A 144,179-nucleotide genomic window follows, 5' to 3' on the forward strand; every position below is an offset into this window, starting at 1 on the left:
TTGAAACTGCTGACAGCTGGGTTTTGGGACTGGGGTGTTTTGGGGTTTGTTTTCCTTTTTCATTTGCAGTCATCAGCAATTGCTTAGGTCACTCCAAAGCATAAATGTTGTAGAATTTCCTAGGATAATTCTTTGGCCAGCAAATGGCCAGTCCATAGTTTTTAAGGGAACAACTCAGTCCCTGAGACAGTGCTGCTTTATGTATCAATCAGTGTTGCCTTGTTCAGATATGGAGGTAACTGGACATTAAGGACAAAGCAAAAATGTACTCTTGGTTTTTATTCAGAAGATGAAAACTATAAAATATCAGTTACCGTGAAAGTTAGCGATAGCATTTTAACTTGTTCTCCTGTAGCAGACAGATTCTGTATGTAGTCAGCCTACTGGTCAGTCCACTAGGAGTTCTGTTGTGGTTAAGCATCCAGTGTTGTCACTGCAGCAACGTGGGCCACAGCTGTTGCATAGGTTTGATCCCTGGCCTGGGAACTTCCACATTCTGTGGGTGCGGCCAAAAAAAAGATTTAAAGTCAGTCAGCAAACCAGACCTGGGTCTTTGTCAAGAGATAGCAAATTCATGAATATAAATCCTACCTTTGCCTGTACTTCTGTAGGCTAGAAATGTGTTTTTGTGTTGGGGGTGGAGGCAGTGGTGCAGAGATAGGGAAGGTGCAGCTGGGCAGAGAGCTAACTAGGTCTGCTCTGTGACTGATAATAGCCTACTAAAGAGACTTATGTGAAAACAAAAATGGTTTGAAGGGGCAACCCTTTAAATGAGACCTGAGAGAGTAGCTGTTCAAGGGAGCATTTGGAGCAGGGAAATAGAGGTAGACTGTACTTTAACATGGACTTTGGATTTACAGCTGTTGAGTTTCTATTAAGTCATTTGTACAAAAGGATAAGGTTTTTTAGTTTGTTTATTTTAAAAATCAGAGCTATTTCCAGATTTTGTGTGGATAAAAGTCATGTATGGCCGTAAAAAGAAATGATGTGTGCTACAACATGGATGAAGCCAGCTAAGAGTCCAAGAAGTCAACACAAAGGGTCACATATTGTAGGAGTCCCTTTATAGGAAACGTCCAGAAGAGGCAGATTCATAGAGACAGAATGCAGATGAGTGGGTCCCAGGAGCAGGAAGGAGGGGGAATGAGAAGTAACTGGGAACGGGCATGGAGTTTCTTTCTTTTTTTTTTTTTTTGTCTTTTAGGGCCGTACCCTACAAGTTCCAAGTTCCAAGACTGGGGGTCGAATCGGAGCTGTAGCTGCCGGCCTACGCCACAGCAACAGCAATGCCATATCCAAGCTGTGTCTGTGACCTACCCCACAGCTCACGGCAACGCCGGACCTTAACCCCCTGAGTGAGGCCAGGGATCGAACCTGCATCCTCATGGATGCTAGTCAGGTTCGTTACTGTTGCGCCACTATAGGAACTCCCAGGCATAGAGTTTCTTTTGGGGTGGTGTAAACATATGGAATTAAGTAGTGGTGATGGTTACACAACTTTGTGAATATACTAAAACCCATGAATTATATGCTTTAAAAGTTGAGTTTTATGTTTATGTGAACTTTACCTCAATTGAAAAAAAAATGTAGCCATGGTACAAAATTGAAATATGCAGATACATAAAGCAAAATGTAAAAACCACCCCTTTTCCACAAGCCTACTTCCCAGTATTTGATGTGTATTCTGCCAAATGCTTGTGTATAGATACAACTTCGACACTTCTCTTAAAGCATAAATAGGCTCATGCTGTATCTACAGTTTTGCACCTTGTCTTTTTCGCTTGAACACCACCACAAGGTGTCATCAGCGCAGTTAGAGTTCTCACATTCTGTTTAGCAGCTACATGGCATCACAGTGTATGGATGAGCCGGAGTTGTTCTGTCCAGTCTCACGTATATATCTTCATGTTCTGAAATTTCCAGAAGCGGAACTGCTGAGTAAAGGGTTTGTATAGAGTTTTGATTAAAAAATGCTGTCCAAAACATTTGTAGTTTGGGAGTTCCCATTGTGGCTCAGCAGTAATGAACCTGACTAAGTACCCATGAGGACTTGGGTTTGATCCCTGGCCTCATTCAGTGGGTTGAGGATCCGGCATTGCCCTGAGCTGCGACGTAGGCCGAAGACGAGGCCCAGGTCCCACATTGCTGTGGCCGTGGTATAGGCCGGCAGCTGCAGCTCCCATTCATTCCCTAGCCTGGGAACTTCCATATGCTGCAGATGAGGCCCTAAAAGACCAAAAAAAAAAAAAAAAAATGTAGTTATTTCAAAGTCCACCCATAGGCCTTGGGCTCCCCTGTTCTGCTGCTCCAAAGGAGTGCTTTTTAATGAAAAAAGGTATAGTACCTCTTTAAAAAAAAATACATGCTCTCTAGAAAATTCTGTGGGGTTTTGATTTTATTATAAGGACCAGATAGACTATATCTCAAAGTGGAATGTGAATTATCTTTGGGACACTGGGCAGTATATTTCATGTGTGAAAAGATTAAGTCAAAAGGTTTTGTTTCATATGTATTATTAACAGTAGTAATTGCTGAATCATTTCCCTTCTGCTTTCTGAAAAGAAACAGCTTGCTCAGAGCTGTTCATTTTTGCCACATGGATCTACTTCTCTGTGTGTCCAGGGTCAAATATAGCCCAGTTCAGTGTACTTGAAGGAACCGGGTATTGCTTTGCTGAAGAATTCCTCTGACCTTTAGCTGTTGTGATGGTTCCTATTCCCCACATCACGACTCTGTCTTCCCACTGGTCAATTATGTAAAAATAAGATAAAATCATTTGAACTTTTCACTTTTCCACTAGTTATTTTGTCCCTGTATGAATAAAATCTAACAACATGAGTGAAAGACTAACTAGAAAAATTGACTTGAGTTCCCATCGTGGCACAGCAGAAATGATTCCGACTAGGAACCAAGAGGCTGTGGGTTCGATTCCTGACCTCTCTCAGTGGGTTAAGGATATGGCATTGCCATGACCTGTGGTGTAGGTTGCAGATGCAGTTCAGATCTGATGTGGCTTGTGGCCTAGGCTGGCAACTGTAGCTCCGATTAGACCCCTAGCCTGGGAACCTCCATATGCCGTAAAAAGCAAAAAAAAAAAAAAAGAAAGAAAAACTAACTTGATATACATATCATTTGCTAGAAAATTTTTTATTTAAAAATTTCAAGTGACAGATACCTGTATGTATGAAAATAAAAATGAAGAATAAAAATAACATGAATATTCAGTTCTACTGGTCAATCAACAAGAAAGTTTCTAAATAGGGAGTTCCCGTCATGGCTCAGTGGTTAATGAATCCAACTAGGAACCATGAGGTTGCGGGTTCCATCCCTGGCCCTGCTCAGTGGGTTAAGGATCTGGTGTTGCCGTGAGCTGTGGTGTAGGTCACAGACGTGGCTCGGATCCCGTGTTGCTGTGGCTCTGGCGTAGGCCGGCGGCTACAGCTCCGATTGGACCCCTAGCCCGGGAACCTCCATATGCCACAGGAGCGGCCCAAGAAATGGCAAAAAGACAAAAAAAAAAAAAAAAAAAAGCTTCTAAATAAAAAATAAGTCGAATGTAGTCAAGGATGAATTGATGCCATATGAAAACTAGTTTTTATCTAATTCTCAAAATCACATTTTGTGCTAATTAGGTGTTTATGATAGTAACCAAACAACTATTTTATTTAAAAAGACTTAACTCAAATATATAACATTACAAAGATAATTTTTAAATATTTTACCAATAACCTTCTCTTTGGTCATGTGTCCTTCCTTTTTTATCCATGTGCTTATGAGATAATTAAGTCTTTAAGGAGGGGTGACAAAACAGGATGACTACATTAGAGAGTTCTTCTGGTAACTTTGAACTGCCGTGATCATGGAAACGATGTTATTTTCATTTCAGAGTTTAGGCAGACGACTTAACACACAGGCTTATTTTCAAATGTTCCTGATCCGTAAGCCCAATAGGCTTATGTTCTATATTTAGTATTGATTTAGTATTACCAGGAAGCAATAACTCTTTGGACCCTGGTCTCGTATGTTCTCGGTTAGAGAGCAAGCACAGAAGATAAGCAGTGTCTGAAAGTTTGCAGATCAGAGAGCTGGAATTTTGGCATTATCCTCAAATACAAGTCTTTCCGGACCTCCCTTAGAAGGGTTGTTCTTAAGCATTTCTCCTCATCCCATGTACCCAAACAGCTTAGGGAAGCTATGAAGTATGCGGGGGGCAGGGGGCGGGGGCACAGAGAGAGGGGTTAGAGAAAACATGTTGCTGGAGTTCCCGTCGTGGCGCAGTGGAAACGAATCTGACTAGGAACAGATGAGGTTCCGGGTTCGATCCCTGGCCTCGCTCAGTGGGTTAAGGATCCGGCGTTACCGTGAGCTGTGGTGTAGGTCTCAGACACAGCTTGGATCCCATGTTGCTGTGGCTTGGGGGTAGGCCGGCAGCTACAGCTCCAATTCAGCCCCTGGCCTGGGAACCTCCGTATGCCCTGGGTGTGGCCCTAAAAAGCAAAAAAATTAAAAAAAAAATAATAAAGAAAACATGTTGCTTAGGAAAAAGGCTTGACAAATTTCCTTTCTTCCTGGGAAAGAGGCAGGCTAAGAGAAGATTTAAGCAGCCTTTACTGCATTTAATAACTGGGGTCACTCCATTCCATGAAACTTGGAAATGCAGCCAATGATTTAGGCCACTTCCTAGAAAGATTGTCACAGAACTTTAAAACATGCGTAGCTTTTTTTCTTTCTTTTTTTGATTTTTAGGGTCTCACCTGCGGCATATGGAGGTTCCCAGGCTAGGGGTCTAATCGGATCAGAGCTGCAGCTGCTGGCCTACACCACAGCCACAGCAACATGGGACCTGAGCCGCGTCTTCAACCTACACCATAGCTCATGGCAATGGCAGATCCTTAACCCACTGAGCGCGGCCAGGGATCGAACCTTTGTCTTCATGGATCCTAGTCGGGATTGTTAACTGCTGAGCCACGAAGGGAACTTCCTAGATCACCTTTTAAATGCATGTGAAAATAGTACTGGATGCATAGACCTGGGAGGATTAAAGGACTGAAGATTCTCCATCAACTAATGCACTGTCCCCGGTTCCTGTGTTCCCTCTGATTTTACCATATTTCTCTCCTCATATAATTTTTTTGAAAGTCAAGTCCCCACTAGTCTCCACTTCTGTATTTTTACTGCCCATTCCTTTGCTCACCGCACTCGCTTCTGTCTACACCTCTCCATTTCTCTCAACTACAGTAAAACTGCTCAAGCAAAGTTCACTGAAGCCAGTGGGTGCTTTTGAGTTCTTATCGTACTTGACTTCTTGACTATTTAATGTCCCTGACAGCCCAAGAGCCATCACATTGTTCTCTGCCAATGTGCTGTGGCAGATGACCCAAAGATAAGAGTAACTCATTAGATGACAGGACCCAGACTGAAAAGGCCTTCCATTGGCTATGACTACACTTGGACTGTCTACCCGGCCCCTCCGCACTAGCAGAGATTTAATAGGCACCTAAGCAAAATTACAGTCTGGTCTTCCCTTGGCAGAGGACCTTCAGATATGGAGCGCAGTGAACTGTAGGTACCTGGGAGGTAAAAGGGCAGAAGGAAAAGTTGAGAGAAGGAGGATACTGAGACCAGGGTGTCAAGAGGACAATGACATCGACTAGCCAACTTTCTTGTGAAAAATGCCACGGGGTCAAAGACAGCTCAAAGCTGAAAACACACCAGAAAGCCAAATGCACTTGTGTACGTAGATAACACGTAATTCTTGTTGAGTAGAAAAAGTAAAAGTTAAGATGTGTGCCTACGTATAAAACCTATGAAAATCACCAAAGGTATGGTGGTGAGACCAAAAGCTGGGGAACTGTCAAAATCCCCAGCCATTATCCAGATGGAGTCAGGCAGAAGACCCCTGAAAAAGGGCCACACGAGAGCAGAGTGAGGTCAGTGAAGTAAAGGACCTAGGTTTGAGTTCTAGTTGTGCCACTAGTAAGCAGTAACTCTGAGCAGGTTACCCTTCCCCTCTCCCAGCCTCAATGCTCACCCCATGGTTCCGAACCACTGGGTTGTCTTAAAGAGCACATAAAGATAAAGCGATTTTAAATGAAATTAGCTGGTTCATGGTAGATAACAGGACAGATAAATAATCGCTATTCACTTTTCCACACAATGATCCTTCAGATATAAAAGTGAAGCTGTCCTGTCACTTTTTAAAGTTTTAAAAAATATTTTCACTATTCACAGATGACTTGATGCTCATGTCAAAATTAGAACATACAGATAAGTAAAAAAAAAAAGTCCCTCATAATCTTGGGAACCATCGGTCACTGTTACTATTTTCTATAAAATCTTCAATGTTTCTATGCATATATATAATTATATACAATAGGCTCATATTACACCTACTGAGTTGTATTCTGCTGTTTTCACTAAAAAATTGGAAATATCTTCACAGGTCAGTAAGTACACTCTATCATTCTTATTGGTTGCATAATGGAACATTTTGTAGCTGTGTCACAATGTATCATCAGACAGTTGTTTGCAGGTTTCGTTGTTGCCATTATTTTGCTATTGCAAACAGTGCGGATCTAATCATGAAGAAATAGCAGAGAATCCCAGATTGAAGAATATTGTACAGAACCACTGGCCCGTACTCTTCCAAAAAGTCAACATCTTGAAAGACAAAGGCTGAGGAACTGTTCCAAGTTGAAAGTGACCAAAGAGACATGGCAACTCAATCCTGAGTTGGATCCTGTTCAGAAAAAGAATTCTTGCAATGAAGGACATTTTGGGGACTGTTACCTCAATGTAAATATGCATTTCAATTAGTTGATATCAAATCAATGTCAATTTCCTGATTGTGATCACTGTTGTTACATAAGAGAATATCCTTGTTCTTAGAAAATACATACTGAAATGTTTAGGAGTAAAGGGATGTCATGTCTGCATTTTTAACTAGCTCAAAAAATTTGTGTGTGTGTGTAAAAAGACATAAAGGCAAATAGGGCACAATGTCATAAGTTGGTACATCTTGGTGAAGGATATACAGGAGTTCTTTGTACTATTCTTGTAACTTATCTGTCATTGTGAAATTACTTTTTTTCACCATTGGAATATGATCACTTTATGTCAGAATAAAATAGAATGGGCAACGTAAAAATAAATGGCATTAAACTCAGCAAATTGTTTTAGGATAAAAAAGGAGGAAGGATTTGCCCAACATTGTAAATCAACTCTATGAAATGATTATTTTTGCTTTAAATTGAACACACGAGCAAAAACAGCAGCTCTCAGGGAGCCTGAGGAAGGTCTAATCTCAGGAAGCAGGAGCAAGCCTTGCGGTCACCGGGATGTTTCACTAAGGAAGCACATGTGGAAGAAAGAGTGCAAATTGTGTTTGGATCAAGTGTCCTAGAGAGGACTTTCTCCTTTCCATTCAGGAATCAGGGAGGAGTTCCCATCGTGGCACAGCGGAAATGAATCTGACTAGTATCCATGAGGATGTGGGTTCGATCCCTGGCCTCGCTCAGTGGATTAAGGATCCGGCGTTGCCGTGAACTGTGGTGTAGGTTGCAGACGCGGCTCGGATCCCGAGTGGTTGTGGCTGTGGTGTAGGCCGGCGGCTACAGCTCCCAGTCGATTGATCCCTAGCCTGGGAACCTCCCTATGCTGCGGGTGCGGCCCTAAAAAGAAAAAAAAAAAAAAAAGGAATCAGGGAACTGGGAGTCAGAATGATTCCCAGCCTTTTCTATTGAAGTACACCCAAAATAGAGCAAACTGATCTTTTGAGCTGTTTTTGCCCTCCAGCTGCCCGTTTTGCTTGGTCTCATGTTTGCATCCGTCTTTTATTTCTTTTTCATTTTGTTGAGGTAACCTTTTTTTTTTTCTTACAGGATACGTAACAAGTATTTTAAAAATAATGCTGAAACAAACGTCCTTCTTTTTTCTTTTTCCCTTTTGGCCAGGCCTGAGGCATGGGAAGGCTAGGGATTGAACCTGTGCCATAGCAGTGGCCTGAACCACACCAGATCCTTAACCTACTGGGCCACTGAGGAACTGTGAACATTCTTATACATAGGGTTTTCTGTTCTTGTCTGATTATCTCCTTAAGATAAATTTCTAAACAGAAATTCCAAAGTCAAAATTCTGTGCACACTTTTTTTTTTTTTTGGCTGTACCTGTAGCATGTGGAAGTTTCCAGGGCGGGGATTTAACCTGCACCACAGCAGCAACGATGCTGCGCCACAAGGGAACTCGATCTGTGCACATTTTTTAAAGCCCATTAATTCATACTGGTAAATGCCCCGCAGAAAGTTTTTACCGTGAACACATTACCCAGCTTCAGCATTTTGTTGTTGTTGTTGTTTTGTCTTTTGAGGGGAGCACCTGCGGCATGTGGAGGTTCCCAGGCTAGGGGTTGAATTGGAGCTATAGCTGCTGGCCTACGCCAGAGCCACAGCAACATGGGATCCGAGCCTCGTCTGCGACCTACACCCCAGCTCACAGCAATGCCAGATCCTTAACCACTGAGCAAGGCCAGAGGGATCGAACCTGTGTCCTCATGAATACTAGTTGGGTTTGTAAACTGCTGAGCCACAACGGGAACTCCTTCAACAATTGTTAATAACTTATTTCCAATCTTATTTCATATATAGCCCTGCCTGTTCCTCTCCCACAAATCAGATGATTGAAATAACACATCAGTCAGGGAAAGAGTTAAGCTTTTGGTTTAGAAATTGCGGTTTAGGTTGAAAGTCCACTGGTGGTGGAATTTTTGAGCTAATGTGCTCATCCCAAGGGCATTGATGCAGCCTGCTAAACTGAGGGTTAAAAGTGGAACAAAAAAGAAAGGGGTCTTTGTCAATGGCTGTCAGAAAATAGGACAGTCAAAGCAATTCTGATAAGATTCTAAGACAACCACAACTAGCTTTCTCATCAATTCTACTCAGTCCTGTTTCGTTTTCCACTTAGAATAGTCGACTGCTTTTAGGAAGACATCTGTCTCTGCGCTACAACAGTCCTGGAAATCCTGAGTCTTAGGTGCAGGGGGACAGTCTGTCATTTTCGTGCACCTGGCAGCCATATCAGCTTACACTGAGACACCTGCTTCCTTCCAACCGAGGCTCTGAGGCTGTTCTTTGTCATTCCTTTCAGAAGACCCACTCTAGCCCAGAGCTGTCCTGCAGAACTTTCTACACTGATGGGAGATGTTCACTGGCTGTGCTCATACAGTAGCCACTAGCTGCAAATGGCTGTTGAGCATTTGAAAGGTGGCTAAGTAGGAATAAGGAACCAAATTTTAAATTTTATTTAATTTTAATTCATTTAAACTCAGATTTAAATAGCCACATGTGGAGTGTGGCTACTCTGACAGAAGGTACAGTTCTATGTAGTTTATAGCAGGGCCCTTTAAGCATGAAGGGAGAGCCGGGGCCACCTGCTGCAAGATGGGAGGATTCTGTTTCATTTATTAGAATAACCAAAAGTATCAGAATGGAGGAAAATGGAATGCCTAAGTAGAGAAGAACAAGTGAATGGACCTACTTGTAACTTAATTAGCCTATGGTAACCCTGAGACAAGAACATATTAGGAACAGGGAAGGCCTTGCTAAATCTTCAGGGTGTTAAAATCTGTCCTGTACAGCGTGTTCTATGTAACCACTTTCAAACAACAGAGCTGTTTTAAACTCAGCAATAAAATCTTCAGAAGTCTATTTGTTACCTGTCCACCTTGTTACTAACCAGCTTGAAAACACACAGTATGGAGTTCCCACTGAGTCTCAGTGGTAGTGAACGAACTTGGCTAGCATCCATGAGGATATGGGTTCAATCCTTGGCCTCACTCAGTGGGTTAAGGATCCACCGTTGCTGTGAGCTGTGGGTGTTGGTTGTAAACGCGGCTCGGATCCCTCGAGTTGCTGTGGCTGTGGCTGTGGCCGGCAGCTGTAGCTCCGATTTGACCCCTATCCTGGAAACTTCTATGTGCCACGGGTGCAGCCTTAAAAAGACCAAAAAAAAAAAAAAAAGAAGAAGAAGAAGAAAATATACACAATTTCCTAGAGTGTTATTCGGCCTCTATAGAATTAATCTAAAGAAACTTGAGCTTCTGTTTTCGACTTAGAACTTTCTCAGTGTTGGGAGTCTGAACTCTAAGACAGTTTACTGTTGAGCTGATTAAAAACATATGAAGCATATCTATTATACCTAATTATTTCTAACACACACCCCTCCGCCCTTTTGCTTGTGATACCACGCTGTGCAGGGAGCAAGCCTTTGGTGCCAGCAGCCTTCTACGAGGGCGCTAAAGATGGCTGGTTTGGTGTGAAATACCCTGTCCATTTTAGTATTCTGAATTTTGGCCCTGATCCTGGAAAAGAGCCCCATTAGAAAGAGATGTCATTTCAGCATACAGATACCCGAGAACCCCAAAGAGCCACAGCTTTAACTGTATTAATAAGCAGGTCACCATGCTGTACAGTAGAAACATATATATAAATAAATGATAAAAAACATAAAAAAATAAGCAGAGTAACAATGCTTTCTGAAAACCACACAGAAAGTAACATATCCTTAGGATTTTAGCTTCTCTAGAAGCAAGGAAGCTTCATGTAGGAAGTACGTCTTTAATGCCTTACATTGAGAACAAACTTTTTATTTTTGTGAGCTACTAGTTCTATTTAATATAAGGTCCTCTTTTCCAAAGAGAATTTAACAGTTTTCTTGTGGCGTAGCAGGTTAGGGATTGGTGTTACAGCAGCGGCTTGGGCTTGGCTCCCTGCTGTGGCATGGGTTCCACCCTCACCCAGAAACTTCCAAAATGCTGCACCTGCAGCCAAAAAAAAAAAAAAGGAAAAAAATTAACATACATCAATATGTACATATTCCAATATTTAAATTCACAGACTGAAGTTTAAGTACACATACTAAATACTGATATGGCATTCAGTTTTAAACCTCAGAAGAGACTTGGTTTTTACCATCATGATTCAAATGTTATAACCTAGTGCCCAGAGCTTGGTTTCTAATGCCACTCTTCAGTGAAAGGAACGAGGGCCTTTTGACAAAACGGCTGATTCCAAGGCTAGGGCAGGGACAGTACAAGAAGAGCCTAGAATATCAGGTGGTGCCAGAAATTAAGTGTGTTCAATGAATGGTGGGGACATACCAAGACACAAGAACCAACATTGAGGAACTCCCAATGAGCCGATCTTCGGCATTTTGGGCAACAAAGTAATGCTACTAATGGATCATTACCTATAAAATTGGAATCCCTAAGTCCATGATGATATAAATAATTTAATAAATAATGAATGAGGAGAAGGGAAAGCTCTTCATTTTAATAGCATTCCAGCTAATAAACTAAGAAGTAATGATGTCAATAGGAAAATTAATACTTAACAAACACTCCAGTAATAATGATTTCAGGCAAGATTCATCAATGGATGCTAAACTTGGTGAAAGTTTGATAAAGAACAATACTTTCAGTCTCAAAGTATCATTCCTCATAATCTTTTTTGTTTGCAAAGGGAGAAATAGTATCTTTACAGTGAAGAAGCCTGGCAGATACTGCCCTAAGTAATCCAAGTTAATATCAGTAATGGGGATTTCCCTGTTGGCCTAGCAGTTGAGGATCTGGCATTGTCACTGCTGTGGATGTGGGTTCAATCCCTGGCCCAGGAACTTCTGCACGCCCTGGTGCGGCCAAAAAAAAAAAAAAAAAAAAGTTCAAAATTCAAACCAAAATAAACCATATTTAATATGAGTAATGGGACAGATTGGTAGCGTGTGCCTCTTAATTTGAAGCACTGTGAAGGACACATCATCACACCTACTATATTTCTGGCCCAAATGGAATGCCTAAAATTTAATGATGTCATGACATTAGACGAACCCAAACTGAGGGAAATTCTACGGAATAACGCACCATTGCCCTTCAAAAATGTCAAGATCAGAAAGACTGAGGAACTGTTCTAGAATGAAGGAGACTTAAGGAAATGCAAACATGTGTTCCTGGATCCAGTTCTGGTCCAGGAAAGGGACATTAATGAGACACTTGGTGAAATTACATGAGGGTTCTAGATTAACTAATACTGTTATAGCAATGTTAATTTCCTGATTTTGATCACTGCACTTAGTGTGGCAGTGCTGGATGTTAACACTGGGGAAGGTATACTAGAAACAGAGAAAGCAGGAAGAAATAGGGCGGTAGGAGAATCAGGAAGGGGGTGACCCAGAAGGCAAAGAAATACAGAAACATTCAAGGACAAAGTGATAAGCAGTATCAAATGAAATATAAAGGACAGTTATGTAAGGCCAAAAATAGTGTCCACTGAATTTGGCAAGATAGCAGTCAATGGTGTTCTTTGTCAAGGCTCTTTCAATACAGCAGTGGGTACACAGGGTGGTGAGTGTGTTGAGAAAGTGGATAGAGCAAGTATGAACAGACACATCAGTTCTGGGCCTGGAAGAAAGAGGGGAAGAAGCAGTGTGGAAGTGGATGGAAGGAACGGGTGTGATTTGGGCCCGATTCCTTCACTCTCTTCATAAGTTAATGGGTTGAGTCTGTCATTCTAGAGTGAATTTGATGGGGTTGAATGGGGATGAAGCTTCAGAACATTACAGGGGAGCAAGGGGGGAGCCGACCCAGCACTCGTAAAGGATTGTGGAGTGGTGTTGAGTTGAGGGTCCAGTTGAGGTTTGAGCCTATGCACCTGTAGAGGTTGTGGGATTTTTCTCCAGCAGCCCTCCCCAGCCTCGTAGGCATGGACAAAACAGGCTGTGAGTCAAGCCAGGGTGTGGCTCTGCCATCTCGGCAAAGCAGAATGAGAAGGATGCAGAGGACTCTGACAGTGGTGAGAGAGTGGTTTAGGTGGGAGCCAAACTGAACTAGAAAGTATGGGAAGCCAAGTGATAGCCCTTGGGATTGGAGGTCTCCCATGAGTCTGAAGCACAATTATGCTGGGCAGGGTGGCCAGAGTGAACTGGAGAGGAAGAAAACTGGTCAGAGGTTGGGAGACTGCAGTTGAAGAGCTGCCATTAGCAGCATTGGGAAGCCTCTTCCACCAGGCCCTACACCATTGTAGGGGGACTGTACATTCCAGTTTGCCCAAGATAGTCTCAGTTTCTGGTGTTATCCTGGCATCTTTTTTTTTTTTTGTCTTTTTTAGGTTCCCAGGCTAGGGGTCTAATCGGAGCTGTAGCCGCCGGCCCACACCACAGCCACAGCAACTTGGGATCCGAGCCGCGTCTGCAACCTACACCACAGCCCACAGCAACGCTGGATCCCCAACCCACTAAGCAAGGGCAGGGATCGAACCCGTAACCTTGTGGTTCCTAGTCGGATTCGTTAACCACTGCGCTACAACAGGAACTCCCTATCCTGGCATATTATCCAACCTAGCATTTGTCCTAGATTTTTTGTTTTCCCACAAAGTGGAAGGATTAATAGTTGAATCAAAATAAGCCAAGATGGGTCTGTCACCCCCCCTCCCTTTTAATTCCAGCTTCTGCCTTGGTCTCGTCCACTAGCTTGTGCGATGCATATACAGAGGACCAAATTCTCACTTCAACAGAGAGTTAAAACACAACCAGTGATAACCCCTTCTTCCTTTTCCTAATCTTTTCCAGATAGACTGTAACTAACACCTCCCTCACAAAGACAGCATGCTGGGTGTTCACTGATAACAAAGCAAATGCCCTGACCCTAGAGTTAGAGACAACTGACTCATTCTTGTCCTGGGTGGGTGTTGGAGGGAGTTGTCACCACTGTGTTCCTTACTGGACCCTGAGTGTGCCAGCTGGGTGTGCTTATACCAAAACCTACAGGACGCATGAAGCTGCTGGGCCCCCAGTTTGTAGGCCAGAGGACATAGGAAATTACATATTTGTGTGTATGTAAAATATTCAGCAAATAGAGGCAGAAGTGTGTCCTGCCCAAGAACATAATATAGCAAGAAATCTGAATGCTCCTGGTACAACGGATATGTCATTTGTTATATGGAGCAAATCTACGGCTGGTCCTTATATATTTTTTTAATTTGCAATCCACCCTTTCCGCATGAGTTCAAAAACTAAAGTGCATAACTAACTAATGAAAAATTAACAGGGAGTTCTTGTTGTGGCACAGTGGTAACGAAACTGACTAGTATCCATGAGGACGTGGGTTTGATCCCTGGCCTCACTTAGTGGGTTAAGAATCTGGCATTGCTGTGAGCTGCTGTGTAGGCCACAGATGCAGCTCAGATCTGGCATTGCGGGGGCTGTTGTGTAGGCCGGCAACTGTAGCTCTGATTTGACCCCTAGCCTGGGAACTTCCATATGTTGTGGGTGTGGCCCTGAAAAGACAAAAGACAAAAAAAAAAAAAAAGAAAGAAAAGAAAAATTAAACACCAAACCTGTTACACAAGAAAATTGAACATGTAACACGAACAAAACATTTGTCGATAATTATCATCCACACTTGGGTGCAGCTCATGGGTATCACTGACCACATGAAAACCAGAAAATATATCTGCAGAGACAGCAACATCATCTACCTCAGAGGTTTGCAGTTATTTTAAGGCGACTGTGCCCAAAAGTGATTTCATGAGGTGCACCTGCAGAGAGGGTACCTGCCTATTGCTTGTGAATGATTTTTGTTCAGATCAAGTACTTCTCTTCAAATTTCATGTACTCATTTTTTGATTTCAAGTTTTCTTGTACATGATGAAAAGTGACCCAATAGCTTTTACTAAGTACTCTATTAGCAGAACTTCACACTTAAATGATGTCAGTTTTATATTGAGATTGTGAGATGATTCAAACAGAAAATCAGTCATATTAGTCAGAATTCTCTAGAGAAACAAAACTAACAGGAAGTGTGTGTGTAAAAGAGAGAGGGAGAGAGAGAGAGGAGGGAGGGAGAAAGAGAATGAGAGATTCATTTTAAGGAATTGGCTCATGCAATCGTGAAGACTCGGCAAGTCCAAAATCTGATGGCGAGAGTCAGCAGGCGGGGAGACCCAGAGCTGCAGTGGCAGTGGCAGTCCAAAGGCTGGCAGAATTCCTTGTTGCTTGCTGGAGAGGTCAGCCTTTGTTCTCTTCAGGCCTTCAAATGAGGGCCACCCACCTAAGGGAAGGTAATCTGCTTTACTCAAAGTCCACTGATTTAAATGTGAATCTCATCCAGAAAACACCTTTGCAGGGACATCCACAATAATGTTTGACCAAACATCTGGGCACCATGCCCCAGCCAAGTTGACATAAAATTACCTATCACGTTGGTCAGTTCCAGGAATGGTTCAATTTCTCATCCAATTCGTTGAATCAAAGTAAAGCTAATGGAAATTTATTCTGGTGAAGGAGAAGCATCTGACATAGAGAAAGCTATTGTACATTCAGTTTAAACGTTCAATAGTTAGGGTGAGTGTTTTTTAGGTGATGATTTTTTTTCATAGAAATATGAATTTTGGTGGACCATAGCACCATGGCAAAAACAAAGCTCTTACTAAATGAAGTAACATGTGGAGCAGAAATATACTCAGAATTGCTGAGCATAATGAATATAATGAGTATAATTGCTGAGTGCTAACAGAAATAATTCCTCATTATGTCCACACAAAGTGGACTACGAAATTGCTTCTGGAAAGGCAGGAGTAGGACAGAGGAATCTTGGATTGTATCCATGTTTTCCTTATTTCTTCCTGCATGCTGGTATTCTGTAAAAAACGGTGGCACACCTGACACCCAGAGTAGATAACTTAAAAAAAAAAATGACAAAATTATATGAGAAAAGTACTTGTCTATCTGACAAAATTATTCTCTATATTAAAATTAGTAATCACCATTATGTTCTTGATTTCATCTTTAGTTTTAAAACAAAATTGAAAAGAATACAGGAGTTCCCTGGGTGACTCAGCAGGTTAAGGATCTGGAGTTGTCACTGCTGTGGCTAGGGTTCCATCCGAGCCCAGGAACTCTTGCATTCTGAGGGTGTGGCCAAAAATTGTTTTTTATATTTTTTTTTTGTTTTTTTAAAGACTACATTTCAGTTTTAAACACAAGTAAAAGCTCCAAGTTGTCGCAAAGAATGCCAGGGTTAAAATAATGACAGTTTCTAGTCTCTACAATCACTGGGCTTTCATTATTTCAAAATCGCTGTTAAAATACGGGAGCACGTGGCACCACAGGGGTTGAAGAAAGAAACTGCAAGCCAGAAGCAAGCTGGGAGGGTTCTGAAGTGTTGGGTACCTAATTTAGAAACCATTGTGGGCGGCTGAGTCCACATGTGTCAGGGGCCAAGTGTATAACCGAAAGTTCTCTGAATTAACTTCCTAGTGAAGCGATGTTTGTTAAAAGAATAGTAAAAATGTGTTGATATGCACTTCAAAGGAAATGCACTCATGTTCACCAAAAGTTACATTAAAAAAAAGTTGTTAGCAGCACCGTTTTTTGATAAAGAGACAGGCTCGGAGTTCAGTGAAATCTCCCATCTATTCCTCAGTGGCCTTAATGGAGGCCACCAGCTAAGTGCTGGGCACTGTGATGGGTGCTGGAGCTACACAGATGAGTTAGGGATGGAACAACTATTACTTGCTTACCTGACCTGCCGGAGAGTAGGGGAAAATTTTTTCCCCCCAGTTTAATTAGGAATTGTGGAGGCAAGAATAAAGAACAATAATAGCAACAGTTCCTATTTACTGACTGTGCGCAGCGCCAAATCACATATACACATATGCACACGTCATATCGCTTCTTTAATTTTCACAAGATCCTTGTTAATACCCTCATTTTACTGAGACGAAAAAGGCTGAAAGGTAAAGAGCAGTTAAGTGTTCCCCTCGGATTTGTACCCTGATCTGGCTGACTCTAGGGCTCTAGGTCTCAACTCTTACATCCATCTAAAGATTTTTGTTAGAACTGGGCCACGAGTCAGGAAAATGGAAGCCGCAATGCAGTCCAAGGTCTTGAGAAGGGGACGCTGGGCGAGAGGAACCACGTGGTGACAGGAACCTGAAGAGCCGGCGCCCAGTTTAGGGCCACAGGGAAGAAAGGAAGGCGGCGGCAGTCCTGGGAATTGCGGAGCCGTCTGGATGGGAAACTGAGGGAAAGAGGGATGGAGGCTGCGCAGGAGACGCCGCTTCTTCGGGAACACAATTCCCACCGCCACCTCGGGGGAGTGGAAACTCGCAGGCGCCCGCCGGAGGCCCGGGGGCGGGGCCTCTGGCGGGGCGGGGCGGGAGGGGCGGAGCCTGCCGCGCCCGGGCTCTGAGCGGCTGTCGCGGCGTCGGAGAACGCTCGGGCGGACCTCTCGGCTTTCCCGCGCGGCGCCGCCTCCCGCTGCACCTCCGCCTCTCGCTCGGCCCCGCCGCCGGCTTCCTCCTCCCCAGACCGCCCTCAGCCCGCGCGCCAGCCGGCTCCGTTATGGCGACCCGCAGCCCCAGCGTCGTGGTGAGCAGCTTGGCCGGCCAGGCCCGCGGCGCCGGCCCCCGAGGCGCGGGGCCGCAGTGCGGGCTCGGGCCGGGGCGGCCCGGGGCCGGGGGGTGGGGGGGCGGCCGCAGCCCCCTGGGTTCGGCCGAACGTCACCCCGGGGCAGCGGGGGGGGACGGAATGGCAAGGTCAGGGTGGCCGCCCCCGGAGAGCCCCGGGAAGCAGGGCGGCGTGTGGGGAGAGAGGGTGGAAATGGCGATTTGGTTGACATGTGCGGCTTGCGAGCGTGCGGTGGGGAGGGGCCGTGGGCCAGTTCGGGAATGATCTGGCGGCGTGAGGGTGGGGGCTTTCTTAGGAGAGGCTCTCGTCTAGATTTGGGGGACTGGGGGCGAGGTCCTTGGGGCACCTCCGAGAGGGCCCCGGGGCACGGAAACGACCACATGGGAGGCATGCGGCGACTGGTATTTTCACCTAGTTCTGCAAACATTATAATGAATGTTTGTGGGAATGCGCATTGCCTCGTTGCATCCTCAGGGCAGCCTTGGCAGCAGTCACCATGCCTACCTTTTTACACACGTAGAAAATTGTGAACCGATATTAGGTAATTTCCTCACGGCCCAGAGGTAGCCGAGCCTCCGAATCAGATCTTCTTGAATCTGTATCCTCTGCTCTTTGATGCCGCGGGGGACGGAAAATGCGAATCTGGTCCTTAACCTTCAAGGACGTTCGTATCTGGTATCCTGCCTCCAAACTCATTGGTTCTTTTTCTCATTTCTCGAACTAGCCAAGCTGCACCCTCCCCCCACCTTCCTTTTCTGATCCCTCTTGCTAAAATAGCCAACCGTCTGTCAGTTAAATGCCTTAGCCTGCATTATTATTATTATTATTAATTATTATTATTTTGCAGTTACCTGATTACCTGTTGATTATCTCTCCCATAAAAACATAAACTTTATAAGGGCAGTAATCACCACTGTAATCCAGTGCCTGGCATGTAAGAAATTCTCAACATGGTCTGTTGGATGAATAAATTAAATAATTAAGCACTTGAACCCTAAAAAAGGAAGGATTCTCTTTCATATTAGGCATTGTGACTTGAGGTAAAGAGCACTGCGCTTCATGGAGTCTGGCCTGGAATCCTGCTGGTTTGGGCTATTTACTAGCTGTGTGGCCATGGGTAACTACTTTTCTCTTTCTCGACTTGTGCCCTTATGTGTAACTGAGGTGCTAGCTACCCCATGGTGTTGCTGAAAGGATATCTGGTCTTTGTGAATGAACAACCTTTGTGTTCCCAGATATGTTATTGTGTTCTACCTATTTAGTCCTCAAAACAACCCTCCAACAAGGGTGTGATTATCATTTTACAGAGGAGGAATCCTTGAAGCCTCAGTGAGGTTAAGTAACTTAACCTCTTAATGTAATGTACTCACGTCATACAGTCATTAGGAGGAGCTCATGGAGTTCCCGTCACGGCTCAGCACAAGCAAATCTGACTGGTATCCATGGGGACGCAGGTTCGATTCCTGGCCTCGCTCAGTGGGTTGGGGATCCGGCATTTTGGTGAGCTGTGGTGTAGGTCGCAGACACGGCTGGGATCCTGCATTGCTGTGGCTGTGGTGTAGGCCGGTGGCTGTAGCTCCGATTCGACCCCTAGTCTGGGAACCTCCATATGCCGTGGGAGAGACCCTAAAAAAAAAAAAAAAAAGCAAAAGAGGCGCTCAGACTCAAACCTAGGTCTCTCAAGGGCCCAGGCACTTAAATGTTATGCTAATAGTAGATTCTCAAGCATTTTTACTCAGTTTAAGCTTTGGAGTCTACTGCCTGCCCCAGCATACAGTGGATTACTTTTGCTAGAACTGACTGTTAGTTTTGTTTGAACATCAAGATATTCATTGTGTTTTTGGTTGCCAAATTCCTGTTCCTTTTTTTTATTTCCTCCCCAGAAATTGTCTGCATGTTAGCAATAATGAACACTTAAATAGTGCTTACTATGTGCTGGCTACTAAGCCTTTTACACATATTAATTGTTTTGATATGTATAAAAAAATTATTTGGCTCAGAGAGGTAAAGTAACTTTCCCAAGATTACCCAGCAATACTAGGAGTTGCATCTAAGCTGTCTGGCCCCAGAGTCTGCTCTTAACCCCTCCACTTTTAATAGTGACAGATATTTATTTAGTACTTACTATGCCTTAGGCATTGAAGTAAATGTTTTGCAACATTATCTAATGCAAATGCCCCAAAGCTATGTAATAGGTACTCTACTGGGTAGATAAACACTAGCATGACCTTGCAGGCACAGATGGGGTGAAGTAACCTGCCTGGTATCACTTAGATGGACTTGGCCCCAGATCTGCCTGATAGGACCCATGCTTCTTGTGACTAGCATACTGAACTGCCAGGGTAAACTTGGACACACTGGAACAAAGAACAAACTTCTGGATTTTTGCAAATTATTGTGAAACATCAGATACACATTATGTGGATAAAATATCTTAATTTCAGGATGGTAGTGATAAGAATGTAATCCTTAATTAAGTGGACTTAAATCTTATCCTGCTAATAATTTTCACAGAACTGATAAAATAGTGCATTTTTGGGGTCCACAACACTATCATTGTTAGCAACAGGGTTTGACTGACTTTAGTCAGTATAGACCCAAATTATTCTTTGTGACCACCAAGAAATGGAGCAGTTGAGTTTGGGGTTTTCATTCTACAAATGAATGTGAGACACATACTGTATTTTCATCTGGTTTTCTGTCTATTTTTGGTATCTAAATATCACAGAAAGTCCATAAGCAGGAGTGGGAAAAAGACAAAAGGACCAACCAGACTGGCAGGGAAGGGGATCTTGGGGTTCTCTTTTAGATTTCTGTAGTTGACTAGACAGAAACTGGGCCATGTTGTCTTTGCCCCCTGTGTGAAGAGATGCTACATCTGTGCTAATGTACTCTTTTTCCTCTCTGTAATTATATATTCTGCATCAGTAAGATTTATATGCCATTAAAGTGTCACCCACCACCATTAATATCAATATTGAGGCTCAGTTGTTATTTTCCTGCCAGTGACTACCAAATTACTTTTAGAATAATTTGCTATGTAAGAATTCAGGAGTTCCCGCCGTGGCTCAGTTAACGAACCCGGCTAGGATCCATGAGGACGCAGGTTTGATCCCTGGCCTTGGTCGGTGGTTTAAGGATTCGGCATTGCCATGAGCTGTGGTGTAGGTGGCAGATGTGGCCTGGATACTGTGTTGCTGTGGCTATGGTGTAGGCTGGCCCCTGTAGCTCCGATTGGACCCCTAGCCTGGGAACCTCCATATGCTGTGGGTGCTGCCCTTAAAAAAAAAGACCAAAAAAAAGAAAGAATTGAGACACTTCAAATTGTTATGGAACTACTGTCTCCAACACTGTGCTTCTGATAATTGAAAGGTATATATGTTTTGCCCAGAATGAACATGGCTGTTATTCCGCTGTGCGCATTGGAAAGGAAAGGTCATAGTGTTGGATAAATATATGCGTGTCCTTGCATATGTAGATAATAGTTATGGGCTCACTTACTTAGGACCAGCTAATAATTTTTCCCTGAGTTGAATAGAATGCTGATTTTAATTCTTGTAACGCTTAGACTCTTGTCAACCTTTTAGTTATTTAACACTTAGAAGGGAGGGCAAGCAAGTTATATATGTAATTTATTTGTAAGACTAATATAAAATTGGAAAGTGAATATACTACTAGCTGAAATTATTTTCACATTTAGGAACATATGCATCAGTAATTCATAATTTTGGTTTTATGATACCCTGAGTTATCACAGATTATCCTTAAGAAATGACACATCTACTTGGGTAGTGTTTTTGAGAATTTTTGTTTTGTTTTGTTTCTGTTTTTGTTTTTGTCTTTTTAGGGCTGGACCTGCGGCATATGGAAGTTCCCAGGAATCCTTATGGATACTAGTCAGAATTGCTTCTGCTGCACCACAATGGGAACTTCGTTTTTGAGAATTTTAGGGTATCTGAATGTAAAATACATTTCTACATGTATCACCTTGAAATCTGTTCATTCTAGGAGCTTGGAATTATTGTTGGTTACTAGGGAATAAACAAAAAGTGTATTTTATCTATTATTGTCCCTCTTATAATTCACATTTTAAGACTGACTTCCTCACTTCCATTTAGTTTTGTTTGGACCCATAAACATTATAATTTTTTGACCACAAACTTAAGCAATTCTGCTTAGAGATGATGAAGTGCTATTGCATGTTGTCTTCGCTCGAGTTAATTTCCTTGCTTACTGTAATTTTAGATAATATATCTTTGTAATTAGAAGTTTTATGTATAACCACAAAATTTTTCATATATGAAAACCACTATTATAGATGTGACACATATAATTATTAAGAATTTGTGGTTCCAGTTTTACTGGAAATAAAATTATTTTGGTAATTCATGATGGCCAAAGTATTGACAATTTTTCTAGACAAAAATTGTAATGTTTTGTTTTTTAGTAATCATTCATATTAATAAAAGTGCCTTGTAGAATTTATCATGAACAGGTATATTACAGGTAGGTTAGAATTTGAGAGCTATGTGGTTTTTTTTGGGGGGGGTCTTTTTGGGGCCACACCTGCAGCATATGGAGGTTCCCAGGCTAGGGATCAAATCGGAGCTGTAGCTGCTGGCCTACACCACAGCTCACAGCAACACTGGATCCTTAATTCACTGAGCAAGGCCAGAGATTGAACCTGTGTCCTCATAGATGCTAGTCAGATTCGTTTCCACTGAGCCATGACGGGAACTCCTTGAGAGCTATGGTTTTTTTTGTTTGTTTGTTTGTTTTGTTGTCTTTTTGCCTTTTCTAGGGCCACTCCTGCGGCATATGGAGGTTCCCAGGCTAGGGGTCGAATCGGAGCTGTAGCCACCGGCCTACACCAGAGCCACAGCAACGTGGGATCTGAGCCGCGTCTTCGACCTACACCACAGCTCACGGCAATGCCGGATCCTTAACCCACTGAGCAAGGCCAGGGATCGAACCCGCGCCCTCATCGTTCCTAGTCGGATTCGTTAACCACTGAGCCACGACGGGAACTCCGAGAGCTGTTTTAAGCTCGAGGAGATGCAGTCAGATTTCTGAACTGTCTGAGTAACTCAGAGCTGTTAATAACCTATCCTTTGGCCATTTCTGGCTAAATTGGAAATCATAATAGGAAAGATGGCTCTATGGAGAAACCACATTTTCATTTGTTTACCACTTCCAGCTCTTCCAGAGCTCTCCCCCAAATATTTTGGGGTTGGGCCCTCCCCAAAGCCATCTAGGACCTTCTTTGCGATCTTTAGCCATTTTATGTTAAGTTCATATGTTGAAGCTCTAACCTCCCAATGTGATGGTATTTAGAGATGGGGCCTTTGGGAAGTAATTAGGATTAGATAAATTCATGAGGTTGGGGCCCTGGTCTTTTAAGAAAGACACTGGAGAGTTCCCCGAACCAGCCCCAGCCCCCACCACACACATAGCCAGGAGAAGATGGCTGCCTGCAAACCAAGAGAAGAGACCTCAAATGAAGCCTACTTTGCTGCTACCTTGATCTTGGACTTCCCAGCCTCCATAACTGTAAGAAATAAATTACTGTTGTTTAAGCTACCCAACCTATGGTATTTTGTTATGACAGACTAATACAGATCTTTTAGAAGGTGTTGGTAATAAATGTGACTTATTTGTTTGTTTGTTTTTTTATGGCCACACCTGCAGCAGCACATGGACGTTCCCAGGCTGGGGGTCAAATCTGAGCTGCAGCTGAAAACTACCCCACAGCCACTGAAACACTGGGTCCTAGCCACATCTGCAACCTATGCCAGCTTGCAGCAATGCCAGATCTTTAACCCACTGAGCAAAGCCAGGGATCGAATCCGGATCCTCACGGACACTATGAAGATTCTTAATCTGTGGAGCCACAGTGGGAACGCCATGATTTATATTCATATAGAAAGTTGGGCATTGCTATTGCCTAGTTAGTTTAGAAGGCTGTGCTAATTCAGTGTGACATGCCAGTCTAACTTACTCAGTTTATGTCCTAGGCAACAAAATATAATGACTACTTTAAGCTTGGTATTGCTTTAGGAGAGTCATTGGTGCTGGGTGACCTTGGATTCTAAGTTTGTCTTTAGTGTATATATAACTACTTTGGGTAATCACATGTTTATGGGCTTATGAAATTAGATTTGGTACAAATTATAAGCTTTATTGTGCTATATGGCTGTATGTTATATATGTCTTTTCCATTAGATTATAAGCTCTTTGAAGGCTCTAAATTTATAATCATCTCTGTATCCCCCTACAAAATCTATTGCATAGTGCCTTAATCAGGGTGGATGTTGAATGCATTTTTATGTAATTAAATATGTTGCAATCCCTTCCTGTCAAAGTAACCACTGCATTATTAACTAATCCGTATTAGATGGAGTTAATTAATAATCAGACATTAACCAGTATCAGATGGAACAAATAAGGGCTAATAAGATTAGAGGCCACTGCAGAGTTCCTGTCGTGGCAGAGTTCCCATTGAGGGTCAACGGGTTAAGAACCCAGCATAGTGTCCATGAGGATCTGGGTTCAAGCCCTGGCCTCGCTCAGTGGGTTAAGGATCAGGTGTTGCCACAAGCTGTGGTGTAGGTTACAGACGCAGCTCAGATGTGGCATTGCTGTGGCTGTGGTGTAGGCCAGCAGCTGCAGCACCAATTTGACCCCTAGCATGGGAACTTCCATGTATCACAGGTGGGTGCGGCCCTAAAAAGAAAAAAAATTAGTATTCTAATATAATACTTATTTGATCATTAAACATGAATTTTTAAAACTTGGGTTTTTCATTAAATATAAAATTGAAAAAAAATTGATGTTGGTACCTTATCATTTAAATAAATTGCTCCTTATTTTAACTTTATTTGAAACATATGCCAGTAGACATTAGTACAATGAAACTCATGTACTCATTGCCCAGTTCTTTTTTTTTGCTTTTTAGGGCCACACCCGTGGCACATGGAGGTTCCCAGGCTAGAGGGCCAATCAGAGCTACAGCCACCGGCCTACACCACAGTCACAACCATGCTGGATCCCAACTGCGTCTTCAACCTACACTACAGCTTACAGCAATGCCGGATCCCCCCCACCCACTGAGCAAGGCCAGGGAGTGAACCTGCAGCCACTGGATACTAGTCAGATTCATTTCTGCTGAGCCACAACAGGAACTCCTCATTGCTCAGTTCTGACAATTATCTATGCATGGCCAAATCATGTTCCTTAAATTAGGACCCCCTAATAAATATATCCCATGTATTTATAGTGAATTATAACAAAGGTTTAAATTTATGCCTAAAGTACCTCATGCGATGCAAGTTATATGAATTCATTTCTGCCTTTAGGAAAAGTTACACTTACGTTTTTTATACTTTAAATAGCAAATCAACGCTTTGACATTAAATGTGATATATAAATCTAACAGTATTGATTGAAAAGAAAACCTTTTGAATTTGAAAATAATTTGGGAGTTCCTGTCGTGGCTCAGTCGTGGCTCAGTGGTTAACGAATCCGACTAGGAACCATGAGGTTGCGGGTTCGGTCCCTGCCCTTGCTCAGTGGGTTAAGGATCCGGCGTTGCCGTGAGCTGTGGTGTAGGTTGCAGACGCGGCTCGGATCCTGCGTTGCTGTGGCTCTGGTGTAGGCCAGTGGCTACAGCTCCGATTCGACCCCTAGCCTGGGAACCTCCATATGCCGCGGGAGCGACCCAAGAAATGGCAAAAAGCCAAAAAAAAAAAAAATAATAATAATTTGGCGTGTCAACAGAGGGAGAGAATTCCTTTTCGGGGGTACATCCCTGCGGGTCTGTCTGTATTAGATCAAATGTCTGGGATGAATTCTGGGAAGAATTCACATTGGCTTCGATTGAGGCGAACAAGACTCTTGAAGTTCTGAGACTACCTGCAAAGCCCACAGCCAGGCACTGGCCATTCTCACAGAACCAATAGTCTTTACAAGTGTTGCGTGTTTCAAAGAGTCCGTGGTGAGTTCTGGCTTATGTTTGTGGCAGGAGCAGAGAGTAACTGGGAGGAAGGGGTGAGTAAGCCTCAGGGGAGCCATTTTGGTGCTCTGGATCTTGATTTTAAAGCACTGTGAAATGGTACATTTTCATGAAACACATGAAATGGCACATGTGTTCTCATGAACCTGAGATGAATGTTTATCCTCTTATAGGATCTAGCAAGGTCTGTCTTCTTTTCTCAAAACTTTAACTCAATTTCAGTTTGTAACATTTATTATTATTATTATTATTTTGCCTTTTCTTGAGCCGCTCCCGCAGCATATGGAGGTTCCCAGGCTAGGGGTCTAATCGGAGCTGTAGCCACCGGCCTACGCCAGAGCCACAGCAATGCAGGATCCAAGCCGCATCTGCGACCTACACCATGGCTCATGGCAACGCCAGATCCTTAACCCACTGAGCAAGGCCAGGGATCAAACCCACAACCTCATGGTTCCTAGTCGGATTTGTTAACTACTGCGCCATGACGGGAACTCCAGTTTATAACATTTATAAAAGTTAGGCTAGCTTGTTATGAAGCATCTTTAAATACCCCTATAGGTGACACAAATGTCCCATTCCCGTTCTTTTTGTAGTCAATGTCTTCTGAAATAAGCATGATACGAATGTTTAGCAGATAACACCAGTACTTCAACTTAGAGGATCTGGCATAATCTTTTTTCCTTACAGGTAGAATTTTTTCTACATATGAAAGTAATACATATTTGTTTAAAAACAAATCAATATTGACTTCAGACCACATGCTGAGCGAAAGCTTGTGTACTGTGTACCACTGGACCTTGCCCGTGGTCATGTCCTGGTCCACCTGCCCGAATCACCATGTGTGCCAGGTGGAAGCAAGAGGCAGGTACTACCAGCCTGACATGACAATACCTGAAATTCCATCAAAGTCTGGAAAACTCAGAGCTCTTGGGACTGAAAGAGAGACCACATGAACCTTAAATTTTCTTAGAATATAATTATCAATTCTGTGGATAATAATATAAAGTACATATATAAATATATACTATTGTGAATATATGTATGTAAACACCACAGTGGGCAATGTCTTGATGTAGCATCTCAGTTCCCAGATCAGGGATTGAACCCAGGCCACGGCAGTGAAAGCACCAAATCCTAACCACTAGACCATCAGGGAACTCCCCTTAAATATGTATTTTAAAAATATATTGAGGAGTTCCCATCGTGGCGCAGTGGTTAACGAATCCGACTAGGAACCATGAGGTTGTGGGTTTGATCCCTGGCCTTGCTCAGTGGGTTAAGGATCTGGTGTTGCCATGAGCCATGGTGTAGGTCGCAGATGCGGCTTGGATCCTGCATTGCTGTGGCTCTGGCGTAGGCCGGTGGCTACAGCTCCGATTAGACCCCTAGCCTGGAAACCTCCATATGCTGCGGGAGCAGCCCAAGAAATAGCAAAAAGACAAAAAAAAAAAAATTGAAAACCAAGCTACTTGTCCTTCAGCACCTAATACAGTGCTGACTGAAGGAGGAGGTGCTCAATAGATAGTAATTGATGCAGTGAGATTTAATTAGGGCTTGACCAATATTTCTTGCACACTGTCGGAGTTCATGTCATCAGCTTTTTGAATGATTTAGAAGATATTTAATCTTGAATATCATATGAAACAGAGTATTATAATTCTGGTTTATGTCTTTGAATTATCTTTAAATATAATGCTGTGTGGGAATTAAGAATTAACTAATTATTACAAAGTGAAATTGACAATTTAAAAACTAAGTCAATATTAAAGTGTAGAAAGTGGCAGGTCCCACTTCTTAGAGTTGACCATTGTTTGATATAGTCCTCCATACCCACTCTTTTTTTCTCCTTTCCTCTCTCACCCTCTCTTGTCTCTTCCTCTTTTTTTTTTTTTTTTTTTTTTCAGGGCTGCACCCACGGCATATGGAAGTTCCCAGGCTAAGGGTCAAATCGGAGCTGCAGCTGCCGGCCTATACCACAGCCACAGCAATGCCAGATCCTTAAGCCACTGAGTGAGGCCAGGGATTGAACCCGAATCCTCGTGGATACTAGTCAGGTTCGTTACCACTGAGACACAACAGGAACTCCTTCCTTTTATTTTTGTATTATAATTTTTTGTTTGCAGATTTGGTTTTAATATATCTTTAAAATTTTTCCCTTCCTTTTCATATATATATGTTTAAAAATATACACTACCAAAAATAATTTATGAGAAAGACTTGAAATTTCTTTTTTTTTTTTTTTTGATCTTTTTAGGGCCTCACCCACGGCACATGGAGGTTCCCAGGCTAGGGGTTGAATTGGAGCTGTAGCCGCTGGCCTACACCACAACCACAGCAACGCCAGATCTGAGCCACATCGGCACCCTATACCACAGCTCACAGCAATGCTGGATCCTTAACCCACTGTTCAGGCCAGGGATCAAACATGCATCCTCATGGATGCTAGTCAGTTCGTTAACCACTAAGCCACAACAGGAACTCCAAGACTTGAAATTTCTAAAATGCAGTATTTTTCCTTAAGAAAATTTGAAATATGTAGTATAAATAGCTAAAGAGAATTGCTGTAACTCCCCTCCCCAAAATAATCGTTTCGTTGGTTTTGTTATGTTTCTTCTGTGTGTACAGGTAATATTTCAAAAGCTGTAAGTGCATTTTACCACCACAGGTACCACATTATCAGTGTTAAGTGTTTTGTCTGCCAGGGACTGAGCATACCAACAGGACCAATATGTAGTCCTGTTCAATCAGAGTATCTACTATGAAGGCACCTCCTGAGAATCTCAGACTTCTAGAAGTTTGGGTTTTTAAGGAATCGTGTAGCTTTTTTTGGTGATTTTTTTCCCCCCTGTACTCTGAGATGAGAGAGGCTCTTTGGATTTGAGGTGGGAAACAGCTCTTTTTCTTGTTCACTGTACTATTTTATTTTATTATTTTATTTATTTTTTTTTTGTCTTTTGTCCTTTTAGGGCCGCACCCGCAGCATATGGAGGTTCCCAGGCTAGGGGTCAGATTGGAGCTGTAGCCACCGGCCTACACCACAGCCACAGCAACGCCAGATCCCAGCCGTGTCTTCAAGCTACAGCTCATGGCAATGCTGGATCCTTAACCCACTAAGCGAGGCCAAGGATCGAACCCGCAACCTCATGTTTCCTAGTCGCATTTGTTTCCTTTGCGCCACGACAGGAACCCCCAACTGTACTATTTTAACTTGTTAGACTGCAGTGCATTAAACATTATCTTAAACTGGATTTTCAAACATACACAGAAGTGGAGAGATTAGTATAATGGTTATTATCAAGACTTTGCCACATTTGTCTTAGCTCTTTCAAGTTTTTTACTCTTTGCTGAACTAAAGAAAATTTCATATCATGTCATTTTTGCTTCTATAATCTTAACTATTTCTAAAACATGTTGGTTTCTTAACTATAATTCATTATTATACCTATGAAAATTATAGAAAGTTCTTGATATCTCATATCTAAATTTTTCTGATAGGCCAAAGTTTTTTAACATCTAAATCCAATCAAGTGTATCCTGAAATGCTCTCATTGAAACAGCCATGTGTATTTCTTTTCCAGATTAGTGATGACGAACCAGGTTATGACCTAGATTTATTTTGTATACCTAATCATTATGCTGAGGATTTGGAAAAGGTTTTTATTCCTCATGGACTAATTATGGACAGGTTAGTATGATCTTAAATTGAAGTTTTGTTCTATTCTTATATTAATTACAAGTCTCATCAACTGTTTTAAGTAGTTGATATTTGAACATAAACTAGGTTAGCTTGTCACATATAGATGCTTTCTATTTTAAAAGCCCTCTTTACAAAAAAGAGAGGCGGGGAGAGCTTACTAATTACCTAGTATAAGTCATGGTATACTGGGAATCTGTAGAGGGTAGAATAAAGTAAATATTGAAGGGACATTGAAAGAATGAACTCTAGGCATTAAGTCATTGATTTCCCAACCCTACACAGGGTAATGGACTGGGGTTGAATCAGGTGAAGGCAAGGTCAGATTTTGATTATTATGTACCTCTAACTTGAAAATCTCCTGTTAAATGAATTGCAGTGAAAAACTTCACTTGGTATTTAAATGGTTGCCTTGTGTGTGTGGCTGTTGTTTTTTATTTTAAAATTATAACATCAAAATTACAGCCAAATTCTAAGACAGCTATATTCTCAAATTCTAAAATATTCTAACTATAGAGGCTTAAATGAGAAGAGGAAAGTTCTCTCAGCCTCCCGTACACATTTCCTCCCTACACAGTAGCTGGGTACATATACTGTATATTTTAACACAAATTCTTATAGGTCAAAAATTCATTGGACAGCTTTTCATATTAGTACATGCAGAGCTATCTCATATATTTTAAATGTTGAGTGGCATTCCATTTTCTGGCTGTATAATAATCAATTTAACCAATTCCTTCCTTATTTATTTATTTTTTTAGAGCTGCACCTGTGGCATATGGAGGTTCCCAGGCTAGGGGTCCAATCAGAGCTACAGTTGCCGGCCTACACCACAGCCACAGCAACACGGGATCCAAGCCGTGTCTGCGACCCACACCACAGCTCACAGCAATGCCAGATCCTTAATCCACTGAGCGAGGCCAGGGGTTGAACCCACAACTTCATGGTTCCTAGTTGGATTTGTTTCCGCTGTGCCACAATGGGAACTCCTAACCAGTTCCTTACTGATGCATGCAAAACGTCTCCATTATTTTGCTTTTGTAGATCATACTAGAATGGAAACATCCTTTTATAGACCTTTGGGCAATTGCTCAACTTAGTCCACATGGAAATTTTGGTTCGAAGGGAAGATGTTTATTGAAGGTTTTGAAGCTACCAAATTATCCTCCAAAAGAGTTATATTAATTTATATTCCCAGTGGCATATGAAAGTCTTCTTTTCCTCACAATCTCTTTTAATACTGTATATCAGACTTTGCCAGTTTGGTAGGTGAAAACTGTATTTTGTCTTAATTTATATTTTTAAATTTTATGGTAGATGCTATAGAGGACTTGGATTTTAAAGGTTTTTGAAATTTTCTCTCCACTTTTTGAGCAAGGGTATATATGCTTCATGGGGGCAAAGGATGTGTTTTGTAGAATTTTAATCCTTAAGAGATGTTTGTTATAAATTTTAAGTGTTTCTAGTATAATTTAATTTCTATGAAATTCTCGCTTTTATTTCTGTAGGACTGAACGGCTTGCTCGAGATGTGATGAAAGAGATGGGAGGCCATCACATCGTAGCCCTCTGTGTGCTCAAGGGGGGCTATAAATTCTTTGCTGACCTGCTGGATTACATCAAAGCACTGAACAGAAATAGCGATAGATCCATTCCTATGACTGTAGATTTTATCAGACTGAAGAGCTACTGTGTAAGTAGATTTAACACATTTCAAAAACACATGGCATTTTTACTATATGTCCTGTATTCTTCAGCTTTAAATGTTATATTTAAACTCCTTTTTGCTTATAACTTTTATACAACAAAAGGACTCAAATTGATTTACATAAGAAATTAAAACCATATGAATTCCAAAATTCAAGGTAACATTAATTTGTGGTGAAGGATTGTTTTGCTGGAAAAAAAAATACGGCAACTGTAGGTTTTCCTGTATGTTTTTGAAGCTCTGCAAACTATACTTACATTTTACTTGGTTCATTTTACTTGGTTACGGTGAGGTTTTCTGATCTATTCCATAGTACTTTATATCCAAGTGAATATTGTCTTTTTCAAACTAATTGCCTTGGAAGCTATATACTTATTTTAAAGGTGTTTTGGGTTTTTTTGGATTTTTTAAAGCCCCTTTTAGGCATTGCTGCTGGGACTTGGGAGGTAGTCTTACATCTAGCCTCTCTGGAGTTAGATTAATTTGCAGAGGAGTTGTAAGTCATTTTGAACTAGGTGTGAGGAACAAGGTGGGTCACCAGTTGTCTTTTAGAAAAGCATATATGGAGCAAGAGCAGTAGCACGTCGAAGAAACCACTTTTGAGTCACAGTTGCTCTGCCTGTGTCACACAGTCTCAGATGCTTCAGAATATTGACACAGTAAGCCATATTGACACCGTGGGGTGAAACTAAATCCATGTCTTTTTTTTTAAGTCTTTTTAGGGCCACACTGTGGCATGTGGAGGTTCCCAGGCTAGGGGTTGAATTGGAGCTGCAGCTGCCAGCCACAGCCACAGCTACAGCCACAGCCACAGCCACAGCCAGGCCAGATCTGAGCCCCATCTGTGACCTACACCACAGCTCATGGCAATGCCAGCTCCTTAACCCACTGAGGGAGGCCAGGGATCAAACCTGCGTCCTAGTGGATACTAGTCGGGTTCATTACTGCAGAGCCACAATGGGAAGTCCCCATGTCATCTTTACATGTGAATGTCATCATCCTCAATTTCTTTGGCCACTGTGAATGTTTGATTTTTATTACTTCATATTGTTGCTTTTTTTCTGGTTGCATGTTGGCATTGTTGTTTCTGAGAGTTACTATTTTCCTTAAGGTTGAGATTTCTCCCAGATTCTTCAAAGGTTAGAACGAATGTCTGATCTTTGCTGTTTCATGAAGTCGGTGTTGCAGTGCCTCTTTGTAGAAACTTGCTTTATGTTTATTACATCTTTTTTTAGTAATGATTTTTATTTTTTCCATTATAGCTGATTTACAGTGTTCTGTCAATTTTCTACTGCACAATGAGGCGACTTAGTCACACATACATGTAGACATTCTTTTTTCTCACACGATCAGGCTCCATCACAAGTGATCAGACATAGTTCCCAGTGCTATACAGCAGGATCCCATTGCTTATCCATTCCAAAGGCTATAGTTTGCATCTATTAACCCCAAATTCCCAATCTATCCCACTCCCTCCCCCTTGGCAACCTCAAGTCTGTTTGCGTGTACATGATTTTCTTTTCTGTGGAAAGGTTCGTGTGTGCCTTATATTAGATTCCAGATATAAGTGAAATCATATGGTATTTGTCTTTCTCTTTCTGACTCACTTCACTTAGTATGAGTTTCTAGTTCCATCCATGTTGCTGCAAATGGTATTATTTTGCTCTTTTTTATGGCTAAGTAGTAGTCTATTGTGTATATGTACCACATCTTCCTAATGCAGTCATCTGTATGTTTACATTTTCATTGAGAATAAGACCACTTTTAACTCTCAGCCTTCATTCTCATCTGTTTGACTCAAAGTCTTTGCCCTTTTCCCCGTTTTCATCAGTCCTGTGGGTGCTTGGCCAAACATTTCGGTATCGTTGTAGACATTTTCCCTATCCCATTAAAACCCTTTGTGCTCAGATAGCATGACATTACTTCCTACTTACAAGCTCCTTTTAGCTTGTCAAAGTCTCACTTGAATTAAAGACTTGTTTAAATACAAAATTTGGATTTTTACTCACCAAAAGTTATTTATTTTGCTGATTTAATCCTAGTTAGTATAGCTACTAACATTATAGCCACCCAGCTTTTAATATATTGTGCTCAGAGGTAAAATAATGTGCTTACAATCCAGGGCATGATTTCTCTTTTTGATCTTCTTAAGCCATCCCTCACTCCCTAACACACATGTACACCTAAAAAACAATTTTGTTACTTTATGACTTACACTTCATTCCTCTGGGGATTTGTGCAGAATGTTCTTTCTTTGAAAAAGATCATTTAAAAAAAGAGGGCAGTTTCATACTTTCTTTTTAAAAATATAGTTATGGAGAAATTTGAAATGATAGAAAGACTTTGACATTTTATTTCCATTTTATACTTTTAGTTTTTTTTTTTTTTCTATGAGTTTTAGATCTTGGAAGATTGTTAAGCTAAACTAACTTCTCAACTGACAAAAGCATGAAATCTTGAACATAAGTAAAGCAAATTTTTAGGGTAATTTTTTTCTTTCTTCTTTTTTTTTTTTTTTTTTTTTTTTTAGCTGTGCCCAAGGCGTGTGGAAGTTCTTAGGCCAGGTAGGTATCGAGCCCACACCACATCAACAGCCCGAGCCACTGCAGTGACAACACAGGATCCTTAACCCGGTGCGCCACAAGAGAACTTCTAGGTTAATTTTCACATCGAAAAAATAATATCTGTTCTATGTTAAATTCTGTGTGGATTGATTACTAAACAGTAGAAATTAGGAAAACCATATACTTTCCGTTGATTTAAAGTAGCATTTCTATCCTATTGAATAATTCATCAGCTTGTCATGGAAGATAGTCACAGGTACATATAAAAAAACCAGGTGATTTAATTTGATATAATCATAAAATGGAAATTTAAAGTTGTTTTCAGCATCAGTGACATTGATGTTTGTGTAGTTCTACATGCTGATCCTGAACAGTTTGAAATAGCAAATTAAGTATTAACTGATCTGTACTAACCCTAAAGAAATGCTCCATGAACTATTAAATGTGCCCAGAATATATCAGGAGCCATAACAGTGTTAACACACCACCTCTCATTTTTCTTCAGTGAAAATTTTCTGATTAAAACATACATGTTCATTATAAAGAACAGTCACAGAAAATTATAAAGGAATTAAGTCACCCTGAATTCCACTACCACTTTTATTTCTAACATTTTAAAAGAATTTTCTCTCTGTGTACACACACATGTTATAGTTTCCATACTCATCATCAGAGTAGCTAGGCAGAGTCTCATTTGCTTAGTGGCTAGATGGGAAATTGTTTAGGGATTCCGAATACCATGTTGTATTAAATCTAAGAGAGTCCTGATTTTAAGACTTACCGCTATTTTTTATACTGCTAAGAAAGAAGACACTGTCAGTCATAGCTGTAAGTTGCTGTCAATTATAATGTCAGTCTTAGGGATATTAAAATGTGAATGTACATTCTAGAACAATAAAATGTAGTACTATATATTCAGTGACCTTTTCCATCCCTAAGATTCTGTGGTATTCAAAAAAAAATGAAATAGTTGAAAAGTGTGCAGATGCATTTTCTTTATTGAGAGCTCAGTTTTGTAGTGAATTTTTTTTTTTTGTCTTTTTAGGGCCACACCCGTGGTATATGGAGGTTCCCAGGCCAGGGGTCGAATCGGACCTCTAGCCACTGTCCTACGCCACAGCCACAGCAATGCAGGATCCAGGCCGTGTCTGCGACCTACACCACAGCTCACGGCAACGCCAGATCCTTAACCCACTGAGCAAGGCCAGGGATTGAACCTGTGTCCTTATGGATACTAGTCATGTTCATTAACTGCTGAGCCATGATGGGAACTCCTGTAGTAAATTTTTTTTTACTAAGATAATTTAAAAAATTTATGAGGCTTCAGGAGGAAAAGTTGTTGGACAAGTAAATTTTTTGTGGGAATATTTTTGTGGGCCTTAAGCAAAGGAAAAATTAGCCCGATTTATGGTATGTCCAGACTAAATGGCTTACATGAAAATGAAATTGTCCTTAGGATTTTAAATCTTGGAGAAAATTCTTTTTGAGTTATGAATTTTGTCTCTATGTACATTCGATAACAGTGAGGTACAGAGAGGGATTAAGTGACTTGCCCAAGACCGTATAGATCTTTGATTTGAAACCCAGGCCTTTCATTCTGTGCAGAACTGAGAGTATTATTTCAGAAAATTATTAACCGACTTAGACCCTTTAATATGAGCTTCCTATTAATTCTTTTTCTTTTCTTTTCTTTTTTTTTTTTTTTTTTTTTTTTTTTTTTTGCCGTACCTGCGACACGTGGAAGCTCCCAGGCCAGGGATTGAACCCACGCCACAGTTTTGACCTGTGCCACAGCTGTGTCAATGCTGGATCCTTCACCTGCTGTGCCACAAGGGAACTTACGAGCTTCCTCTTAATTCTTAATTCTCTAGGAGTTCCCATTGTGGTACAGCAGAAATGAATCCAACTAGTACCCATGAAGATTCAGGTTTGACCCTTGGCCTCACCAGTGGGTTGGGGATTTGGGTCGCCTCGAGCTGTGCTGTAGGTCTCAGACGTGGCTTGGATCCCGAGTTGCTGTGGCTGTGGTGTAGGCCAGCAGCTGTAGCTCCTGATTTGACCCCTGGCCTGGGAACCTCCATATACCACAGATGCGGCCCTAAAAAGCAAAAAAAAAAAAAAACAAAAAAAAAACAAAAAAACTCAATTCTCTCCTCGTCAGTTTTGCATGCAAACAATTCATTTTACCAGTTAAGGGATTTTTACTCAGTTATAGTCAAGGTTCATTAAGCTGTAAGTTTCAGTCCTAATTGCACAAGTCACTTGATTAGTAGCTTGATGAGGCTATCTGTTTAATGTATCAGAGGTGCAGATTACTTTATAGCAATTTATTATTTGTAAGAAGGTGGCTTTGTGAGTGAGCTTGTTAAAGAAAAATATAGGAAATAGTGGAGTTCCCGTCGTGGTACAGTGGTTAATGAACCCGACTAGGAACCATGAGGTTGCAGGTTCGATCCCTGCCCTTGCTCAGTGGGTTAATGATCCAGCGTTGCCGTGAGCTGTGGTGTAGGTCGCAGACTCGGCTTGGATCTCACGTTGTTGTGGCTCTGGCGTAGGCCGGTGGCTACAGCTCCGATTGGACCCCTAACCGGGGAACCTCCATATGCCGCGAGAAGCGGCTCTAGAAAAAGGGAAAAAGACCAAAAAGAAAAAAGAAACATATAGAAAATAGTGAAGTAGTTCTTAAAGTATCTCTTATGAGAAGAGGTCAGTAGCTTTCAGTCTGACATTTTTCTCTCTATGTATTTAGTCAGTTGCTTTAAGGTATGCTTTTTTTCTCCAGAACAGTTGGAAGTTAAGTGCAAGGGTACTCCTGTGATGTTGACACTAGATAATCTAAAGCGGATCTTCTCTAAATCTGCCTCTCTCTCTATATATATATATAAAGCGAGTGAAGGGCCTCTGTTCCACTTGTTGAATTAAGACCATAGACATGGATGGGGGAAAGAATTTGTTCAGTTTAAACTGGCAGGAATGGGGATGTGTACTGTCCATGGCATAAGAAAGCTCTAACAGAACTAAGGTCAAAAGTATACTTTCTAGCCCTTGCCTGTGAATTTTCACTTTAATATAAGTCCTTGCCAGGCAACTTAGGTTTTATATAAATAAGCACCTTGATTCTTAGAACATAAAGGCAAGTGTTCAAATTTGGTCCCACAAAACCACAAATTTTGTAAAAAAAAATTTAAGGAAATTAATTTGCTCAGTAAACATATTATCACCTGTTGTGTGCATTAGGCCATGTAAAGTGGCTTGTCGTTGGGGTTTTTTGGGTTTTTTTGGCCACACCCACAGCATATCGAAGTTCCTGGACCAGGGGGCCAGGGATCAAAACTGAGCTGCAGTTGCAGCAACACCAGATCCCGAACCCATTGCGCTGGGCCGGGACTGAACCTGCCCCAAAAGAGTGGTTCTGTTGAACATGTTTATCAGGTCCTCGTCCCAAACCAGACGTGGAATGAAAAGCGTGAAGATAGGATGCAATAACTTCTGAAGGTTTGAAAATAATGCACTTAAAAATACCAGATATTAAATACTAGCACTAACTCGTCAGTCTTTTCTACTGTGTTGTGCTAAATGGTATCTTTGATTTGTTTGCTTGTTTGTTTGTTCACTGTTTTAGGGCCGCACCCGTGGCATATGGAAGTTCTGAGCCATGTCTGTGACCTACACCCCAGCTCATGGCAACGCCGGATCCTTAACCCAATGAGCAAGGCCAGGGATTGAACCCGCGTCCTCAAGGATCCTAGTCGTGTTTGTTAACTGCTGAGCCACGAAGAGAACTCTGCATCTTTCATGTTTTTAGAGTGGTGCTGACCAACAGAACTTTCTGTGATGATGGAATGTTCTGCTTCTGTGTTGTCTAATACAGAGCCACTAGCCACAGGTTCCTGTGTCTTGTGCAACAGAGGAGCTAAATTTTAATTTTTAGTAGTTGCCACATGTGTTCGTAGCAACTATATTGGATAGTGCAGGACTAGATGATCTCTAAGGGCCCTGCTTCATTACCATCATTGTTTAAACTGATAGTAGCTTTTTTTTTTTTTTTTTTTGTCTTTTGCTATTTCTTTGGGCCGCTCCCGTGGCATATGGAGGTTCCCAGGCTAGGGGTCGAATCAGAGCTGTAGCCACCAGCCTACGCCAGAGCCACAGCAAAGTGGGATCCGAGCCGCGTCTGCAACCTACACCACAGCTCACGGCAACGCCGGATCGTTAACCCACTGAGCAAGGGCAGGGATCGAACCCGCAACCTCATGGTTCCTAGTCGGATTCGTTAACCACTGCGCCACGACGGGAACTCCCTGATGGTAGCTTTTTTTTTTCTCTTTAAAGCAACATTTTTTTTTAAGTTTAAGAGAACTTGTAAAATACAGGTAAATAAATTAACTCATTGACTGGGCATAAATCTTTCTAGACTTTTTATTTTCTGCATATATGCGTATATATATTTTCTTGTCTTTTTTAGGACTGTACCTGCGACATCTGGATGTTCCTAGGCTAGGGGTCAAATTGGAGCTGCAGCTGTCAGCCTACACCACAGCCACAGTCACACCAGATCCGAGCTGTATCTGCCACCTATGCTGCAGCTTGTGGCAACACCAGATCCTTAACCCACTGAGCGAGGCCAAGGATGGAACCCACATCCTCATGGATACTAGTTGGGTTTGTTACCGCTGAGCCACGACGGGAACTCCTCTGCATATATTTTTAGAAATTGGATTATCTGCCGTTTTTCATCTGAAGTGCAGTTTACCTCTAAAAGTTTATGACTTTAATATTCTCCCTTTGGTTCCTGTTTTATCAGGGTGTAGGAGGAGAGCTAAAAGAACAGAGGAGGGTTGAAATGATGAGGCGAAGAGAAGGTGTGATTGAGTACAGTAGAGGTGGGGCCTAATTGGACATAGAAGGAAGGACTGTTTCCCAATAAGTCTATGCTGGGGACCTAAAGAATGATCTACCCTGCAGGAGTTCCCGTCCCGTCGTGGTGCAGCAGAAACGAATCCCACTAGGAACCATGAGGTTTCGGGTTCGATCCCTGGACTTGCTCAGCGGGTTAAGGACCCGGCGTTGCCATGAGTTGTGGTGTGGGTCGCAGACATAGCTTGGATCTGGCGTTGCTGTGGCTGTGGTAGGCCGGCAGCTACAGCTCCGATTCGACCCCTAGCCTGGGAACCTCCATATGCCACAGGTGCGGCCCTAAAAAGCAAAAAAAAAAAAAAAAAAAAAGTTCCCTGCAGAAAGCAAGCTCCATGGTGCTAAGCCTGGACTTCCTAGCTCAGTAATACTCCTAGTCTCACCCTCCTGGGGGTCCAGGTTTGGTGACTAGTCTCTGTACATTGTCTTCTTAGGGTCTCAACCTGTCTATTGCAAGCCATTCTTTTGCAGCCCACTTACTACGTGTTTTCACACAGCTTTCTGGCCTCTTCCTATACCAAGCTGCAGTTCTGGTTGCTACCTGGAGGTTTTCAAAATTTCTAGGGGTAGACAAATAGGAATAAACCAAGTTCCTTCCTGTTTCCCTTCTCATTTTTTTCCACCTGGACTCAAGAAAGGTAGATAAAAACAGAAACACAAATACTAGGGGTATATGTATGTAGACCCAAAGAGCTTCTCTGATAATTTTACGTAGTTGACAGTGACATTCTGAGTTAAAAGGACAGGTTGGGCTCTCTGGCTGGGGGTGGGGGTGGGGGCTTTCCCCTCTCCCATGCCAGTTCCGCCATCTCATTAAAGATGAAGCCCGGAAGAGTCACTCAGTAATGATGCGAAGCAGGGATACAGCGGGACGCTTGTTCTGGGCAGGAAGGGAGGGAGCGAGGGGAAATCCTCTGGTGGAGTAATTGGTCCATGGGTGCTATTTGCATGCAGTTTGGGCACTTGTACCTGCATTCTAGCACAGTGGACTGTAATGTTTTTCTTAAATGAATCTTCTATACTAATTTCCATTTAAACGGTGGCTGTACGTCCAATCTCTTGGGATAGAATGTGATGAAAGATACTATGAGAAAAAGATTGTGTGTATATATATGTATATATGTATATATATATATGCATTTGTATGTATGACTGGGTCACTGTGCTGTACAGCAGAAATTGGCACAACATTGCAAATCAATACTTTTTAATAAAAAGAAATACAAATAAAATACAAATAAACACAAATAAAATACAAATAAAAAATGAAAGGTGGCTGTATTTCCAGGAAAGAAGCCTCAGAAGCCAAAACCCTTGGGGTGAACAGGAAGATGGAGATTTAGGTCTAGGAGAGCAGCAGTGCTTGAATGCTTGAAGTTTTCAATTGAAGTTGAACTGTAATACCAAACTTCTACAGAAGATGTCACTATTTCACTAGATTTACAGTGTAAATCTTTTAATAAGATTCACCATGCTGTACAGTAGAAAAAAAAATTGTATTGGGGAAATAATTTAAAAAGTAAAATAAAATTAAAAAAAAGAAAAGAAAAGATTCACTCATTGAAAGCTTCAGGTTTTGTACAGGGTTTTTTGGGGTTTTTTTGCTATTAATTCTCTGTGTTTGAAATTAGGTTTAAGTTAGAATAAGAGATGTCCAAAATTTCCTTAAGATGAGAAGTAAAATACAGGAGTTTTTTGGTGTTGGAAATCATACTCATGTATCTTCTCTTTAGCTTGCAGCATTGTATACTGTTGGCCCATTTGTGTTTTTCAAAAATAACACTCCATAAAGAAATGGACAAATATATAGAAGCATAGGACAAAAACAGAGGTACAGGCATCGCTCACTTTATTGTGCTTTGCAGGTACTGCATTTTTTATAAATTGAAGGTTTGTGGCAGTTCTTTGTCAGGCAAGTCTATTGATGCCATTTTTCCAGCAGCACTTAGCCACTTTGTGTCTCTGTCACATTTTGGCAATTCTCCCAATAGTTCAAACTTTTTCATTATTATTATATTTGTTATGGTGATCTGTGATTAGTGATCTTTGATGTTACTCTTGCTAAAAGATTATGACTCCCTGAAGGATCAGAGGATTTTATTTTTAGCAATAAAGTATTTTAAAATTAAGGTATGTGCTTTGTGTTTTTAGACATGTTGTGATTGCATACTTAATAGACTACAGTATAGTGTAAACATAACTTTTTTTTTTGTCTTTTTAGGGCCACACTTGCGGCATATGGAGATTTGCAGGCTAGGGGGTCTGATCAGAACTGTAGCTGCTGGCCTACACCACAGCCACAGCAACACGGGATCTGAGCCGCATCTGCAACCTACACCACAGCTCATGGCAACACTGGGTCCTTAACCCACTGAGCAAGGCCAGGGATCGAACTTGCATCCTCATGGATGCTAGTCAGATTCATTTCTACTGAGCCACAATGGGAACTCCTAAACATAACTTTTATATGCACTGGGAAACCATAAAAATTCATGTGACTCGCTTTATTGCGATACTCACTTTGTCAGAATAGCCTTGAACTAAACCCCAAATTACTGAGGTATGCCTTAGGTAAAGGTAAAAAGTCTCCTTATCCCTTCTCACTACTCAGGAGTAATTGCAGTTATAAACTTTTTTAAAAATGCTGAACAGGAGTTCCCGTCGTGGCGCAGTGGTTAACGAACCCGACTAGGAACCATGAGGTTGCGGGTTCGGTCCCTGCCCTTGCTCAGTGGGTAAACGATCCGGCGTTGCCGTGAGCTGTGGTGTAGGTTGCAGACGCGGCTCGGATCCCGCGTTGCTGTGGCTCTGGCATAGGCCGGTGGCTACAGCTCCGATTCGACCCCTAGCCTGGGAACCTCCATATGCCGCGGGAGTGGCCCAAGAAATAGCAACAACAACAACAAGACAAAAAAAAAATGCTGAACAGAAGTGGTTTCACAGGCAACACATCGCTTTACAATTTGGTATTTTTAGTTACCATCGTTCATATCAATGTGTATAGATTATCAGATTCTTTTTAATAGCTACACAGTGTTACATTGTGCATATATACCTAAATTAAATAGCTCCCTGTTAATAGACATGTTGGTTGTCTTCAATTTTTGTTTTTTATAACAGTTGATACAGCAAACATCCTTGTATGTACCTTTGCACACCTGCGCTTTTGTAGCATTGATTCGTGGAAGTGGGGTTGCCAGGGCAAATGGCCTGCATGTTTCCAGTTTTAATAGGGATGCTCTGTCTTTTTCAAAGGACACTATACTAATTTATACACTCACCAACAACAGGGTGCTTATTGCCTCTCACTCAAGTTTTGCCAGCGTGAAGGGCTGGACAGTAGAATTACATTGAGTATCTGTTTTTCACATAATCATTTTAGATGTTATGGCCTTTTCTGTGAATTACTTATTTGTGTTTGTTCCCCATTTTTCTCTTGGATTCTTATTGTTGGAGCCCAATGTATAATAGAAATATTTGTTACAGATCTTTTCTTTCACTTGGGGTTCATGTCACGCCTAGGTTTTTACTCTCACTGAGAATGTGAAAATATCCTACATTTTCTTCGAGTCTGCTTATGGTTTTGTTTTTTACGTTTATATTTTAATCCATCTGGAATTAATTTTTGTGTATGCTGTGAGGTAGGGATCATACATTTTTTCCCCCCATATAGATTACTAGTTGATGAAACACCATTTATTGAATAATGTATCCTTTTCTTACTGACTTGCAATACCATCTGTATCATATACTAAATCCTCACATATTTCTGGGTCTGTTTCTGGGCTCTATTCTGTTCCTTGATCTCTGTGTATATGACTCTGCTGGCACAGCCCCATGGTAATTGCCATAGCTTTGGTGTGGTTTGCTCTTTGGTAGGGCAAGTCTAAGCGCTTTCTTTCATTCACCTGCTCTTTCAGTTTTCTGTCTTGAATCCAGCACAGCCAAATTATGATCGTTATCACCACCAATTACGGTGGGTATGGAACATTCCCTTTTGAAACTCCTTTAAGGGTTTCTACTAGATTCTGTGATAGCAGAAAACTGGCAGCCCAAGAGATGTGCCTTAAAGGACTACTGATCAGACCTGACTTCCCAGACTATGCTGAAAATGGCCTGGGCCTGGGCTAGACTTGTGAGGGAAATACATTTGGAGTTGTTGGTGATACAGACCAGACCCTACAACTCGACTGACTCATGGGAATGGTCCAGGGCCAGAACCAGACACCTGTCATGCTAATAACTTCTTTCCTGGTTCAGAAATTACTGAGACTGAAGATGGCGGCTGCTATAATACTGCCCACTCAAAAACAGTGTACCCTATTTTTAGGACTCTTAAAAGCATTGAATCGGCAGCGGCCAATTAGCACTTCTTAATTTTCACTAATCTCTAGTGGAACGTTACCTAGTCATTCATTTCTAGAAATGTAATTCTTACAGTTTGTATCATTTAGAATACCATAATGCTATGACATTAGATAGCTAACTCCTTAAATCTTCTCGTTCCCATTTGATAATTTGAAATGTTTGTGTATATATAGAAGGATATACATATACATTTATTATCTTTTTTTTTTTAACTAGAATGATCAGTCAACGGGCGATATAAAAGTAATTGGTGGAGATGATCTCTCAACTTTAACTGGAAAGGTATGTATCCTGGAGGGGGAAAAAGTACTCCATACCAGGAGTCAATGAGTAACACTGCTTTCAATCCATCACCAAGAGGCAGTTTAGATAGTTACTTAGGCACTCAAAGGTTATTTAACCGTTAAAAACTGTCAGGTATCTTTCTCTAGGTCATATAGCAAAGAGGCAGCAGAATTCAACAATAAACATGAAGTTTGGGTTACCAAGTACTGCAGTACTGCTGGTCTGCCTCTGTGGGGCTCTAATTTGGGTTCCTTCAAAAATATATATCTGGGAAAACACAGTCTTCTTTTTAAAAATAGACCACGCATATAGGTTTCTTAAAAGGTAGAGAAATGGGGAGTTCCCCTTGTGGCTCAGTGGAAAACGGATCTGACTAGCATCCCTGAGAACGCAGGTTCAATCCCTGGCCTCACTCAGTGGGCTAAGGACCCGGCGTTGCCGTGAGATGTTGTAGATGTGGCTTGGATCTGGTGTTGCTGTGGCTGTGGTACAGACCAGCAGCTACAGCTCCGATTCGACCCCTAGCCTGGGAACTTCAATATGCCATGGGTGAGGCCCTAAAAAGACAAAAAGACAAAAAAAAAAAAAAGTAGAGAAACAGTATAATGTGGTGGCTGAATGTGTGGGCTCTGGAGCCAGACAGCTTTGATTCAAATCCCGGCTCAGTACTTCCCAACTATGTGACCCTGTGCAGGTTATTTAACTTCTCTGTCTCCCATATATCTATAAAGTGAGGTGACAGTGGCAGCCACCTCAGTGACTTAAGAGGATTGAGTGATAGACTGGTTGTAGAGCTCTCACAACAGTTCCTGGTAGTTAGAACACTTAGTACAGAGAGTTTTAAATATGTTAAAATTCTTCCAGTGTAGATATTTGGCTGAGATAGTAGAGCTTTTAAGCTATTTCAGTATTATTCTTCTGATAACACTGTAATGATTTCTGAGTAACCAGTGGTAAATGATGGAAAGGTACATTTTTTTCAGCTGGCAGTTATTTTTTTGCTTATAGACACAATGCCAAATAGAATGACATAATCTCGTAGAAGTTTCCTAAGAATCCTGTAATGTAGATTTTCTTCACCGCCATTTTACAGATCGGGAAACTAAGACACTTATTAGCAAGGTCAAAAGATTTGGCCAAGGTCACACTGCCAGTTAAGTGGTAGAGCTTGAAATTAAATGCAGATAGATCTGTCTGGCTCCAAAGCGCTTTTCTTCCTCTGGCTTTTAGATTTTAGTGTTTCTAGCTTACTTGACTGAGCATCTGTAAAGCAACTTTAACATACAACACTTGTGTCATATTCTGTGGTCCCATTATCAGGGTCGTGCCAAACTAGTGTTGTCTTCCTCAACATCTTTTGAAAACTTCAAAGGAGAAATTATAATCTGTTGACTCTTTTCCCTTCCTGCCAGACCTATCCTCCTTCCCTTTCAGCATGCTTTGCCCATATTTAGAAGTCATTTGAAGCCCTTACTCCTATAATCAGTTTTTAGTGCTGGAAGGAGCCTAGCCATCAAAGCTTTCTGTGATTCCATTTGACCTTGCCTTTCCCACCTAATGGCTCTGTCCCACTTCATGGCTCTCTGATCTTAAAAGGTCTCTGCTTCTGAAATAACTTTCTTTTCATGATAGTCACAGTAAAGCACATTTATTGTGGAAAAAAAAATCAAGACACAGAAGTTGGGTGCAGTTATTTCTTGGTGGTGAAATTATGGGTTACTTAGATTTTCTATTTCAGTTCATCTCTTGCGGATACTGTGTGTGTGCAGATATGTATGTATATGCATACTTGTCCCTTCTTTTCCAGGTAGTGGTTGGGAATATGGGTTTTGGACCCTGAAAACCCCTCTTGAAATCTATCCTCTACCACTTGGCTATTTTTATGACTTTAGGCAAGTCATTTGACGTGAGCCTCGGTTTGGGGGTTTTTTTGTTGTTTTTTTCATTTATTAACTAAGGACGTCACTGTTTGATGTAAAATACGCTCTCAGTAATGGTAGCAATTCTCATTCTTTTTTTTTTAAACAGTAGCGATGATGTACTCTGGATGCTACAGTTTTGTGTTGGACAAATATTTAATCTCTACAGACTTTGATTTGTATAAACTGTCACATGCTACTAAAAAGCTATGATTATGATTTAATCAAAGTTGTGTATCTACTTAGTATTAGAGCCAAGACTAGAGTCCTGTTTCTCTGTCTCATAATTCAGTGCTATTTTCAAACTATAACTCCATCCCATGATAAAAATCGCAGCATCAGTGAGCTACAGTTACTGATGTTATACTTCAGCTGAGAAAGAACCATGTGGTAGGTGGTGAAACAATTATTGGTTCATTCATCAACTACAGTTGACCCTTGAACAACACAGGTTTGAACTGTGTGAGTCCATTGCATGCGAATTTTTTTCAGTAAAGCCCTAGTACACCGCTACATGATGTGCGATTGGTCGAATCTGAATACGGAGGAACTGTGGGTAGGGAGGGCCAACTGAAATTCTATGTGGATTTTCAACTGTACGGAGGGTCAGTGGCCCTGACTCCCTTTTTGCTCAAGGGTCAACTGTATATTCAATTTTCCTAAAGATTTAGGTTACAGTATCTTTTGAAAACAGATTGGTTGTGATATGAGGAAAGGAGTACATTATATATGGACTATAATAGTAATATAATGTATATTATAAATACATGCAGTTATAAGTATAAATTATAGAGTAAATAAGTTGAAGTTTTACAAAAGTACTAATATTTCTTTTAACCCAGTGGATCTTGTGTGCCCTAGGAGTATATAGAACATTAAAATTCTGAGGCTATAGGTATGTGACAGAGAAATGAGAACTACAGGTAAACAGTAGAACATGAATCTTCTTGTGACAATGAATATACCCAGTGTGTGACGTGCTTCCTCACTGCCAAGCATAGATAGGACAGTTACCTCGACCTTGGAGATAACTGTTAGACAGTATTTGCTCTCAGGGTTCTTCCAGCTCTAAAATTCTGAGAGGTAGAAATTGGAAGGAAGCCCTGTTATCTTTCTTAAGTGTAGTCCAAGAACATGAACACATCCAGAAAATGCAGATCAGTTTCAGCCTACTGAGGAAATGGGTTTCGAATTGGATTCCATATGGTAAAGTAAATATCTGATTTTGGAGTTATTATACAAATTAGAGTTTTTGAATGTTAGGCTTGGAAGACACATACTAGTTCAAGTTCCTCATTTTACATATAGGAAACTGAGGCCCAGAGCAGTTTTGTGATTTGCCCAAGATTAGACCTCTCTTTAAGTAATGAAAACTTTTAAAACATGAACATATGGGTCAGATTTTATTTTTAAAAATTCCATTGCTCTGAAAATTTCTTATTAAAGAATTCCAAATCCTAATAGATGGCCCACTTGTTTATTTATTTATTTATTTTTGTCTTTTTACTATTTCTTGGGCTGTTCCCATGGCATATGGAAGTTCCCAGGCTAGGGATCGAATCAGAGCTGTAGCAGCTGGCCTACGCCACAGCCACGCAACACAGGGTCCGAGCTGTGTCTGCAACCTACACCACAGCTCACAGCAATGCCGGATCCTTTACCCCCTGAGCAAGGCCAGGGATGGAACCCACAACCTCATGGTTCCTAGTTGGATTCGTCAACCACTGAGCCACGACGGGAACTCCATGGCCCACTTGTTTAAATCAGGGTTTGATAAAGTAAAGTATTTTCTTATTGGCTTCGCCTGTGGCATGAGGAAGTTCCCAGGCTAAGGATCAAACCCACACCACAGCAGTGACTTGAGCTGCAGCAGCGACAGTGCCGGATCCTTAATCCACTGCACCACAAGGGAACTCCAGTATAGTAAAGGATTCTTAAAACAAGATTTGGATAAATCCTTAGAGTTTGTTCTGTTGTGATTTGAATTATAATTGGAAACACTGTCTGATTCATTGTCTTGATTTTAATTTCTCTTTTTCTTCTAGAATGTCTTGATTGTTGAAGTAAGTTTTACATGCTTTCAATATGGTGTTTATGATTTTCTGACTTGGTATGCACAGTCCTAAAGGTAACCCAGGGAAAGAAATTCCTTCTCATCAGTTTTAACGGTGGGCTTGTGTTACAAGGGAATGAGGGTGTGTTTTTTTGTAAGAAATATTTAGTGATTTATTTTTACTAGATAATGAAAAAATTTTGGTGTATTTCTTAACCCCTCTCTTTGTGGCTTGACTTTTTAAAATTTCTTTTAAAGTTGCAGGTGTTATTCCCATCCATGTTTTTATGCTTCTATTATACATGTATAGCCATATACAAAATATATTTTTTGATAATTTATATGGTGCTGCACTCTGTATCTCTCTTGCAACTTGTTATTCTCACTCGAAATTGGTTTTGAGGTTATTCGTGTTGAGACATAGAGAGTTCCTTGGCTTTAATCCTTCATAGCATTGCAGTGTACAAATCAACCTATTTATTGCCCTGCAATTAGGGAGCTTGCTTCCAATTTTTCCTACTATAACAGGGCTGCTAAGAGCATCCTTTTGCAGTATCCTGTGTGCAGGGGTGTGAGTTCGCTCTGGATGCAGGCACTTAGAAGTGGAATGAGTGGTTATAGAGTTTGTACGTTTTCAGTTTTGCCGTTATTGACAAATGACTCATCATAGTGGTCGTGTGCTTTGTACTCCCACCAAAGGCTGAGTTCTCACTCTTGTATGTAGAATGGTGTAAGCCTTAAGAGCAGCAATAACCCCTAATTCATTTTTGTTGTCGTCAGGATTTTTAGAAACTTTCGCTTACAGATTAAAAAATAAACAAATAACATCCTTTTCCAAGGGTTTGTGTCCATGAGTCATCCCTGGAAACTGGTTGTTTTTTTAAATGTACATTCACTAATTCCACTTTAGATTGATTCACTTTGTCTGTGGTAAAGTGCCACCTAACACATCACCACAAACTTAGCTTAAAATAGTCTATATTTATTGTCTCAGTTTTATTGTCTCCTGTCCTAGGGGTCAGGAGCCCTGAGTGCAGGCTAGCTGTGTCCTATGCCCCAGTTCTCATGAGGCTGGAATTAAGGCTGGGGCTCCTGCCTCACTGGTGGCTCTCGGTCCTCCTCCAAGTTCACTCAGTTTGTTGGCAGAACTGAGTTCCTCTGGTTGCAGGACTAAGGGCCCCATTTTCTTGCTGGCCCATGGCCTTCTCACATGGCAGCTGACTTCTTCAAAACCAGCAGCATCTCTCCAGGCTGCTCCAGCTCTCCTGTCTAACATAACCTAATGACTAGCCTGTCATTTCACAAGTCCCACTCACACTCAGGGCGGGGTTATTCTGGCTGTGTACACCAGGGGGCGGAAGTCCTGAGGGCTGCCAGAATTCCGTCTGCCACAGCCCAGAAATCTGCATTTTTCACAAATCCCCAGCCCCGATGTTTCTGATGACTTAAAGCCCCACTTTGTGAACACTGCTTTATACCATTCTGTAGAGAGTGTTTTCATTGAAGAGCATTAGGGTTTTGGTTTAAGAAATAATTTCGCAGTTAGACATGGGTTTGTTTTAAATAATGTCCTACTTTTGACTAAATTGCTAAGATTCACTTTCATGTAGTCATTCTACATGGTAAAAACCTTATTACTCTGGATCCTTTTAAGATGGTATAAAGCAGTGTTTCTCAGTGTGATCTCTTACCACCTGCATCTGAGAGTTGAAGGGAGAGTATCCTGATCTTGAATATATGAAAATCCCCCCTATCTTTTATAATAAAGGGCAGCATCACACAACTCTCTAATATGTGTGTATGCATACTTGTATAGTATATATATATATATATGAAAGTATATATATATTTAAATTAGCTGTCATTGACCTCTTGATGCCTATAAAATCCAACCCTGAGGACTAGCGTTCCTACTGCTTGCTGAGAGCTAAATTTACAGGTTCTAGAATATCTCAGTATGAATTGTGGTGAGAATTACTACACTAAAAATAATGGCATTATTCCAGTTATACGTGGGATTTGGATATTTTGTGTTTATATAATAATGAATTTTAAGCTATGATGGTTTTATTTACCATTTAAATGTCTTCCCTTTTTTTTAAAGGATATAATTGACACTGGCAAAACAATGCAAACCTTGCTTTCCTTGGTCAAGCAGCATAATCCAAAGATGGTCAAAGTTGCAAGGTATGTACATAACATTTTGATATATCTCCTTTCCTCAGTTGAAAAAGGATTAAGTAATTGCTTCTTTATAGGGTAAGTTCTCTCAACTCTTTGTGTGTGTGTGTGTGTGTGTGTGTGTGTGTGTTTAGGACTGTACCCACAGCATGTGGAGGTTCCCAGGCTAGGGGTCAAAGCGGAGCTACAGCTGCCAGCAACGCCAGATTCGAGCCACATCTGTGACCTACACCACAGCTCATGGCAATGCGGAATCCTTAACCCACTGAGCGAGGCCTGGGATCGAACCTGCATCCTCATGGATACTAGTCTGGTTCGTTACTGCTGAGCTACAATGGGAACTCCAGTTTTCTTTATCTTCAAAACGTAATATAATCTCAAATAAGAATTAGTAAGTGTCCTTTGTAAATAATTTGTCATGTGTTAAAGCCTTTCCGTGCAGTCACCTTATTGCCTAATGTTCCTAACATTTGGTTTTTCAGCAATCTAATAATGGCATCAACTTGTCCTGAGTAGCATGGCAGAGGATTTTTGGCCTCTTTGCAAAGCTGAGACCAAGGATCCTAAAGAGGGCTTAGGCAGTGGCAGGAAGGGGTGGGCCCTGGCGCTCCTGAGCTCCTGGAACCAGTGATGCATCGGGTTTTGTAGCCACATGGAAATGTGCAGTGCCTGTTTCCTGTCTTCTAAGCCAGCCTCACCTCCTGGTCTGACCTACGCTGTTTGGCTTTTGCTTCATTAGTTCTACCCGTGTTTATCCTTGATGGTGGTTTCACTCCCTGACAGCTCTGTGATATACTGTTACCCCACTTCACAGATGGGGGGACACCAAGGCATAGGGGGTTAGCCACACAGGCACAGAGCTGAAACACTGTAGCAGGGAGATTTGAACCCAGGCAACCTGGCTCAGAGTTCATGCCTTATTATTTTAAGCTTTTTGTCCAGTGACATCCCTGGGTGTTTTTTTGTTGTTGTTGTTGTTGTTTTTAATGTTTGACCAATCTGCAGTTTTTGTGTAGGGGTCACATACTGATCTAACTTTTTTTTTTCCTAAATGATTAACCAGTTTTTATAAACCTTTTGAAGGATGAGAATATCTGCCCAGTGTCTTTGAATCCCAGTAAGCCTCCTACTGAGTCATATGTCAGCAGTTTGTCCGCGGGGGCTTTTCTGACAGCTGGTGCAAGTGTATTGTCAAGTGAGCTTTTACTTTAAATGGACTGGGGACAGGCATGCTGAGTGTGTATAAATGATGCATTTGAGGGCACTAAGTAGTTTCCTGTAAACCCGTCAGTGCACTTGCTTATTTCTCTCCATGCTTTTAGGGTTTTAAATGTCACCCTACTATGGCTTGGGCTCCTCCAGATGCTCTTTTGTGCCTCTTTCTTGGAATATGCTGTGAAACTGAGATAGGCTGCCTCAAGAGAGCTATTTCCTGTGGCTGGAGGTGTGAAGTGTAAACAGAAAACCTAGGTCATTTCTTAGTGATGGAGCTGGCCCAAGTCAGGTGTTTGAGTTGTTTCTCAACCTTCTTTTTTCCTCATCTCTTCCTCACCATTACATTTTAATATCACAGATATATTATATATCTTTATGTAGTGTATGTGTATACATGCTTTATGCATAACAAGAGTAAGTGTCAAGCTTATTCTTTTTATTCAGTGCAGGTTTAAGAATGACCAGAAAGCTTCTTAACTTAAAAGTTTAATTAAAGGGAGTTCCCATTGTGGCTCAGCAGTAACGAACCTGACTAGTATCCATGAGGATGTGGGTTCGATCCCTGGCCTTGCTCAGTGGGTTAAGTATCTAGCATTGCCATGAGCTGTGGCATAGCTCACAGACGTGGCACATATCCTGTGTGGCCGTGACTGTGGTGTGGGCCTGCAGCTGTAGCTCCGATTCTGCCCCCAGCCTGGGAACTTGCATATGCCTCAGGTGCCACCCTAAAAAAGAGCAAAAAAAAATTTTTTAAATTATGGAGTTCCTGTCGTGGTTCAGTGGTTAACGAATCCAACTAGGAACCATGAGGGTGCGGGTTCAGTCCCTGGCCTCGCTCGGTGGGTTAAGGATCCGGCGTTGCCGTGAGCTGCGGTGTGGGTCGCAGACATGGCTTGGATCCCGTGTTGCTGTGGCTGTGGTGTAGGCCGGCGGCTATAGCTCCGATTCGATCCCTAGCCTGGGAACCTCCATATGCCAGGGGAGTAGCCCTAGAAAAGGCAAAAAGACAAAAAAAAAAGTCTAATTAAAAACTATTAACCGACAGGTATGTCAAATGCTATGGCCACTTTGGAAAACAGTTTGGCAGTTTCTTAAGAAACTAAACATGTGACTACCATACAACTCTAGCAGTTGCAGTCTAGGCATTAATCCCAGAGAAATGAGAACTTAATGTCCACATAAAAATCTGCCTATCAGTGTTCATGGCAGCTTCATTTGTAATGGCTTCAAACTGGAAAGAACCAAACTGTCCTTCAGTGGGTGACTGGTTAAAATAACTGTGGGCCACCCTACCGGGGAATCCTACTCAACACTAACAAGGAACAAACTGTTGAGCCACACAACGACCTGGAAGAGCCTCAAGGGAATTGTACCAATAAAAGCCCATCTCAATACTGTACTGTACTGTATTGAGTACTGTACTATATGATTCCGTTTATCCAACCTTCTTCAGGTGACAAAATAGTAGAAATGGAGAGCAGATTAATGGTTGCCAGGGGTTAGGGGTGATGGGTGAATGTGACTATAAATAAAGAGGTAGCAAGAGAACGCCAGGTGTGATGGAAAGTCCTACATCCTGGTGGTGGTGGCTACATGGTTTCTCCACATGTGTGAGAAAACTGCGTAGAACCACACACATACAAATCTGGATAAGGTCAGCAGTGTCCACGTCCTGGGTGTGGGCATCCACTACAGTTATGTGTGATGTTCATTGGGGGAAACTGGAGAAAGGGCACGCAGGCCCTCCCTTTGCCTTTTTTTTTTTTTGCAACTTCCTATGCATCTGCAATTATTTCAAAATAATTCATTCAGATCTATAGGCATATGAGGTGCCAAGTTCCCCAGAACTCTCAGTACAGCTTGCACTGTATTTAATGATACCTTTTCTGGATTGTTCCTGGATGAGTGAGGTACATGACCGGGTATTTGCTCTGATTGGTTCGTTATTTCCTTTCTAAGTGGAAATCGAGTCCAGGTATGCCTTCTGATTCCTGGAAGGAGACTCACAAGGGACTTGCTTGCTTAGGCCAGTGCTTCTCAACTCGGGCTGTGCATTGGAGTCATCCACGAGTTTGAAACACAAAACCACCTATATCTGTGTCCCAACCCCCGAGATTCTGATGTGATTGGTCAGGGGTATGGCCTGGGTATCTGAGTTTTGTTATATATTTTTTAAAGTTTCCTCTAATGTGCAGCTAAGGTTGAGCATCCTTTTAAGTCCTTTCGAGCCCTTTTAATATATTTATCTAGGAAGGTATGAAATCTTAAGTTGTATTGGGACTGCCCTTATTAACATATGTAAAGGCTTTCAAAACACCGTTACAGATTTTTTAAATGGTTGAAAAATTTCAGCAGGGAGTGCTTGGGTTATGAATTAGCCTTTGTTAGAGTTGACGCATCCTACCTGCAGGTTCTGCTCTCAAAGTTAAATACTAGCTCCTTCACCCTGCTACTTATTTTTCAGCCGGAGGTAATGCTCACCTCTCCCACACCCATTGGTGGCTTGGTAATTGTATTTCCAGGAATTTGGGACTGAGAGCCTCTATCTGGTCACCTTGCTCAATTGGCGTTCCCCACCCATTCAGCCGCCCAGTGAGCTGCCCTTTGATGGGCGCCCAGGGAGTCGGGGGCAGCCCTCAGAATGGTCCATCATGTTCCAGGTGGAGATGAATCCAGGGCCTCATCTGTCATGTGAACCCACAGCACCCCCTGCCCAGGGACCCCTGGATTGAGCTCTCCATTTCAGTCTTTCTTTGGGTTTATTAAAACTGACCAGGGTGGGCTGAACTGCAGATGAAACCATGCTGCAGAACATGAATGTTCTCTTCTGTAGTGCCCTGCAGTGTCTCTCTGTGTCACATGTCACATTTTATAATTGACAGCTTGCTGGTGAAAAGGACCCCTCGAAGTGTTGGCTATAGACCAGACTGTAAGTGAATTAGTTTTTGTCAATCATTTAACCATCTTTAATCCAAACAAGTTTTATATGAAATGGTTTAAAGTTGCTTTAGAGACTGTTTGCATGTATTCAATTTGAAAGTGATGTATTCTGTATCTAAATGATGGATTATGATTCTTTTTAGTTGTTGGATTTGAAATTCCAGACAAGTTTGTGGTAGGCTATGCCCTTGACTACAATGAATACTTCAGGGACTTGAATGTAAGTGATGCTTCTTTTCCTCACTCGCATTTTTCAGAACCCATATAACAATTTACAAAAGAGAAGAATTGTTTTCTCTTTCCAGCACCTCATCATTTGAACAGCCTGATGGTTCCCATTAGTCACATAAAGCTGTAGTCGAGTACAGATGTCCTTAGAGCTGGCACTTGGCCAGGCTAGGGTGACACTTCTTTCTGGCTGAAACAGTTGCACACCTTTAATGTACAGTAACTGTCCCATTATTATTTCAGAAGATAGATGTGGTCATAAGTAAGAAATAAATGAACCAGCTTAAGTCTTTTAATTCACTCGCCTTCAAATGCACGCCTCCTACTCCAGAGGCAGGAGTCCCAAGAATGCATTTGCGAACCCGGGTGAGGAAGATCCAGGAGGCAGCACAAACCTCTGTCTTGTACGAACCCCTGCAGCGTAATCCTATTCACATAAGACATGTAAACGACTGTTCTTGCCTTTCATTTCTGAATACACTTTTCTAAGATGAATTTCTGGATGTTTTATTTTGTAGCATGTTTGTGTCATTAGTGAAACTGGAAAAGCAAAATACAAAGCCTAAGAGGAGAGTTCAAGTTGAGTTTGGAAACATCTGGAGTCCCATTGAAATCACCAGTTAAAGTTATCACATGTTCTAGTTCTGTGGCCAGCTGCTTAGTAGAGCTAATTGCATGTATCTTCTAAGAATTTTACGTTTTGTATTTTAGAAATGTCAGTTGCTGCATTCCTGAACTCTTTATTTGCACTATGAGCCTATAGACTATCGGTTCCCTTTGGGTGGATTGTTGTTTGACTCGTGAATGAAAAATCTCTTAAACCACACCACTATTGAATGAAAATATTGAAATCGTATCTGTAAGAAACATTTAAAGAGAAGAATATATTAGTTTTTTAATTGGTACTTTAATTTTTATATATTCAGGAAAGAACAGAAGTGATTGAATATTGTTAATTATTACCACTGTGTGTTTAGAAAAGTAAGCAGTCAGTTTCATATCAGTGACAGCACTTAGAGGTATTGTTATGTCAAATAAACCATATGTCCTGGGATTATTTTAGTAGGTTTCAACACTATTGACTGTATTTTCTCTCTTGTTCAGATTATTTCTGGTGAGTCGTTGTCAATAAGTACAGATCCATAAATTCCAGAAACCTACCAATTTTTGAATTCGTCAGTGTAAAAATCCTTAAAATAAAGGCTGTCTCTTTAAAAGAAACTATGCATGCCTGTTGTTTCTCTACAAATTAACCTGGTGTAGTTTTCTGTTGGCTACTTTTCCCTGTCTGTTAAATTTTAGTAGCTAGTTTAATTGTAATCTTTACCAAGCACAGAAAATAATGATTATCTGGTAGAATGGGTTGGTGGAGCTACTGAGATTCTTACCTACTTCGGAGACATGCAATTTGAGACACGTGGTATATAGTTTACTATATTTGCCTATGCTAAAATAACGTGGCTCTCTCGGAATTCTGTTAGATTGCAACCCCACAAGCATCTCCACGGTTTGTTTTCAGACATACTATTAACCTTCTTTGTGTAGAAGTACCCTGTTGACTAAAGAACAATAATAAAATCTTCTGTTTTCTGGGAGCAGGAAGAAAAGTCTTAAACTCAAATTCTTCACTGCTTCTCTGCCAGGTAAGGTATGAACTAGCAACCTTGCAAGCCATCCAGCTATATTTATCCCTTTAAAAAAAGCTTGCTGGGGGAGTTCCCACTGTGGCTCAGTGGGTTAAGAACCCGACTAGTATCCATGAGGATGTGGGTTCGATCCCTGGCCTCGCTCAGCAGGTTAAGGATCCAGTGTTGCTGTGAGCTGTGGTGTAGGTCGCAGATGCGGCTTGGGTCTGGCGTGGCTGTGGCTGTGGCTGTGGCCAGCAGCTGTAGCTCCAGTTGGACCCCTAGCCCGAGAACCTCTATATGCCGTGGGTGCAGCCCTAAAAAGAAAAAAATAATAAAAAAGCTGCTGTAATTTCTAGCAGCAAATAGGGATCTTTAAATGATACTAAATAATAATTTGTTAAAGACCTAGAACTTCCTAGTTTACAAATGTTTTCACTTTCGTCATCTCATCAGGTCTTCCTAATAATCCTGTGAGGCCGAGATACGTGCAGATAATAGCCAGGATAATTCCTCACCCCTGTCGTCTTCTCAGCCCGCCACCTCCCACCTCACTTCCCCTGCATCCTGCCTTCCACCGTAGGCCCTCCTCACCTCCTCTCTCCAGTTGCACTTGGCTCCTTGGGTTAGGTCGAACCGTATGAAATTACCATTCTTGTAGTTAAAAATCGTTGGCTCTTGGCAGTTTTGAGTGATATAACTGAATAACCTGCAGAATAATTTACATTTCTATTTGTACTCACCGTATCTCTCCCCTTCCTGTCTTCTAGAGTGTAAGTTCCTCATGAGGAGGGCAAGGGTGTTTTCATTTTATCGAAGAATAGAGTGAAGGGGGAGGGGCAAGATGGAGGGAAAGAGATGAAGAGGTTCGAACTATTACATATAAAATATTTTATTCATTTACTTATTGAGGCCCCACCCATGGCACGTGGAAGTTCCCAGGCCAGAGATGGAACCCACGCCACAGCAATGACCGACAGGAGCCACTGCAGTGACAACACCAGATCCTCAACCTGCTGTACCACAAGGGAATTCCGTATGCATAGGATGAAGGAGGGCAAGAATTTGTATTGTTCAGTGATGTATATAGCTAGTGCCTCAGACGTAGTAGCAGCTCAGATGGTTGTTGAATGAATGAGTGAATAGCTAAGGGCTCTAGGTTAGACCATCCTGACCTTTCCTTATTAGCTATGTGACATCGAGTCACTTAACTTTGGAACGTATTTCCTCAACTGATGAATAGAAATAATGCTGGCTTGTCCACAGGCTTACTGTAAGGTTTAATGTAAGGTTTAATTGGATGCGGTGGTGCAGATGAAACAGGACAGTGAAATGAAATGTCCTTTGCTTGATTTTAGCACCAAGGGCAGCATGAACTGTTTTAGGAGTACTACCATCCGAGGGCGTGTTGGGGCTTACCTTAGCCACCTGGGAGGTGCCTGTGTCAAACCTCTCAGGTTCCCACATTGCGAATGCTTAGACTGTTGTCCATGTCATACCTGTAAATATAGGTAGGCCCCCGTTTTTAAAATGTATAAAAAAGATTTATAGATAATCTGCGCCACTGCTCTGATTCTTTAGTTTGGTAAGTTAAACATTTAATGTCCTTACGGGCATTTGAGATTCTGGAAACACACCAAGCACCCACAGTGTGCCAGGAACTATGGAAGATGAGCAAGGTTTCTGATTTCATGAGGGCTCCATTCCACTTGGGGCAAGGGACGGTAAATAGACGAATTCAAATAGTTGCAGGCTGTGAAGGATGTCCAACAGCAATGTGGGAGGGGCTGGGGACCCGGGTTGGGCGCCGTGTTAGGTCAGGCTGTTGGGGAAGGTCATGGTCGAGCTACCACTAAAGGGAAGAGTTGGAGCACAGAGTTCTTCCAGTAAGAACAGCAAATGCAAAAGGGGGCTGAGATGGGGACAAGCCATCTGAGATGCTGGAGGGAGAGAAGGAAGGCCAGCGTGTGACAAGAGTAAGGAGAGGGGTAGGAGCTGGGATTGGAGAGGAAGGCCACGGCCAGACCCCGGACTGCTCAGGCCCTCCATTGGCTGTGACACGGAGGCCGGATGGCCCGCCCGCATTCCGCAGAGGGAAGGCACTTGAGAGTTGTTTCAGTAGAGAGGGGTGTGGTTTAATTTGCATTTTTAAAGGGACAAGAACCGGTCAGCCCCCATCCCTACCCCGCATTGCACTTAGGGTCATTCTTCATTCTAGGGTTTTCTTTTCCTCTTTTTGGATGATGATCTTCTAAAAAACGTACATCAGGGTACAGTTGGCCCTTAACATGATTTTGAACTGCGCAGGCCCACATTCACAGGTATATTTCAATAAGTACCTACAGTGCTACAGGGTCCTCTGTGGGTTGAACCCAAGCATGTGGAACTGCCAAGTTCTTTGCGGCTTTTTGGAGTTCCTGTCGTGGCTCAACGGAAACGAATCTGACTAGTATCCACGAGGACGCGGGTTCAATCCCTGGCCTCACTCAGTAGTTAAGGATCTGGCGTCACTGTGGCTGTGGTGTAGGCTGGCGGCTATAGCTCTGATTCGACCCCTAGCCTGGGAATCTCCATATGCCGCGGTGCAGCCCTAAAAAGACAAAAAAAAAAAAGGTTCTGTGTGGCTGTTTGACTACTCAGAGGGTCAGCGCCCCTAACCCCCGTGTTTAGCTGTTTATCACTTGCCTCCTTACCACTTGAAAGCTCGAACCATCCTCTGGTGGGTAAGCCCATGTGTAAACTGGCCCCTGGCCACTTGTGTAACTGGATTTATCCTCCGTCTCCTTGCACATTCACTTCCCACTGCTGTTCCCCCTGCCTGTCACTCAGTTCCCCCCCCCCCCACCCATGGGCCCAGCTGGCTCAGGATCACCTTGACAAACCCTTCCCTGGTCTCCCTCCCCAGCAGCCTCAGAGGCTCTCTCATCACTTCTCTTTTAGTTTCCTCGTGATCCTCAGCTCTGACCCAAGTGCACTCCCTAAATGGCAGCTACGACCACAGCTGCTAGTTGGAGCTGCTCTGCCATCCATTCGAGGGGCGGGGCGGGGAGGTGGGGGGAGCAGAAAGCCTGAGGGGATGCAGATAGCTTATTATTTAGCAGCGGAGCCAAGACCAGCGCGATGTCAGCTTCCTGTATCCCCAGTCCCACAGGATGCCATGAAACTAGAGAGGAGAGATGACACAAGTGGTGGGATGCCCTGCCGTGGAGGAGCCGGGCTCCATACTCCAACCAAATGATTGCATAGCCTGCAGCTGCACCCTGAGTGGGGTGGCCAGGTTGAAAGTCCCATGCCTCACGGGAACCAAGGAGGAGGAGGTGGGTGGCAAATGGCCTCGGGACAGCTCCTCACAAGGCTGCCTGTGTTCCTGGGAGGGCCCAGGGCATTCATCTGAGACTGGGGTTGGACTGCAGTTGACCTTATCCATACCATATGGCCTGGGCAGCGACGTCCACGGCAAAGCTGTTCCCTTACGAACACCCGCCCAATGGAGCTTTTCCTGTATTTCTCTACTTACTGGCTGTCTCCCCTAGTAGACCGTCAGCTCCGTGAGGGCAGGACCCTGACAGGCTTGTTCACGGCTGTATTGGACACGTATGGGAATGCCTGGCAGATTTAAGTGCTTGATAAATATTTGTTGAGTGGATGATAGAAAGTTAAAAAGCAAATATGTTAAAATTAATAGTAAATTACCTAGAATAAGAAACAAAACATTTTTCAGGTTGAGCAAAGGAAAAAAAAACCCTATATATTAGTAATCATTTACTGAATTATCACCATGTGCAATGGAACCATACTGAGCACTTTTTTTTTGTCTTTTGTCTTTTTGGGTCCACACCCACGGCATATGGAGGTTCCCAGGCTAGGGGTGGAATTGGAGCTATAGCCGCCGGCCTACACCACAGCCACAGTAAGGGGATCTGAGCTGAATGTACAACCTACACCACAGCCCACGGCAATGCTGGATCCTTAACCCACTGAACAAGGCCGGAGATCAAACCTGCATCCTTATGGATGCTAGTCAGATTCATTTCCACTGAGCCATGACGGGAAATCCCATACTAAGCACTTTTGAATCCCCTATGAGGTGGGGTGAGGTTTTTTTAAATCATCCCAATTTCACATATGAAGAAATACAAGCCCAGAGAGGTTGCATCATTTGCCCAGGATCACACAGCTAGACGTGGCGGATGAGGAATTTGAACCCAGGTGATTTTATTCCAGAGCCTGGCTCTTAGTTCATTGCCACTTAACCTTTGGCACCCAGCTCTTATGTGGAAACTAATACACTGATAGTGTAGAGGAAAATATTAAGCTCAATGATTCCAAATGGCTTGTACATTAAAGAGTTTTTTTGAGGTCACAGCTATCTTTAAGCATGTAAACTTATCAACAGCAAAAAAGAAAAAAAAAGACCCAACAACCCAATTGAAAAATGGGCAAAAGGAGTTCCCATTGTGGCACAGTGGTTAACAAATCCAACTAGGAACCATGAGGTTGCGGGTTCCGTCCCTGGCCTTGCTCAGTGGGTTAAGGATCCCGCGTTGCCATGAGCTGTGGTGTTGGTCGCAGGCACGGCTCGGATCCCGTGTTGCTGTGGCTCTGGCGTAGGCCGGTGGCTACGGCTCCAATTCGACCCCTAGCCGGGGAACCTCCATAGGCCGAGGGAGAGGCCCAAGAAATGGCAAAAAGACAAAAAAAGAAAAAGAAAAATGGGCAAAAGACCTGAATAGACATTTCTCAAAGAAAATATACAGATGGTCAATAAGCACATGAAAAAAAAATGTTCAACATCACTGATTATTGGAGAAATGAAAATCAAAACTATTGTGAGGTACCACCTCACACCAGTCAGAATGGCCATCATTAACAAGTCCACAAATAACAAATGCTGGAGGGGGTGTGGAGAAAAGGGAACCCTCCTGCACTGTTGGTGGGAATGTAACTTGGCACAACCACTATGGAAACAGTAAGGAGGGACCTCAGAAAACTAAATGTAGAACTACCATATGACCCAGCAATCCCACTCTCAGGCATATATCCAGACAAAGCTTTCATTGAAAAAGATACATGCACCTGCATGTTCACGGCAGCACTATTCACAATAGCCAAGACATGGAAACAACCCAAATGTCCATCGACAGATGACTGGATTAAGAAGATGTGGTACATATATACAATGGAATGCTACTCAGCCATAAAAAAGAACAAAATAATGCCATTTGCAGCAACACGGATGGAACTAGACACTCGTACTGAGTGAAGTAAGTCAGAAAGACAAATACCATATGCTATCATTTATACCTGGAAGCTAATACATGGCACAAATGAACATTTCCTCAGAAAAGAAATTCATGGACTTGGAGAACAGCCTTATAGTTGCCAAGGGGGACGGGGAGGGAGTGGGATGGACTGGGAGTCTGGGGTTCATAGATATAAACTATTGCATTTGGAGTCGATAAGCAATGAGATCCTGCTGCAGAGCACAGGGAACTGTATCTAGTCACTTATGATGGGAGATAATATGAGAAAAAGTATGTGTGTGTGTGTATATGTATGACTGGGTCACTTTGCTGTACAGTAGAAATTGACGGAACATTGTAAATCAACTATGATGGAAAAAATAAAGATCATTAAAGAAAAGAATGTAAATTGCTTCCTCTGACACTGGGAAGCATTTTCAAAGACGACTGTGGAGTTCCTCTAATGGGATCTTCAGATTTTTCTGCTGGCTCATTTTATGATCCCGTGGGCAACTTCAGACAAAATAACTTTCTGGCCTGAAGGATTGTGTGTGCTCTTTGCCATTTGTACATGTAAATGTTATAGATACTTCCAACCACTTGAAAGAGTAATGATTTTTTAGTGGTTTTTCATTATTATTTGTGACTTCAAGCATTACTGATAATAACAGCCAAATTAAGTTTCAAGTTTTCGCTTTACACAGCATGAGTGTACTTCGTAATGAGCTTCCCCATTTTGATTCATGAGTGAAGTGACTTTCAAACTTTGAAGCTTTTCATTTTTCTTTTTTTTTTTTTAATTGCCACACCAACGGCATATGGCAGTTCCCAGCCAAGGACTGAATCTGAGCTGCAGCTGGGACCTTCTCTGCAGCTGTGGCAGCACCGGATCTTTTAACCCACTGTGCCAGGCTCGGGATCGAACCCACACCTTTGCAGCTACCTGAGCCATTGCAGTCAGATTCTTAACTCACTGTGCCACAATGGGAACTCCCTAAACTTGGTAGCTTTTCTGTAGAGTTTCTTTTCCTAACTTTTTTTTTTTTTGGTCTTTTGTCTTTTTAGGGCCACACCCTTGACATATGGAAGTTCCCAGGCTAGGGGTTGAATCTAAGCTACAGCTGCCAGCTTACACCACAGCCACAGCAATGCCAGATCTGAGCTGTGTTTGCAACCTACACCACAGTTCACTGCAACACCGGATCCTTAACCCAATTGAGGAGGCCAGGGATCTAATCTGCTACCTCAGGATTCCTAGTCAGATTCATTTCAGCTGCAACATGACGGGAACTCCTTGAGCTTTGAACTTAAATCACAGGTTCACTTACATTGCGTCTTTTCCTCTGGAACTTTTGCTGTGCCTCATTCTGTTAGCCCCACCCATTTTCAAGCAGGTTCCTATTTCCTGGCACCATGGACTATTATAGATTCACCTTGTGTTTTCCCTGCCCTGGTCTGGAATCAGCCATTACTTCAAGGAGCCCTGGTTCCTTTATTGGAGAAGGGTATTAGAAACCAAAATCTGGTTGCTGGGTGTGCTTATGACTATCTGAGTGTCCTTGCTTCTAGGTCCTCCCGGTGGCGAGACCTAGGAAATTTTAGCATGAGTACTAACCCATGTGCAATCTGTATCTACTTCTCTATCTGGGTGAGAATGAATCTTGTATTTTATTTTCACATGTCTGATGTCTCCACTCTAATCTACACCACAGGATTCAGTCTAGCCTTCCCCTTTGCCTTATTCTTTACTTTTTTCTTTGATGGCAGGGACGCAGCTCTATTCACTAGTTTGTGCAACTCTAGTATAATAAAGTAGTTACATATGCCTGTAACAGATTTATTGACTAGAGTCCAGTATTTGTGGACAGATCTTTGTCGTAAGCCTTACAGTAAACAAGCAAAATGCTGTTTTCCAAAATGACTTTGGCTATGTTATTAACCTGTTATGCAATTTGATTCATGTGTTAGCGTTTATATCTTATGTACGCCCCCACCTCCCATATCCTACTTGTAGTTACTTATTATGGTGAAACATAATAAGAGTCAGAACTATATAAAAAGGTCTATGCAGGAGTTCCCCTTGTAGCACAGAGGAAACAAACCTGAGTAGTACCCATGAGGATGTGGGTTCAATCCCTGGTCTCGCCCAGTGGGTGGGGGATCTGGCATTGCCTTGAGCTTTCGTGTAGGTCACAGATGCGGCCCGGATCTGGTGTTGCTGTGGCTGTGGTGTAGGCCGCCAGCTGTAGCTCCAATTGTACCCCTAGCCTGGGAACCTCCATATGCCATAGGTGCAGCCCTTAAAAAAAAAAAAAAAAAAAAAAGGTCTACACAGATATTGCTCCCTCTCCACGCCCACATCACCCCCATCTCACTGCCTTTCCTCCCATCCCTCCCATGCCCTTGTTAATGGCAGTTACAGCTTTGCCGAGCACTCACTGCATGCAGGCACCTCGCACACATTGCATCGTTCCTGTTCACAACGCCTTGAGGTAACTACTATTATGACTCCCCATTTTCTTGGATGAGGGGGCTGAGCCCCCAGAGAGTGAAAGGAACTTGTGTGCGCGGTGACATATCTGGAATATAACCAGCACTCATGCTGGGGTCTGACACCAGAGCCAGTGTTCAAACCAACCACCCCCTTCTTAAAAATTGCCTGGTCCCTCCTCTGTCAGGGTCTTCCCAAAGCTCGGCCCTTCCAAAGCCACCTTTCTGAAGACACTCTGTTAATGTGTTAACTAGCCCTTGCTCTAGTTGGTCAGGTGCGGTTAGGCAAGGCCCACAAGGGGCCACCTGGCCTTTGGTTGGAACCTGGGGAAAGATGCTGCCTTCGGCTGATTCTGCCCATTTTCAAAATATATTTACATATGTTACCTGTAAATTTGGACACATAACAATTTCCTTAAGGAGTTCCCGTCGTGGCGCAGTGGTTAACGAATCCGACTAGGAACCATGAGGTTGCGGGTTTGATCCCTGCCCTTGCTCAGTGGGTTAAGGATCCGGCGTTGCCGTGAGCTGTGGTGTAGGTTGCAGACGCGGCTTGGATCCCGTGTTGCTGTGGCTCTGGCGTAGGCCGGTGGCTGCAGCTCCGATTCAACCCCTAGCCTGGGAACCTCCATATGCCGCGGGAGCGGCCCAAGAAATAGCAAAAAAAACAAAAAAAACAAAAAAACAAAACAACAACAACAAAAAAAAAACAAAGAGGAAACTCGGAGCAGGGAGGGGGAGGCAGGAGGTATTCTGGGAGAAGCAGCATTTGAAATGGGACTTGGGAGAATGGGAAAGGGTCAGACAGATATGGAGGAAAAAAGGCTGTGGGGAAAGGTTTCAGCCCGAAGGTCTGCTTGGGCAAAGGGACGGGGATGAAAACCACAGGAGAGTCGGGGGAGGGCGCGTGGTCTATTCTGGTTGTGGCAGAAAAAGGAGGAAGAGGGCGGTGAGGAGAGAGAAGGCCAGACAGGTAGGCTGCGGTCATCTTAGTGGGCTTGGTATCAGCTAGGATGTTCTAGGCTTCCAGCCCTATTGCCCCGATCAAACTGGCTTCAACAACAAGGCTTAGGAGTTCCCCGTGTGGCTCAGTGGTAATGAACCCAATGAGTATCCATGAGGACCCGAGCTCGATCCCTGGCCTCGCTTTGAGGGTTAAGGATCCTGTGTTGCCGTGAGCTGTGGCTGTGGCTGTGGCAGGCAGCTGCAGGTCCGATTGGACCCCTAGCCTGGGACCCTCCGTGTGCTGAGGGTGCAACCCTAAAAAGCAAAACAAACAAACCAAAAACCCAATGAAGTTTATTGGCTCCGTCACTGGGAAGTCAGGCCTGACCAGTTTGATCCGCTGCTCCACCAGGATGCCCAGGCCTGTGATTTTCATGAGTCCAGCCTGCTGTACATAGCGCCAGCGTCATCCTCAGTCTGGTCCTTCTTGCGGTCAGAAGGAGCTGCGAATCATCGTCTGAGAGTAAGCTTCCTTGAGAAAGGCTTTCTGTGTCAACTCTGTTAAAAGGGGTGAAAAGAGTTCCCGTCGTGGCTCAGGGGTTAACAAATCTGACTAGCATCCATGAGGACATAAGTTTGATCCCTGGCCTCGCTCAGTGGGTTAAGGATCCAGTGTCGCCATGAACTGTGGTGTAGGTTGCAGATGCGGCTCGGATCCTGCGTGGCTGTAGCTGTGATACTGGCTGGCAGTTGTAGCTCCAATTCGACCCCTAGCCTGGGAACCTCCATATGCTGTGGGTGTGGCCCTAAAAAGCAAAAATAAAATAAGACACACATATTTATGACACGACGCAACTGGAAATTTGAATACATTGGATATACATTGATAGCCAGAAATTGTGGTTTTTAAAGTGTGGAATAATATATTGTGGTTATGTTTCTTTAAAAAGAGTCCTAGCTTTTAGAAATAAATATTCAGTTATTTACAGATGAAAATAGCTTGATATTTGGGATTTGTATCAAAATAATCCGGGAGTGGAGGGAAGTAGGTGGGGATGTGGCTGCAAGATTGGCCACTAGGGAGTTCCTGCTGTGGCTCAGCGGTAATGAACCTGACTAGTATCCATAAGGATGAGGGTTCCATCCCTGTCCTCCATCAGTAGGTTAAGGATATGACGTTGCCACAAGCTGTGACGTAGGTCGCAGATGTGGCTCGGATCTGGTGCAGCCCCGATTCGACCCCTAGCCTGGGAACTTCCATATGCTTCAGGTGCAGCCCTAAAAAGACAAAAAAAAAAAAAAAAAAAGATTGGCCCTGAGCCGCTTACTGAAGTGAGTGATGGGTCTATGTGGAGTTTATGATAATGTTGTACCTTTTTTTATACGTTTGAAATTTTCCATAATAAAAAATTTTTAGGAAAGGAAGAAAAACAAGATATCAGGATAAGCCTAATTGAGAAGGTGACATTTGCTCTGGAATGCTTAGCATGTACAGGGCCCCCGCCACCATCTGGCATTAAAAATACTAAAAACATACTGTCTAGGGACTGTTGTGATAGATCGAAGATGACCAAAAATTCTTTTCACATCCTCCCTTTAAGGGGTGGAGAAAAGCCCTCACCCCCACCCCCTTGAGTCCGGAGACTTGAATTTAGAGACTTGCTTGAGCAACAGACTCTACAGCGGAGGTGACATTCCAGCAGGTCTAGGCTACGTCATAAGAAGTCTTACAGCTTCGTGTGGCTCTCTTGAAACCCTCAAAGTCCCAAGCTACTCCATGAGAAGGTTGACCACCCAGAGCCTGTCACCCAGGAGGCCAGGCTCCAGGAAAGAGTCCTAGCTGAAGCCCGTCTTCTACGCATCCCTACCAAGGCTCCAGGCTTGTGCAGAGCCCGTGTGGTCCTTCCAGCCCAGCCCACCTGCCATGCGAAATAGAAGAAAGTCCTTAGCTGAACCCTGCTTGAATTCCTAGCCCATAGAAATCATGAGACATAATTGATTGGTTGACGCTTTAAGTCACTGAGTTTTGAGGTCGTTTTTAAACAGCAAGTGGCGGCCAGAATAGAGCTCTATACAGATGGGACAAGTTATTTAATCAAGGCAATAATAAACACCAACGTCGGAACGATGTTTATTGGAGGGGGAGGTGCAGGTAGGAAGATGCAGGGGATGAGATGGGGATGGACACAGGTGGATTTGAAGGTGTCCACAGGGCCTAGTCCTGAGATGGGGTGTGCATTTTAATTTTTTTTTTCTTTTTAGAGCTGTACCTGCAGCACATAGAGGTTCCCAGGCTAGGGGTCCAATCGGAGCTACAGCTTCAGCCTACACTGCAGCCACAGCAACACCAGATCTGAGCCGTGTCTGCGACCTACACCACAGCTCAAGGCAAGCCAGATCTTTAACCCCCTGAGCGAGGCCAGGGATCGAACCCGCGACCTCATGCTTCCTAGTCAGATTTGTTTCCGCTGTGCCACAATGGGAACTCCTTAATTTTTTATGCACTTTACAGACATAATATTCTAGGCACTGACTATTTCATAATAAAAGACACTTGGAAAAGGTCTCAAGTAAGCATGGGAAAATGCTGACATTTGTTAAACCCAAGTGGGGGGGTACATGGACATGTGCATTATGATTCTCTACGCTTTACATTTGAAATATCTTACAAAAAAATATTTTGAGGCGTTTCTATTGTGGTGCAGCTGAAATTAACTCGACTACTATCCATGAGGATGTGGGTTCAATCCCTGGCCTCGCTCAGGGGGTTAAGGATCTGGCTTGCCTTGAGCTGTAGTGTAGGTCGCAGACTCGGCTCAGATCTGGCGTGGCTGTGGCTGTGGTGTAGGCCGGCAGCTGCAGCTCCAATTTGACCCTTAGCCTGGGAACCTCCATATGCCATACCTGCGGCCCTAAAAAGCAAAAAAAAAAAAAAAAGTTTTTTTAAATTAATGAATAGGACTGTTTCAAGGACAAAACCCCTATATAATATGTATATACATAAGTGTAGAAAAAGATACATGAAAAGATGCGTCCTAAATTTTTATTTTTTATTTTTTGGCTGCATCTGGGGCATGCGGAAGTTCCCAGACCAGGGATCCATCCCGTACCACAGCAGCGACCCAAGTGGCTGAAGTGACAATGCCAGATCTTTAACCTGCTGCTCCACGAGGGAACTGCCATGGCAATTCTTATTGCAATTTTTACCTAGACTTTTCCCGATCTTCTTAACAGCTCTATGTTACTTTTTTTTTTTGTCTTTTGTCTTTCCTAGGGCCACACCCATGGCATATGGAGGTTCCCAGGCTAGGGGTCGAATCGGAGCTACAGCTGCCAGCCTACACCACAGCCACAGCAACGTGGGATCCGAGCTGTGTCTGCAACGTACACCACAGCTCACGGGAACGCCGGATCCTTAACCCCCTGAGCGAGGCCAGGGATCGAACCCAAAACCTCATGGTTCCTAGTCGGATGCATTTCTGCTGTGCCACGATGGGAACTCCCAACAGCTCTATGTTACCTTTGAAACAGTAACTATTTCGAAATGAAATAGCTTTCGTTTCTTCAGGAATGCCCTGACTTAGAGGGTGCCCTTCCACAGTGCTACTGAGATCGGTTAAAATTTTCAAAGCAAGGTCTTTGAATCATACAAAGGCGAGATTTTTAAAAATCAAAGTTATTAATTTATTAATCAAAATGGCATTATCATCTTTTCTAGATATACGAGAAGTTATTGAAGAGCATTGGAAATGGCAAGTGAGTAAACATGAAAGACTATGCTTTCTTCTTGGCATTTACTTAAAAGACAAATGACCATAAAGAAAAAACAGTAAATGCTATCAGCTGGGGTTCCTAAGAGTTGTAGAAGTGAAAGATAGGACAATAATTGGACAAAGAACAGGAGGACAGGTGTGTGGAATTGTGTAGGAAAGCTATTTGACGTGTGAAGTGCCACACATACGATGAGCCCGTTGTGGCTTAGCGATTAACAAACCTGACTAGCATCCGAGAGGACGTGGGTTCGATCCCTGGCCTCGCTCAGGGGGTTAAGGATCCAGTGTTGCCGTGAGCTCTGGTGTAGGTCGCAGACTTGGCTCAGATCTGGCATTGCTGTGGCTGTGGCTGGCAGCTACAGCTCTGATTGGACCCCTAGCCTGGGAACCTCCATTTGCCGCAGGTGCGGCCCTAAAAAAAAAGCAAAAAAAAAAAAAAGATGAGCAGGGGAAAGTTAGAAGTTTGATGTTTTAGGAGTGAAGTATGAGAGAGAGACAGTAATGACTCCAGACTTTATAGGTTAAGGCTGCCTGTCTCAGCCCTCGAGCAACTGCGAAAAAATAACAAAAAGAGGTAAAGCTAAGACAGCTATAGAGGAAATAACATTATCACAAAGAAATGTTAACCCAAATAATGGCAGGAAAGTCCCAAATATTAGAAACCCAACACACTTCTACATAACCCATAGATCAAAAAAAGAAATGTGAGAAATTAGACTTGCAAACAAATTAAATCCTGTGGTTATGCCGCTCTTTCCTGATTGGACAATATTTAATATTTTCTATTGATGGCCTCTGTCTGTCTCTGTCTCTCTCGCCCTCTCTCCTAGAGTGTCTTCAAATCCTTGGCTAAATGTTTTCATGCTGTCCAATAGCTTTGTACAACAACTTTCAACCCCAATTTTCATGTGGGAAATAAATACATTGGCGAATCTTTGGCTCCACCTTTTTTTTTTTTTCCTCTTGGAAAACAGCCTTCCTAAGGCCTTCCATCCCCTGCTCAAACCTGAACTGGTGGAGCTCAAGGTCTAGCGCTGTGGCTCCTCCTGGCGCAGCCCTTCCTCATCACAGTGGGAGTTTCCTTTTTATCTCTCCTGTGTTTCACTCCCTATTCAGTGGGTCCTGTGTCTCCGTCTTTATTGGTTTGCTCTCACATATTGTTTGGTTTTCTTGTTTTTAATCCATGACTCGATTTGTGGTTTTCAGTTTCCTGCCACAGTTGTAAAGCTTGGCATTCTCCCTATGAACAAAAGATGCGTCCCTGTTTGATAAATTCTGCTATTTGGAGTTCTTCTGCATTTATTTTTCTTGGCTGTCATTTCTTCTTTTTTTTTTTTTTTTTTTGTCCATTTGTTATTTCTTGGGCCGCTCCAGCGGCATATGGAGGTTCCCAGGCTAGGGGTCCAATCGGAGCTGTAGCCCCCGGCCTACGCCAGAGCCACAGCAACGCGGGATCCGAGCCGCATCTGCAACCTACACCACAGCTCACGACAACGCCGGATCGTTAACCCACTGAGCAAGGGCAGGGACCAAACCCGCAACCTCATGGTTCCTAGTCGGATTCATTAACCACTGAGCCGTGACGGGAACTCCTGGTTTATTTTTTTATTTTTTGTTTTAAAATTATTATTATTATAGTTGATTTACAATGTTTCGTCAAGTTTTATTGAACAACAAAATGACCCAATCACACACATTTCCCTGTGCTGTACAGTAGGGTCCCATTGCCCGTCCATTCCAAATAGAACAATTTGCATCCAAAACCTCCCCCAGGAGTTCCCGTCGTGGCGCAGTGGTTAACGAATCTGACTAGGAACCATGAGGTTGCGGGTTCGGTCCCTGGCCTTGCTCGGTGTATTAAGGGCCCGGCGTTGCTGTGAGCTGTGGTGTAGGTTGCAGACGCGGCTCGGATCCCACGTTGCTGTGGCTCTGGCGTAGGCTGGCAGCCTCAGCTCCAATTAGACCCCTAGCTTGGGAACCTCCATATGCCGAGGGAGCGGCTCAAGAAAAAGCAAAAAGACACACACAAAAAAACCTCCCCCAAATGCCCATCCATCCCACTCCTTCCCTTTCCCTCTTGGGAACCCCAAGTCTGCTCTTCTTAGCCATGATCTGTTTCTGTTTGTTTGTTATTTTGAGATAGGATCATCTGTTCCATATTTTAGATTCCACAAATAAGTGATATCATATGGTATTTGTCTTTTTCTTTCTGGCTTACTTCACTTAGTATGAGAGACTCTAGATCCATACATGTTGCTGCAAATGGCATTCATCTGTTCTTTTTTATGGCTCAGTAATATTCCATTGTATATATGTATCACATCTTTTTTACTACTCAAATGAATTTATCACATCTGTAGTTGTATAATGATCATAACAATCTGATTTCACAGGATTTCCATCCCACAGCCCAAGCACATCCCCCACCCCCCAAACTGCCTCCTCCAGAGACCATAAGTTTTTCAATGTCTGTGAGTCAGCATCTGTTCTGCAGAGAAGTTCAGTCTGTCCTTTTGTCAGATTCCACATGTCAGTGAAAGCATTGGATGTTGGCATCTCATTGTATGGCTGACTTCACTTAGCATGATAGTTTCTAGGTCCATCCGTGTTGCTAAAAATGCCAGTATTTCATTCTTTTTAATGGCCGAGTAATATTCCACTGTGTATATGTACCACATCTTCTGGATACACTCCTCTGTCAATGGACATTTGGGTTGTTTCCATGTCTTGGCTATTGTGAATAGTGCTGCAATGAACATAGGGGTGCTGCAATGAACATAGGGATGCATGTATCTTTTTCAAGGAAAGTTTTGTCTGGGTATATGCCCAAGAGTGGGATTGCTGGATCATATGGTGGTTCTATATTTAGTTTCCTGAGATACCGCCATACTGTTTTGCATAGTGGTTGTACCAGTTTACATTCCCACCAACAATGCAGGAGGGTTCCCTTTTCTCCACACCCTCCTCAGCATTTGTTATTTGTTGTCTTGTTAATGATGGCCATTCTGACTGGTGTATTGGATTTTAATTTAAAGACATAATTTGAGGTCTAGGATATTGTTATTTTTATCCAAAGAAGATTTCGATTTGTTTTGCCCAGGTGCCTGGAACTGCTAGCAACCTGAAACCCATGTAGTCCAATTTCAGGATATGAGGTTTTGAAGGCTGCTGGGATGAATGGAAGACAGGCTGCAATGCGGGTGAGAGCTGGTTTATTTCCAAGTCATCCTTCCTCCCAGGCTAGCTTTTCCGGATATCAGCCCAAGGCAGGCGATGATTTACCAGAGTCTTGGGCTGTTCCTGGACTGTGACTTTTGTTCCCTGATCCTGGGAGGCCAAGTACGGGGAGCACTTGGTCTCTCAGCTTCTTGGTCCTGATTGGAAAAATCTCCCTGAGCTGAAGTGACCGAAAGAGCTGGTGTCACCTCTCTGGGATCTTAGCTCACTGGTTTCTATCTTGTTAAGTGTTTCATGCTTTTAAGGATATTGTGTTGTGTTGTGTTGCATTGTATCGTAGGTACGCATGCATGTATTTTATTTATTCTGCTTTTTAGGGCCACAGGTTTGGCATAGGGAGGTTCCCAGGCTAGGGGTCTAATCAGAGCTACAGCCGCCGGCCTACTCCACAGCCACAGCATCACGGGATCCGAGCTGCATCTTTGACCTACCCGACAGCTCATGGCCATGCCAGATCCTTAACCCACTGCGCAAAGCCAGGGATTGAACCCGCATCCTCATGGATACTAATCAGGTTGTTTCTGCTGCGCTACAGTGGAAACTCCTGAGGATATTTTAAATTATGTCGTCCACGTTCTTTGATGTTTTCAAGCAGGAGTCTTGGGCCAAATGACCTGGGCCGCCACCCGCAGAAGCTGAAGTCTCTCTCCCTCATTGTGGTGCACGTGGCCTCCAGGAACTTCCTGAGAAAGGGCGCACCAGACGGAATTATTTTGAGACCCTGAATGCCTGAGAATGCTTCTATTTGACATCCTCCCCCTTAACTGTGGCTGTGGCTGGATGTAGACTTCTGGGCTGTGTCTTAATTTTCCTTCAGAACATGGAAGGAATTGCTTCCTGTCTTCTAGCTGCCGGTATTTCTCTTTGGAAAAATCCCAAGACATTCTGATTTCCGATCCTTTGCATGACATCGATTTTTTTCTCCCATAAGCTCTCCGAATCTCCTCTTTATCTTTGTGTTTGAAATGTTCACGATGAGGCGCCTCGATGTGGGCTTTTTTCCCATTCAGGTCTTTCATTTCTGGGCATTTTCATGTATTATTTCTTTGATAATATCCTCTCTGCCTTTTTCGTTGCCTGACTCTCTTTCTAGAACATCTATGATTTGTCTCCGGGAACAGTCCTCTAATGTCCCCGTTTCTTTTCTGTCCTAATGTCCTACTCTGCCTTTTTTTGTTCTACTCGCGGAGGGACGGCCGAAACTTTTTCACTGCTAAGAGCTCGTTCTGTTCTTTACCTTTTTTTTCCCCTTCCTGCTTGAGGAGTGCATAAGTTACGTCTCTGCGGCTGTTGTGGTGTTTTTAACTTGTTTTTCTGCTGTGGGCATTATTTCTTTTATTTACTCTTTTATCCATTTGCTTGTTTCAATTTTTTTTTTTTTTTTTTGTCTTTTTAGGGCTACACCCGCGGCATATGGAGGTTCTCAGGCTAGGGGTCGAATCGGAGCTGTAGCTGCCTGTCTACACCACAGGCCTGTCCACTGGCTTTACTCTAGAATGGGTGGATACGGACATTTCACTCTGGTCTCTAAATGGTGAGCGTCTCAATTTGGGTCCCCTCCAAAGAAGGCACAGAGGAAAGGATTTGAGAGCAGGTAGTTTATTTGGGAGTCGATCTTAGGAAGTTGGAATGAGGGGGCTGAGAGAGTGAACACAGGGAAAGAGGAAAAGCCAACATAACGGTGTGTTATTGAGGTCACCCCTGTCGGAAATATGGGTTTTATTCCAGCTAGGGCCTCCCTAGAAGCTTCCAGAGGCCTCCCAGGATTGACTGCTGGAGAACAGGAAGCTGCAGCCTTTAAACACCAGTTCCCTTCTCCTAAAACCATCACCTCAGGGGTTAGGTTTCAACATATAAATTTGTGGGGCCAGAAGCACAAACATTCAGCAGCCACAGCATCAGAGAAGGCCTTGAAACTGAAAGCAAAAGAGGCCTAGTGAAGGTCGAACGCTGCCAGCGTGAGGTCAGCCTGAGCTTGCACAAAACAGTGTACTTCTGCAGCCGAAATCCGAGGTGGCCCAAGAGGCACCAGAGGTCTGCTCCCTAGAGTGAAATCCAACCTCCTGCCTGGGGGACGGAAGCCAGGTTGCCAGCATTCTGGAAGCTCACTGGGGAAGGGAAGCTGGGGTCAAGGTGGTGGAGTTCTCAGAGTTCCCGTCGTGGCGCAGTGGTTAACGAATCCGACTAGGAACCATGAGGTTGCGGGTTCGGTCCCTGCCCTTGCCCAGTGGGTTAAGGATCTGGCGTTGCCGTGAGCTGCGGTGTAGGTTGCAGACGTGGCTCGGATCCCATGTTGCTGTGGCTGTAGCCGTAGGCCCGTGGCTACAGCTCCGATTGGACCCCTAGCCTGGGAACCTCCATATGCCGCGGGAGCGGCCCAAAGAAATAGCAAAAAAATAAAAAAATTAAAAAATAATAAAAAATTAGGGAGTTCCTGTCGTGGCACAGCGGAAACAAATCTGACTAGGAGCCATGAGGTTGCGGGTTCAATCCCTGGCCTCAGTGGGTTAAGGATCCGGCGTTGCCATGAGCTGTGGTGTAGGTCGCAGATGTGACTCGGATTCCGAGTTGCTGTGCCTGGGGCGTCGGCCGGCAGCTGGAGCTCCGATTTGACCCCTGGCCTGGGAACCTCCATATGCTGTGGGAGCAGCCCAAGCAATGGCAAAAAAAAAAAAAAAAAAAGTGGTGGAGTTCTCCTTCATTTAGGCTTTCACTTCATCGTTTCAATTTTGGTTTCGGAACTAGCTCCCATCCTCAGCTGTGTCCCGTGTTAGCAAGATCAGATCTTCTATAATTCACTACCCCCCGTACCCATGTCTTCCTCAACCCGTTTGGGCCAAGACGCCCCACGTGTCCCAGGCTGCCCCCTCCACGTGGATGTGCCCTCACCGCGCTGAGGTTTGTGTTTTGCAAGCCGCTGCAGATTTTCTGGCTCCCCCTCCAGGAACCTAAGCGCATCCGGTGCGGAGGTTTAAAGGCCCTTGGGCAGTGGCAGGATGAAGCTGTGACTCTGGGAAGACAAGGGTAGAGGGGAAGACGGGCGAGTGATGGGATGAGGGTTTTTTTTCTCTTACGGGCGCCCCTGAGAGGCAGCCTTTCCCAAGCTAAGAGCTGAAAAGGATCATCAGGCAGCAGTTGGCCCCGGCGGCTGGACTTCCGGTTTGTTCATGAATTGCCTTTGAATACCTCCTGGATCTGGACTGAGCTTGGGTGCCTTTCCAGTCTTTGGGGGGGCAAAACAGGGCTGTTTTACACACCCGCGGCATGAAATAAACGGAGGCGACCCCTGTAACTTGTAACAGGCTGGACTGTGGCTTTAATGCTTCATGTGCTCAAGAGAGTGTGGGAACCGGATGCAGCCGAGCAGGCACGACTTCCCAGAGCACTGAATTGCAATAGGATGCTGTTCGGATTTTGTAAATATTTTGTCTTATATCAGGAGCCACTTCAGCGTGGCGGCGACAAGAGCCCCTTTGGTACCCTCCAGATGAGTACGTGGCAGTATATTTTATCATCAGACACTTCGGAAAGTGAGAGGACACTGCTAATGATTATGGCAAAGAAATAGGCCTAAACCAGTTCTGTCCCAGGAAAAGGATTTCCATCCTCTTACCCCTGAACCATCTCCACAATCAGCCCCATCAACCAAGCAGGGGTTGAGCACCCCCTCTGCAGGGTCAGGCACAGGGCTAGGCTCCGTGGGGGGAGGTGGTGAAAGGAGCCTGGTTCTGGGCCTCATGCAGCTTCCTATGAACTGGCAGGAGGCACACCTGGCAAAAGTCCACGTGACCCTGAGCAAGTACCTGATTGTGGGAGCAGCAGGAGCTCAAAGGAGGTTCAGCTGGGCTGGGGCAGTCGCAGGAGTGTTCTGGAGAAGGAAGCGCTTGCAATGGGTCTTAGGTGGGTGGGTTGGAGCAGGGAGAGGGCAGCCTAGACCGGAGCCACGGTGGGCCTTCCCTTCAGTTTCCATGGGCAGCCTGTGAGCAGGCCAGGGGAGGCTGAACCACACCGCCAAGGGGGGGGCGGTAAGTGCAGATGGGAGGAGCTGAAAGAGCTGGGTCTGGAGCACTTCCTGGAAGCACGTTACTTTCCTTCTAAGTTGAACTTCATTCCAGGAACCTGAATTCCAGCAGGACATCCTCTTCATGGGGGTCTTTCAAAAATGGAGCAAATCAGAGTCCCAGCCATGCCAGCCTTTTCCTACTCGCTGCTTCTCACCTGCCTGCCTCAAGCCTAGACGCCTATGGATGACCGCGTGAGTCCTCTGCTCAGGAGATTTCCGACTCCCTTGTTTATAGTATAGACGTGCGCTCTTTCTGGTCCTTATCCTAGCATGTACCTTCTTCTGCGATCTGGCAGGCAGCCCTGTTTCGGTTGCAAGTGACAGAAGCACGACCCAACCGAGAATGTAAATCCCCCAAGGGCGTTGTTTACGGCTCTACATCCAGAGCCTAGAACCGTGCTCCATAAGTGTTTGTTGAATGAATCAAGTGAAACCAGCTTAAACGAACAAAAAAAAAGGCACAGACAAGATACACTCTGGACCTGGGTTCAAGGACATAGGCTAGGTCACTTGCCTCGTCTACAGCCCCCCTGCCCCCCGCCCCGCCCATGTTTCTGAGTATTTCTATGTGCATTCTGTCCTCCTCTCGCCTGCTGAGGAGGGAGGTCCCCCTGGGGCTGGACGTGGTGGAGCAGGCTGATCCAGGGCACATACAGCTCCAGGCCTAGAAACTGCAGGAGAAGGAGACACTCTCTCCATATCAGGATTAACCCCACGCCCCAACATAGAAGTGTTCTCATTGGTTAGGCTGGGATCACGTGAGCTTTCCCAGCGCAATCAGGCCGGAAGGGTCATGGGGCAGTGCGGGATTGGCCTGACCTGGGTCACACGCCTGGCAGGAGGCTCTAGCAGCTTCCTGTGATTGGCAGCTCTTCCAGAATCATGTGACGGGCTGGGGAGCAGCAGTTCCCAAAGGGAAGAGAAGGGCAGCTGTTATCACAAGTCGAGGACCCTGGTACTGGCAGGAAAAACAAAAAGCCAAATGTCTAGAGACGAGTGTATAAGTGCTTCCCCCCGAAGGAGGCTGGGGTGGGAGTCCTGGGGCCGCCTACAGGGGCCTGCAAGAAACCTGAAACGGTTTTGAGGTCTCAGTTTTATCTTGTTGCTTTTGTATCTGTCTTAACAGAAAAGCAATGCTTTAAATGGCTCACTCTCAAATCTGTGCCCTGGAAAGTTGTGCCATATGTATTCTGTGGCTTTTTTGTGGTCTTTTTTTAGGGCCGCACCCACGGCATACGGAGGTTCCCAGGCTAGGGGTCGAATGGGAGCTGCAGATGGAGCCTACTCGACAGCCACAGCCACGCAGGATCTGAGCCGCATCTGTGACCTCCACCACAGCTCAGGGCAACGCCGGATCCTTAACCCACTGAGCAAGGCCAGGGACCGAACCCACAACCTCATGGTTCCTGGTTGGATTTGTTAACCACTGAGCCACGACCAGAACTCCCTTCTGTGCCTTTTTGCACCTGCTGGGACCCTGTCTTATGCCCTCTAGGGTCTGCACGGACCACATTGAGAGGCTAGACTTGACCTTCGCAGTTTCTTCCAGGCCTGTCTCCTGATGGCTCGAGTGCCACCCACATCCATCCCTGCCTGCGCCAGGCCGTCATCCCCACCTAGAAGGTCCCTGCCTGCCTCGCTGCCTCTTCTAGCCCCATCCACCTTCTCAGGTGTTCCGCAAGCCCCACATCCTTTGTAGCATCTTCCTGGGTTGCTCTCTCTGTCCTTTGGACGTGGCGTATTGCAGTTGGAAAGAGCCCTGAAGATCGAGGTTCACGTTCTGATGTCGCCACCCATTCTCTGCACGACCTCTCTGCGAGTCATGTCCCCCCTCGGCAACTCTGTTTCCTCTTCGGTAGAATGAGGGACTGCACGGACCCCGTTACATACAGGCAGCTCCCAGCTCCTTCTGTGCCGGCGGCGGGCCACCCCCAGCCCCTCTTGGCAAACTCCCAACTAAGAGGAGTACTCTCTGTACCGGCCAAGTTCTAGGACTTTGTATTGGTTCAGAACATCAGGGGCTGGAGCTTTTTTCTCTGGTACAAGGGTTTATGGTCAGCGCTTACATTAAGGCTTCTCTCTCTCTGGGGTGGACGTGAAAGCTTCCATCAGGGAAGGGGGCCCTCGCACAGCCCCCGCTCTTCCATACTCTGGTCTAACCTGGGCCAAAGGAGGACACTTGCTAATGCAGCGAAGCAGAGCAGATTATGTGGTCCGCTCCGGCTCAGAAGGTCAAAGCCACAGCTCTGCCCCGGTGGCAGAGAGACGGCAGGGTTCGGATTTGTGTGTTCAAGGCCGCACAAGCGAGTAGCACAAGGGCACGGCACTGGGAAAGTGGAAGCATGTTTCTCAGAGTTTTGTTTTGTTTTTTTTTTTTTTGCTTTTTAGGGCCACCCCTGCGGCACATGGAGGTTCCCAGGCTAGGGGTCCAATTGGAGTTGCAGCTGCCGGCCTACACTACAGCCACAGCCACGCAGGATCTGAGCTGCATCTGGGAGCCACACCACAGCTCACGGCAACGCCAGATCCTTAACCCACTGGGCAAGGCCAGGGATTGAACCCGAGTCCTCATGGATGCTAGTGGAGTTTGTTACCACTGAGCCACAAGGGGAACTCCTCTCAGAGTCTATTTTTTGCCTCACAACTGCAGCTTCTGCTCTAAGGAATATTATGGACATAAGTAACATCTAGTTATATGGGAGCTCCTGAGAGCGAATGGGTCTTTGGGTGGTGGGTGGGGGACAGTTTCCCCAGAGCGCTTCTGAAAGGGTGGGAAGGACCCTCGTCCTCTTCTGTTCAGATCAGTGCAACTGAGGAGGGTTCGACCCTGGCAGGTGTGTCGTTGGCCCACGGGCCTGGTGTGTCTCCAAATGCCCATGTCTCTCTTAAGGGGACAAGGAAGGCTTCAGTTCCAATGGTGCGTGTGTCTGCCACCACCAGGGTTGTTATGGAGCGCAGCAGAATTGGGGGGGGGGAATGCAGGGGGCATTTATCCGCATCTGCGAAAAGTTAGCTAAGTGGAATGGGACTTTCTGTAAGGTGTTTTCTTGACTCAGGCATGTTCCAAACTGGCCAGTGTCTCGAGGCCTGGGCAGCAGTCCAGGCCCCACCATCCTCAATTGCTCCTGGAGGAAACGCAGCCTGTTTGCACTTTCTATACTTCTCAACGTGTTACTTCGATTAGACAGGAGATAGCAGTCTGCTTAGCAATATTACTATTATTACTCTGTCACGGTTATATTTCTCAATCATGCTTTCCCTTTCCTTTGCCAAGAGTAAATGATAACATACGTTTGCACCACGGAGCCAACCGAAGCTGTGTAGGTTTTGCCCACACAGGTTTGAAAATGCATTCCAGGCCCACTTGCTGCCCAAATAGGAAGTCTTTTCCCATGCCCAGGCCAGGGGGCCATGCTTTTTTAAAACAAACCAACAAACTCTTTAAAAAATAAAATGTTTTATTATCGCTATGAAAGAAATGCATCTTGTTGTTTACACAAGTATTACTTGGAACATACATAAAAGTGTAAAGAGAAAAACAGATATCATGTATAATACTAGAACCTAGAAATAAGTGCTATTTAACTTTGGTATATTTCTTTCTAGCCTTTTCTCTAAATATCGATACAAAACTATGGATGCAAAATGTTCCCAATATACTTATATTACATATTCAGGAACATATTGCAAAAATAATTTTGTACCTTACTTGTATTGCTTCATATTATAACCCACAGATAACCATTGTACGATTTTTGGTTTATCCCCACCAGCCTTTTATCTGTATAGTGATACAAAACCATGCATGCAAAATGCTCCCAATATATTTATACCGCATATTAGGAACACATCGCAAAACCAGTTTAGCATCTTTCTTTGACAGACTTTTGGTATCCTTCCTCCTAGCCTTCTTTCCATATTATTGACACAAAACTACGAATGCAAAATGTTCCCAATACACTTAGATTACGTATTAGGAACACATCGCAAAAATAGTTTAGTGCCTCTCTTTTATACCACGACTCAGAGATAACCAGAGTGAAAGTTTTGATCTACCTCCTCCCAGCCTTTTATCTGGATATGGAAACAAAAGAGCACACAGAATGCTCCCTGTGTGCTCGCATAGATGGGAACAGTGAGAAAAATGTGCTTATTTCTCTTATCGCTACGTGCTCCAGCAGGAGCGCATTCTCGTGCAGCTGGCTAGAGGCACCACAATTTATTGAGGCGATCTTTTGTTGTTGGCCATCAGGATGTTTCTAATTTCTATCCTTAAAAATAATGAAAGGAGCATCTTTAATGTATTCTTTTTCTGTAACTTTTTTGTTTGTGGGGTGTTCATGCCTTTTCTTGACCGCGTATATCGACTCAACGTATTAGGGATGAGCCTGCAATGCTGTTTTCCCAGTTGGTTGCTTGAGCATAAATTCTTCAACATGCTAGCATGAATATAAAATCTTATGCCTTGGATAAGTTTCAATTCATTAAAAAGGAACTTAAAATACCAGTGAAAGACCCAGAGTCTGACCTCCCCAACCCCCCCATTAAACTATTAGTGTACAACTCGCCCTACCCGCTTCCTCCTTGTCTAGGGCCCACATCGACCGGCCTTGTAATACTTACCCATCGTATTGCTGTGAAGATGAGCGGCTCCCAGACCTTTCAGTTATCAATCTGTCACAAGTGCACAGTGGTATCTCGTGACATGATGATCCCCGAGACGTCTGAGGTCTGTGCATCCTTGACCCAAAACTGCTGTGTCGCCCATGACCCCTAAAGACTTTTTAAGAGAATAATGTTTGACTATGTGATGAAAAACATGGTGTAACAAAAAAAAAAAAAACATGGAAAAGCAGAGAAAGAAAAAACTTCAGCTCCAATTCCGCTACCTTCGGCAACAAGTATGTTGCTTTGATATTTTCTCCAGTTTCTGAGCCTCTACAGACCCGCTTGTCAATTGTGGGGTCCACGTTATTTTATCGCCTTTATTTGAAAACATGATATCATAAGCACGTGCCAGATTTTGATATAGTCTTTAAAATTATTATTTGTAATGGCCAAAAAAGGTTCCATTGATCGAGTGACTAAATTAAGGTAACGGTTGGCCATTGCATCTGTTTCTTTAAGACTGAGTTGGTTGAAAATATAGAAAAATATAGAAATAATTTGGTTGGGTCTATCTCAAATACGGCTCAGAGATTTTTAAATGATTTCAAATCACACCTTTTTTTTTTTTTTTTTTGAGTGTGTATATCCTTACATGTACACAGCTGGGTAATTTACTGTCGCTATTTGTCATCTTGGGGCCAATGCTGGGCCTCACCCAGGAGGTGTCCAGGGTGTAGGGCAAATCTCAGCATGTGAATAATCCGTTTTAGCTCTAATGTTTCGAACCGAACGGCTTCAACTCCATTTGCTGTTCTGACCGCGACTATGTAGTAGTAGGTTCCGATTAACAGACAGTGAAGCAGCACAACATGCGGTCAGGAGGAGGTCCCAGGCTAGCCTCCTAGCCTCGCTGGGACAGATCCTCACCCTCCAGGAGCCCCAGTTTTCTTGTCAGCAACTGTGTTTTTTTTTTTTTGACACCTTATTTATCTCTTGGGGTTGTTGCAAGTAGAAAATATGAAAGCATTTGGAGAAGCTTGTAAAAGCACCATTAAAACAACCAAGATGTTGGGATGATTATGTTTCTGATTATTGTGGTTTTTGTGGGCACATAAAAAGTCTGGTCTTGGGACCACAGTCTGGTCTGGAGAGCAGGTCGGGGCGGAGTTGGGGGACAGGTGAGGGAGCTGCTCGGGGAGAATCAGGCTTCAAAGCCATCAAGACCCTCACTCAGTGCACTGCTCTGTTCTCAGCTCCCAGACCAGGGAGGGTGGGAGGGGGCGTGAAGCCAGGGCCCCCACCCAAACTTCCACTGGGCTGCTCAGATTCTACAGCTCACTGGTGGAAGAAGAGTGCTCCATAGCCCAGCAACTGCCGCAAAGGGAAATCTCCTCATGGCTCAATTTACTACCCCCTGGAGAGTCTTCCTGAACTTGCCAGAGATCACTGGTGGGGGGCGGGGGGCAGAAGGAGGTAAAGGCTGCAGGCAGGTGAAATATTACGAAAGAGCCGGCAGATCTTTGTTCATTTACTGAGCAGTAGTTGATGGGGAGGGTGAGGGAGTGGCGGGGAGACAACACATGGGCTATAATTGGTGCGTAGACTGTTCTTCCTTTAATATTGCGATCATTCTAAATACAAAGGCACAGATCAAGTTTTAGGGTTAGGAGGATAAGTTACACTGCAGGCTGATGGGAAAATAGATCTTTAAAATTTTACTCCAACTTGGATAAGGCCCCCAGCTCTCATCTCTAATTCCTCTCCGTAAGTTTTCATCATCCAGAAAGTTCGTTTTGGACCTATTTTTATTTTCATCGTGTGCTTTCTCTCAGGGCAACGGCCTAGACGTTCATTCCCACCTGTGTAGGATGGCTTTTTCTCCACGTGTTGCCCTAAGCCTGACAGTCCAGCATTGGGAGAACAAACCCCATCCCCTGCTGCCCCATCTGCCTTGATGATTTGATAGGTATGGTGTTTTTTAAAACAATCAGCAAAATAATTTGCACTGCAGAGCCCTTAGTAGGTCTTTTTAATTGGACAGTTATCTTGCATTAATGGAAAATCCAAAGCAGCATACAATCAGTCTCCCAGCACTGGCGTGTATCCAACTCTTTTCCTGGGGGGGGGGGGTCCCCCTATAGTCATTGTCTGTAGGCAGGCATAAATTTTTACAGAGTTGCAACCGCTGCCCTTTTTTTGTGGCCCTGGTTATTGGCATCTAGTTTTCCAAGTAACATTGACACACATCTGTTCAAATCAATTGCCGTTCCCCTTCACGACTGACTCATTTGGCCGGAGAGACAAGTTTACATGCCAATTGGAACATAGAAGCGTGGGTATAAGGGAGCAGCAGGGAGAAAGAAACGATGGGAAAGGGCTATTTTGACTTACAGATCATAAAACATTTTCCAATAACATTTTTAAAGGATGTATAATATTACACCGAATGATTGATTATATTTTACCCTATGTTGTGGGACACTTGGGTGGCTTTCAATACCTAGTGAGTTTAAACTGCATATAAATTACAGGATTTGAGAGATGATTGTATTTTCTTGAAACAGGAGTCTTCTGTGTCCAGATCCAGGCCAAGAGTGTTGATGTAGTGTTGGGGGGAAAAAGTCAGTACTGCTAACTGGAGATGCTGGATGCCTTCAATAAATAGTCCTGTGATTAAAATATTTCAAAATTACGTTCAATTCTGGCTTATACAAGTAACATATATCTTGTCCCAGAACTTACATAAATGTGGAATTTAAAATTTGGAACTTGACTTAACTTTTCCTAGTTTATGGGCCAAGTCGGTCTAATAAACAATACAATGCTGTGTGCACCGTTTTCGAACCACACGTGATGGGAAAAAGTGAGAAAACCATGGAAAGGTGCCTCCTTGAAGGTGGTTAACATTGGCTCAATTAATCGGCTGACTAGAAATGGATTCATTTTACACAAGTCTGCCACACGTTAGGATGCACATCTAACAATGCTGAAAAGCAGTTTGAAAGAATACCTAAGAGAGTTGTTAAGGAGAATTTATAGTCTGGAACGAATTGCCATCTTCTTAATTGACACGGAAAGGTTTGGCTAAAATATTGCTTTATTCACATTTTCGTCCTTGGAGGAAAATCTAGGCACACTGCACCTTCGATCGTGTGAATGAATAATGGTGCAAGATTAAGTCAGAAAAGGGGTACCACGCAGTCTGAGGGCTGTGTGGCCGCCCTCGATCTCGATGCCTCTTGGGACCCCCGGGCATCTGGAAGGCAACGCCTCCATCCGGATCGCTGTTCCCACCCTCCGCGCCCCTCGCGGACCCCAACCCGTCGCGTCTCTCACCTGGGTCCCGCAGGAGGGAGCCGGATGGCGCCGGTGTGGTCCTTGGGTGGGGGGGGGGGGGCGCTGGCCGCTACCCAGCCTCCTCCTGGTCGAGGGTACCCGTCCGGAGCGGGGAGAAAGAAAGGGAGAAGGGGAGGTGGTGAGAAGCAGGGGACGGCCTCGAGGGGCCCCCCGCCCCCGCCCGCCCCGGCCCCAGGGCACAGCCAGGCCAGTGCGGGGAACCTGTTCGCCGTTCAGGCCTCGGGAATGCGGGCCGGAGGGGCCCTGGGCCGGCCGGGAGCCAACTCTCGGGCTTCCCCGCCCGGGCATCGCGGCCGGGGCGGGACTGCAGCGGCCGGGGGAGCCGGGCCCGCCCCGGCAGCCGAGTGGCGGCGCCCCCGGGAGCCCGGGGGTCCGCGGCGGCCGGAAGGGCCCCGAGCCGCCCGCCCGGGCGCAAGGGAGTCTGGGAGAGCGCGCCTTGGGGCGGCGGGAGCCTGAACCCCGGCCCGGGCTACCTAGAGCCCCCGGCCTCCTCGGGGGCCCCACTCCCGGCCCCTGGAAAGGCCAGCTCAAGGCAGCCCGTACTGCCAAGAGGGGATTTCTTGACTTGGGTTTCTTTTCGGATGACGGCGAGCGTGGGAACGATTCCACACCCCCCTTTGTCTTGGCCGGTAGTCCTTGACCTGCCCAGGCTCCGGGTCACACCCAAAAACCTAAAGCGATTTTCACAGGCAACGTGGGGCCTCGGCCAGAGAATTAGCCCGCTCTTTCCTAGGCCGCCTGTCAAGCTCCTGGCCGACTCGGGGGCGGGGAGGGGGGGGGGCGCCCAGAGAGGGATGGAGGTGGCTTTCGAAGTCGACGGCCGTGCAGCAATCACTAGCAATAGTGCCCAGAGGTCTGGAGGCACGAAGGGCCCCTGAGTCGACAGCTCAGGTGTTGGCATTTTCTCAGGGGCTGTTGAGCCGGTGCCCCGCCACCGGGGCAATCCCCGTGTGAGGCCCCCGGGCGACCGAGTGGCCTGGGGCGGCGTCCAGGGTGGGATTCTGGGGCCAGATTTGGGGAGATAGGGCAAGAAACGGATGGAAACGCGGAGCGTCCTTCCGAAGCCACCCCCTTGGGTCCCGGAGCTCAGGGCAGGCCTCAGATCGGGCAGGTCGGCGGCGCCTTTCCACGCGGCTGGGGACTCACCCGCGGGCAAGGCCCCACGCCTCGTCCGACCTCGACGGAAGCTCCTCCCCCCACAGCTAGGGAGAAGGGTGGGGAGGGTGTGGAGAAGAAGGGCCCGGAACTTTTGTCTTTCCTGGACTCCAACGTCTTTTCCACCTGCAGAACGTGAGCCCTTTCTTACCAGGCGCCGCAAAGGGGGCTGGGGACTGCCGACAACGGGTCCCCTTCCCGCGTCCCCTTACTCTTTTGCCAATACTCCTCTCCTCCCCCATTTAGTCGTTGGGGCTTGATGACAGCCTGTCTTCGTTTCTGTCGTGTGGGTGGTATTCTAGGTAATCAGGAGGGATTCCCACCCCCAACTTTAAATTTTATCCGGGCAGGCAAAGGAGTGCTAAAATGCAGTATCTTCCACGCCTTATTTATATATTCGAAGGCGGGCAAATATTGGAGGATGAAGGCGCCTGACTCGCTGCTGGGGTGGACACTGCGGGCGCCGGGGTAGGACTTACCTAGAGGGTGGGCCCCGGCGGGAGTCCCAGCCTTGCCCGGGCAGCAGAAACAATACCCCAGAGTACCGATCGCCCACTGCAGTACTGTTCCCGCTGCTAGGGCACGGCTGAGTGCGGGGCGCCGAGTCCCTCCACTAAGCGCAGCACCTGCACGCAGCCCGGCCGCCCCCAGCCCCCAGCGAGCAGTAGCGCCCTCCCCGGACTACCGCGGGGCCCCGTGGGCGGGGAAGGGTGCAGAGGGAAGAGGAAGAGATGCGACCCCCACCCCCAGCCCACCTACCTGCTCCAGAGCTGGCCTGGGGAACCAGCGCCCCTAGGGAACGCACGTCCAGCATAACCCCAACTTCCAACCTGCTCGCGAGGGGGTATAGCAGCGCCTCACGTTTTGAACCATTTAAAGCCCTTCAAAACATGAATTGCTGCTGCATCCCCTCGGAGTCAACGAAGTGGGATCGCTCTGGGGAACCTGCAGAAGGAGAAAGACGAGGTGGCTTGAAGGAAGCCCCGTCCCGCCCTACCCAATGGCTAAGACTAAATCCAAACGTCATTCCAAATCGAGGTACTTTTTAGAACTTCTGCCGTCTGATTCCCAGGATTGGCAGGTGGGGTGAAGAATGTGACTCTCATTTGTTCCCCCCGCCCCCCCCCCCCCCGAGGATGAATCTTGGAAATGTGTAGTGGTGAAAAGCAGGGGGGTGAGAGAGGAATTAGGGTGGGAAAGAATCTTACCTCTGAAAGTCAGAATAATAAGATAAAACAAATTGAGGCAGTTTGGCAAGCTGGGATCACTTTTGCCAGCTTCTAAGTCTTAGTGAAACTTCCTCCCGATGCATATTGTAAATCCTAAGTGTCACTCAATGTCCCCATTTAAAAAGTAACTTTTCATTTATTGACTTAGAGAAGATCACCAAAATGTCTCTGGCAGCTGCAGCTGATTTTAACATATGGGTTAGCTGGGAAATATAGTCCATCCACACAAGCATCAGATGTCCGCAACTCGCCAGTGCTTCATTCTTATAGCAAACGCTCTGTTTTGAGTTCTTTTTAAAGGTATTAAAGAATGAGAGATAACTGTCCCGAGATGAAATATCTGGGTATTTACATATGGACGTGATTATTCAAACTTCTTTTTAAATACTTTATACCCTTCCATGTCACCTATCAAAACAAATCAATCAAAAAGTTTAAATGCTTGATGTTACGTTACTCCTTCTTGTCTCAAGCAGTTCCACAAAAACTTTTTCACAGCCTGAAATGGCCGGCACTGTGCATACTCCTTAATGATTAACTCATTAGAGACCACTTTTTACTTTTTAAAATGGACACACATTAGCAATAAGTTACATGCCTCCTCCCCCACACAGTTTAAGCGAAAGAGCCAATTAGGCATAGAAGAAAGGACCCTGTAACCTCAACCGCAAACCTAAAAGTTAAAACAACAAAACCAGGACGAAACTCCAATGGTTTTGAAAGTTAAACTGCATTTTAATACAAGTAATAGACTCTCAAAGTATCCCAGTCAGCTAAGTGTTTTGATTCATTTAAAAGGTCTATTGGCTTTTCAAAACCAGTATAGTGGATGTTGTCTTGTTAATTAGCTAATAGAATGTGCAGAGTATTTAATGTGACTAAGTACAAAATTCACACTAGACTGAGATCCAGTGTCACCACTGAACTACTTATGTCACTGTAAACTAACATATTAATAATAATAACCTCACTCCCTAAACTGGGACATAATTTAGGTGTCTCTAAATTCCATCTTGTTCTGGCTATGCTATTTACAAACAACTTTGACTTTGGGGATTAATGGAGATAAACGTCCTTGGTTGTCCTTAAAAAGAAAAAAAAAACATGTTTAGCAAATGTACAGTTATACTTTATAACTCCACAACCTTCTCCCAGTTAAATATTTATGTTCCAAACAAATATGTAAACCAGACATTAAAGCCATCCCTAATTTAACATTTCCTTATTTGACTACTTAGAAAAACAAAAGTTCATGCGAAATAGCAACGGTGTCAAAGGCGAAGGTTCCTTTCAGATTGCTCCGCAAACTCACAGCAATCGAATTCTTTTGTATCTTTCACTTAAGCCCCTTTTTCTCTCCAAGTGACAGGACAACGATTTACATTCCTAAAAAGCCACCTCGCTCCCCTAGTTTATGGATTTCCCTTTAGATTGAAATTTACTTACGAAAAGAGCTTACAAAGAGGCGTCTTGTCACTTCAGAAGACAGTGTAGTGGCTGATACAATAGACAAAGAATCGATACTTTCGAGTTGCCCATAGCCCCGCCCCCCCCTCCTTTTTGAACTGTTTGGCCAAATCATTTGAGTCCAAGAATACGCCTCTTCCTCTGCTCATATTTTACAACGTTTTGTCTTAATTTTGCAGATACCCCCCCCCACCCCAAACAAGCTGTAACTTCCCTCGGCGCATTCGTGCCAAACTTTCCCAAAGTCAAGTTTCCTACTGGGAAATCTAAACAACCTTGAAAGTTTTAATTGGGAAAAGACAGTGCAAAATTAATCACATATTTATTTCCAAGACATATTTTACTGCTTGCAAATCAGAGCCACGAAAAATCCATTTATGGTCTGTCAAAACAGTCGATCCCGACCCTGGCGAGGCTGACAGGCGGTCACTGCCCCTTACTCAATTTTCTCTCCCCGCCCCTCCACGCTAGCTTTTTCCAGCCCGGTTCCTAAGAAGCCTCCCGGCCGCACTCATGTGTCCGTTTCGCCCGCACCCTGGCCCCCAAACGTGCTTTACAACCCCAGAGCAACACAGAACTTTTCCAGCATTGTGACCAGAGTTCTTTTTTTTTTTTTTTTCCCCAGTCTGCCGTAACCAACGTTATTAAAGGGAGAAACGCCAGCCAACAAGTCCCTTAAAAAAAAAAAAATCGCATGTCACCTCTCGATCCACTCGAAAATGGCGCCGAAATCGAAGAACTCCTTAAATTTCATTGTCAGCTTTTTGCAAAGGTTTCTGGGATTTTCCTGCGAAGCTGCTTCGCCGCGTCTGAGAGCTAGCGAACAAGCAAGCAAGCAAACGAGAGGAGGGGGGAAGGGGGTGAGGGGTGGGGGGCACCGCCAGATGGTGAGAGAGGGGGCCCGGGCGGGGAGCAGGGCCGGACTTGGGGGATGGCGAGGTCGCGGGGCGCGAGGGACCCGGCACCGAGTCACAGGGACCCGGCGCCGGGCGCGGAGAGCCGGGAGCCGGGGGCCGGCGTGGCGGCGCGGAGGGCGCGCTCCCGCGCCGGCTGCAGCCGAAGCCCGGAGCGCGGCGTGGCGGAGGCGGAGCGGAGCGGAGCGCGGGGCCGGAGCGGAGCGCACCCAGGGAGGCGAGCGGGGCGGCCGGCGGAGAGCCTCCTGCAGCGGCTCTAGAAAAAGCCGGCTCCGGGGGCGTGGCCACGCGGTGCCCACGCCCCCGAGTCCCTGCGCGGCTCCCGGCCCGGGGGCGGAAGGGGGGAGAGGGAGGGGGAGGGGGAGCGGTAGGGAGGGGTGGGGGGGTGCAGGCTCTCGACGCCACAACCTTGGCCTGCAGCCGGGAAGGGCCGAGAAGGGCACAGGGCGCCCAGTATAGCCGGTACTGAGCCGAAGAGCGGGCGTTCAGGGAGGAAAAAGAGAGAATGGGCAATGGCAAAGCCACGGGCACGGGGTAGCGCAGCAGCGCACCCAGACCCAGAGGATGGACGCCACCCCGCGCCCACCGGTGCCCCGCGGTGTCCTCTGAGCCGTCGGGAGGGAACCAGGTGGCTGAGCAAAGCCCTTTGCGCTGTGCTTGCTGAGAGGGTGCTTGACTTGATTGGGGAGGAAACGGGGCGGGGGTGCCTCGGACGGCGTGAGTGTAGGTAGGTCTCTCCCCACGGGTTCGAAGCCAGCCTTGTCGGGACCCCCTTGCCCTCGCCACCCTGCCAAATCCTCAGGGAGAGAGGCCCCGGGGCGGGCCCCGTACGTGCAGGCTAGGGGGGACAGAGCCCGGGAGGGAGGGAACCACTGTCTGCGCACGTCCCAGTCCTAGAAGGGAAACTGATTTTAAGACTGACCGGGGAAACTGGAGGGACAGGAGCCCTTATGGGGGATGCCAGAGGCTGTTCGGGACGGAGAGTTCATTTTCTTAGGTGTGAGAATGGTACTGAAGGTAAGTAGGAGGATGCCCTTATACTTAGAAGATGCAGGCTGAAGTGTAGAGGTGACATGTCACCGCGTCTGCAATTTTCAAATGATGCAGCTAAACACGCACACGTTGTGACAGAGAGAGGAAGCAAGGGTGGCAGTGTGTTAAGTTATTACATCCAGGTGGGGGGTAAACGGACCTTCGGCGTGCTGGTTTTTGCTTTTCTTTTTCAACCTTCCTGTCTATTTGCAAAATGTCATAATAAAATTTTTGTGACAACTCCCCCTGCCCCTTATAAAACTGCGCCTGAACACTGTCTAAGAAAATGAGCGCGGCTTCTCGCTCCGTGTCCCGGGTGGGACAAATCTACGAGCACACGCGGCTCAGACTCAGCGGGTTCTGGACGGGAAGGGCAATGGGTAGCGCTGGCCCGCAGCGGCCACTGTCCGGGGCACGCGACCCAGGCTGGGAGGGGCCCCAGGGACCTCGGGGCAGGTGGGCAGCCAGGCGCGCGGCGCCGCCGAGTGCGCGGGCCAGGACAGGGGGCTCGGCGGGCGGCTCTTCGCCACCCGGGTCCGACTCCGACTCGGTCCGCTCAGCGCCGCCCGGCCACCCGCGCCGCGGAGGAGCGAGGAAACCGATGGGCCGCGGCAAGCAGAGCCGCCGCCGCCGCCGCCGCCGCCGCCGCCGCCGCCGCCGCCGCCGGGGCCCCGGACCCCGCGCTCCCCGAGGGAGGCAGGGCTTTCGGGGCCTGCGCCCTGTGCTCTCTGCGTGGGGTGGTGGGGCACCGGCGCGCGGCACTGGGGGGGGGGGGGAAATACAGGTTCCAAAAAAAAAAAAATGCAACACACACATCCAAAATCAGTATACAAAAATAAAACCATGGATTCCGCCCTGCTAGGCGCTCAGGTTTCTTGAGCTACTTAACTCTCGATTGCATTTCACTGTCATGTTTCTGCAGCGCTGATGTAAAGCTTTAATTTCTCTGCAAGGGCGATCTCGCAGCCCCAAGGCTTTGCAAGTGCTGCGCGGCCTGTCGTTGGCCTCTGTGGCTTTTTTTTTTTTTTATTTTTTTAAACGGGGGCGGGGGGTTGGGAGTAGAATCTTCCAGGGTCTGCAAAACTGTTTTTAAAAATTAACCCAAAGATTATACAGACCAAGATGTGATTTTTCAGAAAAGGTTTTAAGACTGCAGTGACTTGTACGGCTTCGGTGGGCGCTAAAAACGTATTTCTCAACGATAATTTCCCTCTGAAGTTCTTCAAAACACTTGGTGGACAGGGCCGAAAGTGTGTCGGGCTGTCAGACGTGACCGAACAAGCTTCTAAATCCTCAGATCATTTATAAAGCTCCAGTGTCCTTGGGGTGAAAGACTTTTTTGGGCTTTTAAGGCTCGGCTTCGTGGGTAAATTTGCTTGCGTTGATCTAGCTGCGTACAAGCGTGCATTTCCCTCCCTGGATTAGCAGAAGGGCAGCAGATTCCAGCACTATAAGATAAAAGTCGTGTTTGCAGCACGTCCTCTAAACAAACAAAAAAAATGCAACAGCTTCCTTTATTAAACTCTTTTTGCTACCTCAGCAAATTAGAGAGCCAGTAGACTATTGATGAATGCTTTCGGGGTGAGTAATATGGCTACAGCCGCAGAAAGTAAGGGAGGGCAGGCTAAGTATTTACTCAAGTGAACAATCCTCAAATAGTTTTCAAATACGATGCCTCCAGGACTTTCTTAGGTTTTCTTAGGACCTCTACAGCAAACCCTGATTCTGCAAATGGTTTCTCATTTTAGTAGGCCCTCCCTAACCTGACAAAACAGAAATTGACCTAAGAAGTGGTTAGAAACTCAAACTGGCATGAGAACCCGGCCCCAGCCCACCCGTCCAGGTGTCAGGGAGGGAACTGCTCACTTGTCAACCGAGAGACCCAGAATGAAATGGACACCATTCACGGGCTTTTGTCGTTTCTGAAATTCTGTTTCACAGCGGGTGTTTTCAGGAAAAAATAGCACATATTTTTTCCTTCCATGAAACATCCAGAAATTACATTGATAAGAAATAATTATAGTCAGCCGTGGGAGGAGGGTTTAGCAAAAGCTTTGAAGGATCTGAGGGCGCAGCTGAGAAAAATAAATTAGCCCCAGACTGTAGATATTTAGCAAGGAAGTTACCCATAATAAGGTATTTGGAATAATTTTTGGAAAGTGTTTTCAGAAAAGCCATTGCGAATATGTCTTTGGAATTAGATATTAGGAAAAGGAGTTGGAGAGTCTTTTTTAAATGGTCAACAAAATTTCTAGCACTTAGCATTTTAATTTTAACTAGAAATGTTTTTGATGATTATGTTTTTTCACGAAGGCCTTGAGTTAGGGAAACCAGACTTTCCTTATGTTGTAAATATCCAGAAGTCTTCAGAGAGATAAAATCAGGATAGAGTTACAGATTTAACCGAAAGAAAACAACTGGAATCGTGTTATGAAGCTTCTACTGTGTTATTTGTAAGAGCTTTTTTTTTGTTTTTTGTTTTTTTTCAGGGTTCAAGCCGAGGCTAGCAGTGAGCAGTAATAGTAAAATAATGCTTTTGCCCTACTGTCAGATTAAACAAAGAAAGATAGTGCCCTTTGGTAATTTTTATTTTACTTTATGAAATTAGTTATGATAAAAAATAGTTCTTTGCGAAACTTAGAACTTTGGGGAAAATGTTCAGATCCTAACTTCTCCCACCCCCATGATCTCACCAGGAAAAAGTCAAATGAATCAGTAAATTTTTCCTTCCTGCCAAAGAGGAGCTAAGTAAGTCCTTGATGGCTGTTGCTTTTGATTTCGAAGCCTCTTCAAAGACACGAAGAATCACTGCCTTCAGTGCGGCTGGGATTTCTTCTTTAAACACGGCATGTTTTTCTTGTTGGGTGTGCACTATTACTGTCTTAATTATTCCTGGATTTTGGCCCATGAAATCAAAGACTGTCTCAGATGACAGAAATGATCGGATCTCTGCACAAAGGAAGGCCACATGAAGGGACGGACATAGGGTGACCAGTCTCTACGCTCTGCTGGCCCTACAGGGTCCCCTTCCTGTACGTGGGTGTGACTCACTCTCCTTTGCACCAGTGTGAGCTGCTGGAGCAAAAAGTGTAATGACGGGGGCGGGGCCACCTGCCTTCACCCTAAACATGATGATCCTCAAGTTCTAGCCTCATCCTTCGAGCACCTTCCTTGAGCCTTACTTGACTATACAAAGGAGAGAAGAAAGAAACACAAACACTCAGTATAGATCAATGACAACATGTCAAATGTAATTGCATTCCGGGAGGCTCAAGTGCATTTGGACAGTTGGTTGCTCCATTTATATCAAAAATTTATTAAAAAAAAAAAAAAAAGCCCCAAAGTGGCCAGCGTCAAGGAAGTCCTGTAAAAAGCGCAGAGGTCCACCAAATCTGAATGACATCCCTTGTAGGGTCTTGCCACCTAAAGAGAGAGCTTGCCAAGGCGGTGGGCAAGTAATAGCCGGCAGGGTGGAGGGAGGAGGAGAAAACCGGAAACCGAATGGGGCTAAGGGGTGCTATCTTTGTTTAAAACCCACCCATGCTTCCCAAACCACGAGGTACTTTGTTGCAGGAGGACAGGAGGGAACGTCAGTACGCATATAACTGCAGCAATTTTGTGAAAGCTGTCAACTATCCAGAACTCGCAGCTCTCCCACTTGTCCCCGCAACATACCTGTGTGCATTTTTAAAAATTAGACGTCATAGGTAGTTTCTAGGACCAGTGGAGAATGTAGTTTCCTTTACCTCCTGCCTCTTAAAATACTTCTTGGGTTTAAAATCAGGTGGCCTTTCGCAGGAGCTGGTGACGAGGGGGCGCCCTATCCCTGGGCAGCAAATGGAATTGGAGAACTGGACCCAGTTTGCCTTCTTAGCATTTGCCCTGAAGCCAGGGCTCAGCAGCTTCCTTGGGTCGGCGTCCCCAGGGAATGCCTGGGCCACAGGAGACAAGCGGGAGGCAGAGAGGGAGGGCGAGGATAAGAGAGAGAAGAAAGAAGGTGAGAGAAGAAGAGTCCTTCCCCGGCCTCATTCCTACCTCCTGTTTTCTAACGCAGACCCTCAGTTGGCCACCACTAGACCATTGAGGTCACCAAGGTCATCTCCTGGCTGAGTTTGGCCCCCCTCCCAGTGGTCTCCTGAGTTCTGCTCTGAGAATCATTCTGATCATATTCATCCTTGGCACAAACCCCATACGGCCGAAAGGGTAACGTCACACAAGGAAAGGTGTAACCTTTGACCGTGGCCTTCAAGGCGCCGTCCAACCTGGCCCCTGTCTGCCCCTCGGGCTCTGCCCCCTCCCCCGCTCCAGCCGCACCTTCTTCTTCATGCTTCCATGCAGGAGATGCTTGTTCTCACTTCATCACCCTCCAGGGCCCAGCCCAAATGCCATCTCCCCCCTGAGGCCTTCTCAGATGACCTCAGAGCTGGAATGAACTGTGTCGGGTCCGTGCCGGCACAGCACAGTAATCAAGCTTGTCATTCGGAGTCTCTTTCTGGCAGACGGGCCGCCCCATGCCTATCTAGGGATCTCTGCTCTGCACGTCACACAATCACGTGCATCAGTTGGCATCCAATGTGCATTTGTCAGATAGATGCGTCCCCGAGAAGGGACACGCGGAAACGGAGGGAGTGAGGGAGAACACGGAGCCGTGTCGCCGGTAAAGATTCCGGCCAATGTCCTCAACCGTTGGCTTTGGTGGCCTCCGGCACCCTAGGTGCTCAGGGTTGTCTGACCCAAAGCTAACACGGTGGCTGAACAAGTCGGTCTGGGATTGACCTTTGAAAGGCATCCTCTTGGGTAATATGGAATTCAGTCGCTTTTATTTTTTTAATTTTGGGGGGCTCTGCACCCGTGGCATATGGAGGGTCCCAGGCGAGGGGTCGAATCGGAGCTACAGCTGCCCGCCTACGCCAGAGCCACAGCAACGCCAGATCCGAGCCATGTCTGCAACCGACACCACGGCTCACGGCCCCACCGGATCCTTAACCCACTGAGCAAGGCCAGGGATCGAACCCCATCTTCATGGATACTAGTGGGATTCTTTACTGCTGAGCCACAACGGGAACTCCCTGAATTCGGTTACTTTTAAATTAGCAGCATGAGACACCCTCTCCTAAAAAACGATCACCGTCCTTTTATAACTTTTAAGTTTCAAGCATGTCCTTGAAGGGAAGGTGGGATTGGGGTGGAAAGGGGGAGACAGGGTTCAGAGGCCGAGAAGAGAAGGGTTAGAAGGCGATGGACTCAGCGAGACAGAGGCTCTCCACTGGGGAGTTAGCTGGAGACTGAGCTGGACAAACAGGGTCCATCCACTTGAGGACAAAGAGATTACAGGGGGCGTGCAAGTAGGCAGAGGAGTCTTGATGTGGGGTTCCGGGGTGGCGAGGAGCCTTCGAAGGGCCTTGAGGAGGGGCATGATGTAATGAAAACAGTGTTTGCAACGGATTTGCTTGGCTTACCTGCTAACTCTGCAAACGGAGCAGCTGATAAACCTACGACGACCTGGACTATTCAACCCTCCTTTTCTCCACATGCTCAGGAGTGTTTTCTTCCTAGGGAAGAGGACGGATGGAAAACTACTGCTTCCTATATGCCTGGTGTGTTATCAGGCCAACGGCTAGGCTTCCTCCAGCAACGGTTCTTTGTCCCCCCCCATCCCTCTCCCCCCTTTCCTCCCCCGCTCACACCGCCACCATCCTGTCCCGGCTCCCCCCCCCCCGGCCCCCCCCCCGCCCCCGCCACCACTAGGACTCGACTGGCCTTTAAAGTTAATACATTTTCTGTTACATTACTCATAAAAACATGTTTTTAAACTACCAGTAAATATCAAGCAAAAAATTCATCGAAAGAATCCAGAAGTTTCCCATCATGTGGTGATTTGATGGAACAGAGGCGCACACACCTTCTGGACTGAGACGAACTGTTTGGGGTGGTGGCAGAGCTTCAAACTGGAGAAGTGTTATTTTTCGTGGGCAGCTCAAAAAATTGTCATTAAATATCTTCAAGAAGTTAAAATAACATCGAGAGCAACCTGGGCACCTTAAATAGTCGCCGCCGTTGCTGGAACCCAAATAGCCCAACGTATTTCGAGCTTAGGTGCCTCTGAAAACATCAGAAGAGGGTGATTGGTCTATACCTTAGTGGAGCGAGAATGAAGCGGATGAAATATGGCATGAGCACAAGAATTAAAAATTTGTACTGTGGCTCATAAAAGCCAGATTTGTGAAGAGATTATTTTATTTTGATTGCAGACTGTAAATTATTGCAGGGAGTTGGTGTAGGAATGACACAGAGGCTTACTTCTGGGTCAATTTGTTCCCAGCTTGACCCACCCTTGGTCGTGGGGAGGGCTCGGATTTCTCTAACCCCAAAGAAATCCGTCTCACTTTAGGCCTTGTCTCTCCTCTTCTCACACTGGCTTTCTTTCACTATGTTGTCATGTAAATGCAGCTTAGAAAGCAGAATAAATATTCTCTGGGCATTACTTGGGAAATAAACTTTTAACGATTGTGTGTGTGTGTGTGTGTGTGTGTGTGTGTAAGTTGTAGACTTAGAACTCCAAAGAATTCTTGATAGGAAGAAATAGGTATTTGGCTAAAAGTCAAAAATTTTGAAGTAACTTTAAAAGGTGAATAATTTACATTAGCATGGTGTTTATATAATAGGGTGTGTGTGACAAAGTTAAAATAACATTGAAAATAACTCGAGCCATTTAAATATGCCTCCTGGTAACTGTAGAATATAAGTGCCTTCGCATGGGAATGGTACATTTCCAGACAGCTGGCAGGGATTTTTTTTTTTTTAATGTTCCTTTACATTTCGAAACTGGTACTAGTCTTTACTTCTCAGTTCCCCCTCGCCTGGCAGAGAACGTTTACAAAGGAAAGGCTGACGGAACCAGACAGGGAAGGGCAAGCTGGTCTTCACTTCCTGAAACCTGTTCCTGCAGCCTCCTGCACCCACCCCCTGCTCAGACGCACACAGCCCCCTCAGCTCCTGCTGCTTAAGAATTCTGAGAGCTACTTTGATTTCATGCATCACCTTCCAGGTAAGTTACAGAAACTTCACCAATGGCCAAGCCAGATGGTTGCGGATTGGATGAGAACACAGCAAAAAAACAGAAGTAGGAAGTGACAGGAAGCATCGTGTTGTTATTAATATCTATAAATCAATGAGCAAAGCCCCCTACCTCTTTGATTTTGAAGGTGGATAATAATGCCATATATATGATATACATATACGTACATATATATATACTGTATATGCATACGTATGACACAGATTCCCCCACGTCCCCACCCCCGCTCTGAATGACATTAGGAGATCGTTGGCCTGATCTGAATTACAGTACAGCAGAGGATGGCTGGAAGAGTTCATATCAGACTCAGATACAGAGAACAGACTTATAGTCACCAAGGGGGAGGGCGGGAGGGCGTGGGATGGACTGGAGTTTGGGGTTGGTAGATGCCAGCTATCATGTTGAGAATGGGTAAGCAATGAAGTCCCACTGTACAGCTCAGGGAACTCTATCCAGTCTCCTGGGATAGACCGGGATGGAAAAGAATATTTTGAAAAAACATATACATAGGGAAGACTGAGTCACTTTGCTGTTCAGCAGAAACTGGCACAACATTTTCAATCAAAAAAGTTTATATGATCACTAATACAGGTAACATTAGAAACATTAGAACCTCGCCCCAGTATCTTCCTTTATATGATTTACTCTGCCGTCCACATGTCCGCCCTTGGCTTTAAATGTCTTCATCAGTGTCCTCTATAAAAAGAAGTAGACGCTTGCTCTGGAATACTTTTCTCCAGTCAGTCAGTCAGTCCTGTAATTTGCAGCTGGTAAGACTTGCTTTCCCCAGAGACGGAAAATGGAACGGACTGGGGCAAGGGTTCGGCAGCGACGGATCACGCACTCGCCCACCCAGTCTGCGTTCTGCCATTAATTGTATTCGCATAGATGACGGGAAGAATGGTGCGTTTGTGGACTTTGCCTGTATGCTCAGCTTGCGGGTCCTCGCTAGGATGCTCCGCAGGGATCCCGCCTCCCCCGAGGGTGGGCGGCCCTGGAGACTCGCTTGTCTAACAAAGAGAATGCAGCAGAAGCGACATGTCACTTCTGAGGTGGGGATACAGAGGGCTGGGGGCTTCTAACTTGGACTCCGTCCCTTCCCTTGGACTCTGACCCTCCCCTCGTCCCCTTCCCTCCTCCCCTCTCTCTCTCTCTTCATCGCCACCGCCATCTGCCAGACGTTGAGGACACTCAGCCCGCCTATGACGAGGCCCACAGAGAGGAGCTGAGGCCTCCCGCCAACAGCCGCTTGATTGAGGCTTGCAGGTGAAGTTAGAGCACCAACTCCAGTTGGGTCTTGAGGTGACAGCAGATGCACTGACAACTTGGTGGCACCTTCCCGGAGACCCTGAGCCAGAGGCACCCCGGCTGCATCGTGCCCGGGTTCCTGACCCGAGGAAGCCGGGAGAGAATAACTGCGGTTGTTTGGGGGTAGTTTGTTGTTGGACAATAGATAGCTGGAGTTCCCTGGTGGCTCATAGGGTTAAGGATCCAGTGCTGTCACTGCTGTGGTGCAAACAAACAATAGACAGCTAACACAGAAGGTCTCGTAATCGTATACCCTTAAGTGTATAAGCTATAAGCTGACCGAATCGTTTGTAGAAAACTGCAAGACTGAAAGCCCCACCCCCGCCCCTTCTCTCTCTATTTCTCTGTCCCTCTGTCTCTCTCCCTCTCGCTTTCTTCCCTTTTTTGGGGGAATAAACAACTATAATTACAATTTAAACAGGATAGCATAGAGATCAATCGTAAGGATGAACACTAATTAGATTTAAAGTAAAGAGAAAAAAAGAATTAAAGAATGTTACTGGGAAAGTTCCTTTCCTTTATAATAAACACTTGTTCCTTGATAATGTGCTTCTTATAAACATGGTATGAGTGTGAGTGTGTGTGTGTTTGTGTGTGTGCGCGCACGCACTGTGTTTAGTTTGATGCTTGACCAGGCTTTCCTTATTGGTGGAGGAATATGGAGGAATGAGGATACTTACATGCGGCTCCAAAATGGGCCATTAGTTAAAATTAAGGATAAAAGACTCTTTGCCCTTGACACTTGTATATACTTTACACAGTTAAAGAAAAATCTGGTTGGCTGTTTGCAGGGTATAGGAATACAAATTAAATGTTACTCTGAGGCTCCTTTTGTCAGGGAAAAATCTCATTATGGCTCTAATTTTTAAATATTTGACAAGCAATTATCATAACAAATGGTTTCAGACATTTTTGGCTCTCCTAGAGATTGAAAGAAAGGTGAAAATGCTCATTTCTTGGGAGGGTAATAAAGCATCTCTTATTATTATCACAAATATGATTAACACCACGTGGTAGATTTTTATACATCATGTCACTTTAAAAATGGAATGAACGCTACCGCAATAAAGGAGGAAAACACTCTTTCAGAGTGGCTTTTCAAAAGGTACATAAATCAGCCAACTAAAAATGCACTTTTCTCTTAAAGCACTTTCATCTTCTCATCTTTTTTGTCCCCTGTACCCCCAGGGTGTGGAAGTTCCCAGGCCAGGGATTGAACCTGTGCCACAGCAGTGACAACCCCAGACCCTTAACCAGCCGAGCCAGCAGGGAACTCCTATCTCCCCATCTTTTGAACGGTTCCCATGGTTAGAACTCCCAGGCCCTTTCTCAGTACCAGTCAGCCCCCTGGCTTGAGCACCTACACAATACCTTCACCAAGTAGTAAGGAAGAGAATGGCCACACAAAGAAACAAACGAGTAGGAGGGAGTGTCTCAGGCTCTGGAAGCACACAACCAAGTGGAGAAGATCAAACCTGGAACCGAAATGGTTGAAGTACACTTTTCCTGAGTAGTAACAAGTCCAGGTTAGCAAATGCAGATCACTCTTGAATTCTGAAAAATTATGCCTAATGCTACGGAGCCGTTTCCCCAGGCAAAATGGAACTCTCGACCGCAATATCGCTTTGCATCTTTGTTCTTGCTGTTCCCTTTGCCTGGAATGCCCTTGTCCTCCATCTTCACCTGATGAAATTCTCTCCCATTTAAGGTCTAGTTCAAAGGCTCCCAATTGCAGGATGCCCAGGCTTACTCATCTGGACTTATCTAATGCACAGGAAAATCTAGCCCGCTCGGCTCTTCTCTCTAGAATCCCATCAGTCATATTTCTTCCACTTCTTGAGCACTTCTGCTCTGTCTCCTTTGATGTCTCTTTTTTTTTTCTCCTAACTGTGCCTTGAAGAATCCTATTTGCCTGTGTTCATGTCATCCCCCCCGCCACCAAGTCTTTATCTTCCAGTAATTTACCTCTTAGACCCTGTATTGGAGCTGCAGCTCAAGGAAGCTCTATTTCTTCAGCTTCTTTCTGGGATATGATGAGGTCATGAGGGTGGAGCCCTCATGAATAGGATGAGTTCCCTTATAAAAGAGACCCCAAGAGTTCCCATCACGGCTCAGTGGTAATGAACCCAACTAGTATCCATGAGGACTCGGGTAGGGTCCCTGGCCTTGCTCAGTGGGTTAAGGATCCGGCGTTGCCGTGAGCTGTGGTGTAAGTTGCAGATGTGGCTCGGATCCTGCGTTGCTGTGGCTGAGGCGTAGGCCAGCGGCTACAGCTCCAATTGGACCCCTAGCCTGGGAACCTCCATATGCCGCGGGGGCGGCCCTAGAAAAGAAAAGAAAAGAAAAAAAAAAGACTCAGTCCAAATGACAAATTCTCGGAAGCTGTCCCTGACTACTCTGACTCCTCCAATTTACCTCATATCACCTTGTTTTCAGTTCATCATGGCATTTGTCGCTACTGATTTTCTCTTTGTGTGTTTATTTATTTGCTTACCAGTTGTATGACCTTAATTTCTCGGAGCCTGTTTCTGTTCAGTGCCATATCCTCAGTGCCCAGAATGATGCCTGAACTATAGTAGCACCCAGTGAATATTTGTTGAATAAGCTGACTTCCCTTCCCCTTCCAAGTCTTTGAGAAAAAGCTAATGGGTAGCCAAACTTGGGTGATAATTTCTGATCACGTAAGTCGGGGAACAAAACTCTTTTCAGAGTATTATCAGCCTGTGACTAAAGATGCAGCCTCTGGCCTCAGGAGCTTGCCCCCCACAGGGTGGGATGGCAGTTGGGTGATTCTTGGAGCCCCTGGTGGTTTATCAATCCCTAGTGCGAACTCTGACCTCTGTGGACGAAAAGTGACACACGACAATGATAGCTCGGACGAAGAAGGTATGTAGCTAAGGGCTAAGTTGGGTGCTGTCACGTCTAAGGGACGGGAGTAGGCAGAGAGCGGGATTCTGCCGGGGGACCTTAAGGGAGAGAGAGGTCATCCCAGAGTGAAGGGACCAGGCGGTAATACGTGTAAGGCACTTCGAATGACGCCTGGCCCGTAGTCACAGCTCTGCATGTGTTTATGAAATGAAAATGCCCAGCGGGTATTTTCATGCCATCAGAAATTTATTTTCTCTCTTAGGAAAGCTACACAAAATATCCAAAAGCTTTATTCATGAGATTAGCACAGGCTACCCATAAGAGGGCCACAAGAGCACGGATTAGTCCCTAGTACATACCAATTTCAGAAAGGGCAAGTACAGGAGCCCCCCAAGCCCGGGGATCCCTGGACTCAGCCAGATCACCCGAGAGAAGAGATTCATCGTCAGAAGTATAAAGGAAGGAAGACTACTGCACAGGTGGCCCTCCCGAGCCCCCGCCTGGGCCCGCGGGGCTAAGTACGCCCGCCTGCACTGAAGACATAGGGCGGACAGTGGCAGGTGGGCCTTCGGCCGGCCTGAGACAAGGTGAACACGTCGTAGCAGGGCTCCCCCGCCGCGGCCGTGGGCACTCCCTCGCCGGCCGCTTTCCTGGAGCAGGGCCTGGTGAGCCACGGGGAGCGCTGCGGGGCGGTGCAGGACACCGGGATCACGTACTTGGACGAGGTGCCCTTGGACGCGTAGTACATCTCGGTGCTGTAGAGAACCATGTCCTGAGAGACGGCCTTGGCCCGGATGCCACATTCCGTCACGCGGTAGGTGAACCGGTAGGCATGGGGCTGGATGTGGTTGGGAGGGCAACCCAGGCCCAAGTGCAGCTCGTGAAAGTGCACATACACGTCATTGTTCAGCAGGAAGGGGTGAACCGTGACTGTGAGCCAGTCTATGGAGCACAGCACGGTCATTGGGTTCTGTCCGGAACAGGCCGAAAACAGAGAGGCGAGGACGACCAGCCCCCGCATCCACTCGGAAGCTCTCATCTCTGCAGCAGGTCAGGCGCTGACGCTCAGGACACAGGAGGCTGTCTGGTGGAGGTTTCTGGAGCACACAAAGACACAAAAGGCAGATCATCTTATTTCCCTTCGAAAGTTCAAGCATGACCTTTTTCTTTCGTTTTCTTTTTTTTCTTTTTGACAGATGCACCTGTGGCACATGGAGGTTCCCAGGCTAGGGGTCGAATGGGAGCTGCAGCCGCCGGCCTATGCCACAGCCACAGCCACGCCAGGTCCTACTCACATCTGCGACCTATGCCACAGCTCATGACAACGCCAGATCCCTAACCTACTGAGCCAGGCCAGGGATCGAATTCGAATCCTCATGGATCCCAATCAGGCGCATTAGCACTGAGCCACAACGGAAACTCCCTGACCATTTTTTTTTTTTTTAAACAAAAGGCCACTCCTAAAGCATTAAAAAGAAAAAGCTGAGAGTAGAACTTAAATGTTCTCACTGAAAAGAAAAAAAGGTTGGAGCTCCCGTTGTGGCTCAGTGGGTTATGAACCCGACTAGTATCCATGAGGATTTGGATTTGCTCCCTGGCCTTGCTCAGTGGGTCAAGGATCTGGCGTTGCTGTGAGCTGTGGTGTAGGTTGCGGACGTGGCTCAGATCCTGTATTGCTGTGGCTGTGGCGTAGACCGACTACAGCAACTCTGATTCGGCCCCTAGCCTGGGAACTTCCACACGCTGAGGGTGTGGCCCTAAAAAGAAAAGGAAAGAGAAAAAAAAAGAACAAAGAAGAAAAGGTCAACGTGTTAGGTGAGGGATGTGTTAATTGCCTTGACGGAGGAAATTCTCTCACAAGGTATTCTTTTTATTTTAAAAAAAGGTCACACCCATGGCGTTCAAATTTCCCCAGGCCGGGGATCAAACCTGCACCACAGCAGTGACAACGCTGGATTCTTAATCCACTGAGCCACTAGGGAACTCTGACTTTACCGTGTTGTTTTGGTATAAAAACACAGACACCTCGCCTGTAGGATGGAAGTGTACCCTGATCCAGAGCAGCATTCCTTGGAGTGCAACCCCGTCAACGAAAAAGAAATCAAAACAGTTTGCATGCCAAATATTAGATGAGGTGACAAGAGGTAACAGTTTAATTCAGGCTGGCAACACTTTCCTCCTGAAGCCCCCAGTGCCCTTCCATAGACCAGGCAGGCTAATGAACACTGCCCTATTGCCTTTTGGTGGTTAGCGACAAATTTAATGAAATGAAAATCTAAGAAGCAATTGTTGTCTATTCCCGACAACCATCTATTGAAATTTTGCCAAGTGGCCCACTTCAAATGATCAAATGATCAAATGAATGCTTCAGAAATGGCCCCAGTAGCATCAAAAGTCATCATGAGCAACAGACTCCCTGATATATTAACCACCACACACTGTAAAAGAGTGAAGGTGCAGAAATAAAAACATGCTAGTTTTAAATGTGACCTTTTTCCGTCCATATCACACACAAAAATTACTTAAAAGTCCCATATTAAAGAAAGTGAGGAGTTCCCGCTGTGGTGCAATGGGATTGGTGGTGTCTCGGGAGAGCTGGGACGCAGGTTCCATCCCCAGGTCCGACACAGTGGGTTAAGGATCGGGGTTGCTGAAGCTGCAACTTAGGTCCTAACTAAGGCTGGGATCTGATCCCTTTTCCGGGATCTCTACATGCCACGGGGCGGCAAAAAGGAAAAATTTACATATATATGTGTACACGCAGGCAACATACACATCGCCTTGCTTTTCTCTTTTCTTTTTTTGTTTTTGTTTTTTGTCTTTTTTTCAGGGCTGTACCCATGGCATATATGGAGGTTCCCAGGCCAGGGGTTGAATCAGAGCTACAGCTGCCGGTCTACGCCACAGCCACAGCAACACTGGGTCCTTAACCCACTGAGCAAGGCCAGGGATCGAACCCATGTCCTCATGGATACTAGTCGGATTCGTTAACCACTGAGCCACAATAGGAACTCCTACACATTCCCTTTCTTATCTTCCATCATGTTCTATCCTAAGAGCCTGGATAGAGTTCCCTGTGCTGCACAGCAGGACTTCCTTGCTTATCCCTTCGAAAAGCCATAGTTTGCATCTACCAACCCCAAACTCCCATCCATCCCACTCCCTCCTCCTCCCCCTTGGCAACCACAAGTCTGTTCTCTATGACTCTGAGTCTGTTTCTGTTTTGTAGATAGGTCCATTTGTATTTCCACTAGTTTTCACATTTCTTTTTCAATAGGAAGCTCAGTGGCCACTTCCCAGTCCTATTGCCTTTTACCTCCTCAAGAGTGACAGGCAGAGCCGTAAGGAAAAAAAAAAGAGTAAAGCTATGACCGAGTGTCTAAAACATAGTTTCAGAGGGAGGTGACACATGAAGAAAGGAGGCAGCAACAGGAATATCATCAAATATTGTTCAACTCAGCTTTCATTTTAAAAGTGAAAATGAAATAAATCCAATGGAAAAGTGCCTAAAATTTCAAAGGAAATGTTTCTATAGGGTTTGGTGTTTGTTTCCTGCAGAGTTAAGCAATCCCTGCATAGATGAATTCACTCTTTTTTTTTTTTTTTCTTTCTAGAGCCACACCCACAGCATGTGGAGGTTCCCAGGCTAGGGGTCTAATCGGAGCTATAGCTTCCGGCCTATACCGCGGCCACAGCAACACAGGAAATGAGGCGTGTCTGTGACCTACACCACTGCTCCTGGCAATGCCGGATCCTTAACCCGCTGAGCGAGGCCAGTGATCGAACCCGAGTCCTCATGGATACTAGTCGGGTTCATTACTGCTGAGCCACGACGGGAACTCTGCATTGACTCTTGGACTGCTATTTATTGAGCGTCTACTATGTGCCCAGCACTGCACTAAATGTAAAGCATCCGAAGACACTTCTCTCCTCCCTTTTTCCTCGTTGTAAAAATGCAGCTCTTTCTCCTCCTTTGATACTGATGAATTTGCTGCATTCCTTCATGGAAACCAGGGCTGGGGAGCCCACCAGCAGGGTACAGCTGCCTGGAAGAAAGGCTTGATTTTTACATCAGGCACTCTATCTGATTGGTACTCTCCTCTCTCCCTCTCTCATTATGGACTCCCCGTTCTCTTGGGGATGTTGAGGTGTAAAGAGAAGCCTAAGAGGTCTACAAGGCTCCTTGCTGTCCTCTTTGTTCTGAAATGTCTCTCTTAGGATGGCTTTTTAGGGCCACACCCGCGGCATATGGAAGTTCCCAGGCCAGGGGTCGAAGTGGAGCTACAGTTGCTGGCTTACACCAGAACCACGGCAACACAGGATCCGAGCAGCATCTGCAACCTACACCACAGCTCATGGCAACGCCAGATCCTTAACCCACTGAGCGAGGCCAGGGATCGAACCTGCAACCTCATGGTTCCTCGTCGGATTCGTTTCTGCTGCGCCACAACAGGAACTCCAGGACAGCTTTTTAAATTTGTTTTTCAAGAAGCAAAAAACCAAACCAAACCAAACCAAAGAAACAGAAGCAGCAGCAACAAACGAAAAACACCAACCCTCTTACCCCTCAAAAAAAAAAAAGAGGAAAAAAAGACAATACAACGACAACGACAATAACAGCAAAAACCAAGTAAATTCTGATGCCAGCTGGTCCTGGATAACGACGATTCAACAGTTGAATAAGCAAACCATTTGCTCTGGGATGATGCAGGTTTGCTGAGGTTCCTTTTGGAAGCTGAGAGCATCACTCCATCGCTGCTGCACTATTGTCTTGGTCTAAGCCTGGTCCTTGGCCTGAGCTTGCTTTAGGAGTGCTTCGCCCTAAACAGCCCCCCTCTTAGGTCGCTGCTGAAATCGACCAGGGAAACCCCCCTTTCCGCTCCAACTTTGTTGTTCGAAACCCAGAACTGAGACTCAAGTGTAAGGCTGTGTTCTTGTGCAGGGAGTTAGCCACCCTCTTCCTTTCTCCCCTTCAAACATCACTTCTATCCTCTCCTCCTCCTCCTTCTCACTGTTTTTTTTTCCCTACACCCCACTCCCGCCCCCAGCATCCACTTGTTGAATTGCATTGCATTGAATCAGTCTTGAAGGAAGGCGTTTAGTAACACCACTGAGTTTGAGGGTTTCTTTAGTGCAAATCTCCAAACTCTCTGTTTCCTCTGACTTTCTTGTAGCCGAGGAGAGATTGCCACAAGGTCGGAGCAATGAACGCGTGTGACAACATACCTTTGAGCTCAGATACAACTGAAAAATGAAGTCAGTGAGACCCACGTTTAGAGACTGCGTCTCGAAGGTGAGAGGGAGGAGTTGGGAGGTCGTGGGAGAGCAGAATGCACTTGCTAATGAACTTGCGAACGCCTAGCTCAGCGGCTCTTGGGGAGTTGCTCTCTTTTGCTGAGCACACACAGGTCATCAGATCTGCGTAGCCTCCCTTCCCTGCTGCCTGCAATTCCCAGGGAAGGGTGGAGGTTGTATGTGTGTGGACGGGTGGGGGGGAATGTGTGGGTGTGTGTCTGCTGAGGGATGGTTATAAGTCATTTCACAACACAGTGTGAATTCCTCAAATCAGCTGGCTTTTCTAACATCCAGCTGAGATGTGCGGGCAGGACGGGATCTTGGACAGGGAGGGAGATGCTGGGCTCAGATCCGGGGGCAGAGGAGAAAGAGGGCCGAGGGGCTAGAGATGGGAAAGGGGTGCCAGAAGAGAGGGTTGTGCAGCGGGGCGGGTGTGTGTGCCAAAACAGAGGTCTTTTTAGCCAGAGTGGGGGCTGTGCCCAGCCTCCCCGGAGTGAAGGCAGTTGCAGAGTGGGGAGAAGGGAGCGCTCATCTTGGGGTTACCGCCCAGGTTGTCCAGGCGGCTGGGCTGTTAGAAAGCAGGTCCCAGGCTTTGCATTACCATAACCCCTTTTTGGCTTGCTTGCACATGATCCCTGCTGCATTTCAGAAGCGAGGAGCTTAGATGCCTCTGCAGAGCCAAGGAGGGCTCAGCTATTGGCACCTACAGTCCTGAACTGAGCAATAGAGGGGCCGGCAAAAGCAGAGCTGCTAATGATGCTAATGACACCTGGATGCAAAATGTTTGCTTTCCTTGCAGCTGCAGCGTACAGTAGCTTTCTGTTTTTCTAAATGTGGTTTATGCATATACATTTTCCCTTAGTGCTTTTAAAAGCGCTTTCCTCCTTCCTCTTCATAAAAAAAAATTAGGTTTCCCTAATAAGCCTAATTCTTAATATATCCTTTACATTTAAAAAAAAAATCATGAAATGTTTCATTCCGGGAATATGAACTCTATCTCTTAATGTCTTACAAGAAAGAGATTGAATATTGGTCTGAACAGTGTGTTTTTAATCTCGGGGGGGTGGGGGGGAGAATCTTTTTTAAGAGAGACGAAAGCTGAAGTCCAAATTAGTTTGGGGATGTTGGTGAGCGAATCGAGACGTGTAACACAAAGCTCCTTGAAAGCAGACCGATTTTCCCTCTGCATCTCCTCTGATGTTGTTTAGAGACACATACAAACTCTTTGCATGGGGAATGGGGAGGGGCATTAGCTAAACATTTCCACATCTGGTTTGGAAGAAGAATTCACTCCATAGGCTCCTGGAAGCTTTTGGGGTAGACAGTTATTTATTTTTAAAATTCAGTATGCTCAGGACAGCATAGTTATCATTTGTATATTGTTTTCCCAGAATCTTGTTGTCAGAACAAAAGGAAACAGAGGGGAGAAGGAAACGCCGAAGCAGTATGCAATTATCTCCGGGAAATATAACTGTCAGGGCCTTGATTTGCAGCAAAGTTTGTTCATTCTCTTGCAGCTGAGTTGAAGAGAAATGAATCTGAGTTGGAATAAAGTTTCCTTTACACAATAAGAATAGAGGGGGAAAAAAATCCTAATGCTCTGGGGACCCTTTAGTTTAGAAATTCAAATAGTCCCATATTGACTTTGCCCAGCCAGCTAGTTCAAGGTCTGGGAGCCTTTGCAAACTAAGGCCCAGTTTTAAAGAATTATTAGTTGTGGGGTTTTTTTTGCCCCCCCCTTTTTTTTTCCTTTTTAGGGCTCCCCTGCGGCATATGGAGGTTCCCAGGCTAGGGGTCGAATGAGAGCTACAGCTGCTGGCCTACACCATAGCCACAGCAACGTGGGATCCGAGCCGCATCTGTGGCCTACACCACAGTTCACGGCAATGCTGGATCCTTAACCCACTAAGCGAGGCCAGGGATGTGAACCCACAACCTCATGGATTCTTGTCAGATTCACTTCCGATGCACCATAACGGGAACTCCTAAAGAATGAGTCGTTTCGCTGCTCTCAAAGAAAGTGAGGCTCCTGATTCTACTAATGATGTCGAAGAGGCATTAAATTGAGTTAGAAAATCAAACAACTGCTTTTGGAGAATTTACATCCGGTCTAATGAATCTGGGCCCAGTTCCGTTTTCCAACCTCGTGAAGCCCGGTGGGTGTGAAAGTAACCACACATTTATTCATCATTTGGCGAGGAAGAGGAATTTTGAACTGCTAATGCTTACCAATGTCCATTCTCAACCGAGCAAAACACCTGGACTCAACCCGAGGAAGGATTTCCTTCAAATTCAGCTAAAAAGTAATCATTAGCAGTGTTTTTTTTTTTTTTTTTTCTGATTCCAAACGAAGAAAAATCATAGGGAAAAAACTCTAGAAAAATTGGGAGATATAGAAAAGAAAAAAGAAGAAAACAGTTGTCAACCTCAAAATAATCCTTGTTAAATTTTTGGCTTCTATACTTTTAGTTTTCTGGCAGGGGGAAAAGTCTACATACATATATATGATCCAAAGTCATTTCTGGAAAAAAAAAAAAAGGCATGGCTTTTTGAAAGCTGTTTTTAATTTTTGACATTGAATTTGAAAGCAATCAAAGCATTATTTTTGTTTGGGCCATCTGGTTTTGTTCTTATAATCTGTTAAGCTATCAAGCATAGTTTAAATGTCATGGTTCAACTCATGCACAAATAAAGGTTGCGAAATAAGTAAGAATCCAAGCTCCTCGTAAGAGGGAGACGTTTGCGTTGGGTCATAAATTTGGTTACTAAAAGGTAAGGAGGCGGATACGAAATCAGACCATAATGATGGGGACACAACCAGGGTAAAGCAACCCCGACTGGGCATAAGGATTTCCAAGCAGATACGGAAAGCTGTGCCTTAGCGCGAATGGCAACTATCATGTCATGGGAGCGCCTTCCCTTTCATGCAGAGACGCTGAGTTAGTTTAATTTTCAGAGTTGAACGAGGGGCTGCATTTCACAATTTCCTTCAAATGTAAGGAAAATCCCAAGTGCATGCCCCTAATTCGGTGCACCTTTTAATTTAATAATTGATTTTGAGTTTGATTTTTCAGAAAATGACACCCTTTGCCACAAGGCCCCAGAGTCCCTTCTCGTTTGAAAACACCAGGTAAGCGTGTGTCTGCGCAGACGTGTCCCGTCCTCAGGCGCGTGGCCTCCTTTTGAACCCACGAGCCGTTTCTGAAGGTCTGCCCAGACCAGATAAAGGCCCGCTGGCCGGAGGTGATTTCTTGGGGCAGGGGTGGGGGGGCGGGGGGGGGAGACAGGGCCGAGGCCTGAATCAGATGCTCCCTCAAGGGCTCGGGCACCTCTCTGCTCCACCTGTGTCAATAAACCCGGGCTCTAGACGGCTCGCAACAAAGCGCTCAGGCTCATTCCTCTCTCCCTTTCGAAGGTGCAATTTGGGGGTGCGGGTTTTCTTCAAGTGAGGTGCACACGTACGGCCCCGGCTGAAGGGCGGCCTAGGTCCAACTCAAACCACAGTTGACTTTACAGACTGTGTGGTTGATTTTTAACTGACTTGACCACTAAGCTCTCCAAACCCCAAGGCCGCCTCGTGTAGGCCCCGCCTAGAATGTGGCCCCGTGCTGCGTGCGGGTCCACCCTGACGGAGGCCATTCACCTTCCCCGGGCGGGAGAAAGGGGTTAGAAAAGGTTCCTTTGCCAGGAAGGCTGTTGGTCGTTGTTGGGGAGGCCAGAACACTGTGAGAGGAGCAAATCCTTCTCTCTCTCTCTCTCTCACACACACACACAGATGGACAAATAGACAACAGACACACACACCAAGGAGAAAGGGAAGCCCAAATTTATTTCTTGCTGTGGTCCCAATTCTGACTATTTTTTCCCGCATCCCTTTATCCCTGCCCTATAAATTCCTCAGGGAACGGCGTCTTGCTCTACTATGGTGTCTGGTCCACCGTCAGTCCTCAGGAGATATTTATTGAATCAAAGAATAAAGGCATCAATGAATGACCACCAGAAATCGCCACTTTCCCCCGAGCCTCCTTGTCTAGCCCCTTGGGGCTCGAACCTAGTTACTGGCTACACCGCCCCTCCACTCCTTCTCCACATCCCCAGGTGAAGGCCTGGAGTAGCAGCACAATTTCTCTTGACAGAAAGTGTAAGGTCCCTGCCCACTTATCCACCTGCCTGCCTACTGGCCTCACTGCTGTCTGCCCAGCCCAATGGTACCCACCGCCCCCCAAGTAGGTCCTAGCCAGCCACTCCTCATGGAGCCAACTAACTGCTGGCACGAACTCCTCAACTCTGGTTACCATCTTCCGCCCTTCTCTCGAGCAACCCAACACAACCAGTGTCAGCGTGCCTGAATTTAGTAGTAGAGTCACAGGCTATTCCGACTCTGATGGTTTGAGGCAAGTTATATATATATATATATCTCTCAACACACACACACACACACACACAGATATATTGATTTGTGTCCTCTCAAATTCATATCTTGAAGTCCTAACCCCCAATACCTCCAAATGTAACCTTATTTGGAAACGGGGTCCTCACCCTAAAATGAGGTCATTGGGGCAGGCTCTGATCCAACATGACTGGTGTTCTTACTAAAAGGGGAAATGTGGACACAGAGACACACGCAGAGGGAAGACCTTGCGAAGACTCGGGGAGGGACGGCCATGGGACGGGAGCGATGCATTTACAAGCCAAAGACTGCCAGGGATTGTCAGCAAACACCAGAATCTACAAGAGGCAAAGAAAGACCCTCTCCTAGAGCCACTGGAGAGCACGTGGCCCTGCTGACACTCCAATCTTGGACTTCTAGCTTCCAGAGCCCCGAGAGAATACATTTCTGTTGTTCTAAGCTACCCGGTTTGTACAGCAGCCCCCTAGCAAACTAATAAATACGTTTTCCCAACAAACTGAACAGACACACATGCCTCCTTCCCAAGATAAGAGCTTGCAACGATTAATGTCCTGACTCTATGTCTTGCTACAACATTAAATTCCTTCTGGGATTAGAGAAATGATGCCTAACCAGGAACGAAGACGGGAAGTGAGAAAGAGAGGAGCCTGTCAAAGGGGCGCCGGTGCTGGCATTGGACGCCTATAGGAGCGTGGAATTAGGGAGGAAGAACTCAATGTAACATCGGGAAGCCTTTCCTAACTCTAAAAGCCGCCCAAAGGAGTTCCTGCTGTGGTGCAACAGGATTGGTGTCTCTGGGACACAGGTTCGATCCCCAAAGCAGTAGGTTAAGGATCCGGCATTGTTGCAGCTGGGGTGTGGGCTGCAGCTGGGGTGTAGGTCACAACTGCGGTTCAGATCTGATTCTTGCCCATCACCCCCCCCCCCAATTCCATATGCTGCGGGGAGGCCAAAAAAGGAAAAATGAAAAAATAAAAGCTGCCCCCAAACGAACGGAGAAGTCTGGTGTAGGACTAAGTTTCCTTGGTTGTCTCCAGGCCTTCCAGTAGAGTCCAGGTGGCCACTTGTTACGATGGCTGGAGAGGGGATTCTGATCCTGTGTGGGAGGCTACATCAGGGGGTCTTGAAGGCTCTATCACAGAATGCCTTGTGTGCTCATAACATGTTATCATCATTCCGAATGTGTTCATAATTATGTATCATAACGTGGTCATAATTAGCACATCTATGAAGAATACAAGCAGGGGAGAACACACACACACACACACACACACACACACACACATCATGCCTAAGTTATTTGTATAGGTCTTCCTGGTATAGACAAGACTATACAAACCTGAGCTTTCAGCCAGGTTTTTGCTGTGATCGGAGCTGGCTTGATATTGGTAACTGGCAATTATAAGGCAAGAGCGAAGGGGGGGGGGGGGCGGTGAGTCAAAATATGGACTAAGTACCCAGAATGGGGCTCCCTTTCCAGCTCTAAATGATGGGGGCCCACAGGGCCTTTTGAGCAACAGCATCTCTGAAAGCCCTGCTCCTGGGGATTCTCTTGACAAGCTTCCTGCCCTGAATGAAAAGGCTGGGGCTTTGCTCTTTGAAATCATCTTTGGAGGCCCTGGCACAGCGAGAGGGCAAGTGCTCAAATGGGCAAATCTTTTCTTCTCTTTTTTTTTCTTTTTAGGGCCTCACCTGACGCATATGGAAGTTCCCGGGCTAGGGGTGGAATCGGAGCTGCAGCTGCCGGCCTACACCACAGCCACAGCAACATGGGATCTGAGCTGCATCTGCGACCTACGCCACAGCTCACAGCAATGCCAGATCCTTAACCCACCGAGCTAGGCCAGGGATCGAACCTGTGTCCTCGTGGATACCAGTCGGGTCTGTAACCCCCTGAGCCACAACAGGAACTCCTAAATATTTTCTATTTAATCTAGAAAGGAGTCGTGGGAACGACTTTCCACCCTCTGTTTATGCTTCTTTGCAGTGTTCTAAGCAACTGCAGAATCCCAGGATTTTTGAAAGTTTGTTTCAATATATATGAGTCATACATGGCAAAAAATCTCAGTTATTTTCTTTAATTTGGGTATCTTTTCTGTGTCTAGAGACTCCCCTCTCATAGAGTGTCCTTTGTCCTGTTGTGTCCCTTAATCCTTGCAGCCATCCCTGTAAGGTCCTCAAAAACAGACGTCACACGTGAAAGCTGTGCAAACAGTGGCGGGGACGGGGGTGGAGGGGTGCTGGGGGGCAGAAGGTCAGAGGGCCTTTGGGCCTCAGGTCTTCCCAGCTGCCTGTCTGGCTTCTCCCCCTCTTTTACACCATGTATAAAATCAAAAGATGTTATGGTGAGCAAATCACTGTGGAAAGGAAGGCCGGGTCCTGAACCTCTGGACCTCTGCTCCAAGGTCCCCAGAGAATTCTGTGTCAGGGCCAGTGGCTGGGTTCTTGGGAGAGGGAGCAGAAGTGGCCCTCAAACTCAGCCCGGGGAGCCCAAGAAACCAAAGTCCAGCGGGGCCCTGGGAGCGGAAAGCCGAGAGCGGCTCTCAGGTGGCGAATGGCAGGGAGGGGCATGGACCGAACTTTCCAGAACGGCCCAAGATTTGAAAAGGACAAGAGGAAGAAGGGAGCATTCACAGGCTGGAGAGGGCAGACCTAGCCAGACAGCAGCTGGGTGCACCATTTGTGCGTCCCCTGTCACTTTTCAAAGTTTTCTTTCTCCTCCCAAGTTAGGGCAACAAAGGCAGAAACCGAGTCCACCGGTTAGATAGGGCTGTTCATCAGAGGCAGCTGCCTGGTGGAGACACCGAAATTCCTCTGAAGAAGGACGGAAGGGAACAAACATTTACCGAGACATTGTGTTGGGGGCTTTCCTTGCAACATCTCACTGAATCCTCCCAGCAACGTCCTGGGGAGATGTCCTTAGTAATAGCAGCATTTTACAGAAGGAGAAAGTGAGGATCAGATAGGTTAGGAAACTCACTAAAGACACAGAGCTTGGAAGGAGCTAAGATCAGTTTGGAAGCGTCTTCCATGCTCATGGAGTTTCCATAGTTTTTTGTTTTTCAGCTTTGATTGTGGCACATGGACGTTCCCAGGCCAGGGATGGGACCTATGCACCACAGCTGCAGCAACGCTGGATGCCTCACCCACTGTGCTGGACGGGGATCCAACCTGTGCATCAGCAGCAACCTGAGCCACCACAGAGACAACACCGGATCCTTAACCCGCTGTGCCACAGCAGGAACTCTCATGGTTCTCTTTTTAGTATCACGCCGAGGCTAGAAGGTATTTAACAAAGAGGATATTTTTTTAAAAGGCATAGGTTGTTTATGGGGATCAGCGTGTAGAGTGATGGGAAGGTGAGGAAATTAAGAGCTTTTCAAGCCAGGGGAATTGAGAAAAAGAGGCAATAAATGAGAGACAGAAATTCAGAGGCACGCAGAGAAGATTATTCTAAATCACTGGTATCACTCCTTGCATTTTTGATGGCTTGAGAGCAAGCAGTCATTCCTGATTTCAATGTAACACATTTATTCTGTGAGTCACATGCTCACCCAGAGCCGGATCAACCCCGGGACACGCTATACACGCAGGCCTTCCCCGTCTATTTTGCCCAGGGAAGTGCGGACGGCTTCTGTACAAAGCCATCCCATAAGGCAACCCCAAACCATGAAGACGGGCCTGCAAGCTCAGCCCCAGAATCTCTATGAATGGAAAAAGGGTGCCGCACATTCTCAAACTCTTACGTTGGTTACAGAAGAGGGCAATCACATGTCCCTAATTCCACCCCGAGGACAGAGATTGTGTCTCTCTTTGATTTCATCATGTCTGAAAAAGGAATGCTGGGCTTCATTTACCAGGCCTGGATGTTTGTGCAGCTCCACACAGGGCTTAGATGGGAGGCGGGGAGGCAACAGACAGCCGAAAGGGACTTCACATGAGTTCCATGTTCTAAACAGCTAGAGCTGGCCAGCTCTGGTGCCCAGACGAAAGTCGGGTTTTCCTAAACATTTTAGTACTCGCTTAAAAAAAAAAAAAAAAGCAGCACACTTGGTGGGTATAAAGAAAGCAGCAGATGGAGTTCCTGTTGTGGCTCAGTGGTAACACACCCAACCCATGAGGACGTGGCTTTGATCCCTGGCTCCGCTCTGTGAGTTAAGGATCCAGTGTTGCCGTGAGCTGTGGTGTAGGTCACAGATGTGCCTCGGATCTAGCATTGCTGTGGCTGTGGTGTAGGCCAGCAGCTACAGCTCCAATTCGACCCCTAGCCTGGGAACTTCCAAATGCCGCAGGTGTGGCCCTAGAAATACAAAAACAGACACACACACACACACACACACATAAAGCAAGCAGCAGAGCTGGGGTGCTCATGGATCCTGGTCAAAGCCACTAGCCTGAGATGCTAGAGAAAGGAACTGAGCTTATTCCCCTAATGATACCATCTGACATTCTTGCAGACTCTTCCTGAAGAATCTGATACTGTTTGAAACAAGCACTGGCTCATAATCAGAGAGGAACAACTGTGGCGCCCACCTGTTAGAAATCAAGACTGTTCCATCGAGACCGGACCATTAAAACAGCAGCGCTGACCCATGGGTAGGGCCTGACCATTGCACATGGAGGACGAACCTCTCCTAAGCCCAGGGATTAGCATGTTCCCAGTGGGACAGTCACTGAAGCAGGTGCTCATTCTCCGGGTGATTTGGAGTCGGGTTTTTTGTTTTTTTTTTTTTTTTGGACTGCCTAGAGGTAGAAGCTGAAATCCACTAAGTCCTCAAAGGGCATGACCCATCTGGGGGACTGGGCGATAAGGGAGACATTCCTTGTTCTTTGCTTCCTTGGAAAATGGAGAGAGAAACTCTCGGCACAAAATGGCAGCTGCCTGGCTTTTTGGTGTTTGGCCTCCAGAACTAGGGAGAGGCGCTGATTAAAGAAAGATGAAGCATTGGCCTTATCAAGAAATAGGGTCATTTGGAAGACATCCCTCCCTCACCAGTAATGCCTGTTTAAGTTCTGAGTCTCTACTTAAGCAACACTTGCAAAAGAGCCACCTTATCATTATTTATAAAATATACTGATTTTCAGGAAGGAGGAGTTTTGCCTTCCTCGGAGAGATTTTGCTGGTGGGAGATGGTTGACCTGGGGGGACATTTTTTCAGTCAATTTTTAATATTATTTATTATTTCTCTTTTCTTTCTTTCTTTTTTTTTTTGCCTTTTTTTCTAGGGTTGCACCTGCGGCGTATGGAGGTTCCCAGGCTAGGGGTCTAATTGGAGCCGTAGCTGCCGGGCCTACACCAGAGCCATAGCAACGAGGGATCCGAGCTGTGTCTGCAACCTACACCACAGCTCACGGCAACGCCGGATCCCTAACCCACTGAGCAAGGCCGGGGATGGAACCCGCAACCTCATGGTTCTTAGTCGGATTCATTAACCACTGAGCCACGATGGGAACTCCAGCATTTATTATTTCTATTAAAAATTTTTTATTTAAAAAAAAAAAAAGGAGTTCCCGTTGTGGCGCAGTGGTTAACGACTCCGACTAGGAACCATGAGGTTGCGGGTTCGGTCCCTGCCCTTGCTCAGTGGGTTAAGGATCCGGCGTTGCCGTGAGCTGTGGTGTAGGTTGCAGACGCGGCTCGGATCCCGCGTTGCTGTCGCTCAGGCGTAGGCCGGTGGCTACAGCTTCGATTCGACCCCTAGCCTGGGAACCTCCATATGCCGCGGAAGCGGCCCAAAGAAATAGCAAAAAGACCAAAAAAAAAAAAATTTTTATTTTAGGGCTGCTCCCACAGCATATGGAAGTTCCCAGGCTAGGGGTCGACTTGGAGCTGTAGCCATCTGCCTACACCACAGCGACTAGGAATTTGATGCTGGTAACTTTCTGGTTCCGATTCCCTCTACAAGGCACGTCCTTGGGATTTCTAGGCTGAGCAGTCTTGGGGAGGAGGCGGTGGAGGAGAGAGTGGCTTATGTCGTCTTCTGGGACAGAAATGGGTGAGATTTATATGGACAAAAAGAGGGTGAGCAGAAAGTTTGAGGAAGGACTATAATAAGATCCTGGCGGGCTGATGGCAGGACAGTCTAGTAGGTGAGTGGCTGTTTTTACATGTAGGGTGACCCTGCCATGTTCCTTTCTAGGCATCGCTCTCCTAATTGGCAACATGAAGATAGTAATGACGACAACAACAACAACAATAATAATACTTGGTAGGGTTGGCGTAATGATTAAATGAGACCATGAGTGTGAAGCTGTTTAGTTCCTGACATATAAACGCTCAATCAACATTAGCTATTATTCAAGTGAGTATTCTTGAATATAGAAACTCAAGTAAACTGTACAGAGAAACAGGCCTCTTAGCACCTTTTAGAAACTCCTAATCTATTTTCATGCTGATGTCTAAACCACATTCTGAGGTTTTTAAACGCTTGGGCATTGGAGGTAGACCTACCTTGAAGTGGGGCTCTGCCGCTTCCTCGCTGGATGCCCTTGGGCGACTCACTTCCCCTTCCCGGCCTCAGTTTCCTCATTAAAAAACCAGGGCCAGTTATAGGAACTGCCTCACAGGATTGGAGGATTGAATGAGGTCTGAGAACCGCACATCCAGGGCCTGGCAGAGAGTCAGCGCCTGATAAACGGGAGCTCTAGCGCAGGCTTGGGCAGACAGCCTGGCTGCAGCCTTCCTTCCATCCCACCTCCCTCCACCCCCTTGTGAGTCCCAAGGAAAGTCCCATCAATCTGCCACTCTCCCCGGGGGTTGCCGGAAATTCCTGGCACAGATGTCTCCTACAGGGAAGAATTTTGGCTATTCCTGCATCCACCCCTGTTACCACTGAATTATGGGGAGAGAGAGAGGAGAGAAGCCCCATTGAGAGGGAGAGGAGCAGACAAGCATCGTCTGTACACCCTGCCCTGGCAGCCCCGGCTGATGCCTGAAATAGGTGTTCGGTAAATACTCGAGGAATGTATGTCCAAATGAATGAAAAAAGAGACGGGGCGGGCCGGCGGGCAGCCGGGAAGGGACAGACAGAAGGGGGAGTCATCGCAACTTTTCCCTGACTGGGCACCACAGCATCTTTCCACCTCGGAGGCCTCCCCTGACCAGGGGACGCGGCCAATCCGGATCCTCTCCTTCCTCATGCACAGGTGACGCGCCCCCTCCGAGACACCCACGCAGAAGCTTGGAGGATGGGTCGGGGCTCCCCACTCAGCGTCTAGAGTACCTGGATCTCTCAGCTGTGCCCAGAAACCAGCTTTGTTCCAACGCTGGACTCGGGAAGCTCCCTCCAGGGAGATCAGGAGGGAATCCCACCCAGCACTGTGGGAGCCCCTTCTTGTCCTGAGGCTGCGCAGTTGGGGTGCCCGATGACACATCCACTTCCATTCCTCGTTTCACACACGCTCGCCATCTGACTACCAGGTTTTGCTGTGCGTGACGCGCAAATGAGCAAAGACATCTGTACACGCAGGTGGATTGGCACAAACATCCAACATGACTGTGGGAAGCACTGAGGCTGACGATGATGCTTTTTACAGGGAATGTTTTTTTTTTTTTTTTTTTTTTTTTGCCAAGCCCACGGCATGTGTAAGTTCCCAGGCCAGGGATCCAGCCTGCACCACAGCAGCGACCTGGGCCTCTGCAGTGAGAACGCTGGCTCCTTAACCTGCTGAGCCATCAGAGAACTCCCGGGCAACATTTTAAAACCTTCTGTGCCGTGGTTTCTCAGTGCCTTCCATAAGCTCAACTTCTATTCTGACATTTGTTTCAAATAAGGTTTCCTTCCATAAAAATACCGCTTAAGGACACACATGCAGGAATGTGCATTTGGCTTTTCCTGGGTGTTAAATATTTTATTTGATGTGCTGATTTTCAAACGACATTGCTTGGAAATTAATATACACTTAATTGCCTGTGTGACAACCTCTCAGCACAGAAGCAACAGTGATTCAGATCCTGAATTCTTGATTCTTGGGTTCTTGCTCACGGTGGCTTCCAGCCTCAATGTCACACCCCATCTCCTATTGCCCACAAATTCTGCAAATGACACAGAGAAACAGGCCAAACATCTCAAAAAAACCCAACCCAAACCAAACCCAAACAAAACCTCCAAACCAACAACAACAAGGAACTGGAGGAAGTGTGAGGATTCTGACTTCCACGATGTGATTGAAAATCTAAAAAATATTTTAAAGGGAACCATTAAGCCAGTTCTTTCTAACACGTGAAACTTCTTGATTGGTTCCACATTCATATCATCTCTGGCTCGATCTGGTTCTCGGGATCTGACTCAGCAAGCTCTTGTTTTATCTCATTCCATACATGCTAGCGTGAGGGGTATCTGTAACCTGCCCTTTTACTGTTCAAATAAAAACAAGACAAAACATTGGTGAAAAACAGAGCTGATTCCCAAGTGGGCAATTCCAGCTGCTGGGTCAGCGGATGAGCCCCGGGGAGTGTGTGATGGACCCGAGGTGGGGGTGATTCTGGCCTAACGGCAGCTGGCTGGGCAGCTGGGAGGGAGCAGCTGCAGGAGGGGACTGCTTCCACGGACGGGAGAATTTAAACTTGGACTTCTGCACAGAACTGTTCAAGTTGACCTGACCCTGGGTCGAATTCTACGCCGCGGTGTATGTTACCGGCTTACTCTTTGACACCAGAGGCACAGCAGTGGGGGTGGGGGGTGGGGTGGGGAGTGAGCCGGGCCGTGACCAGGACCCGTGCCTACTTCCTGAGTCACAGCATTATTGGGGAGGTTTCGGGATCCAGAGGTGGCAGTGCTTAGGGGACCTCCGTTCCTCAAGGCGATGTTTTGATGGAACTTAGCTCCGAGAATATAACCGCCGCCAACAGGGCTCTCATTTAAAGGGTTTTTTTGTTTGTTTTTTTGTGTTTGTCTTTTTTAGGGCCGAACCTGCAGCATGTGGAGGTTCCCAGGCAAGGGGTCCAGTCAGAGCTACGGTTGCTGGTCTACACCACAGCCACAGCAACACGGGATCCAAGTCATGTCTGCGACCTACACCACAGGTCACGGCCACACCGGATCCTTAACCCACCTAGCGAGACCAGGGATTGAACCTGCATCCTCATGGGTACTAGTCAGGTTCATTAACCACTGAGCCACAACGGGAACTCCTCATTTAAAGTTTAAAATGTCTTTTCGTAACCGTTGGAAAGGAGATTTGTATATAGAGAGAGTATCTAGGATTTTCCCATTTCTTAAAAAAAATCCTTCCTGACTGTAAATCCTGTGCTCTGTAAATAATTTTGGGGTCCAAGAAGACCAACGACTCACATTTTCGTACCCCACTGGAGCCCACAGCGACGGGGGGTGGGGAGATGGTGAGGGAGGGGCAACAAATGGATCCAATCATATACATTTTCTTTCTTTTTTGGGGGGGGAAGCATCCCCACGGCATATGGAGGTTCCCAGGCTAGGGGTCGAATCAGAGCTGCAGCGGCCAGCCTACACCACAGCCACAGCCACGTGGGATCCTTAACCCACTGAGTGAGGCCAGGGAGCGAACCCACATCTTCATGGATCCTAGTCGGGTTCTTGACCTGCTGAACCACAACGGGAACGTCCCAAACATACATATTTATTTAGTAAACAAGCTCATCATCTTCTAAATTTTCAAATTCACTGTGAGCAAATACAAGGGCAGGCTCCCCTTGAAAAAAAAAAAAAAAGTACAGCCTTCCCCTCAAAGCGATTTGGTACCTGCAGGAAGGCGAGAGCCACATTCCAGCCACGTGCACAGGATGGCACACCCATCAGTTTGGGAACAAAGTCTCAGCTGCTGAACCTGAGGGGCCATGAAGTGAGCTTTGAGTTGGGCTGGGACAGGTGGGCGGGGGAGCGAGGCCGGCTGCCAGGGCCCTTCTTTCCAGTAGGATCCAAGGTCCTCTTGCCCCTGGCCCCACTCCTCCACTTCACGTCCGACACTCACCGAGCACTGACAACAGAGCCAGCGTTGCATTTAGGGTTTTGCAAGCTTTCCTGATTGTCCTTCCTCTCCCACTTCATTCCGGAGCTACTTCCCTTGGCCTCCGCTGGGCACGCCAGCTTATTTAGGAGACCCACTAGGTTTCAGGGTGGCAGGCAGGGTGAAAAGGGGACAGACCATGACATCAGTGGGGCTGGCCTTTCCTTCTTCTTAACCTTCAAGCTAGAGAAAGGGGCAGGTTTCATGCAGAAGAAAGTTAACTGCCAACCCATTTCTTTGTTTTATGAACTGGTATGGTTTTCCCCTGCTTAAAAAAAAAAAAATGTGGTTGTGCCTAGGAGAAAACGCCCCCAATGTAGAAGGTTCTGGAACTTGTAGTCTCAGAGTACTTTGAATAAGGTTCCTCTGCATCACGTATGCACGCAGGGAAGTGCTGTAAAATGCCCTTGCGTAGACTTGATTATGATTTGATGAGCCGCTCCCAGTTCTGGCTGTTTCGCTGAAAACGGCTCTCATGGGAACACTCGGTGCTGTGTGTATCTGGCCTGTCTTTTCCTACTCCCTTCTCTCTGGTTTTGTGTGTCCTGGAATTAGACCCTCTTCGTCGTGGAGAATAAGGGGATCTCAGGCGGCTGGGGGTGCCTGGCGACTGCCACTGGCTAAAGGACCATATTCTCTGAGACAGGGAGCCTGGGCATCAAAGAGGGCAGAGTGGACACGGGCCCAGGATGCGGGGGGGGGGGGGTCCGCTGTGAGATAACAGTGTGACCAGGGTATGGCGGGCAAGAGAAAACCCCTCAAGCTCGTAGGAAGTGCAGGTCAGAGGAAGGGAGGAGAGACCCGGGATGAATTCACTCAGGAGCGGTGGAAAGCAGAGGGGCAGCTTGGGAAAAAGTTGACTTAGCTGGGGGCCCAGAGAACCAAGCCGATTCAGGCCCCTCAGGCCCCAGAGCCATGGGAATGTGGGAGGGTTGAGCAACCGCTCTGGTGTCAGGTGGCCGTGAAGAGAGCAGGGTTCATTGGAACTTGGGAAATGCATGTGGAACTCAGCCAGCAAGGACCTTGTTTCCCCTAAGGGGCTGGGGGTGGGGGGAGCCTGGGTGGCCTGGGGCTGGATCACGGTATATTGAGAAGAAAAGGCGAGTTTATGTGTTAAAGGCTAAACAGGTTGGACTTGTCCCTGAAATGTACTGATATGGAACCCCCCCTGCCCCCCGCCAGTTCCTCCCACTGGAAAAATCCGGTTTCCTTGCTGGCTGGCTGGTGGGGGGCTCCAAGTTGTGTGACGGGGAATGGACAACCTAGAGAAGCATGAGCAAGAGCATTTGGGCTCTAAGGTCAAAGTCTAAAGGAGACTCTTCTCGAGAATCGTCTGGGCTCTCCCAACTCAACTCAGTTATGCCCATGCGGGGGAAGAAACTTTATGGAAATTTAAACATTTTTGATACCTACCAGTCCTGATTTAGCTTGGGCAGTAACTCAACCTAGTGCACGGTTCCATCAACCCCTGGGCTCTACTGGGTGAACTGGAGGGATAGTGGGTGGGTAGAAAGAACCCCTAGTGATGGATGCATTTTCACACATTGCACTTCTAGGGCCTGGATGCCACGCTGCAAAGAGGATACAATGAGTCTCCTCAAACTCAAAGGGTCGGAAGCCTGTGCTTTGTTATCATTAGCCCATGGACTTGAACCGTGCTTTTTACTCCAGAGCTTCTCCATATCTATTCAGTCTTATCTGATGTGATAAGCGGGATAAGGAATGTTTTTCCTATTTTCATAAGAGAGAAAATACAGATCGAAGTTTATTTTCCTTCATGCGATTTAAACTAACTGTTTAATTCAATCAGGATCAGGCTATCTCCACCCCCAACAACTTCATTCATCCAACCAATAAGGACTGAGCACGCTCTCTGGACCAGCATGGGGCAGGTGCTTGGGAATACGCTAAAGTGAACTAAGAGAGGGTTTCTACCTTCACAGAGTTTACAGCCCCAAATCGGAGACGAGTTGAATAAACACGTACATCATCATTTAACATTCAGTAGTTAATCGCTAGAGCAGAAACTGGCACAACATTGCAAGCCAACTAAAATTTCATGAAAAAAATTAAAAGAATAGTTCATCTCAAAAACATGTAACTAAAACTGTGATAAATGATAGTGACGTCAGAGTCAAGTGTTGTGAAGAATGTTCAACACGAGGACCTAACCTAGTCTTGGGGTCTGGTGTAAGGGCTCCCCGAAGAAGCCCCATTTCCAGATCAGTTCTCAGCCTCAGAACTGGGGCTGCAGATGGGGAGATAGTGAGCATGGGTCAGGAGAATGGCCAAGACCAAAGCTACAGAGCCGGAGCACAGGTCAGCCCCAGCCTCTCCCTGAAAATGATCAGGTTTATCTTTCTCTCTTCCCTGCTCCTCTTTCCCATCGCTCTATCTCTCATCTTCGAAAACGAGTCAACAGAGGCAGAAATCCCATAGCACGAAAAGCCCGACATCTTGGATGTGTGTGTGTGTGTGTATGTGTGTGTGCACGCGAGTGTAGATGTAACAGTGTCTTATAGACGTAGGAGGAGGATGAGAATATTTAAGAAACATGGCTTTAGAGACTGCCGCTGCGCATACATTGGAACAAAACTGAAATCACCTGGGGTGCTTCTTTTTGTCGATATGTCTTTTGAATCCTAGGGGACTGCATCTATCATGTTTGCAATTAGGGGTGCTGGGGTAGGGGGACTGGGGAGTGAGGGGGTGGAGATCTTGGAGCAAACAATTTGGCCACTCAGGATAAGACCCTTGAAGTCCATCCAAGTTGCTGTCTATTCCTTTTCATCTCACCCACAGTTTGTTTAACTAGTCACCTGTTGAAGGACATTCTGATTGTTTTCAATTGGGGGCTATTACAAGCAAAGCTGCTCTAAACGTCCATGTATAAGATTTTTGTAGGGACATAAGTTTTCATTTCCCTGGGATAGATGCCCAGGAGTGTGATTGCTGGGTCCTATTGTAATTGCAGGTTTAGTTTTATAAGAAACTGCCAAGCTATTTTCCAGAGTGACCACGGCATTTCACATTCCCACCAGCAATGTCTGAGAGATCTGGTTTTTCCACATTCTCGCCCGCATACGGTATTGCCACTATTTTTTATTTCAGCTGTTCTAATAGCTGGGTAGTCACATCTCACTGTGGTCTAAATTCGCATTTCCCTAATGGTTAACGATGGCTAATGTCTTTTGTGCATTTACCATCTGTACTTCCTCTTTAGTGAAATATATCGTTATGTCCTGTACCCATTTTTTTCTGATGGGATTGTCTGTTTTCTTAAGTATTGAGGGTTTTTTTTTTTAAGTTCTTCATATATTCTAGACATGAGTGGTTTGTCAGATGTGGTTTACCATGTTTTCTCCCACTTTATAGCTTGTCTTTTCATTCTCTTAACAGGGCTTTTCATAGAGGAAAAATTTAAATTTAGATCAGGTCCAATTTATTGATTTTTTTTTCTGTATTAAGTCTAAGCACTGTTTGCCTAGCCCTAGGTCCTGAAGATTTTCTCCTATGTTTGATTTTTAAAAATTTTATCATTTTACATTTAGGTTCATGACCCACTTAGACTTACTTTGTATATAAGTTATGAGACTTAGGATGAGGTTTGTGATGGTTCATTTTATATGCCAATTTGACCAGGCCATGGTGGCTGGATATTTGGTGAAACACAGCTGAATGTTGCTGTGAAGGTATTTTTTGTTTGTTTGGTTTGGTGTTTTTGGCCACTCTATCTGTGGCATGCAGAAGTTCCTGGGCCAGGGATCAAACCTGTGCCACAGCAATAAGAACATCAGATCCTTAAGCCACTAAGCCACCAGGGAACTCCAGTATTTTTTATTCTGAGAAAAGATTAGCATTTAATTCAGTAGACTTTGAGTAAAGGAGATCGCTCTTCACAATAGAGGTGGGCCTCACCCAATCAGTTGAAGGCTTTAAGAAAAAGATTGAGCTCCCTCAAGGAAGAGGGAGTTTTCTAGAAGACTACTTCAGATTAGAGCCTCAATTTCAACTCTTCCCTGGGTCTCCAGCTTGCTGGCCCAACTTGCAGATTTGGATTTGCCAGCATCCACAATTGCATGAGCCAATTTCTTAAACATTTCTCTCTCTCCCTTGTATGTATGTATGTATGCTTTTAAAGTACACATGGAATTCAATAGAGGAACCATTTTTAAATAAATGGTTCTGGAGAAACTGGATATATATACACCTACACACACAATTTGCTGCATCTCTCTGAAGAACTCTAATACGAGGTTCTTTTTTTGCCTCTGGATATCCAAAGCCTCCAGCACTATTTGTTGAAAAGCCTATCTTTCCTTCACTGAATTGTATTTATACTTTAAAAAATCAGTTGAGCATAGTTGTGTGGGTGGATTCTGGATTCTATTCTGTTCAATTGCCGATATCAGTCTTGATTACTGTAGGTACATAAAAGGGCCAACTATGTCCTCCCGCTTTATTCTTTTTCAAAATTGTTTTAGTCTAATGTCCTTGACTTTCTGTATAAATTTTATTATTTATTTATTTTTTTATTTTTTTAACTCCTGGGTTTGGACTCTAGGAATTTTTTTGTTGTTGTTTTGGTTTTTTTGGTTTGTTTTGTTTTGCTTTTTTAAGGCCACACCTACGGCCCATGGATGTTCCCAGGCTAGGGCTCGAATTGGAGCTGCAGCCACAGCCACAGCAATGCAGGATCCTTAACTCGCTGAGTGAGGCCAGGGAGAGAAGCCGCATCCTCATGGATACCAGTCAGGGTGGTAACCCGCTGAGCCACAAAAGGAACTCCTGACTTTCTGTATAAATTTTAGATAAATCCTTAAAGAGTCTTGCTGGGATTTTGATTAGGAACTATGTTAAACCTGCATATCAAAATCTGAGGAAAACAGGACGTCTTTACTATGTTAAGACCTCATATCCAGAAACGTGGTATGTCTTTCCATTTATTTAGACCTTCTTTGAATTTTTTTTTTGTCTTTTTTTTTTTTTGGCTATTTCTTGGGCCGCTCCCGCAGCATATGGAGGTTCCCAGGCTAGGGGTCGAATCGGAGCTGTAGCCACCGGCCTACGCCAGAGCCACAGCAACGCGGGATCCGAGCCGTGTCTGCAACCTACATACACCACAGCTCACGGCAGCGCAGGATCATTAATCATTAACCCACCGAGTGAGGCCAGGGACCGAATCCGCAACCTCATGGTTCCTAGTCGGATTCGTTAACCACTGCGCCACGACGGGAACTCCCTTCTTTGAATTTTTAATTAGCTTTTAGTAGTTTTTAGCATACGTCTTATGAATATTTTATTAGACATACATCTCAATCTTTTTCTGAGGCATTATAAATGGCACTATACTGATGATTTTGGTGTCCACGTAGTCAGTGTCAGTATATAGAAATACAATTGATAACATTGTTATGTTTATTCTGTGACCTTGCTGAACTCATTCGTTTTAAGAGTTTTAAAACTAGCGATTTTTATTTTGTCCATTCTAGCTGGTTTACAGTGTTCTGTCAATTTTCTACTGTACAGCAAGGTGACCCAGTCACACACACATGTATACGTTCTTTCTTCTCACATTATCATGCTCCACCATGAGTGACTAGACATAGTTCCCTGTGCTACACAGCAGGATCTCATTATGTAAAAATGAAAAAATAAAATGAAAAAATAAAGTAAAAATAGGTTCTTTGGGATTATCTACGTGGATCATCATGCCATCTGCAAATAGGAAAAAGTTTCGTTTCTTCCTTTCTAATGCGTATGTCTTTTATTTTCTTCACTGGCCTTACGTACTACCTAGAACTTGTAGCGCTGTGACAAATAAGAACAAATAAGAATGGTGGAAGTGGGTATCCTTGCCTTCTACCTGACCTTAGGGTGGAAGCCTTTGGTTTTTCACCCTTAAACATAGTAGTCGTTGTTGCATTTTTTGGTAGATATCCTCTATCAAGTTTCTTTCCATTCCTTGCTTGCTGAGAGATTTTGTCCCGAATGGATGTTGAATTTTGTCAATGCCTTTTCTAGATCAATTGATATGCTCAGGTGATTTTTATTCTTCAGCCTGTTAATATGGTGGTTTACACTGATGGGTTTTTAATAAGGAACCAGGCTTGGACACTTGGAATAAACCCCACTTGGTCATGGTGCATAATTCCTTTATATTGCTGAATTCTATTTGCTAATATTTTGTTAAGGGCTTTTGCATCTATATGCATGAGGGATATTGGTCTGTAGTTTTCTTGTAATGTATCAGGATAATACTAGCCTCATAAAATAAATGGGGATTAGAATGGATAAGCGAAGAGGTCCAACTCTATGGCACAGGGAACTATATCCAGTCTCTTGGAATAGACCATGATGAAGGGTAATACAAGAAAGAGAATGTGTGTATATATGACTGAGTCACTTTCCTGTACAGCAGAAATTGGCACAACATTGTAAATCAACTGTACTTTAATATAATAAATAAAATAAAAGGAATGGGGAATTGTTCTTGCTACTTCTATTTTCTAGAAGAGGCTATGTAGATTTAGCATTACTTTAAAAAAAGTTTGGTAAAATTATCCAGCTAAACCATCTGGAACTAGAGATTGCTTTTGGGGAGTTTTTATATTATGGATTTAATTTCCTTAATAGTTATAGGGCCACTAACTCTGTTTATATTGGGTGAGCTATGGTAGTTTGTGCTTTTCAAGGAACTGGTCCATTTCATCTAAGTTGTTAAGTTTATGTGTGTAGAGCTGTTCATAGTATTCCTTTATTATCCTTTTGACATTGCAGGATCTGTCGTGATCTGCGGGAGCTGCAGGATCTGTTTTGTTCCTGATATTGGTAATTTGTTTCTTCTCTTTTTCCTTGTCTGTCTTACTAGGGATCTGTCAAGTCGATTGATCTTCACAAAGAAACAGCTTTCGTTTCATTGATTTTCCTCTTTTCGGTTTCATTGATTCCTGCTCTTTATGGTTTCCTTCCTTCCGCTTGCTTTGTGTTTCTTTTGCTCTTGTTTTTCTAGGTTTTTATGTGCGAGGTTAGATGACTGATTCAAGATGTAGTTAGTGTGATAAATTTCCTTCTCAGCATGGCTTCTGCTGTGTCCCACAAAATTTTAAATGTTATATATTAATTTTCAATTTAGCGCAATGTCTTTTTTGATTTCTCTTGAGATTGCCTCGTTGACCTATGGATTATTTAGAAGCGTGTTGTTTAGTTTCCAAGTGTTTGGAAAACGTCCTGTTATCTTTTCTAATTTGATTCCATTATGGTTAGAGAACACATTGTGTGTGATTATAACCCTTCTAACTTTGTTGAGGTTTGTTTTATGGCTCCAGATATGGTCTATCTTGGCATATGTGCCATGGGTGTTTGAAAAGACTGTGTATTCTTCTGGGGTTGGGTGGAATGTTCTATAAATGTCAATGAGATCTTGTTGGTTGATGGTGATGTTGGGTTCTGTATCTTTGTTGGGTTTTTGTCTCATTGTTCTATCAATTGTTGAGGTAAGGGTGCTGATATCACCAACTGTAATTGCGGATTTGTCTATTTCTCCTTTCAGTCCTATTAGTTTTTGCTTCATATGTTTTGCTTCAAAAACAACTCAGTTTTGGGGGGCCATACACATTTAGGATTTTTATGTCTTTTTGGTGGATCGACCCTTTTATCAGTATGTTATTATCATATATCATAATGTCCCTCTCTGTCTCTGGTAATTTTGTTTGCACTGAAGCCAATCTGATATTAATATAGACACTCATACTCTTTTTATGAACTTTTGCATGATATATCTCTTTCTAGCCCATATCGTTATGAAGTGAGTTTCTCGTCGAATGCGTATAACTGAGTCATGCTTTTCTTGTCCACTCCACCAATCTTTGTCTTCTAGTAGATGTAGTTAGACCGTTTATATCTAGTGTACTTTTTTGATATATTAAGGTCTAAATTGGCCATTTTATTATTATTATTATTATTATTATTATTGCTTTCTTCTTTTCACTCTTCAGCTTTCTTTTTCCTGTGGGTTACTTGAATATTTTGATTTATCTGTCATGGTTTTGAGTGTATGTCTTTGCATAAATTTTAGAGGCTCCTTTAGTGGTTCTTTTCAATTTCAAGTGAAGTGGAACCCTTACCTATTTATGTCCATTTACCTTCCTCACCTTGTAATTATCTTTTTTTGTTTTGTTTTGTTTTGTTGCCATTTCTTGGGCCGCTCCCGTGGCATATGGAGGTTCCCAGGCTAGGGGTCGAATCGGAGCTGTAGCCACCGGCCTACACCACAGCCACAGCATCGGGGGATCCGAGCCACATCTGCAACCTATACCACAGCTCATGGCCATGCCAGGTTCTTAACCCACTGAGCAAGGCCAGGGATCGAACCTCATGGTTCCTAGTCGGATTCATTAACCACTGAGCCATGACGGGAACTCCACCTTGTAATTATCTTAAATATTTCCTCTGCATATATTTAGAACCATATCAACTAGTGTTATAATTTTTGCTTAAACCATCAAACATAATTTTGAAGACTAAAAAGGGGAGGGAAAGTTTATTGGGTTTTTTTCATGTTTTTGTTTATTGTGTTCTTTCTTCCTGATGTTCCGATATTTCTTCTTTTGTAATTTTCTGTTCAGAGAACTTCCTCTAGCTATTCTTTTAGGGTAGGTGTGATGGTGACAGATTCCCTTAGTTTTTCTTTATCTGAGAATGTCTCGATTTCCTTTCCATTCTTGATGGGTATTTTTTGATGGACATAGGACTCTAGTTCTTTTCTCCTGGTGCTTGAAAAATGAGCCAATTCCTTATTTAAAACATTGTTTCCCTGTAAGTAGTATCTTCTCTCCTCTCTCTGCTTTCAATATTTTTTCTTTGTCTTTGGTTTTCAGAAATTTGGCTATAATGGATCTTAATGTGAATTTCTTTGAATCTTTACCCTGTTTGAGGTTCTTTCCGAATATGTAGGCTTATATATTTTCACAAATTTGGAAACTTTCAACCATTATTTATTCAAGTGCTTTTCAGCCCCATTCTCTTTCTCCCCTCTTCCTGAGACTCTAATGATCTGAATATCTTCTGTTATAGTCCTACAGGTCCCTGAGGCTCTTTTCATTTTCTCAAGTCTCTTTTCTCTGTGTAATTTCTATTGCTATATCTTCGAATGAATTCTTTCATTCGTCCCCTCCATTCTTCTGTTGAGCTCATCCCCTGAGGTTCTCAGTTCTAAAATTTCCATTTGCTTCTTATTCGTATCTTCTTATTTGTTTGCTGAGACTTTGAATTTCTTTGCTGAGACTTTCTATTCTTTTCATTTGTTTCAAAGATTTGTAATTGCTCTTTTTTTTTTTTTTTGTCTTTTTACGGCCGCACCTGCTAGGGGTCTAATCGGCTAGGGGTCTAATTGGAGCTACAGCTGCTGGCCACTGCCACAGCGATGCAGGATCCGAACTGCATCTGTTACCTACACCACAGCTCACAGCAACGCCAGATCCTTAACCCACCGAGCGAGGCCAGGGATCGAACCTGCAACCTCATGGTTCCCAGTTGGATTCGTTTCCACTGCGCCATGATAGGAACTCCTGTAATTGCTCATTGAAGCCTTTTTACCATAGCTGCTTCCAAATCTTTGTCAGATAATTCTAACACCTCTGTTATCTTGGTTTAGGCATCTATTGATTATTTTTTAATTCAGATTGAGATCTTCCTGGTTCTTGATCCAATGAATGATTTTCAGTTGAATACTGTTCATTTTGAGTATCATGTAATGAGACTCTGGATCTTAACCTTCTGTTTTAGCTTTTTTTTTTTTTTTCCTGACACTGCTCTGGCAGGAGAAAGGGGGTTGCTGCCTTGTTACTGTCAAACCCGGGTAGAAGGTCAGGCTCCCCACTCGTCCTTTTTTGGCTTGGGTGAGTGTGGAAGTCACGTTTCTTCCTGGTGTTTGGCTACAATAGAACCGTGCTAAGTTTTTGACCTTGCTAAGCTGCCCCTTTCCTGGCCCTCTGGCTAGACAGAGCAGGCTTTTGGGGGGTCACTCCTATTTAGTGTTTTCTGAACCACTGGTGTCTCCAGCAGCCAGTATGGGATTTGTGAGGCAAAAAGAAAATCCAGGGAACTCACCACCATATCATTCTTTGGTTACTGAGGTCCTGCCTTCTCTCCACCTTTCTTGGCCTTTCTATACTTGTTTTGTATATAATGTCCAGGGTTTTTGGACATACTTAGTGAGAAGAGCAGGGAAGAGTACACCTAGTCCAGCTTCTTGGAGGCAGAAGTGTCTGACTTTTGGGATCCCACATCTCCTGTTAGTTAAATCTCATCACTTATCTCTGAAGGTACGGTGTTAAAAAGTCACATTTTGATATGCGGTCCTCAATGAGTGACTGGATCATGCTCATATAGCTTGTGAGATATTGAGGCAGAACCATAGATTAAGGCATCTGCAGAGTTCTCCAGCTGCTGAGCTGGTGACAGATTCCTTAAATCTGTTCTGCTCTCAAACAAGTAAGTCTTTAATATGTGCCCAGAGATGCAATGGCTGTTTAAGAGGCTCTGGAGAAAGTTGTAGCCTCAACTCTCGGGGTGTTAATGTCTAGTTGAGGAGAGAAGACAATGCATTCTCCAACTCAGGGCCTGGCATATAGTGGATACTCAATACATGCCTCTTGCCAGAATGAATTGCTGCTGAACAAATGCTAATTGCCCCGAATGCCAGGTGCTAAGCTAGTTGTGTGTTGAAGACTAGAATTTCTGCATGAAGCCAGAAGAGAGGCAGCAGTGTGGGCTGGAGTAGTCAAGAAGGGATTTCTTTTCTTCTTCTTCTTTTTTTTTTTTTTTTAGATCTTTTTAGGGCCATGCCCGAGGCACATGGAGATTCCCAGACTAGAGGTCAAATCAGAGCTGTAGCTGCCGCTTATACCACAGCCACAGCAACATGGGATCTGAGCCGCGTCTGCAACCTACACCACAGCTCACAGCAACTCCGGATCCTTAACCCACTGAGCAAGGCCAGGGATCGAACCTACAACCTCATGGTTCCTAGTCGGATTCGTTAACCACCGCGCCACGACGGGAACTCCGTGACGAGAGTTTTTAAGATCTACTTTTAACTTTCAAATACTCGATACAGTAGCATTGGCAACAGCCACCATGCTATGCATCACAGCCCTATGACTGACTGATTTCATAACTGGAATTTTTGTACCATTTTGAAGGGAAAATTGACAAGACTTGTTGACAGATTGTTTATGTGGAGGAAGGGGTGTGAGCGAGAATAAAAAGCCAGATTTTGGTTCAGATCGTGGGTCAGTGGGGCCAAGGGGAAGATTCTATGTTTGATTTTGGTCCTGATTAGCTTGAGCTGTTAGCAAAACATCCAAGCACAATTACACCATAAGTATTTTAACTATCTGGAGCTGAGGGGCTAGAAAATACTAGAAAAAAAAAACGTTGCACCTGAGAGTCTTCAGAAGATGTAGGACCTAGCTCCAGCTTTGCAGCCAGCAAACCATGTGATCTAAGGCAATGCACACACACCCCCCCTCCCGGCCTTTGCGTTCCTCATCTGTAAAATGGGGTGTGTGTTGCCAGATGGGTTCTAATGAGATAACATTTGACCAGCACCCAGCACAGTATCTTCTGGCATTTGGAAGAAACTCTATATTTATTGGAATATTTTCCTTCCAGCTGTAAAGTTCTCAGATTCTGAGATTTCTTTGAAATGTGAATAGTCCTCACTGTATCTGCCTTCTAGGACTGAGTTTTTACTTCGTAGTTTTTTTTTCCCCCAGCACAGCCCCCCAGCTTATATTATGTGGAGCTCAGAATGGAGGGAGGGGGAAGATTGCACATGTTGTGTCTCGATCTTTTCAGATTTCCTAAGTTTGTCTGTGTTCTGAGCATGTGCAGTTTTCACGCTTGAATCAGAAAAGCCTCCGTGTTGGCTGACTCCAGCCCTTCACTCTGGGGAGTACAATGGGCAGGTAGCCATGAGTACACAGGAAGGGAGGGCTTGTGGCGTCTTAAAGCCATTGGATTGTATTTATTTCCAGTTTGCTCAACATTTGTTCCACAGATCTGCACAGTTTAAAAACGGGTGGGGATGGGGAGAGAGAAAGATGAAACCTAAGTAGACCTAGAGAAAGGATGAACACGTTTGCCTTCCAATATCACACTGCGGTTCATTACTGCTCAGCCACGGTGGGAACTCCCACACTGGGGCTCTTAACACTCAAACCTGAAAAGACCTGTAGGCTTGCATCGTGTCTTTCTGAAAACTTAAAAACCCTGCCCTGACTTTCCACGTGGCATCTGAAGAGCTGACTTGGGGTTGAGATATGGTTCCACATCTTGTTACGAGGATCGTATTTACGTCTTTCAAATTAGAGAGATACTTTTCAGATTGTAAAGTAATACGAGCTCATTGCAGAGGATTTGGAAATTCCAAAAATTAGAATATGAAAAGAACTCATATTTGTTTGTGTCTGGCTTGATTGTAGATATAACAATATAACCACTGTTAATATTTGTACTTTCAGTCTTTTGTATACATACACAGACACAGACACAAACACACACACACAGGATCATACTGTAGGTTCATGTGTATCTTTCCTTTCCCCACTTCATTTAGGTTGTGAGCCTTTCCCTGTGTCATTTAATACTCTCCTAAACATGATTTTAAATAACTACATGTACATTTCATAGTGTGAATGTTACTGCATAGCCTTTTATAGCACAGATGACATTTAAGTTGATTTTACTTTTTCCTCTATTTTAAATGCTGCTACAATGCGTTTCCTATCTTTTTTCTTTTATTTTTTAGGATAAGTCCTTAGAAAGAGAATTACTGGGTGAAGGGACAAGAACACTGCGGGAACGTGGTACCAATTTGCATGCCCGGTAGTGTTTGAGAATGCCCAATTCACTACACTCATACAGAATACTTCACCATCATGTACCCACGACACTATTTTGGACCATTTCCATGCAAAAGACATTTCCTGAGCACCTACTGGGTGGATAACATACATACGAAGATGTTTAAAAATGCAAGTAAATATCATCACATATCAATCCCTATGGCCAGGGCCGATATCCTCAGCCTTTAAATGGCTACTTTTTGAGGAAAGACACTGTGATAACAATTTTCTTAAAAAAAAATTCAGATCTTATACATGGTTTAAAAAAAAAGAAAGAAATGCATTGATACGAACCTTGCAGACAACGGGGGTTCAGTTAGAGTCATTTACACCGGCTCCCTGCTGTATATTAGCGTCAGAATGGAAGGGACTATTATAAATCCACATCTTTTATAAAAGAAACAAAAGGACCATTTCTGCTTTTGTCAGTTCCCTTTAGAAAGTTAACCTGTGAGTTATCAGAGGAGGAGGACACAGAACACCCAGAGAGCGAACCTCCTTTTGGCGGCGAGGGATAATTTGTCAGTCTCCTTTGAAATGTGGCTTTGTGCTCACTGGTGAAGGCAGCTGGAACAGGAAAAGCATGACAGACAAAAGCTAAAATCCACATGAAGAAAGGTCTTTTTCCCCCAAATTACGGCCCGAGTTAGCAACGGCCAGGACAGAAAGCACCTGTATATCTTCCCAGCCACAAGCACATTTGGAGCTAGGGGAGCCCCCTTTGCCACAGGGGCCCTTTCGAAGAGCAGGAACCCTGAAGAGGGCAGCTGGATAGCCTTTAAACCTGCCCTCCTACCCCCGTGGAAAATTACACCCTCAATTTCAACCTCTTTAAAACGGAGACGAAATGAATAAATTACCAGGATTTGAAATCCAGTCAAAAGCATTTACTATTCTGAAAAGGAAGACCTGCTTAATATATAGCGGATGATAGGAGTTCCCGTCACGGCTCAGTGGAAATGAATCTGACTACCATCTGCGAAGACACGGGTTCCATCCCTGGCCTCGCTCAGTGGGTTAAAGATCTGGCGTTGCTGTGAGCTGTGGTGTATTTCGCAGACGTGGTTCAGATCCTGCATTGCTGTGGCTGTGGTGTGGGCCAGTAGCTGCAGCTCTGATTCGACCCCTAGCCTGGGAACCTCCATGTGCTGTGAGTGTGCCCCCCCCCCAAAAAAGACAAAAAATATAGCGGATAATATCTAGAGAAATAGAAATAGAGGATTAAGCATATGATTTCAAGTTAAAAGGTAACCAATAGATTCACTAAAAATAACACTATCAAACTGGAAGAAACCCAGATGTCCTTCCACTGGTGAATGTGTAAACTGGTACATCCACGCAATGGAATACTACTCAGCAATAAAAAATGAACTACTGATACATGAATCTCAAAATAATTACACTGAGTGAAGGAAGCAGTGTCAAAAGATCACATGTTTTCTGGTTCCATTTCTATAACATCTGGAGACGGCGACATCATAGGAACATAAAACAGACCAGTGGTTATTAGGGGTTGGAAGTGGAGGGCAGGGTTGACTACAAAGGGCAGCATACGGAAGTCGGGGGGCAAGGGAACTCTGCCATATCTTGATTGTGGTGGTAGTTACATGACTTGATGTATTTGTCAAAACTCATAGAACTGTACATCCCAAATAGTAAATGTGACGGTATGCTATTTTAAAAGGTGAATTTAAAAACCTCATAAAGGTAATACTATCAAACGTCGGGAGGTGGAGGAAAGAGAAGAGGTTGGGAGTAATGTTAAGTGAGCTAAATCCTGTTTTTATAGTAGGGAGTCGACAGATAAGGTCCAAAATGGATAAATCAAGAAATAGGAGTAGAGGCATATTTAGAGAGATCCAAGTAACCACCAGATGAATTGAAAACAGAATCTGGGCAGTTCCTGTCATGGCTTAGCAATTAACGAACCCAACTAGTATCCATGAGGACTCAGGTTTGATCCCTGGCCTCGTCTAGTGGGTTAAGGATCCCGAGTGGCTGTGGCTGTGGTGTAGGCCGGTGGCTACAGCTCTGATTCAACCCCTAGCCTGGGAACCTCCATATGCCACAGGAGAGGCCCTAAAAAGACCAAAAACCAAAAAACACCCAGAATCTGCTAAAAATGGTTGCTTCTGAGGAGTGGGACTAGGGGTGGAGCAGAAAACTTTTTTTTTTGTTAATTACAACTGCTCCTGTATTATTTGATATTTTAAAACCACGCTCATGTAGTACTTGGATGTAAAATAAATGTAGTGGAAAATGCGCTGGACTGGGACTCAAGAAACCTGATCTCTAATCTTCCTTCTGCACTAATTGAGCAGCTCCCTTCTCCTCTCTGGGTCTTGGTTTCTACATCTGCACCATAAAGGGGTCGGACTAGATAACCTCTTTTTTTTTTTTTTTTTTGGTCTTTTTGCCTTTTCTAGGGTAGCTCCCGCAGCATATGGAGGTTCCCAGGCTAGGGGTTGAATCGGAGCTGTAGCCGCCGGCCTATGCCACAGCCACAGCCACATGGGATCCAAGCCAGCTAATACAAGATCTGAGCCACGTCTGCAACCTACACCACAGCTCACGGTAACGCCGGATCCTTAACCCACTGAGCGAGGCCAGGGATCGAACCCACAACCTCATGGTTCCTAGTCGGATTCGTTAACCACTGAGCCACGATGGGAACTCCCCCTAGACGGCCTTTAAGATCCCTTTTGGACCAAAAAGAATTTATAAAATGAGGTGTTTTGCATAGCTACAACAATTCTTTGTTGACCCCAAAGCTAAGAGACAGTTTAATTTTTAAGGCTGAAAGCGACTAAACCATCCAATTAAAGAGTTTTAACCACCCAAGAAACCAAGACTCAGATTGGTTAAAAGACTCACTTGGAATGACAGTTACTTGGCAACAGACCTAGGACCCGAGCTCAGGCTCTTGCCTCTGCACTCCCGCCCCCAGCTTCACGGGTCTCATGGAATCATTCCCGGGCACCAGGGCTGACAAAACCTCCCAGGGATGACACCCGGCATGTCACTCCTATGCGGACATGGTTTCGCTGGCCTGGGAAATGAGTCAGAATTTTGGAAGGGGTCCCTGACTTAAGCATGGATGACGCGGTCCTGCAGGCATCCTGAAGTTGGTCAAGGCGACGTTCGAGCCAATCCGGGGGCTCCATTTCCTAATGACCACTGGACAAACCGCCTTGGACGGCTCCTGCCAGCCTACGGACGTTCCTTTTTGTGTGCCAGGAATCCCACCACTCAGACATACCACCATTCTCATTCCGATGGAAGACAGCGGGCATCAGTCTTTTATCTCTACGACCGCCCGGCCCAGGCCCCGTCTCACTGAAATGTGTCAAGTAGGATCACAGTGTCCACGTGGAAATGTTTATCGGCCGTCCTCAAATTAACAGGTTACCTCCTGGGGAAGAGAGGAGAGGCAGACTCCTGCCTCGGACCACCCCATCTTCCCAGGGAAGGTCTTGCATGTTGGCGGGCAAGCCAGCTCCGAGCATGTGCCTTTCGCCAAGGGTCCCCCCTCCCCCCGGGGCCGGCAGCTCCCTGGCCCCTCTTCGCACAAGGTCTGAGGTTGGGAGAATAAGGACACCATTATGCGGGCCTATCATTCTTCCTCCGTGGAAACAGCGCTGCCCTTTGTAAGCTCCCAGCGAACTTCAAAGGGTGTGGCTATCTTGCTGGGCTCCCCGGGGAAGCCTCCTCGGGGAAACACAGCTCACTGTGCCTTTCCAGTGCTAGAATCTTCTTCAGCTGATAGTGAGTTAAAGCAGGAATTTTGTAGGCAGCTCCCCCAGCCCGCTGGCGCTTTTTCGACCTTAGAAACAAGATTGTATTTTTTGTTTTTTTTGGTAAGATTGTGTTTTTAACCACCCCCCTTGGAAAACACTTGTTTGCCAACTTTTGTGCCTCTTTCCCCCCCACCCCCCACCCCCCACCCCCCGCATCAACGCTCCCACTCAGGCCTGGCCGCCTGCCCGGTTCGGAATCCAGCCTTACCTACTGCCTGGCGTTTACTTTACAACAGCTGGCCCAGGCATCTCAAGTGCTTAGCCTCAGCTGCCAGCTTAGGGAAGGAGAGGCCCCTGTAGTTGAGCCTGTGACAAAGACAGCATTTGTTGCCACACCGGCATTCTCTATGTCAACAGCAGTGACAAGCTCCAAAGGGGATCATGCCCAGTCACTGCCCTCTCGGCAAGAACTCCGAGAGCCCAGGGAAGGTCACCCATCCAGCTTCTGGATCTGCTTTGACTCCCCCCACCGTGCTGCGAGGGGACTAGAAACCAGTAACGAGAGTCTCCTGTTACACCGGGGAAAGGCCAGCACCTGGACACCAGGAGATTTGCCCAAGGGGCTGATGCTTCTGTGGTTCGAAACAGACATCGGGATACCTGGGCCTGACGAACGCTGGTTTCTGGGATTTGCCAAATTGCGTATGTGAAAAAGTGCTGCAGCCTGGCTCGCTCATCACTGAGGGACAGTGGTGGTGCCCCCCAAAGTGCTGGAGGATGGAAAGGAGGCCGAAGCAAGGGTGGGGGCGTCTCCGTACCCTGTGGGAGCATGGCGAGAAGAGACCCCACACAAGGCCCCCTCTCCCAGGGGGCTGGGTGGCACCTCTGTCTTCCTTCCACCAACACATGTGGACTGTACCAGGCTCTGGAGTGGTGAGGTTCTCACTGGCTTCAGGGGTGACTGGGGGCTACAACCAAGGGTCCAGCTTCCGCCTTGAGGGCGTTCACGCTCACCCCTGGGCGGGCCAGCAGAAAACGGCATGCGTGTGGGTTTTCTAACCATAGTGCTGGGTTTGCTCTGAATAACTCACTTTAATTCCCCTCCTCCAGGGGAGGAGCCTCTTTGTCCCTAATCCGGCCAGGCAACGTACAATGCTTCCTTCAACATACGGCTTCAAATGACTGTATGTTGGTGGTTGGGTTTTTCTTTTCAATATTAAGAATGGTGCCCTTCTCTGATTCCTCAGTAAGTTAAACACAGCATGACTGCATCATGCCCCAACAAGTCGACTCCTAGGTACACCCCCGCAAGGCCTGGAAACGAGGGTTCAACGCAAAACCTGCACAAGAATGTTCACAGCGGCACTGCTCACAACAGCCAAAAGGGAGAAACCGCCCGAAGGCCCATCAACTGATGAAAGGGGAGGCAAAATGGGGTTTGCAGAGGCAACGGGATAGTCTTCATCTGTAAGAGGGCATGACCTTCTGACACCTGCTCCAATGTAGATGAACCTCAAAAACATTAAGCCAAGTGAAAGAGGCCAGATACCAAAGGACAAACACTGTATGGCTCCAGTTCTATGAAGTATCCAGAACATGCAAATCCGCAGAGACAGAAAACAGACTACTAGTTACACAGGGCTGAGGGGAAAGGGAAAATTGGGAGTGATTACTTAATGGGTGAGGATTTCCTTTTGGGGTAATGAAAACGTTCTGGAACTAGCTAGGGGTCATGGCTGCCCAACACTGCAAATGTACTTTATGGCTCTGAATTGTATCATTGAAAGTGGTCACAACGGTAAATTGTGTTGTGTGTATTTTTACCACAGCAGAAAAGATGGGGGGCCCTGCTCTCTGCTGGCCATGTCACCGTCATCCCTTAGCAACCACAACCAGGACCCTTAGATACTCAGCTAAGTTCTGTCCACCAGATGGACAGACCGAAGTCTCCCACAGGAAACAACGAGTTTCACTGAGACCCAGTGAAGATTCTCAGACACGTGCATATACGCAAATGTATCCATAGAGACGCATACATCGAGAACAGGCCATCTGCACACAGTCCCGCCTGAGCCCTCCAGCCGCAGGGTCTCTCTCTACTCATCCAACAAAGGCAATTGGAACACAACAAAGGCATTTTCACACTCTTTCAAAGTTTGTAAGAACAAGCATCTCCTCTTCCCCAGAGCGGAGGTGTGGTCACCTTGGTCTGCCCGACCCCGCCAGGAGCTGAAAGCCACTGGATCCAGACGCAGTCCGCAACCTTGATCGGGCACACCAACCCCCCCTCTTCGCCCCCCCCCCCGGGGGGGGGTTCTGGGGCTCCGGCCGGGCTTGGCCTCCCAGGCACCCGCCCAGGGGCAGGTAGAAGCGGTGCTTCAGAGCTCCAGCCGAAGTGATGCTCAGACAGCTCGCCAGCCACCAACCTTCCCCGGTGGCCAGAGCCGGAGTTTCGAACCACTTCATTGCTCTGGGATTCACCCCCCCCCCCAGGGAAATGCTCAAATCCGAGAAAAAAATTCTCAGGACTACAACACAGGGAACCGAATCCCCAGACTCCTGTGCAGACGGCGCTTCCATACCTTTAATGCTGAATGTCAACAAAATCGGTTCCTGACCCATCCAGGCCCAGAGGTGTTTTTCCATCTGAAAAGCTTCTCGAGGCCTGGGCAGAGGCTGAGAAGGGGGACTGTCGAGGTGTTTTGTCACCCACCCTCCCAAGCCTCCCCAGGACACAGGGAGCTAACGCGCACCTGACTTAAGGGACTCAGTTCTGTTCTTTTTTTCTTTTCTTCCTTCTCTTTTTTCTTCCCTTCCCTTCCTCTCTCTTTCTTTCGTTCTCTCTCTCTCGTTCTTGGGATATTGTGGAATTTAGTTAACTTCTTTCTCGAAGAGCCTCATTTTTCTCATCTATGAAATGGTGGGGAAGGTTACACAGGATAATTGTTTTAGTGATATGTCTGTTTTATTAAACTGTTTAGTCATACATCTCATACTTAGCAAGGCCTCAATATGTGTCGACTATTTTTATTATTTTTTTTTTTTCTGGCTGCACCTGCAGCATATGGAAGTTCCTGGGCCAGGGACTGAATCCCAGCTGCAGCTATGGCAACGCTGGATCCTTTAATCCACGGTGCCGGCTGGGGGATCAAACCTATGCCTCCACAGTGGCCCGAATCCACTGCACCACAGCAGGAACTCCTTAACTACTACTATTATTACTGGTTACGCCTCACATATTTCATCTTACTAAATGACCATAGCTTAGTATTATTTTCAGAAGTTGTAAGTTGCTTGCGGTTCCCACGAATCACAAGAAAGGACAACTGGAAACATTTGACTTTTTTCTCCTCCTCTTTTAACTTTTTTTAAGCTAGTTGAACAGTTTTTTTTTTTTTTTCCATCTAATTTCTGACTCTGTTCGTCCTAAATTCAAAAAAGCCCAGGTGCTCCAGTCTGAAAGCATTCTAAACTTTGGCGAGGTTCTAAGTCAAAGAACCTTCAGGGTGTCCTTTGGTAAAGAATTGTCTTGTGGAGTTCCCTGGTGGTGTAGCGGTTAGGGATCCAGCATTGTCACTGTTGTGGCACGGGTTTGATCCCTAGCCCGGGAACTTCCACGTGCCTCGGGCATGGCCAAAAACCAAAACAGCGTTTTTGCAACAGGAAGAATCATTTCTTGGTTTTTCTCTTTTCCAAGTGATTTTGCCTGGTTGTCTACAGCAGCCGGCCGCGTGCTCCTGTTTGAAAGAGGCGTCACTCATGCCAGACAAATATCAAGGCCCCAGATCGGTCTGCTCCTTACAGAGAGAAGCGGCTTTGGGTTCCTCGAGGCAAAGGCCTCCAGAGACCGACACGCTCTCTGCATCGCTCCCTTTCTGTGTTTCTGCGGTGTCCCTAGCCCCGACTCTGACTGCGTAGATCTGGATTCCCACTCCTGGCTCCCAGCTGGACTCTTTGACTGTGTCCCCTTGTCTTGCCCTCTGTTGCCACCTTTAGCTGCTCCTCACTTCCTACCACATCCGATCCAGAGCCCTTCCCTTTCTGTTTGGGCAACCGAGGTCTCCCTAACCTCTTTAACCAAAGCTCCTGCTACTTTCCAAAGCCCCCCGCGCCCCTGGCTCGTCCCCCTGGATAAGCGCCTCCGTTCCCCAGCAGGCTCATTCCAGCCGCTCTGCTCTTGCTTATCTGCCTCCCACACCTTCCTTCTTCCCTCTGCGTCTCTAAACAGCCCAAGGCCGGCCTTCCTTAGGAAGGCTTTCCGGTGTCCTGCTAGTGACTTATGTCTTCCCTTCTCTAAAGTCTCACAGCCCGTAACTGGACCAGACCATCCGTGTCTAGCTAGACTCTCCTGTGTTTTTTTCCTTTTATGGAATTCTTGACACGCCAACCTATGTGAGCCTGTGCAGGTGCCCAGCTCTGTGCTATAGCCATTTATAGTCAATAAACTCAATACTCACAAACCAATACTCAATAACCATTTTTTTTTCGCTAATACACTCATGATGCTCTTTCACAAAACACTGCATTCTCACCAAGCCCTCGAAACCCCCAGACTTGCTTCTATCATTGCCACAATGAATGGCTTCTCTGACACCTGTCCTGTGGGCCTCATGTGGCTGTTTTGAGGCTCAGATGGGAACAGGGGTGGGAAGCCTTTGAGACACAATTATTGTGGCTGGGCCAAAGCACCAACTGAAGGTTCTGAGCTGCTTGGACTGGACCCAGTTGCTCTGGCCTGAATCCCTTCATAGATGGATAGACCTTCTTGGTTCAATAATCAAATATGGTTTCGAGGCTCTTCAAAAGCAGAGGACAGGTGTCGAACAGGCTGTATTTTGACAAAATGCCAAAGGTCCAACGGGTTTTGTTCCCATGCCCACAAATAGGTCACTGAACATGGCTTGGGGCAGCAAGGTGGCCCCCAGACAGAGTGATCCTTGTCCTCGTGTCCTCAGAAAAGACCTTTGGATTTTTTTTTTTTTTTGTCTTTTTGCCTTTTCTAGGGCCACTCTCGCGGCATAAGGAGATTCCCAGGCTAGGAGTCGAATCGGAATCGGAGCTGTAGCCACCGGCCTACGCCAGAGCCACAGTAATGCGGGATCCAAGCCGCGTCTGCGACCTACACCACAGCCCACGGCAACGCCGGATCCTTAACCCACGGAGCAAGGCCAGGGATCGAACCCGCAACCTCATGGTTCCTAGTTGGATTTGTTAACCACGGAGCCACGACGGGAACTCCAAGACCTTTGGATCTCCTTAAAGACTGGGTCACCTGGAACAGATACTGTTGGCGTTGTTATTTATTGAGCACTTACCATGTGTCAAGCACATAATAGCCACCATCTCACTTACAATCCTCCCAGCAGCCACGTTACTCTCCCCGGCCATCCGATGAGGAAACTGCCGTTCAGGTAGATTAAGTGACTTGCTCAGGCTCACAGAGCTGTCTGCCTCCAACGCTCAAGGTGGGCAACATATGCACCTGCCTTGGAGGCCGCACTCTGGGATTGAGAACCGAGGACGAAGACTTGGAAATTTGATCACCTACCTTATTGCAATCTACAACAATCACCCCTCAGCCCCATCAGTGTGGCCATTACCCTGCATCCAGGGCAGGGAGAAGACCAAAGCCTGGCAGCCCGTCCCAGGGCTCTCCATCCTTTAGAGGTAGCAGGAAAGAGGAGAATCAGACCACGGCAATGGACAGAGACGATGCCACCTTCCTAAAAACTTGCAGCCGAAGTCGCGTGTCTTGAGACTGATGCACACAAGCACAGCTCCCCCCTCTTTTCAGCCAATCCTTCTCCCCCTTTGGGGAGGCAGACCCCTTTGAGAATCTGAGACCACCTGTAGACTCTCTTCTCAGAAAAGATGTCGCAATACAAACGCACAATTTTGCATACACTGTCAGAGAAATGCACGCAGCTTTCTGAATCTCATTCAAAACGACAGACCCCCAAGTTTCGAAACTCCTGCTTCCAGCCAACCTAGTTCTAGGGTCTTAAAAAGGTGGTCAACTAGGGAACAATGATTCCTTGAAACAGCAAAGCAACCTTGGGCACAAGAACCAGGATTGGCTTTGTGGAAATTTTGTTTTCATGTAACTCTTGAGGATCACACCTAATTGCCCGCATGACAGGCATTTGCGATCGACCCCTCTGGATTTCCCCAGAAATGCAGTCCGACGTGACAGTGGCGCCGCTGACCATCCGCAGAACTGGCCAGAACCCAGCGCTGGAAAATACGCACAGAGCGGTCGTGAGTTTTGGGTCAGCGGAGGGTGGGCAGCACTCAGCAGACAGAGGCGTCTTCATCGGATGGGACTTGGACTCTACGACCCATGGAAACCTGGAGAAGTTTCAGAGCACAAGTCCACTGCTGCTAAGCCACTGAGAGGCTTCATGAGCGGCCGGGTGCCTGAAGGGACGGATTCAGTCTACACTGGCTCGCCTACCTGAGTCCACAGTCGGCCTCCTTACACTGGCCTGTGCTGTTCCAAATAGCGACTGTTAGTTCCCTGCCAACCAAAGGCTCTATTGTTCTTGGACAAAAATATCAGATGATCCGAGCCCAAGTCATTCCAAGGCCATTTCCCCCTGGCCTCTCGTGTCTTGAGTGGACAAGGTCTGGCTGTAAATCTTTAAGAGCGCTGTTCAGCATAGCTTGGTACCTCTTCTTCTGAACCCACCGCCAATGTTTGAAACCCTCATACAAGCGGCGCTTAGTTGCAAGGCAAAGACCTGATGCATGCATCGGCTGGCACGTTCTCCTTGCAAACCCTTTTTATTTGAAAATAAGAGGTGGAGTAGTGCGTTCGAAGGCGCCCTGGCTCTGGAGCCCTAGTGCCTTCATGGGTCACCTCCCTGCCTCTCTGAGCCTCACACCCCATCAGACAGATAGAAATCCTTACCCTGCTTGTCTCGTGAGACTCAAACAAGGCGCTGCGTACCCAAGTCCGTTAACCGTCAAGTGCCAGACAAACAGAAGACTTCACAGCCATGATTTCGTTTGTTTCAAACCAACTCCACGAGCTCCACAAATCCTTATCGCTCGGCCATGCCCGCGTTCACAAAGCATTTAGAGGCTGGGTTAGCACCAGGCCCTACATGTAGCTCGAGTAAGTGCTTACAGAATGGGAAACAGGCTTAGGAGCGTGAAATAACGCTTCCAAAGTCACACTGCGAGGTGGCAAGGAACTGGGATTCCTCCTCTCCTCTCCTCCCCTCGCCCAAGACTGGATTCTTTCCAAGCCTGCACGTTGCCGGTCCCAGAACCGCCCCCCCCCCCCGGCCCCCACCCCATTGGCATAAGAAATTGTTACTCACTTTTGAAAAATAAATCCTCGACCCTGTTTTCTCTTGGGACCGCGCGGGTGGGGAGGGGGCGAGGCAGGCCCCTCGGGCTGGACTTCTGGGCGTCGGGCACTGTGGGAGTGGTGCGGAGCTCCTGGCTTTCAGAAGGGGGCCGAGGACATGCACTCCCCTTCTCTGCCCGCCCCCCTTTTCTAATTTGCAAGTGGCAAACATGTGTCACCCCCCCTCCCCCAGCAAATGCACCAGGTACGTCCAACTTTGTCATTGAGCAGGGCAGACTCCTTCCTGGCCCAGAGCCTTGAAATGTGTACCCCATTTTCATTTCACTGAATTAAGGCCTTCAGCTGGGGAGCGGACCAACGGAAGGTCAATGTTCGTTTCCTACAATCGTCCAATGTGTGTGTGGTATTCAGACCTGAAAATGATGACTCGACTCCAGACTGCAGCCTCCCCAGAGGGTGCCCTGGGGATGGGAAGCCAGCCCACATTGCCTTCTGATCAGTCAGCATAAATGAGCCTCTCTTTCGAGTTCAAGGTGGGCCCGGAATGGAAGCTGCCTTGAGATAAAGCAGATCAGCCCCATTCACCCCCGGGGAAGACCTC

The 144,179-nt window shown here is 45.4% G+C and overlaps 3 protein-coding genes across 4 annotated transcripts; 1 reads left to right on the forward strand and 2 right to left on the reverse strand.

The window, feature by feature from the left end:
- Window positions 1–17,233: 17,233 nt before the first annotated feature.
- On the forward strand, window positions 17,234–54,754 carry HPRT1 (hypoxanthine phosphoribosyltransferase 1). Of its 2 annotated transcripts, none has more exons than XM_047764935.1 (9): window positions 17,234–17,415; window positions 29,044–29,150; window positions 30,668–30,851; window positions 42,929–42,994; window positions 46,962–46,979; window positions 49,074–49,156; window positions 53,248–53,294; window positions 53,449–53,525; window positions 54,052–54,754. In XM_047764935.1, exons 1-9 carry the CDS (start codon window positions 17,389–17,391, stop codon window positions 54,097–54,099), a joined length of 657 nt encoding a protein of 218 aa, XP_047620891.1. In that variant the 5' UTR covers window positions 17,234–17,388; the 3' UTR covers window positions 54,100–54,754. The 2 variants fall into 2 exon arrangements, with proteins under 2 accessions (XP_047620891.1, XP_047620890.1); XM_047764934.1 differs by lacking the exon at window positions 17,234–17,415 and adding an exon at window positions 22,505–23,004.
- Window positions 54,755–81,529: 26,775 nt separating this feature from the next.
- LOC125118781 (uncharacterized) lies at window positions 81,530–84,858 on the reverse strand. The gene is made up of 4 exons (XM_047765606.1): window positions 84,789–84,858; window positions 83,076–84,155; window positions 82,854–82,938; window positions 81,530–82,184 (listed from the first exon to the last, which is right to left on the reverse strand). Exons 1-2 carry the CDS (start codon window positions 84,841–84,843, stop codon window positions 83,344–83,346), a joined length of 867 nt encoding a protein of 288 aa, XP_047621562.1. The 5' UTR covers window positions 84,844–84,858; the 3' UTR covers window positions 81,530–82,184; window positions 82,854–82,938; window positions 83,076–83,343.
- A 15,360-nt stretch (window positions 84,859–100,218) lies between these two features.
- PLAC1 (placenta enriched 1) lies at window positions 100,219–101,006 on the reverse strand. Its single transcript, XM_047765835.1, has one exon. It carries the CDS (start codon window positions 100,962–100,964, stop codon window positions 100,440–100,442), a length of 525 nt encoding a protein of 174 aa, XP_047621791.1. The 5' UTR covers window positions 100,965–101,006; the 3' UTR covers window positions 100,219–100,439.
- Between the last annotated feature and the right edge of the window lie 43,173 nt (window positions 101,007–144,179).

The sequence above is a fragment of the Phacochoerus africanus genome, chromosome X (genome assembly GCF_016906955.1).
Source record: "Phacochoerus africanus isolate WHEZ1 chromosome X, ROS_Pafr_v1, whole genome shotgun sequence".
NCBI lineage: Eukaryota > Metazoa > Chordata > Mammalia > Artiodactyla > Suidae > Phacochoerus > Phacochoerus africanus.

Coding starts and splice junctions, on each gene's coding strand:
- HPRT1 (XM_047764934.1), top strand. CDS start 22,918: ATGGCTGCCTGCAAACCAAGAGAAGAGACCTCAAATGAAGCCTACTTT. Junction 23,005..29,043: donor ACTTCCCAGCCTCCATAACT/GTAAGAAATAAA, acceptor TTTCTTTTCCAG/ATTAGTGATGACGAACCAGG. Junction 49,157..53,247: donor AAGATGGTCAAAGTTGCAAG/GTATGTACATAA, acceptor TATAATTGACAG/CTTGCTGGTGAAAAGGACCC.
- PLAC1 (XM_047765835.1), bottom strand. CDS start 100,964: ATGAGAGCTTCCGAGTGGATGCGGGGGCTGGTCGTCCTCGCCTCTCTG.
- LOC125118781 (XM_047765606.1), bottom strand. CDS start 84,843: ATGCTGGACGTGCGTTCCCTAGGGGCGCTGGTTCCCCAGGCCAGCTCT. Junction 84,156..84,788: donor CCAGGCCAGCTCTGGAGCAG/GTAGGTGGGCTG, acceptor CACGTTCTGCAG/GTGGAAAAGACGTTGGAGTC.